The sequence below is a fragment of the Lissotriton helveticus genome, chromosome 2_1 (genome assembly GCF_964261635.1).
Source record: "Lissotriton helveticus chromosome 2_1, aLisHel1.1, whole genome shotgun sequence".
Lineage (NCBI taxonomy): Eukaryota > Metazoa > Chordata > Amphibia > Caudata > Salamandridae > Lissotriton > Lissotriton helveticus.
In genome coordinates, this window is record NC_136059.1 from 494,073,928 (window position 1) to 494,218,106 (window position 144,179).

Genomic DNA, 144,179 nt, shown 5'->3' on the forward strand with positions numbered 1-144,179 from the left:
CCGTCACTTTAGGAAGGTTCCAAGTGTCAGTTATACTCCTCATCGGGGTTGCAGGTAGTATTTTAGGTCTGGTGTGGACCAGAGCATCCTTGAGACTGTGCCCTTTCTTAAAGGAAAACAGTGGTTTTTGCCAGTCCTTCTTGATGCTGGTGACGATTTTCCAGTTCTTGTTTATTGATTTTTTCAACTGGTTGGATAGTGCACCGTACGTGGTGACACACGTGAGGGGGACTTCTGTTGTTGTTATTTTCGAAGTCGGTTCCAGAAGTGCTTCCCGTGGTTGATTCCGTGCACGTTTGAAGCCTTTGTTTAGTAGGTGGTTGGGGTAGCCTCTTTGTGCCAGTTTAGCTGTTAGATCAGTTGATTGGGTTTTGAAATCAACTAAGTTGCTGCAGTTCCGGCGAATCCGTAAATATTGACCATACGGGAGATTCTCCCTTAACGGGCGAGGATGAAAGCTAGAGAACTGCAACAGGTTATTCTTAGCTGTAGCTTTGTAATGAGTCTTAGTAGTTAAGGTTGTTCCACTCTTAGTGATAACCACATCAAGAAACACCACCTCCGTAGTGCTCACGGTGTGGGTGAATTTCAGGTATCTGTTAAGAGTATTAAGCCAGTTCAGGAACTCCGTTAGCCTTTCCATGCTGCCCTTCCAGATGAGCAGCACGTCATCAATATACCTTTTCCAGTATGTGATATTTCTGCTGAACGGGTTGTTAATAGACAGTATGTTTTTAGCCTCGAAGTCTGCGACATACAACCCCGCTATGCTGGGGGCAAATGTACTGCCCATCGAGGTCCCCGAGCATTGTAGGAAGAGACGCCCTTGGTATGCGAAGAAATTTTCTTTCAGTGCGATGGTGGCGCATTCAGTTATGAAGTCTCTGGGGGTGTTATATTCCCAAGTGGTAGAGTGCAGGGCGGCCTTTAGTACCGTTATAGTCTCATCTTGCGGGATACTGGTATATAGGCTCTCAATGTCTAAGGTGGCCAAGATGATGGTATCTGGCTCAAAAGAGATTGATTGCAGTTGGTGTAGCAGGCTTTTCGTGTCCTTGAGGTATGTCGGTGTGTTTTGCACAATTGGTTTCAAGAACTGGTCACAAAAGGTTGACAGGGGTTCTAAAATGGACCCGATTCCCGACACAATTGGGCGTCCAGGTGGGGGCAATTTATTTTTATGAGTCTTCGGGAGTGTGTAGAAGTATGGAATAATTTTATTACTCCTCGAAAGAAAGTCTGCTTCATTTTTAGATATATGACCCCTGGATTCGGCCTCCTGGACCAGATCGGTGATACGATTCTGGAGTTCAGGGGAGGGATCTGTGGTAAGTGGTAGGTAATTGTTGGTGTCACTCAGTAATTCTTCACATACCCTCTCATAATCCCTAATATTTTGGATTACGATGCCGCCACCTTTATCGGCTGGTTTGATGGTAATAGCGTTGTTGTTTTTTAGTTTATCAAGTGCCCGGTACTCCTCGGCGCTGAAGTTGCCAAAGTGGTGCGGTTCAGGGCATGCTTCCAAATCCAAGAACACTGCTTGTTCGAAAGCTGTAATAGCAGCTGGTACAGTGTGCGGAGGGGGTACAAACGTCGATTTTGGTCTCAGGCCAGTATCTCCCTTACGCATTTCTGCATCAGGATCCTCTTTACCTTCAAAAAAGGCCTTCAGTTTTAGTTTGCGGAAAAAATCCGTGAGTTCACAATGTAATTTAAATTTATCAGGACGAGCCGTAGGCACAAACCCCAGTCCTTTCTCTAATACTCGTTGTTCCGTGGGTGTGAGTTCCAAATCCAAATCCAAATTCCTAGCCCTGGAGTACATCCTCAACGCATGCGTGGTAGGAAGGCTGAAACTCCCGGAAGTGGTGTCGCGCCTTTTTCCTCACCGGCAACGCATATAACCGCCTTCACCCTTCCCAACCGGATCGACGAGACCCGGTCCTGAGGGCGTGTAGGCTTATCTGCAGGAGACGGACGCCGTGGGCGTGAGTACGAGTCCGGCTGAGAAACCATTCAGAGCTAAGTAGTGTTAACTGCTGCTTGACCAGGCTTTGGTGTCCCTTTTTCTTCCCTCTGTTTTGCTTTGCAGGATGTGCCAAATGCGCCGTCCCCTCCCTCCCGCGGTCTATGGGGTGGATTTTCATCCCTGGTGAAGTGAGACCCTCCCTCTTTCTCGCCACTTCTTGACTGCTTCATTGCTGACTGGCCACTGGCCATTTGGCCCATTGATCGATGAGTGACAGAATGTTGCGTGTTTATTTTCACTGCCATTTCGCCCTCATTTCACGTATCAATACCCTCCCCTGTGCACTTACACAGTTAGATTTTGCAAAATTGGCAATCTACTTTGACAGTGCCACCATATTAACAATATGACTTATCGTGTAGCCTCAGCCAACGGCAGAGCCACGCACCTCTGCTATTCTGCATGAGTGGTGCACCCTGGCACTATGAGCACTAGAAATAGACTGAATCTGGCTAAATCAATTGACAAAATATTCTAATTATGTTTCTTTTGTCTTGTGTTGTCTGTGTTTTCTTACCTTCACAGGTGCCTTTTTATTTTTAGTCTCTAAATTTTAGAGGCTGGAGGTGTGTGCGTCCTACCTTCGGGTGGTGAAGCCCGCCTCTGTGTTTTTGTGCACTTCACAGATCTTTTAACTTTCAAGCCCTCTGGTAGGGTGGGCCTTAGAGTGCCCATACCGCCGAGGTTTAACACCATAGGTCCTGACGAATGCCAGGTTAATGATACCACACCGGCTGAAACATGTCCATGTCGACCATTCACATATTCACTTAATGCTAGAGGGAGTAAGACCATCCAATTAGTTGGCTCTACTCACCTACACATTTTTTAACCTTGCCCTTGATGGTCTTTGATTAAAATTAAATTTTTGACACATACAAGGCAATTTTAATCTCACCACTTGACACTATTCACGTAATTTTCCACATAGCCCTCCCATCACGAAAACCAGCTCCGCAGTAACTCTGGCGTCGAAGCACACCGGGGTGACATTCGGTCACACCCGGTGGGGCCCGATGATGAAGCAAGTCACCGACCAGGTCGGTGAGTGAGGGCTTTCCTAACAAACCTATTGGGCTTTGTTGTTTCCTTGTGCTCTGTGCCCTTTTTCCACCTGAACCAGAACAGGAACACTCTTTTGTTGTTGTTACATATTATAATTTGGGGACTAAGAGTGTTCACGACTCTCCCTCTCTCTCTTATTGTTTGTAAATAAAAAAAAAAAAAAAAAAAAAAAAAAAAAAAAAAAAAAAAAAAAAAAAAAAAAAAAAAAAAAATACAATTTTAAATCGGCACAGCTCTATAATGAAATTACACTCACACCTTTTTATCGTGGAATATTTCATTCAATCGGCTCGCTCTTCACTTTGCCGGCCATGCTTAGAGTACGGGGATGGCAGTTTTTTTTATTACCGTGCCAACATGGGCTTTGCTTTTGGGAACCCTCTCAGAATGTGCCCACTGCCAGTGGAGATGTCACTGGAGGGAGTGTCCGACTTAGAAGGGAAACCAGGGTTCGACTGGGAGCAAAAACAGAGCCAGGCAGGGCACTCAAAACAAATTGGCACGCATTTGCAGATCGTGATACTGTGTGAAACATTACTCATCTGAGGGAACCAGCTGTGGGGCAAATGTGCACTAAATTAAGTGTTTTACATCATAAACAACCTCAAATATTTTAATGCTGCATTTACTGTCAAAGCAGCATAACGCGAGTGCTTAAATATATAAAGCACCGGCGCAGGCATGCACGTGTGATGTCCTGCAGATGTAATTGTTTTTTTTTTATTTCAAAGTATTTTATTGAAAATAAATTTTACAAGTATAATACAATGCAGTATAACAAAATTCTTGGCTGCGGTGGAGAGAGAAGAAGAGAAGAGGAAAAGAGAGAAAAAGGGAGTGGGGGGGGAATTTATCGCTCCAGGTGAGCGTCCAGGAGGGCCTACATTCTCCCTTTGGTGGTGTGGTTCGCAAACAATGTAATCTCTTCTTGCCTAAAAAGGAATGTGTCCGTGTGTAATGCAGCTGACTCATGTACAGTGCTCAGATACCGGCGGAGTGTGGGGATAAAAGTAAAATCACACACACCGGCCAAACACGCTTGCTCATAACTAACACAGAAGGTTGACAAAAGCAGATGGAAAGTTAACAGGAAGGAGGATTAATTGGGCCATGCTCCACTGATAAAAATAAGCATAAAGAACAACAGGAAATAGTATGCTTCAACTAACAGAAATGGAGAAAAAGTAAGTACCAAGTACAACACAAACAAATGAGTGCAGGATGTAAGGCCCTTTTAAGATTTATATTGATTACAATAGATTTCACAAGCACACTGCAAGCGCTGTGCAGGCAAAACCTAAAAAGGTGCTGAACTCCTATTACTGAAGCCTTTGTCTTTTAAATAAAAAATACATAAAGACCACACTATGGGGGCGATTAGGATGGCGGACGGATTGCCCCCGCCAGGCTGGCGGTAGCCTTCTGTACCACTCTCCTGCTACCCCCCACGCTCTCCCGTCGCTATGTCCCCTGCGTCCCTGCCCCCCTGGGCCCACATTCGCCGCCCTGCTCCCACCCCCCAGCTGCTCCTCCATCCGTTATCCCCTCATACGGAGGCCACGCCGCGGGCGCGCCAAAGGCAAGCCTGTCTGTGCCTGTCCGTGCCTGGACCGCGGCAAGCGCCAGAACCCCTGCACCCCAAAGCCACCACACCAGACTGCACTACGACTCCAGCACCCTCCACGCACTAAACCCCGGACCAGATCACTCCTGCTACCGGGCCACCCCGAAATGCACCCAAGGGCCCTTCACCTGCCGGAACTGCAGCCTCACCAGCATTTGGCCCGCCAAACCATCAACCAGAGAACCCAACAACCTCCGATGCATCCTCCTCAACACCCGCTCTGCTCACAAGCACGCCATCGAACTCTGGGACCTCCTAGACTCAACCACCCCCGACTTCACCTTCCTGATGGAGACCTTGCTGAATGCCACCTCGGCACCAGACATCTCCATAGCCATCCCATAAGGCTACAAGATCTCCCGCAGAGACCGCACCAACCTCCGGACCTCCGGACCTCCAAGCGCACCTGTCGGAAACTGGCGAAGAGCTGGCTCCACGACCAAACACCAGACAGCTACACAGCTCACAAGAACGACACCCGCAGACACCACCAACTCATCAGGACCACCAAGAGGACCGTATTCAAGGACCACCTAGACAACAATGCACACAACAGCAAAGAGCTCTTCAACATCATAAAAGAACTCCCCAACCCCAGCTCCAACACCAACGACATTCCACCATCACAAGACCTGTGCAACTCACTGGCCACCTTCTTTCACCGCAAGATGACCGACATCCACGACAGCTTCAATACCGCCACCCCCACATCCACCGCCGAGACCACCACCCGTGCGACCACCGCCCGCACCAGTCGCCTGACTGCCTGGTCCAACGTCAGCGACAAAGACACCTTCAAGACCATGAACTCCATCCACTCCGGATCCCCATCTGACCCATGCCCTCACCACGTTTTCAACAAAGCCAACACAGCAATAGCAGCCCACGTCCGGAAAACAATCAACATCTCCTTCGAGATGGCAACCTTCCCAGAGAGTTGGAAACACGCCGAGATCAACGCCATACTGAAGAAACCCAAGGCGAACCCCAACGACCTCAAGATCTTCCGGCCCATCTCCCTGCTCCCTTTCCCGGCGAAAGTCACTGAGAAGATCATCAACAGACAGCTGACCCGCTACCTCGAAGACAACAACATCCTGGACCCATCCCAGTCCGGCTTCCGCAGCAACCACAGCACCGAGACCGCCCTCATCGCCGCCATCGACGACATAAGGATCCTTATGGACAATGGGGAAACAGCCGCCCTCATCCTTCTGGACCGATCGGCAGCCTTCGAAACGGTCTGCCACTGCACCCGAACAGCACGCCACCATGACGCCGGAATCCAAGAGAAGGCCCTGTCCTGGACCACATCCTTCCTCTCCGGCAGAACCCAGAATGTCCGCCTCCCACCCTTCCGCTCCAAGACCACCGAGATCATCTGCGGCATTCCACAGGGATCATCCCTCAGCCCGACGCTGTTCAATATCTACATGGCACGACTCGCCCACGTCGCACGACAACATAGCCTCAACATCATTTCCTACGACGACGACACCCAGCTGATCATATCCCTCACCGAAGACCCCCACACCGCCAAAGCCAACCTCCACAGAGAAATAAAGGCCGTCGCCGAATGGATAAAGGACAGCAGGCTGAAGCTGAATTCAGACAAGATGGAGGTCCTCATCCTCGGCCCCACCCCCTCAGCCTGGGACGACTCCTGGTGGCCAACATCGCTAGGAACAGCCCCAGAACCCTCCGACCACGCACGCAACCTGGTGGTCATCCTCGACTCCACCCTCTCCATGACCAAACTGGTCAACGCCGTCTCCACTTCCTGCTTCAACATCCTCCGAATGCTCCATAGGATCTTCAAATGGATCCCCTCCGATACGAAAAAAACTGTCACCCAGGCCCTCGTCACCAGCAGGCTGGACTACGGGAACGCCCTCTACGCAGGAACAACAACCAATCTCCTGAGACAGCTGCAACGCATCCAGAACACCTCGGCATGACTGATCCTCGACGTCCCCCGACGCAGCCACATCACACCCCACCTGAGAGGCCTGCATTGGCTCCCCATCAACCACAGGATTACCTTCAAACTCCTCATCCACACACACAAAGCCCTACACAATGCTGGACCAGCATACCTCAACGACCGACTCAGGTTCTACACCCCCACCCGCAGCCTCCGCTCTGCCATTCTCGCCCTCGCCACAGTTCCACGCGTCCGGAAAACCACCGCTGGCTGCACATCAATCTCTTACCTCGCCTCCAAGACCTGGAACACTCTCCCTACCAGCCTCCGACACACCCAGGACCTGCTGGCCTTCAGAAGACTTCTCAAAACATGACTTTTCCATCAGTAGCAGCCCCCTCCTCCCCCTCCACCCCCCAGCGCCTAGAGACCCTCACAGGTATGTAGCGCGCTTTACAAATGAATGATTGATTGATTGAAGGGTGGAGAAGAAGACATGGGTGGGGCTGACAGGGAATGGGCACTGGTGGGAGAAGGAGCAGGGTGGGTGGAACACTGGAATAATAAAAAAAATTGCAACATTTCTCTAAATAGTGCATAAATAATAACATACAAAGTAATTTTAAAAATAATTATGATAGCAAACCAGTGCTAAAGGGCATGTGCTTCTCCCTTAAACATGTTGACATTGATGTATGCCTAACTGGCATATTCTGGTGACCCTTCCTGAACCAAAAACAATCACCCCGTGATGCAGGCATCCTTGCACCATGGTGCAAGGGTGTGTGCGTCGGCGCAAGGCAGCTGTTTGTGCATCACCACAAGAGAGAGCACAGGAATGCGACATATTATTGTAAATATGTTGCATTCCTGTGCTTTGGAAGTGCTGCAGTGTGGCGCAGCCAAAGGGCTTGCACTGCCAAAGCTGCGGCACGTCCTCGTAAATCTGCCCCTGTATGAGAGTCAGGTTGAGGAATATTGATGTATAGATGTTCATGCTTACCAGTAAGTCTAAGGAATTAATAACTGGGAAATCATCTATTTCGTTGATAACATTCATGCTATCTCTAATGTATGAATGACAAAATGTTTTAGTGAGAGGTTGTAGGATGTTGAGACAGCTAGCTACAATAGGTCTGCAAGGGGGAGTTGTGTTATTTTATGTAATTTTGGATAGAATGCAGAATGCAGGAATAGTAGTGTCAGTTTTGTTTAGAAAAGAAAAATGTTTATCACCCAGCCATCTATCATTCAAAGCTATTTGGTTCAATTCATGAATTTCTTTTTGATTCAATGAAGTGGAATCTCCTGTAGTGAGCAGTATTCTGTAGTTGGTTAATAATATAATTATCATAGTCTTTATTGTTCTGAATCGCAATGTATCGACTCTTGCCTGCTGGTTTTATGACAATGTTTCTTATGTTGTCGAAGTTTGTAATGCCTTGTATTAGATTATACTCCTGTTACAGATGTAATTCAAGTTTATCAAAGAAAGCATTGAATTCATACAGTACAACATTCTCAAAGGTAGGTATTTCTTTCCACACAGTATTGGATGGAAAAGTTATATTGAGGCAAATGCAGACGAATTACATCATATTTGTGGCCAGTTTCCTGTACAGAGAATGTACTGCTCTGAAGAAATGCAACTATTAAATTTGTGTAGAAAACTGTTTGGCTAAAGAAATAGTACATCTTCAACCTCCAGTGGGATTATTGAGTTTCATGTTTTGTGTTAAGTTTGTTGCTAACTGAGCATACGTGCAGCAACGCCACATTGGGACCTACCTTCAATGATGGACAGTCAGAAGAAACAGAGCAGGTAAGGATAATGATAAAAACTAGACATCCTATACACAAAATAAAAACCCATTTTCAAAATGGTAAATATTTAGCCTGATAGTATCCCCAGTATGTGGGCATTCATGCAAGAAGAATAAGAACATTCGAAACATTAGGCATGCAAGGATGCAGTCAATCCAAAATGTAACAGAGAGATTCGAAATTTGAAAAACTGCACATACCAGTAAACAAGCTGAGAGTATCTACAAATGTACGGTTACATTTTGTATCCATGTTCAAGACCTCAATTATTACAGGCATGGCAAAAATCATGTATGTATCAGGTGCCACAAGACAGTCAGTCATTCACATTTTCGCTTTGAAGTTGTAGCTCAGTTCAACAAGAAACTTGGTTTGTCTGCACACATTTGACAGCAGTATTTTCATACTTTAATCAAATGGTCTAGGGGTAATAGAATGATAGCGTGAAACAATGAGAACAGAATAGTCTAGTATGGTAGTAACTGAATTATTGGCACAAGTTGATCTATTGTCCATTTTAAAAGGTATTTTTTTTTAAATAAGATCCAATAATTTGCATTACAAATACACAAATTCAATTATATTATTCATGCTCCAACAATAAATACAGTAACAAAGACATATTTTATAGGCTAATACATCTAGGATTAATGATAGAAATAGTAATAGCTAAAAACTCCTCATAGGAGAAATACCAAAAATAAATACAGCTGCCCTTTGAGATGAATGAATACAAGTTCATAAATTGCGTCAAGAACTTAGGGCTAGATGTAGGTAATTGCAATTTACCGACTCTAAAATACTGAATTTTACCGATTCGGTATTTCAGAATGTAGGTAAAAATTCGGTATTTGTTACAGATTCAGTAAAATTCGGAATCTGTCATTTGGAATTTACCGAATCGGTATTTACTGATTTGGAATTTACCGAAATTGCCCATAGGAATGAATGGGAAATACCGATTCGGTAAATACCGATTCGGTAAATACCGAATTGGAAAGCAAATGAAAGTGAAACTTAAGTAGGCAGCCAATCAGGTGCTACCACCCTCCCCCTCCCTCCCAGGAAGTGGCTACACAGGCAGCTGCAAATAATTAGAAGCTTCTGGAGAGGCTGTGAAAGATGAGCTGAGTCCCTTTAAACTTTGAAAATGGCAAGCAGCAGTGAAAAGGAGCTTCCAGAGAGGAAGAGAAAAATTAAATTTAGCACCATGGAGCTGCAGGTCCTCGTGGAGGAGGTGGTGAAGGAACACCAGAAATTGTTTGGCAAGCTGAACCTGACTGTGGCTGAATCTTCCAAAAGGAAGATTTGGCTGGAAATACAAGCAAAGGTGAATGTTGTAGGAGTGACTCCAAGGGACAAAGAGGTGGTATGACCTGAGGAGGACTAAGAAAACAATTGCAGAGCTCCACAAAGAGGCAAACAAAACTGGAGGAGGGAAGAACCGTGCACCCCCCCTGACTGAGCTGGAGGAACTGGTGGGGTCCATCATTGAACCGGAGAGCGTCTGTGGACTGGGAGATGCAGACAGCTCAGCCAGAGCTGCCACCAGAAAAGGTAAGACGCATGTACAACAATCACCCCCACCCCATCACCTTCCCTTTTCCCTATGTGGCAAAGTTAACCCCAATCCAGTAGAGGTAGCACTAAACAGGAGCAATGCATTATGGGACATGTAGTCATTAAATGAAACACCATATCATACAGCATAGCAAGCAACAAGTTAGGCAAATCATATCAGACATAATCAAGCACAGGCAACATGTACAATGTTTAAGTGTGAATCATTTAATTGTAGAAGCTGTGAGGCAGGAGCACAGAGCTAATGTATGCTTATATGTCCACAGGCGAGACATCTCGCAGGCGTACCAGGGAGAAGGAAGGCACGGCACCAGAGAGGGATGACAGCCAGGAGGCAGCCACAAGTGCAGAGAATGTCACAGAGGACACAGGTGCACCAACAACACAGCCATCGTCCCAAGACCATGAAATGTCTCCACATCTGCAGGCGTCCCCAGAACGTTCAGGATCCCCTCTGCCACTGTCCTCACCTGAACTGCCTGCGTCACTGCCTCTGACAACACCTGCATCACAAAAAAGCAAGAGGCATGTAGTTGTCCCACTAGTCCAAATGGAGTCATCTGAAGGTGACATGGAGGGGGATGTCACTCAAACCTTGGCTGGGGAAGGAAGCACTGCCGCACAGCAGTCCAGTGCAGAGGGTGCCCGTACAGGTACCAGACGCCGCAGGCCCAGAGATCGCAGTGTTGCAGCACATGTGGATGGTCCCTGTGTCTTCCGTGGGCTGGAGGGTAGCATGGTCAAGATTCAAAGGATGCAGGGGAAGTCCATCCAGTCTGTGCAACGCCAGATGAGGAACCTGAACACAAATATGGAAGACGTAGGGAAGGGCATCAGAGAACTGGTTGATGTGAACAAGGAGATGGCTGCAGGGATGTGGGACATGACACAATCGGTGCAGCTTCTGTGCAGTAAACTGGACCAGGACATGTTAGCAAGGTGCAAGGAGAGGCAGCATGCGCAGCAACAAAGTAAGGCAATGAACTGCCGGCCACAACCACTTCCCTGCTATGCAGACGATGCATCAACATGCAAGAGGGACTCACACACAACAGCAATGAGATGTCTAGGGGCATTGCTAGGGTGACCAGTGCTGTAGGGGTGCTGATTAATGCACAGACAGCACAAACTGCTTCTCTGGATGTACCGGAAAGTGAGAAAAGCACCAGTAGGAGCAGCATGACAAGCTTCCTTGTTGTTGAGACACGGAGGAGCAGCAGGCGCCATGGTGAGCCAACAGCCCAAACACACAGTGAAGAGAGCCAGCCACTTACATCTGGCACTGGTAGGCGTGGGCGGAAATGACTTTTACAGTAAATGGGGAAGTGACCCAGGACTACCATTATTAAATGGATGACATTTGTGTTGCACATTTGTGCTTTTGAGTACCTGCGTAGTGCCAAATATTAAACTACGTTGGGTGCATACTCCACCTGTCTGTGTCTCTTTACTTACTTAAAAGTAGTTGCGTGTTATCTCTGCCCGTCTGTGTCTGCCATCTGTTGGTGTTGCAACTCCTGCTATGTTGGGTTCAGGCAGTGCATGTTCATCATCATGGTCCTCATAGTCGCTCAGTTCTACCTCGGTGCCCTTCTTAGTAGCAAGGTTGTGCAACATTGCACAAGTTGCAATCATCTTACAGCAGATGATTGGTGAGTACTGCTGTGCCCCTCCACTTTTGTGGAGGCAGCGGAACCTGCTTTTTAACAGCCCAAAGGTGTACTCCACAATGTTCCTAGTAGATTTGTGTGAAACGTTGTATCGTCTCTGGCTGGGGGTTGAAGGGTTGAGGTAGGGTGTCAGGATGAAAGAGTGGACGGCATATGCACTATCCCCTATTTTAAAATGAGAAAGCCATTACTCACATGCACACATACACATACATATGCAATATGTATCAAGGGAGTGTCACAAAGTGTTTTACCTAGCAGGTATCCTTCTCCGAATTCCCCCGCTGTCAGGTGTGTGTAGATCCCACTGTTCTGAAAGATGTAGGAGTTGTGGGTACTTCCTGGAAACTTGGTCACTATGTCCGTGATAATGTACTTGGCATCACAGATTACCTGTACATTGATTGTATGGGTTGACTTCCTGTTTCTATAAATGTACTCTGTGGCAGTAGGTGGGCATATTGGGATGTGGGTGCCATCAATACAGCCAATGACGTGTGGGAAATGTGCAATTTGATAAAAGTCAGTCTTGGTCTTGAGCAGTTCCGCATGAGTTTCAGGGAAGCTGATGTAATGATACATTTCCTGCATCATGGCCTCTGGGAACTTCCTGAAGAAATGGGACAGGCAGCTCTGGGACACCCCACCTACCGCAGAAATCACACTCTGGTAAATCCCAGATGCAAGCAGGTGTAGGCTACACAGCACCTGCACATGGGGTGTGCCCTTGGGGTTGGGTGCTCCAAAAGTGGGTGCAGGTCCCTGATCAAGACCAGGATGGTGTGGGGATGTAGCCTGTACCTTTGCAATATCTCTGGCTCAGTTAGTTGAAATAGCGTTATCCTCTGCCTGTAGACTTGCTCCTCCCTTCTCCAGACCCTCTCTCCTGCTGCTGTAGCCGTAGCCGCCTTGTTATCATGTAGAATGCCGCCATTCTAGTCACACTGTTGCATTTTGGGCCCTTTTTTATGGCCTGCACCTGGTTACCACCTGCTTTCAATCCATGGTAAATATCGACTCTTAAATACCGAATTTCATGAAATTCGGTATTTTAGAAGTTACCTACATCTCAAAGCTCATTTTTTAGCATTTCTTATTCGGTAACATTACCGAATCGGTAAAATTACCGATTCGGTAAAATTATGACTCGTATTTACGGAATCGGTATTTTTTGTGACCCTACATCTCAATATCCAAATACCAGTCGGTAACGGCAAAATTCGGTATTTTCCGCCGTTACCGACCGGTATTTGGCTACCTACATCTGGCCCCTAGTGTGCAAAAGATAGCAGAACAACATAAACCAGTCATCAAATTTGACCCCAGATTTCATTCAATAAACCACCCTCAATGTTTTTCAAATTTCTTCAACTCCCCCAATCCTCATTGCATATAACCATTTGTTGTTTCTAACTCACCTAATTTTTCTCAGCCAATCTCCGACCCTGGGAACCAGTTGTGTTCACCATTTTTAAGCAGGGGGGATCTGGCCACAGCTGTTGCTATATATAATCATTTTATCCTTTTATTAATTACACCAAGAGCAGGATCATACCCCAAAACTTTCAGCCCAATACTGTGAGCTAATCTGACCTGCCATTCAGTCTCCAAATTCCAAAATGTTTAACTCCAGAATCCCTGGTTAAGAGGCCACTGACCGATTGTGTGCACCCAATTGGCAACAGACCCATCAGTACATCGAAAGCAATTGCTTGGCAGACTGGTGTAAGAAAATACAGGGTTCTATATAACAGCCATTTGTTAAAAAGTAACATACAATGCCAATTGGTTCTTCTTAACATGCTAAAATGTAACATATTAACTTTCTTCCACATCCTAGTTGTCAGTTCCAAACCTTCATTTTTTAATTGCTTTTGGACTAGGGGTCGGAACCCTTCATACATGCAAACAATCTTTTTAATTACCCGGGCCCTTTGTGTACGCTGGCTTCAAATAGTGCGAATACCACATTTTGCTGCTATTTATCTGGCCAAGATCCAAGTTACTAAGAACTTTATTCAGCATTCTATAGGAGCCGAGGAACGAAATATTGCCTTGGACTAAGTTACCAATTTCTACTATGGTTAGCCATCTCTCCCGCAAACGAAAGTCAGATAGTTTCCTGAACCCCACTTCCACCCATTTCTGTACAATTTCTGGTGCCAAATTGTCAAATTGAAGTGCTGGAAGAAGGCGGGCTGGCACTTCCCAATCTTAAGAATTACTGTTCTGTGTATTTTGCACAGTATATATATCCAGGTTTAATACAACGTTCCTTTAAGGTATATTCACAAATTATTTTATGAAGCTGATTTTTAATGAGCATCATATATGTGACGTGTTAAAATCTGTAAAGTCTCCTAAACAGTCTGGTATAAGAGTCCGAAAAGGCTTCTTTGGGAGCCTAGGGATCTCTATAGGAGATATGCAAGTTCCTATCTTAGTGTGGTAACATCTCTATCCAAATGTTATATGGAATCTGGCGTCAATTTGATCTATTGTCCTTGTTCATGTAGGAAAAATGTAAGCATGGCCAGGAATGGTTTGAGGCCCTTGATGTCATACACTGTAGAGGACTCAGTAAGATAGTGTTGCAGTGTGGTCTGGGTCCCTTTGATTCAGCCTCTCTTCCCTGATCTCCTTCATTGTTGACTTTGTTTCTCTCAAGGGTGGAAGCCTTACTGGGCACTGTATAGCAGGTTGTTGGCGTACTCATAGTTCTGGACCTGCTAAACTATTTCTGTTGCGAGAATTTTAGTTAGAAACAGTCGGGTTGGGTCTCATTCGTGTTGTATTGCCAAGGTTCAGTTTTGGTTTTTTGAGAGGGGAGGACACACCTGCGTTTTTTCAATAAAAGCCGGGTAGTAGCCTCTTTGCAGCAATATATTCATAATGCAGGATATATCCTCTGACAACGCTTTTGTTTCCTTACAGTAATTTAAACAGGGGTATATCTTTAATTAGCCTGAGGGTGTCAATTTGGTTATTGTTGTGGTCTAAACATTGCTGGGCACTAGGTTAAATGTAGATGGCTTGTTTATAATGTGACCAGGTGGAGCTGGTATGGGTCCTAGGTTTCAATGTAGATGTCCATCGGGATTTTGTTTCTAACATCTCATATTTTCTAAAGAGACATAGGTAGTGAATAACTCACACATTGCTTAAAAGTGGAATTATTTATCGATCTTAAATAATTTATTTGTACAATTTTTCATAGAGATGTATTCATTGTAGTGATGTTTCTGGCAAGTAGGGATTTGGTTTTATAGATTGTATATAATATTTTGCATTCTTTTGTGGCTGTCTTAATACACATTTTATGATCACGGTTCCAGATGTTTGCATTTACACCATTTAACCAAAAGGCACGAGTGTGAACCAAGGACTAACTCTTTGCAAGTTTTTTTTTGTGTAAATTTTATTTCTCATTTTCAAAAGAAACCATACTTTCACACTCCCGCGTGCGGCCGGGAAGTGCGTCTCACAGACCAGTACAATGATAATACAAGAAGCAAGCAATGCATCACATTGACAGTATATGATAAGACAAAATTTAGCAATACAAATCAATAGTTGAATACGAGTCCGTAATAAAATGTCCATCCCTGGGACAGGACATGGCCAACCGGATCAGAATACAATACCATCTGTGGCATCCATGGGGCCGACACAAACAGAGCTGAACAGTCAGCACCATTTCAAATCAGTCATCGGCTAACTTGACTAGCATATAGGCAGCGTAAGGACCCCAAATGAATCTCGGCCTCGACACCGATGAAAGACCTTCATGATAACATGTTAACTGATCCCGGCAGTAAGCCAAGTCCTGCAACCATAGCTTAACATCAGGTGCCCGTCTCCCACCCCAACACATGGCCACCCTGCGCTTAGCCAACTGCAGGAACAGTACCACTAATTTGCGCACTCCTGCCGGTATACACAATACTATTCCCAACAAACATACCCTTGGGTCACAAGCAATGGGAACAGCCGTCATCCTGGACAATTCCTCAGTTACTGCCTTCCAAAACGCAGAAACACGCTCACAAGCCCACGCCAGATGCACAAAGTCTGCACCAGCCACACCGCACCGCACACAGCAGTCAGATTCACGCAGGCCATATTTATGTAGTTGTGCAGGAGTGTAGTACCACTGATGCAGGAACTTATAGTGTATAAGTTTAAAAATACCATTAATAGCAAAGCTGCCAGTCATAGCACAACATTCGACCCATTCATCATCTGTCAAGGGCTGAAGTTGAAGTTTTGAAGTTTGAAGTTTAAAGTATTTGTAGAGCGCTCTGTGGCCAAGCGACTTACTGGCGCTAGGAGATTAAGACAGTTATCAAAAGACGGGACACCAGGGAGTGATTAAGACAGGAAGGCTAGGGAAAACAAATGTGTTTTAAGTGCCTAGCGAAAGTGCAAGTAAACAGGAATGGATCTGATGGTCAAAGGGAGGCTGTTCCAGAAGCGGGGGGGAAAGGATGGAAAAATCTAGTACCGCCTACTCTGGACTTACGGAAGCGAGGGACGGTTAACAGTGCCTGGCTGGAGGAACGAAGGTTGCGAGGGGGAAGGTAGTGGGTGATCATGGAATTGATGAAGATAGGGGCCGTGCGGACATGGGCCATAAAGACAATGCAGCCCATCTTGAAGAGAGTCCTCTGCAGGATGGGAAGCCAGTGAAGGGATCTAAGTAAGGGAGTAGTATGATGGAATTTTGGAAGCCTGTGAATAAGGCGGGCGGCCTGAATTCTGGATGGACTGAAGACGCCGCAACTCGTAGGCGGGAATGCCCACATAGAGGCAGTTCCCATAGTCCACCCGTGAGAGGATCATGGCCAAAACAATAATTTTCAGGGCATCGAAAGAGAAGAAACGGGAAATCTTTCTAATAATCCTGAGGGACAGAAAACGGGATGAAACGACTGAGTTGACCTGGGGACGAAGGGAGAGGTCCTGACGGATTTTAATTCCCAAGGTTCTAACTGAAGCAGAAGGAACCGGGGGTGGGCCAAAGGTGGAAGGCCAAAAGGCAGAGGTCCAGGGGCTAGAAGAGCCAGTCATTCCATCTACCTCTAGCGGTCTCGCTCGCACCACCTTCATCCATCTGCGAGGCATGATACAGCTGGGACGCTAGTTTCGTCCGGGTGGGCGTCGTATACAGCAGTTGTAGTGCTCCCAAAGCAACCGGTTCGTCAGGAAAGGACGGATAGAGACTGCGCATTGCGGCTCGCAGCCTGTCATAAGTAAACGTGCCATAGTAACATTACCCCCTGTGGCGACAAAACCCCGTAATGTGAGGAAAGCACCCGCGGGAAAAACATCCCCCAGAACCTGTAGCCCGGCAGCATGCAAGAGCTGAAGCGCCCCTAATTCTCCTGACACCGAGATGGAGGCGTGATGCAACAGGGGCATGGCAGGCGCATACAATGGTAGCCGCCCCGCACGCCTCCCTAGTTCTTTCCAGGCATTGGCCGTGCACTACACCGTGTCCACCTCTCCCTTTTCATATACCGAGTGTGGATTTACTATCATGGCTTTAAGAGGCAAAGAATGTACAGCGCCGGCTTCAACCGCCACGTGAGGGGTGTACGGCGGAGCTGAAATCCAGTAGGCAGCAAAATGCGCCTGCGCACACAAATAGTACAGACGCATGTCTGGAATCGAAAACCTGCCCAATTCGTAAGGCTTTGTCAATGTATCCCAACTCACCCGTAGTTCCTTACCCCCCCAGGCCAGCCTGATTAGCAGAGAACGCAGTGAATTAAAAAAGTGGGTCGTCAGCGCTAACGGAATATTAACAAATAAATATAAAAACTTAGGAAAGACCACCATTTTAATCAGCGCAGCCCGATCAGCGAATGATATGGGCAAGCCCGTCCAACGGGCCACTTGATCCTCAAGTTTAGATATTGCCACCCCATAATTAGCTCTAATGACTTCTTGCGAGTCCCTATGGACCCATATCCCCAAGTACCGGACTGGTTCCATAGCTCAGGCCAATGGGAACTCCAGCTCAAAGAATTTGGTGCTGTCCATTAGTGGAAGGATGATAGACTTGTCCCAGTTAATAGCCAGTCCCGAGAACCATTCAAATCGGACATATTCCCTGATCACCCCCTCCAAATATCGGTCCGGTTCCCGGAAGACCATATCATCAGCGTACATTGACACTGCTAACGATCTCTGATGAAAATGGAGCGCCGAGGAAGCATGTCTCTGCCGCAGCACACACGCCAATGGTTCCAGTATAAGGGCAAAGAGCAGGGGCAAGAGTGGGCTCCCCTGCCGAGTCCCTCTCCGAATGGGGAAGGTCGCCGACACTCGCCCATTAACCCTCACTCGAGCCACCAAAGCCGAATAAAGTAGTTTGATCCAAGCCGTAAGAAGAAGGGGCACTCCCATTCGATGAAGCACCGCTAACATGTACCGCCAAGCTATAGAATCAAACGCTTTGGCAGCATCCAGTAGAACCGCTGCCGCCGCCAGCTCAGGCTTGAGCAAGTGAAGCACCGCAAAAAGGGCCCGCAGATTATGTGCCGTGGAGCGCGTGGGAACAAACCCTGACTGGTCTAGTAAGACCATGACAGGCAGCAACAGGCGCAAGCGTGTTGCCAGCACCTTAGCAAGAATCTTTACGTCGGTGTTCATAAGTGATAACGGCCGATGTGACTCACATTTGTCCAGTGACTTGCCCGGCTTCGGCAGTGCCACAATCAGTGCCTCCCGTAGTGTCGCCGGCAGTTGTCCCTGCTCCAGAGACTCCGCAAACATTGTCATAAGATAAGGCAAAATCACATCCACATATTCTTTATAAAATTCGGATGGGAGACCATCAGTGTCCGCCGCATTTCCATTCAATAGGGCAGCAATGGCATCCCTAAGTTCCCCCTCCGTTATATGATGCATTAAAACATCCTGCTGCCCCTTCGACAGCCAGACTAAGGCCACATCATCCAGGTACTTTGCAATCTCATCATCACTAGCTGTCTCCCGGCAGTCATACATTTGTTTGTAGAACTGAACAAACTGATCCAGAATGCCATCGGCATCAGTCACGGATCTGTCACCATCCTTAATTTCTTGTACTCCACAATGTTTAGCCCATGGTTCCCTGATCCTGTCTGCCAACCCACGCCCCGGTCTGCCCCCCTCGCCATAATATCGGGCCCTAATTCGTTTAGCCAGATGCTTCACCTCCTGTTCTGCAAGTTCATTATATTAATTTACTTTTAAGCGTATAGTCGCCAAAGTAGGAGCCGCCGGGTCACGCTCATATTGTCGTTCCAGCCCTATTAACTCGCGCTCCAGCCGACCCATTGAATCCCTTAGCGACTTGAGCACTCTGGCCTGCAGACCAATACACCCCCGCGTATGGTCACCTTGAACGCCTTCCAAACCGTGCCCATATCGTCCACTGAGCCAAAGTTTGTTTCGAAGTACCTCGTGATCTCCTTGCGCAAGCCCTCTCGAAACACCTGGTCTAGGAGCGCCGCAGGCTGTAATTTCCACGAAAACGGCATTACCATTTCTAGCAGCACAGGCGCATGATCAGACAATGTGCGAGGCAAATGCATCGCCCTCGTCACCCATCCACAGACATCTCTCGTGGCCAGCCAATAGTCCAGACGAGACCAGGTATCATGTGCAAAAGTATAACAGGTCCCCTCTTTCTCAGTGGGGTGCCCCAATCGCCACACATCCACTAACCCAAGCTCAAGCATACCGTCCCTCACTGCCCTTACCGCATTTTTGTCCGTGACCAGTCAACCCTCCTTCCGATCCATAGCCAGGTCCAGAGTGACATTTAAATCCCCCCCACAAATAATAGCAGATGGTGGCAATGCATAAACCTTGTTCCATAATGTGACATAGAACTCAGGGTCGTCCACGTTAGGCCCATAAACATTAACCATTGTCATCAAAGTGCCACATCGTTTACCCTGCAAAATAATGTACCGACCCTCTTTATCAATTTCCTCAAACATGCTCACAAAGGGAACATTCTTCTTAATCAATCACATGACCCCCGGGCATAGGACGAGTATGGAGAGGCAAGTCGAACCCCGGCCCATTGTTTCGCCACACCCTCGGCAGCATGCCCCGTGAGATGCGTTTCTTGCAAAAAAGGCACATGAATGTTATGCCTATTTAAATATGCTAGCACCTGTCTGGTTTTCTGTGGCCTATTCAAACCCCGTACATTCCATGTTAGCCAATTAATCTTGCCCCCTTTATCCATGAGGATCACAGATTTGCAACTTGTGATGCGTACAAAGATAACATTGCCGCATCAAACAGTAATCGATCTGAAAAACACACTTTACATAGCCGCACCTAACAATACCCCCCCGGTCCCAGATAACTGGCAGCAAACTAGCCCACCGCCCAACTCCCCATCCCCCCTCCCACCTCCCACTCAGCACCCCCAACCTGCCAAAGCCGTTCCCATCCCTCACCCACCCAATTCCCACAGTCAACAGTCATCAAAGATTGGGGTACACCCATTGTGGGGGGCGCCAACGCATTATCCTCCCATACTCCAGTAGGTGACCAAGCATCAATAGTAAAGCATCCAATGAGTACTACATAAGGCAGGGTCAACAGAACAAATTAAAGTGAAGCCATATGCCATCCAGAGGGAGGTCCCAGGCCCAGGTCTCATACAGGGAAATTGGAACATATACAGACCCCTAGGTGCTGACGCCAGCCCAACCGCAGGCAGCAAATAAAATTAACTAAAAAATAATAGTAATGAGGGAGTGGGAGGGCAACACAAGCAGTACATATCACACATTGGTATGCAGTAGGGATCCCGCTCACCCAACCCCCTCCCAGCTTCCAACCAACTCAGATGGGCAACACTCAGCAATACATTTGAACCAAAGAAGCAGTCTACTACATTGCCTAAGAGTAGGCCAGTACACTTAGCTCTCCTCTTCTTCCAGACGTTCTTCCGCGGGACTGCCACCAGAGTCTCTCTTGTGACGTTTCAACTATTTCACGTAGTCCATTGCAGCCTTTGGGGAAGTAAAAATCTTATTTTCAGTGGCTGCCCCAATGCGCAGCCGAGTCGGATACAGCATGGCATACGGAACCTCCTCCTTACGAAGAAATTGTTTGACATTGTTGAATTCTCGTCGCGCTGCTGAACTGCGACAGTGAAGTCTGGGAAGAAGGCGGGGCCGGCTCCCTTGATACTTAATAGATCCTTTTTCCCGCACCAACCTCAACATGACATCCCTGTCCCTATAATTCAGTATGCGTGCAATTATAGGATGTGGAGGCGCGCCAGACACCGGTCTTGCAGCCAACGAGCGATGTGCGCGCTCAACAATAAACATGTGGGATAACTGTTCGGTGCCAAAAATATCAACTATAAGACGCTCCATAAAGTACTCCATTTTGCCCACATTCGTTGTCTCCGGCAGCCCCGTGACGCGGATGTTGTTGCGCTGGGACCGCACCTTGAAATCCTCATTTTTGGCCTGAATAAGGGAGAGGACACGCTCCATATTTGGTGGTTTATCTGAGACTGTTGTGAGGCCATCTTCCGCAGCTGACACTCTCTGTTCCACCTCCCCCACCCTTGTGTTCTGGCGCTCCAGTTGGGTGGACATGTGATCTAGTCTATGGTTTACCGGCGCCATGGTGCCTTCAATAGATTGCAGTGTTTTCTGCATTGCAGACAGTGTGGCCTCCAACGTCGGGGACGTGCCCCCCACTGCCGCCGTCTCCGGCTCCATGTAAAAATGTATTTAAACATTTATTCTTCCATCAACTTTTACATATACATATATAACACATATTTATTTTTCAAAAAGACACACATTCACTGGATGGTGTCATCAGTGATGTCATGAGGGATGTCACTGACCATGTCATGAGTGATGTAATATGTGACATCATCAGCAGTGCATTGCACGCGCAAGTTATAGTGAGTCCAACTAACTATAACGTGGGAATTTCAATGGTTTTATGCGAGTAAAATTTCCAGCTAACTATAACTGGTGTGAAACCTATGGTTTTTTCAGTGAATTTAATAGGTTTTTTAAATGCTAATTCCTAACTATAACTGGTGTGAAACCCATGTTTTTTTCAGTGAATTTCATAGGTTTTTTAAATGCTAATTCCTAACTATAACTGGTGTGAAAACCTATGGTTTTTTTCGTGAATTTCATAGGTTTTGTAAATGCTAATTCCTAACTATATATAGGGCCTCAAACCTATGTTTTTTTCAGTGAATTTCATAGGTTTTTTTATAGCTAATTTCTATAGCTATGAAATATAATATTTTTTATAATAAATCCTATATTGTATATTTATGTAATACTATTTTTTTAATGTATATTTTTCCCTTTTGAGCGTCCCGTTAGCGCCATTGCCGCGAACGAAAACATCATTGTGACTTATCACGTAGCCACGTGATGCGTCTTATGACGCACGGCGTAAGCGCACACGGAATCGCCCGAGCGCATACGATCGCGCAACGTAAGCGCCGCCGGGCGCTCCCCCGGGCGCGCACTGGTGCGCGTAGCGTAAGCGCGTCGGGTCATGTGACCTGAAAATAACACTTTTCATTGGTTCAGAACAGTTTTGTTTTCCAAATGATGAAAGCCCGGGTCATGTGACCTGAAAATAACACTTTTCATTGGTTCAGAACAGTTTTGTTTTCCAAATGATGAAAGCCCCCACCTTTTTTCCTCATTCTCACTTTGTTCTTTGAGTGAGGAAGACCTGCTTCTATTGATAGAGAAATGGCTACAGTAGCAGCAGCAGCTGGAGCATCTGCACCACCACCACCACCACCACCACAAGGACCACCACAACATCACATTGGTGGTGAACAAGAAGAGGAGGAGGAGGAGGAGGAGGATGAGAGAAGGCAGTTCCTGCCTGAAGACAATCCCCCATATAAACCTAAGGAGCACTTTATATGGGAGTTTTTTAAAATCCCAAGGGGTGCAAAGAAGGTAAACGCTGCAAAGGTGACCTGTCTCATCTGTGGCGCTGTACTACCCAGGGGGAACCCTGCCAAAATATATTCATTTGGGAATCACACAATGATTCGCCACATGCAACAATTGCACCCCAATAACTATTCTGCAGCAGAGGTGGGAGAACTGTGCAGAAACCTTCCCCAATCGTCTTCCAGAACCTCAACAAGCAAAGAACTCCATCGGGTCCAGAGGCAAGGGAGATGGTCCCAAACATACAAACCAAGTTTGGTGGATACAAAATCGTTTGTATATTTTGTGGAAAAACAATTACCTATGGTGAGCAAAGTATTAATCTCATCAACCTTGCTGGTGACAACCACGAGTGCCCAAAGAAACCTTAATTTTTTCCTGTTTTATTTTGCTCCAGTTGAGCCGTTTATACTTCCCTGTTTTTTGTTTGTCCCCATAAAAAATACAAAAAAAATATAAAATTCTTCATAAAAGCCAAAAAAAGTAAAAAATGTTCCAAAAAAAATAAAAAAATATAAAACAACAAAAAGAATAAAAAAAACAGTTCTTTTTAGAACTACCTCTAATTTATAAAAAAATTCTACATTTTTTAAAAACTCTGTCATTCTTTTTTCTCTAGGGTACGCGCACCGGTACCGGGCGCTCCTCCCGCGAAAATCGAATTTATTTTTTTTTTGCCCCGCGAATCCCTTTTATGGCCCCCACATCAAACCTATGGGGTCAGGAGGGGTCTACCCTTCCCCCTTTTGGTCATTTTCCCCTTTGTTTTTGCCACCTCTTGTGTCTCGATCCTACCGAGACACAAGATGGCGGCCGCTCCGGACTGACACCCGAGAGCCAATCAGCTTTCCGCTCGCATACTCGCGTAGCGCGCTGGTACACGCCCCGGTGCGCGTACCGGGGCTCGCTTATAGATATATATATTTTTTTGAACCTAAATTACTCAAAATCCACTGGAGCACATATCTTGACACACAGCAAAGGCACATCGGGCTACCAGTCCCTACAATTTTGCCAAGTTTGGTGGAAATCCATTCAGCCGTTCGGGCTAAAAGTGAGTCCAACCGCCCTATGGAAATTAACATGGGGAAAACACGTTTCGGGACCCCCCAAATATCTCGGCCCCCGCTTGACGAATCCCCCCCAAACTTTCAGGGAAGGAGCAGAGCAGAGCGGGCCATCTTCTTTGAGAAATTCGTCCACCGGCGCCAAAGTTATCCCCAATAGAATGTTGCGGATTTCCTATGGAAAATAATCCTAACTATATATATATTCACTGAAAAAACCATAGGTTATAGACCATATATAGTTAGGAATTAGCATTTACAAAACCTTGAAAATTCACTGAAAAAACCATAGGTTATAGACCATATATAGTTAGGAATTAGCATTTAAAAAACCTTATTTTACTCACACAAAACCATTGAAATTACATATATAGTTAGTTGCACTAACTATATATCGCGCACCTGCAATCCACTGCTGATGATGTCACATATTACATCATTCATGACATGGTCAGTGACATCACTGATGACATCACTGATGACATCTCAAATGACATCACTGATGACATCACTGATGACATCTCATTTGACATCAATGACCACATCACTGATGATATCATTCATATGACAATACAATGCATCTCCTCACATTTTAATATAACCTCTGTTTCACCCAGTGTTAAATACAGAATATAATTTTTGAAACCATTGACACACCAATACTAGTTACTACATACGCACTCACTGATTCCTACGTCTACACACACCTTCACTCATTCACCCATACTATCATTCATACATACAATCACTCATCTTTACAACACTATCATATGCACTCATACACCTATACAGACACTCACAGTCTGCCACTCATCCATGGAGTTACTCACACACCTAGTCAGTCCTGTAAAGAATCAATGACACTTCCATTTTCTTGTCTATACAGTTAAACATAGAGCACCTTACATTTTCAAACATATACTAACACATACTTACCTTGTTATACAATCATTGATACAAGTACACATTGATCTGCACAGAGTCACACACCTCCCAGCCAGCCACACACACACTCAGTCTCCCATACAAATACTTGGACAATCAATCAGTAACCCATATAGTTAATTATATAGCTACTGATCAAAACATGCAGCAGTTTACAGAACAACAGACATAATGATGCACAAATTAAGACACTTTAGTCACTAACCCATGCACTCAGTGAGACACATTTAATCACTCACTCATGCATTCAGTCATGCACCTACTAAATCCTTTGTCCAGACACTTATACTTCCACTCATTCTTCAATATGTAAGACACATTTTAACTTTACAGAAACATACAGTCACTGGATGTTGTCATCAGTGATGTCATCAGTGATGTCATTTGAGATGTCATCAGTGATGTCATCAGTGATGTCACTGACCATGTCATGAATGATGTAATATGTGACATCATCAGCAGTGGATTGCAGGTGCGCGATATATAGTTAGTGCAACTAACTATATATGTAATTTCAATGGTTTTGTGTGAGTAAAATAAGGTTTTTTAAATGCTAATTCCTAACTATATATGGTCTATAACCTATGGTTTTTTCAGTGAATTTTCAAGGTTTTGTAAATGCTAATTCCTAACTATATATGGTCTATAACCTATGGTTTTTTCAGTGAATTTCAATGGTTTTTTAATAGCAAATATCATAAGCTGTCGAATGTCAAGTACGTGGTAAGTGAAAACATTTTCGTGTTTATGCACACTGATCTGCTTTGAATGGTGCCCCCCCCCCTCATTTCTATTAGGAGTACTCTCTCTTTGCAGATAGTGAAAGGTAGTTAACGCAGGCCTTTGCCCCCGTTGTAATCCGTCGTGCCTGCTTCTCTCTCCATTTGATTGATTGTTATCCAAGTATTTACTGTTTTAGAATTAGTTCTCTTTGGTTCATTCTCTATTTACAAACAAACACAGAGTCGCAATACTCTGTTTAGTCTTTGCAGATAACGAAAAATCGTGTAAAAAAAAAGAAAAGGAATCGAGCAAAATCAGTAGGCCACTAATGGGATCTCTTTTTGACCTCGCTAAAATAGAAACATTAGGAACAACCCCTCATGACAAATACAAAACTAGTGAGATGAACTGAACTCCACACAATGATGGCTGCAAAACAGCTCGGCTCCGCCACCCACCCCGCCCAAAATAACGATAAAGAGCGGCTGCCATGATTGGTTGCGGAATGGCCACGACGGAGCTACGAAATGATGCTGCTCTCATGCTAACCCCAGCTTCAGTCTGAAACATCCAGAAACACTGTAGACTACCAATTCGATCAGTTCCGGTAGCGCCCCAATGTAACCCGGTAGAGAAGAACTAGCCCTCCCCTCTTTCACTGATGGTTCTTGTTGCCTGTCCCTTCTGTTCTCATTTAACAGAACTATTTAGCCTGCTGAAAGGGGTTGTGTTCCGACCGCTGGTTGGTGGAGACATTTTGACTATATTCTGGACCTGCGTTGTCGCGTAATGCGTCATATGACGCGCCGCGTTAGCGCATCCGGAAGTCATCCGGGGCGCGCAGCGCGTAACGTAAGCATAACAAGTCATGTGACTTGTTAATAAAACTTTTCATTGGTTCATTTTACTTTTCTTATTGTAATGATGAAAGGCTTGCTCATATGACCTAAAAATTACGCTTTTCATTACTTCCGAACATTATTTTTTCTTAAATATATGTTATAATGTTCCAGGCTAATGTACTTTCCCGGAAATTTTACAACTGTCCTGCAAGTAAAATATATTCTTTTTTCGAGAAAAAGAGCGTTTCTTCGTCCCATGATGGAGCCGTTGAGCAAAAGAGGGTCGACCTGCTGTCTTAGTCGCCGATACGCCTGAATATGAGATTCTTATCGATCACTTTATGTTGCAGGAATAGAAAACACAACAGCCCTTGACCATTTATCTTTACTGCGTTCCTTCGTATTATACCTTTTACCCTTCATGTAATTGGTCTGCTTTATTTCACTTGCCTTTTAATGATTCTAAAACAGTGACTATTATTACAAACTTTACCAATGTATATACTACTACCATGTTTTCTTTTAAAAACCTTTATTGTGAAAATTTCATTATACAAATACGAGCCTATAACCACGTGGGCCGGCCACGGAGCAAACTGTAATCGTATGTGATGAGTAGACATTTACACTGTAGAGGAACGTAACGGGCGGGCCATTAGGTTGCAAGAACTAAGGTGTCTAACAGTTACGGAATCGGTGGACGTACATTTTATAATTAAAATACGACAGGGCCAGTTACAATAAAATTATCTAGATATACATTTGCGGGCAAGTACCATGGGTGACGTTAATTTGAACTTTCAACAGTACAGTAATCAATAACACATCAGAACTTAATATCAATAGGGATGTCGAAATATTCAATCAATTCTCGTCCCCGCCCGCCATGTGCTTCAAAACTGCATACGTATCTCGTGATTTCAAGGTTCTGCAACCAGTACACAACAAGGAGTTACGAGTCCCATTTATTCCGGCGCCATTTTGGGCGAGGACGGGCAGGTCCAGGATATAGTCAAAATGTCTCTACCAACCATCGACTATGATGATGTTCATATGCTGTATTTATTAGAGTAACACTCATCTGCCCACATGAAATTAATTTACCACAATCTAAACATGTCATTTTAATCTTTCCAAAGTTCTTCTAAATATTTGGGACCGTTTCCCTTGCCTCTGAAGCTCTCAGTGCCACTTCTTTGATGAATGTACTAGCAGGTCAGGGGTTCTCCTCCAAATCTCTCTTTTATGCAGCACTATAATTAATTGGTGCCACCTCTCCATATGACGATGCATGGTATAGTTACCACAACTATATATTTTTTCGTTTCCTCTGGAGAGTTCATCGTGGCAGATGAAGCGTGTAACATACCGGGCATTTACCTTTTTTTGCATGTACAGGAAAGGAAAAAAAAATCGAGCGTTCGAGTTCTTAGGTGTCCCAGGGCCATTTTAGTGGACCAGGCCCAAATCCAAAGAACAGCTATCTCACAGGCTAATGGGGCGACCCACGCCGAGTTTCAGCATTGTAGGATGACCACACAAGTACAGCAACTTGCTAGACATCACCTCGGTGCCATCCGGATCTCGGCGCCCCACTGCAGATGAAGTGCCTTTCAACTATGAAACCACCAGAAAACGCTTGAGTCAGCTTTGTGTGAAGCCGCCATTTTGATTCAATCAATAGCGTCCCCCTGCACACATTCAGGGACCTGGTCGTGTCTTCAGGTCAAACGAATTTGGGACAAGATGCAGAAAGGAAAAGGAAAAAAGTTCCGCCGGACCCCGGGAGGTGGCCGCCTATGTCATGGGCGATCTTAGGCCACACCAGGGCAATAGTGAAGCTGCAGCAGGTGCAAATAAGCTTCAGACAGTGTTACAAGCGCTGCTCAGAACTCTCAACTATGACACCACCTCGGTGCCATCCGGATCTTGGCGCCTTGTGCTGGTTCCGGCCTATTCACACATCGGTCCGCTACTGACGCCACCTCACAGGCCAACAGGGCACCCCACGCCGACTTTCGGCGCAGCATTGTAGGATGGCCACACCAGTGCGGCAAATTGCTGGACACCACCTCGGTGCCATCCAGATCTCGGCGCGTTGTGCTGCCTTCGGCCTATTCGCCACAAGTGCGCACGCAACTCAGCTGCATAGCGAGTGAAACACCAAGGGGCGCCCCACTGCAGCCGAGGAACCTCCATCTTGGGGGCGACGCACAGCATCACATTGCTTTCCAATGCAGTCAGATCCTCAAACAGCCCCCACTGACTGACGCGAACTCACAGGCCAACGGGGCGCCCCACGCCGACTTTCGGCGCAGCATTGTAGGATGGCCACACCAGTGCGGCAAGTTGCTGGACACCACCTCGGTGCCATCCGGATCTTGGCGCGTTGTGCTGCCTTTGGCCCCATTCGCACATCAGTCCGCTACTGACGCCATCTCACAGGCTAATGGGGCGCCCCACGCCGACTTTCAGCATTGTAGGATGACCACACCAGTACAGCAACTTGCTAGACATCACCTCGGTGCCATCCGGATCTCGGCGCCCCACTGCAGATGAAGTGCCTCTCAACTATGAAACCACCACTGTGACATCCGGATCTTGGCGCGTTGTGCTGCCTTCGGCCTATTCGCACATCGGTCCGCTACTGACGCCATCTCACAGGCTAATGGGGCGACCCACGCCGAGTTTCAGCATTGTAGGATGACCACACCAACTTGCTAGACATCACCTCGGTGCCATCCGAATCTTGGCATCTCAACGCCTAGTGGTATCTTCCATACAGAAAATATTGTTACGCTACCTTTGGCCCCATTCGCACATCAGTCCGCAACTTAGACATCACCTCGGTGCCATCCGGATCTTGGCATCTCAGCGCCTTGTGGTGTCTTCTCGTCAGAAAATATTGTTGCGCTGCCTTTGGCCCCATTCGCACATCAGTCCGCTACTGACACCATCTCACAGGCCAACAGGGCGCCCCACGCCGACTTTCAGCATTGTAGGATGGCCACACCAGTGCGGCAACTTACTAGACACCACCTCGGTGCCATCCGGATCTTGGCGCGTTGTGCTGCCTTCGGCCTATTCGCACATCGGTCCGCTACTGACGCAAACTCACAGGCCAACGGGGCGCCCCACGCCGACTTTCAACATTGTAGGATGGCCACACCAGTGCTGCAACTTGCTGGACACCACCTCGGTGCCATCCGGATCTTGGCGCGTTGTGCTGCCTTCGGCCTATTCGCACATCGGTCCGCTACTGACGCCGCCTCACGTGCCAACGTATTTTCTCCGCATTTTATACCCTATGCCGCATAACAGGTCATGTGACTTGTTTATAAAACTTTTCATTGGTTCATTTTACTTTTGGTTTCCTAATGATGGAAGGCTTGATCATATGACCTAAAAACAACACTTTTCATTGGATGAAAACTTTTTTTTTTTCCAAACGATGAAAGCCCCACCTTGTTTCTGGATGTTTCAGACTGAAGCTGGCGTCAGCATGAGAGCACCACCATCTCGTAGCTCCGTCGTAGTCATTCCGCGAGCAATCATGGCAGCCGCTCCCCACCAGAAGCCTGCAGGAGTCGGGGCCCCCAAAACTTTTGATGAATTCTCAAGGCGGAGGGGACGCTTTCGAGAATGGGGTCCAAGACCTAGCAGACAAGCGTCCGATTTCCAAGGTGTCCCAGGGCCATTTCAGTGGACCAGGCCCAAAAAGGAAAGAGCCTGCCGCCATTTTGAGAGTCCTGTGACAGCCGCCTATCGCTGCACCGCAAGAGTGGGCGCAACTCAGCTGAATTGCGGCTTTTGACACAGTGGACCAAAAACGGACGGAATGGCAACTGAAACGGTAAAGGGGCGCCCCACTACAACAGATGACACTCCACCTGGAGAGGCCCGTTCACGCCGCCTCCCCCGGGGCGCCCCACGCCGTTATTCGGAGCAGCATTGTAGGATACCAAAACCAGTGCGGCAACTTACTGGACATCACCTTGGTGCCATCGTTCTGCTGCCTTGGAACTATTCGCACAACAGTTTGCTACTGAAGACCCACCCCCCGCGACGCCCCACGCCGTTATTTGCTGGGTGGCAACTTACTAGACATCACTTTCGTGTCATCTAGATTTCAGCGCGTTCTGCTGCCTTGGAACTATTCGCACAACAGTTTGCTACTGATGACCCGCCCCACGCCGGAAATCTGGACGTTGTGCTGCGTTGGGACTATTCGCACAGCCGACCGCTACTTCGTTGTTTTTCCCTAAAAATGTTTATATGTTATTACTATTTTTGTTTTCTTGTACATATTTATAAATTATTAAAGTTTTATAATCTTACTACTTTGTCGGAGTGCTATATATTTTTAATGTGCCACATAATTGTAAAAACTTTGATGTACAAAGAGTCATCCCTGGAATCTTCCGCTTCACGCTCGGTCCCCTCCCCAATCACAATACAGGATGGTTTTCAGATAATAGCAACGCTTCTGCTGTGACGGATCTCATCGAGTGTGGGCCTTGATCTACTATAACTCCTTTGAAGAGGGGTGAATCTTTACAGCTGTGGCCATAAACTACATCTGCAGGGCTAGCTGATACCCTAGGACCAGCCTGGACAATCGGACACAGAGGAAAAGGAGTGTCAGAGGGTGCAGTAGTGAATAGGGCGAAAGGGAGGTGTCGGGCGGGCACAGGGTGTGATTCTCAGGAAAGAGCAGCGCAGATGGGGGGAGGTTTATTACCCATGCATAAGACAGAGAGCGGGGGTGACCACTGCCTGGGGGAGATGCTTGCGAGGGTGGGGAGCCATGCTAAGGATCGACAGCGTGCACAGAGTGGGTCTGGTCAAGGCATCTAAAATGGCTGCCGTGCACGACAAAAGTGTGGCATTTGAAAAAAGACAAGATGGCGCAGACAATGTTTTTCAACACTTCCTGATTTCCTTCGAATCGAACGTTAACAGACGTTGGGGCATATTACCAAAGTTAAGCGATATTTATCCCTAACGATGCATTGCAAAGATTTTTTTACCGTCAGAAATTATCGCAGATAAACCTTGCTATTATCAAAGTTTATCGCAAATACGATAAAAACCGACCGCAATGCATTAATATCGCTGAAAACTCAGCGATATTCATGCATTACCGAGCTAATCCTCTTAGCCATGTTATCCACCTCCCATAGGATAACATGGCTAAGAACTGCTCAGGGCAGCTGTTACTTTTTGGAGATATTCGCGCTTATCTCGAATATTTCCAAAAGTTGATAATAGGAGATAGCGATGTTAGCGACTGTTTCCAGTCGCTAACATCTTGGCATGCCCACTTTGCATGTCATTAGTGATAAATATCACTCACATGCAAAGTGGGGCCCAAGATGGTCGCTATCTCCTACTAGCCGTCGCTAACTGGTGTTAGCAACAGCTAGGTAATACAGATATAATTTTATCTCCGCGAAGCGGAGCGCTGTTACAGATATATATCTTGTTTTTGAACGTTAATTTCTCAAAATGCACTGAAGCACATATATTGAGACCTAGCAAAGGCACATCGGGCTACCAGTCCCTAATATTTTACCAAGTTTCGTGCAAATCCATTCAGCCGTTCGATTATTATTATTATTTATTTTTTTTGCCCCGCGGGGCCCTTTTAAAACCTCCACATCAAACCTAGGGGATCAGCGAGGATCTACTATGCCCCCTTATGGTCATTTGCCCCTTCGCTTTGGCCTCCTCTTGTCTCTCGATCCTACCGAGAGACAAGATGGCGGCCGCTACGGACTGTTTGGAATGTTTACAGACACCGGAGACCCAATCAGCTTCGCTTCGCAAAGCTCCGTAACGCGAAAAGTACGCGAAGCGGTGCGCTGTTACAGATATATATCTTTTTTTGAACGTTAATTTCTCAAAATCCACTGAAACACATATATTGAGACCTAGCAAAGGCACATCGGGCTACCAGTCCCTACAATTTTGCCAAGTTTCGTGCAAATCCATTCAGCCGTAAGATTATTATTATAATTTTTTTTTTTTGCCCCGCGGGGCCCTTTTAAAACCTCCACATCAAACCTAGGGGGTCAGCGAGGATCTACTATTCCCCCTTATGGTCATTTACCCCTTCGCTTTGGCCTCCTCTTGTCTCTCGATCCTACCGAGAGACAAGATGGCGGCCACTACAGACTGTTTGCGGCCACTACGGACTGTTTGGAATGTTGACAGACGCCGGAGAACCAATCAGCTTCGCTTCACAAAGCTCCGTTGCGCGAAAAGTACGCGTCCTAGGCCGCTGCCCGGTCCGCGCTTACAGATATATATCTTTTTTTAAACGTTAATTTCTCAAAATCCACTGGAGCACATATATTGAGACCTACAAAAGGCACATCGGGCTACCAGTCCCTACAATTTTGCCAAGTTTCGTGCAAATCCATTCAGCCGTTCGGTCTAAAAGTGAGGCCAACCGCCCTATGGAAATTAACATGGGAAAAACGCGTTTTGGGACCCCCCTTTTTTCTCGGCCCCCCCTTGACGAACCCCCCCCAAATTTTCAAAGGCTGCTCAGAAACAAAATGTGCCATTTTCCTGAAAATTTCAGCCAATTCCGTCCACAAACGGCAAAGTTATTAGACATAGAATTTTCAAAAATCCCATAGAGAAAAAATCCTAACTATATATACCTACTGGCGACCGCCAGTAGGTAATATATATATATATATATATATATATATATATATATATATATATATATATATATATATATATATATATATATATATATATATATATATATATATATATATATATATATATATATATATATATATATATATATATATATATATATATGTATATATATATATATATATATATTCAAGGTACTCTGCTTCCATTCTTTGTCTAGAGAAACAGATACGGACCACAGATTCGGTGCAATATTATTTTATTTCCTGTGCCAGATGTCGCCATGACGCGTTTAAGCCCTTACCTTGGGCCTTGATCACATTTATATATTCACCATTATTTATCTTACTTTATTCTCTATTCAATTTGTTCTATATATATATATGATGGATACATCTGAAAGCTCTTAGGCCGAAACATATCATTTGCCATAAAAGATTGTTTGTTAGATAAAACTTCCTATCAAGATTGCAAAAGTGTAATTAGATGCTAGGTTGTTAATTCATAGCATTTTTTGTATAAAGCACATACATGGTCCTTGAGCATCAGAGGGTACAGAGTAAGTGAGCCCCTTACTATAAAAGAAAACGAATAAATAAGCCCCTACACCCATTATTTTGATTCTCTATTTGGCTGTAATAACTGTGACTGGCAGTTTGTTAATAGAAATGGGCTTACTCTTTTTTGGGTGTGTACATGGCCCTCCTTTAACCCATCTCTGACCCTCACTTAATGCCGCCTTACTCCTACCTAGACCCCTTCCCTTTGGTAGTAAGTATTCCCCATCTTAAAGGTGCTTCCTGTCCCTCCCACATTTTCCAATAAAATATATACTTACGTGTGCAGAGACTGTGTAGTTGGAAGGAGACCTCAACATGGAAAATATTGAAGAAGCGGATACCGAGACTTAAACTCTACACACGATTGTTGCTAACAATTTGTAGAATGTTTGTAGCCATACTAGAAAATATAGTACAAGTATGTGAATTGGCCCTGGAAATTGTGAATAGAAGATAGGTGGAGATTTAGTAGTAGAGATACAAGAGCGTAGATCTACACATGTAAAGTTACTATTGTGAATTTGGCCAAATAACATTATAATGCCCAGGCAATTGCCACAGGACACTCACACACTTTCACCCACACACTCATCATCAGCAGAATTGACTACGGCAACGCACTCTACGCCGGCATCACCCAGAAACTCCTCAAGATACGGTAGAATATCTAGAATGTCGCCGCCAGACTCATACTCAACATCTCTAGCTACACCCACATCACCAGCCATCTAAGAGACTTCCACTTGCTCCCAGTTAACAAAAAATTTCACCTTCCAGCTCCTCACACATGCCTACAAAGCCCTTCATTACCAGGGACCTGCGCACCTGAACCACTGCCTTGCATCCCACATACTCACCAGAGACCTCCACTAAGCTCTGCACAACTGGCCCTAGCTACCGTCCCACATACCCGCAAGACCACAGCTAGAAGAAGATCCTTCCACATTGCAGCAAAGACCTGGAACACCCTGCCTCTCCACCTCAGGCAATTACAGTCACTGTCTTAATTCAGGAAGGACCTCAAGACCTGCCTCTTTGGCTGAACCACAATACATCGATGGACGTGCAGCTCTCCCCCGCGCCTTAAGACCCTCAGGGGTGAGTAGTCACACTCTACAAGACACTGATTGATTGATTGAACATGGTAATAATTAAACAGACAGTAATGTTGCAGGTAACAGTGCTCACCTACACTAAATCTGTGTTGTGACATCCTTAGCAGGGATGGACTGGAATAATAGACAGAAAAGAGTCAACTATGAGATGCAAATGAGTGCATCTCTCATCACAGCACTGCATCACAGCACTGCTTTGCATTACTTGGTGTTAAAGGAATGTTTCATGGGTGATAAATGGGAGTTCCCAAGTAACCACCCATGGTTTCTGACTTAAAACCCTATTTACTAAAAAGGTAGACAGGGTTGTGCATAAAAAAAAAAATAGCACCCCTTCAACCAGGCACTATCAGGGAGAAAAGCTTTTATTTCTCCTTTCTTTTTTGAATTTGGAAAAAGTTTTAAAGTTATGCTAAGTATAGTATTTTGTACTGGAAGGGTAATCTTCCAGTACAAAACCTGTGCTAGACTCATGCACACATCCTTGCATTATTGTGCAAAGGTGTGTGCGTGGCTCACAGCAGCACATTGTTGCGCTGGCACTAGGTAGAGGGGAGCAGGGTGCCATATTTCTGTAAATGTGTCGCTCTCCTGCTCTCTCCTTCCTACACAGTGCAGCATTTGCGGCTGATGCACTTCGCTTCGTGGTAATTTCATAAATCTAGGCCAAAGTCTGTTGTGATCAAGTGCTTGAGAAAGAATGAGAAAGATGGAGAGAGAGAGGGAGAGAGAGACAAAGAAGGGAGCAATGATATACAAGGAAAGGGAGGGAGAGAAAGCGGCAGAGATAGAGGGCAAGAGAAATAGAAAATACAGCGAGATGAAGTATTCCAGAAAGTAGTGCAATTCAACCAAAAAAGAAAATTATTGAGACGGGCTACTGCTGATTTCTTGACTACCACAAGCAGGGATATGGAGCACGTGATCCATTCATGAACGCAGAAGACAATGTGAAACAACACTCTTTTGCCAGTTAAACTGGCCTTCGGGCAGTATAAGCATGCTATAATCAGACAGTAAACCAAACTGACACAGACCTTGCCGTTAGTAGAAACCCCTGATGCACACATTGGCTTCATCAAAGCAAACGCACACACACGCACACATACACAGAGTTATTTTCAGAAATAGGATTCTCTTTCACATACATTTCAAGAAGGATGTAAGAAGTAGAATGAAAATAATGTTGACACATACTAAAGGCCTTCTGAATGGGGAAATAATTTAGCCACTGGCATTCAGTGATAATGCTAAATACACAAATGGGACTACGAAATACAATGATGACATATTTTCTGGCAATTGGCAATTATGGATTGCTTTGATTCTGTCCACGAATGTCAAGTGCTACTGATTTACTCCAAACTCGTGTTTCTCTTTCGAGAATCAAAATACATTTACCGTGACAACTCACTCTTAAGTGAATACAGATTTGAATTCCTTCCTGATATGAAACAATGACATTAACTTTTTTATTTACGTACTGTCGTTTTCTTGAAAGGCGCATTTATTGAATAATTCTAGATAATCAGTTGCAGATTACATTGATGGAATCCATTGCTGGCACATGGGCTGTGGTGAAATTCTAGGAAGTACATTACAATATTTTCCAAATTCAAAAATAAGTTTTATTCGATTTACTAAGAACCATCAAACCATACAAATAAAAAAAACATGTATATTATTAAAAGTCCGAAACACAATTCATACAATATAAAAGTAATCAGAGAAAAGGAGACCATTAACATTTTTTCACAGGTTTAAAAAATCTGATAAAATGTAAAAATCAATTGTAATTCCAAAATCAACGAATCATGGGTTTGTAAAGCGCACTACTCACCCAAAAGGGTCTCAAGGCACTGAAGGGGAATTGAATTTTGAATTTGTTTATTGTACAGTTAATAAAAACTCACAATTATTACACAATAAGTAAAAAGTCATTTGACTATTTAAAAAAAAAAAGGGTTTTACAAAAAGGTGTTGCGCATTGATAAAATCACAGGGGGTCCTTAGTAAGTTAATAAGTCTTCCTGTTAGTCTTGGCCTTGATAATTGTTGTTCTTTTGATTGTGAGGCCGTATTATCACCCAACTGTCTTTTCCGTTAATTTTGTGAGTGATTTCATATTTTATTCTAATTGCTGTGGCTTAATTGCTTATGGGTCTTTGTAGTTTCATGGCCATTAAAGAAGTCTACTATTCTCCTGGTGCGGTGGGACAGTCCCGCCCAAGTGTAGTTTCATTTAGTTTTTTTGCCACTAGGTCAAAGTATTTGACTGTTCTACAGTTTAACTGTGTCTCCTCGGGGTTAAAGCAGAGCATCACTGCTTGCCTGCAGGTTTTTACGCCCTTCTGGTTCCATAGAGGCCGAAGCATGGAGCGCCTTATGCCCATAAGCGCTTTGCAGATACAAATGATGTGTACAAGATCCTCCTTCGCAGATTGACAAAGGCGACAGGCGTTTGATGGATTTGGCCTTTTCCATATTGCCTGATGACGTGCTATGGGTATATTGCCCAAGCGCATGTTTAGAAACTTGTTTTTTGTTTTTTGTGTAAGGCCCGTTGATAGGTATTCTTGTGGCTTTGTGGTTCTGGACCCTTCAAGCATGACCCATCCGTGCGCTCTCTTGGTTAGGGTGGCTCTGTCCTCAAGTGAGGAGACCAATTTGATGATTTTCGACACTGCTTTTTTAAAGGTCCCAAAATCCGTTCTTGTTTCCCAGAGCGTATTTAGACCCAGGCTCTCCAGTGAGTTTGTTAGGTAGGCCCTTGCAGGTGAGTTTTCTTTGGCGTTAAGCTCAATCCATAGATTGGCGTTTAGCGATCCTTCCTTTAATTTTGCACCAGCTTTTTATATATTGGCCTTTCCTCTCCACAGATTGTTTCTGCAGTCCAAATTCGAGACGAATTTGAGCGGGCGAAGAGTTTTTAGGGAGGTGGAAAATTGCCCTGTAAGCGCGACTGATAGTATTGTCCAGAGTACTTGCGTCTTTGCCACGCATTGATTCGCTGCCGTAGGAGAGCATGGGCTGTAGGCAAGCTTTTATTACCTGTAGAAGTGGCGCTAATGTCCTGTCAGGGAGTGCTTTCTGGAGGGGCCTTGTTGATAGTTGAAAGGTCATGCCCTTCCGACGGATGGCCTCTAGATGTTGTTTGGAGGAGCCATTGCCCTCAATTATGACTCCTAGATATTTATATGAGGTCACCTGTTCTAATCTTTGGTTGTCCAGGTACCATGCGGGTTTCCGTTTTTTGTTATAGTTCATTGGCATGACTTTGGTTTTGTTTAAATTGATTGTTAGGGAATTTGCTTTCGAAAAGGCGTTGGTTTTATCTAGAAGGTTTTGGAGGCCAATAGGAGACCGGCTAATGAGGACCAGGTTGTCTGCATAGAGCAGATTTGAAAGCGTAATGTTTCCTAGCCGAGGTGCGTGGGATGTAACTGTCTTTAGCTCTTCTGGCAGGTCCGCCAGGAAGAGGTTGAACAACGTTGGGGCTAGGACGCAGCCCTGTTTTAGTCCTTTGCTGGTTTTTATTTTTCTCGATAGATGTGTGCCGGATCCCAGTTTTATTTGGACCCAGGTATCGGTATGTAGCATAACCAGCTGCTGTAGCAGGGGGCCAGGGATTCCCCATGTGCTCAACTTCCGCCATAGTTTGTGCCGATCTACGTGGTCGAAAGCGGCGCTGTAATCGATAAAGCACACGAACAGGGAGCTTTTTGCTGTTTTTACTGCGTCAAACAGTAGGGTTAACGCCATGATGTTTGTTAGGGTATCCTGGCCCTTCCGGAAGCCCGTCTGTGTAGCTGGGATGATGTTCTTTTTTTCAGCCCATGTTGTTAGGTCCTTCAGGATAAGGCCTGCGTAGTACTTTGCCTCTACGTCTATCAGGGCAATCAGACGGTAGCTGCTTGGATCGATCCTTGCACCTTTTTTTATATATTGGGCTTAATTTTGAGCCGCTCCAAGATGTTGGTATTGTACCTGTTTCCCTTATTTCGTTAAATACTGGGGTAAAAATAGTGCTCCAAAAACCTGGATCCTGTTTGTATAATATCGAGGGGATCCCGTTTGGTCCTGGAGCCCCCTCAAGTTTTCCCTTAGAAATTTCTTTGAGAATGGTATCTTTTATTGCCTGATTTGTTAATTCTTTTTCGCTTTTTCTAAGCTCAACTATCCTTGGACTTGCTTCTGCCTTTGTTAGAGTGTGGGGCCCGGTTATTTTCTTCTTAAGCGCTTGGTTTGCTGTTTTGGTGTGTGTATCAATTTTGTCCAATTGTTGGAGAGCTCCCTCTTCCAGGTCGACCCCTACGGCGTCCTTCGTTACAGGTTCACTTGTATTAAAGTGATTTGTTAAGTAATTGGCCCAGTCGGATTCCGGTATTACTGCGTTGATACCATTGTGTTCTGGCCGTTGAAGCCTATGGATGGTCTTCCAGAAGCCTGAGCTATTCTTCTGCTTTAACTTGTGTAGAATTTTAGCCCAGAGTTCTTCGTTCAGTTGCCTTTTCCTTTCCCAAGTTTTCTTTTTTAACAGTGCTTTTGACCTGCGAAGTTGTAATTGTATTTCCGAGTTGTTTGGATCTTGGCAAAGTTGCCTGAGGTTCTTCTTTATTTCAACCTTGATGTTTTTTGTTTCTATTGTTGTTACTTTGCCAAGCGTGAACCTTACGGTGTTCCCTTTTTGAGTTTTCTTCGCTGTGGCATGTTTTACTCCTGGTGCCGCTGTAAAATCTTCCCAGAGGTGAAGGGGGTTGTCGGTTCTATTGGCTATTTCCTGTATTGTTGTTTTTGCACTGGTTGCTAGTGTGTCCATATCTGTGATCTTACATCTTATACGCTTGTAATTAGCGGTATATTCTGTGCACATGCTTCTTGTTTCTGTTGCTTCGATCTTGCAGGTCAGAGCCAAGTGGGCTTCTAGTGGCAGATGGTCGCTCTGAGCTCTCTCTCCTATCTTAAATGATTGCAATTTGTCGTACAACGGGAGTGTAACTAGCATAAAGTCTAGGTAGGATGAGGCAATTGACGAGTGGTATGTTGGTGCTGGAGGAATATCCTCCTTGAATCGTCCATTGAGAACGCGTAAGTTCAATTGCTCCAGTGCTTTTACTAACTGTGAAGCAGTATTGCTATGTTTGTGTCTGGAAGGGGTAGATTGTGTTGGTATTTTCCATACTGTGTCCATTTCCTGTGTAATGTCGTCGGTTGCCGGGTCACCAAATAGATGGAGGTTGAAGTCGCCGGCCAGTAGTATGTTGTCCGATTCCTCATTCTCTATGAGTCTTGTTAGTTCTTGAACTAGTTCGTTTGACCCAGTCAGCTTATTCTTTGGGTGGATGTAAGTATTTACTTGAAGTAACTGATGACTTCCTTGGTTATTATCGGTTATTAGTAATATTGCCTGTATTGCGTTCGGTGGGGTGATGTTTATACTTACTGGTTTTATTTCTCCTATAGCTGATATTGATGCGAGAATTACCAGACCACCGGAGCAACGGCCGTACTGTGATTCTTTACGGGCCGGGTATGTCCAAGCTGAGTATCCTTGTAGGGCTATATCGTTGGGCTCCCATGTTTCCTGGAGGAGAATCAGGTCAAAGGTTTGCAGGTAGCTCAGTGTTTCAGGGTCCTCTAATTTGTCCACTAGTCCGTTGATGTTCCAGCTACAAATACTGATTTTGTTTTTGTTATTGAGAGAAGCCTCAGTTTTGGTGGCTGAAGTTGACTTCATTTGTCAGTTGATGTCACTCCCTGTTATTGTTCGAGTTATTTTTTCTTTGCTGGGGGCTGTTTGTTGGAAGCGGGTGTCACTCCCAGTTATTGTACGGATTATTATTTCTTTACAAGGGGCGGTTTGATGAAACAATGGGTTTTGCAATTTCACCAGGTGTTTGTCCCGTTCCGGGGAATAGCTTCGTGCCCCTTTAAGTATTGACTTGGCCGGTAAGAGTCGTTTTTCCTTTCGCCCTTCAAGTAGCGGTGTGGGGTAAGCTGGTTTTATTTCTGGTTCAAGCTGAATTCCCCACTGGGAGAAACTGGAAGCATTCTCCATGATTGATTTTGCTACCTCCCTAGTTTTCCACGTGGCCCCTGTTATCTCATTCCCTTGTAGGTGTGTTGCAGGGTGGAATTCAATTTGAAGCAAGTCCGAGGTATTTATGGATTTTAGATTGTCTATTAAGTTGATTAACTTTAGTATATTGCCCCTGTTTAAGATGTCTACTCTTCCCTTCGATTTGTATTCGGGAATGAAAAAGATTGTTTCTGTGTCTATTTCCCTTGGGGGCAACGTTTTCTGATGGGGGTGTTCCTTAGTTTCGCGTGTTCCCTCTGAGAGTTTGATGTTATGGTCGATTGGTTTGCGCTCTGAAATGTCCCACTGAAAATGATCGCTAGAATGCTTGTCTCCGGTGATTGCAGTGCGTAGAGTCTGAGGGTTTGTGTTGCTAGATGTCATCGTCGCCTTCTTGCAGGTACTCCATTTTGTTGGATTATTGAATGTCGCGTTGTCTTTGATGTATTTTAGGTCGTCCCTATCTTCTGTTTCTTCCTCCAAGTTTATAGTCTTTGCTATTGGGTGGCCGTCCGGTTGCCCAAGTGCCGGCTCTGTTCGGAGTTGCCCAGTTGACTCATTTCTTTTTGCTGTCTGTTTTCTCTCTAGTTGGTTTATTGGACCCGCACTGGTTGTAGGGGTTCTTTGTCCTTCTATATGCGGTCCCGTTGAGGGCAGAGGGGTTTCTGGATTCACTTGAAGGAGATTGTCGTTTCTATGAAGCTCACCATCTTCTGGAGGCCTCGTGCCTTCAGATGTTATGGATTTCCAGTTTTCTCCTTTGCAGTCCTCATTTACCTTTCTGTTCTGCCCCTTCCTTTTTTGCTTTCGACGAGCCCGTGCGTTCTGTGGGCTCCCTAATTCATTGGATTGTCCTATTGTGGGAGTGTTTAGGGTGGTCTTTACTGTTGTGGGGATGACATTCTGGGTTTGACCCCCCGGCGAGTTGAGTTTTTGCATATCGACTATTTTTTCTAGAGGTCTTGCCTTTGTTGGAGATGACTGCTCCACGTCTGATTTTGGGTCAGGCCTCTCCAGCCTGACTTCCGCTTGAGGGAGTTTTATGGTGTGTAGTTTTACTTCGTCCAAAAGGTTACTCAGCATCATGGGTAGTGATGATAACTTATCAATTATTAACGAGCAGGTACAGCTAGTTCTGTCGATTTCGATTAATTTGACTGACTCTTGTCCTCTTTTTATGAGTCCGTTTAGGTCTGCCAATTTCCTGTCTATCCCCATTGTGGCCTCTGCTAAGCTTTGCAGGACAGTTAGTTGTAAATCCATCTTATCGGATTGGTACTGCAGAGCCGTTGAAGATAGCTGTATTGTATTGAGAAGAGTAGTCCAAAAAGTATTAACTGGGTCCGTGATCCTCTCTGGTGGCGGATGTAAACTTTCTTCACTGGTGTTGGTTTTGGGCTGCCCGCCGTTATAGGCTGTCTCCAGGTCAATTCATTCTTCCGAGGTCAGGAAGGTCATATCTTTAGTTGGTGAGGAAGTCGATATGGAAATTTCGTCATCTAGTTTTTGCTCTAGGAAGTTGGAAGCCCTTTTGTTGGTGTAAAACTTTGATTCTATGGTTGCGTGGGTGTTTTGTTCTTGATGATCTTCTTCAATTTCTCGGATTTTTTCCTCCTCTGGTACTGCGTCTTGAGTGGGTTGGGAGTGGGTTGTTGTTGCAAACAGGTAAGGCGGGTTGCTTCTGGGAGACCCTTTGTTCCCGTCTTCCCCTTTTGCTTGGTTGTTAGATATATCGGGTGACTGTAGTGGGCTTTTTGGTCAGATTTCCCCTGAGCTTCCCGCTTGTAGGAGTGACTGGCTGGTGCGGTCTTCATTTGACGATGTTGTAGTATATCGCTGTGCCAGGTCGCGCCTTTTGTCTTCTCCGTGTTCGGATTTGTTCGTTGGTTCTTTTGGCATTGGTGCAATGTGAATTTCCGCTGTAGTGTGGCTTGTAGTTGCGGGGCAAGCGGTGGGCTCGCTGATTGGTTGCAGAGGGGATTTGAGACCTGTGATAGAATCATTTGAAGAATAGATTACATCCCCTGGTTTTTTTAGGAAATTGAATTTGGTATAGATTTTTGGCTGAAAGTTGTATTTAATATCACTTTGGTATCCTGACAGTTTAATTAATTTTTGATTATTTTTCCTTTTGTGACTTCTGCGCCTCCCTTGTTTCGGGGATGGGCTGTTTTTTGTTTTCTTGTCTCCGGTCTTTTCAGGTGTTAAGGCGGGACTGTCCTCTGTTCCTAGTCTTAGTCCTAGTCCTTTTGCTTGATCTGCTTGATCATCAAGCTGGCCGGTGTTGGTGTTGGGTCCTTTGTCGGTTTCGTCCACCAAGCTTGCGTACCCTGTTGTTTTTTCGGGAGCCTTTGACCCGCAGGGGGTCAGCTTGGTCGTGCAGGGTGGCGCAGGGCTTGTGGATGTACTTGTGTTGTTCCGTTTCCGTTTGTTAGGCTGTGTCGCTGGAGGTTTCCTTTCCCTTCCAGACCTCATGGCGGACTGCCTGCGCCCCGGTCCCACCGCCGTCAGCTTTCCGGCGCCGGCGCCAACCCACTCTGGCCTCACAAGGTGGAACTAGTGAGGGGGAGCGCCACCGGTGGGCTGGCAAGGCTGGCAGGGCTGACGAAGCTGATGGCGCGCCTCCAGCGCTCAGCGGTCTCACCACGTTACCTTTCGACCACTCTTCAGATCGATGTGGTGTTAGTGTTGGTGTTAGTGTTGAGGTTAAGGTTGGCGGCTCCTGCCGCGTTGGTGCTCGCATGCACTCTCCAAGGATGTGGATGGGGGTATGGATGAGTATTGGGAGTTCCCAGCGGAATTGCGGAATGGCTACACAGGCAATACTGGAGGTATGAGGTATAAGCAGCTCTGGCGCTGGTGGCGCTGGTGGCGCCGAAGTGCAAGCTGGGATGCCGAAATTCTGTGACCCCCTCTGCGACCCCCTCTGCAAATGCCAGAGCTGCTGAGGCGCTGCTGTAGGAGATGACTACCAAGGGGGAGGGGGAGCGAGGAGTGAGGAGCGGGAGCGGGGGCTGCTGCGGTTGTAGAAGAGGGAGAAGGGGAAGCTCGGGTTACAGCTCTCTGTTGGGTGCCACCCTTTGCCGACCTTCCCGCGTTACACGCTTACTTGCCGCTCTTTGCTCTCCACGGAAACTGCCGCCGGCCCGCTAGCTCCATTTTCTCAGTTTTCCGCCTTTTCCGCCTTTTCGCTGCTCTCCTCGCCGCTCCCCCCGTCACTCAACGCTCTCTTCAGCGATTGCCTCCTCGGGCTCAGAACCAGTAAAAACTCGGTCTGCTGACCTCTGTGTCCGTCTGTCCACCCGCCCGCCTGGAAAGGATCGGGCGAACAGGAAATGTGTCTCACAAGCGCCCTGAGCGAGTCAAGTAGTCAAGTAACCAAGGGGGCATTGGTGCAGGGACTGGAGTCGAGGATAAATTGCGGCTGCGGTGGCAATGGGCGAGCGGGCGGGCAGGGGGTGCTGCCAGCAGTGCCAGTAGTGCTTGAGGTGGCCCCCAGTGACAGACCGGCTCAGGTTCCCCCGCTGAACACGCCGCTACCGCTACTGCTACCGGTCGGTTCACACAAGCCTCGTCCCCGGCTCCGGCTCCGGTGCACGCTCTGGACCTTGCTGTACCTGTTTCCCGCTCAAGCCGCCACCGCAACAGCCAGTCTCCCGTCTACCTTGCTCAGCTCAGCGCGGCACCGGGATCAGCAAGGAACCCACGCCACCGGTCCGCGGCTTGCCTCCGGTATCTAAATTCCCGGTGTTTTGCGGGCCGTGGGTCGGGTCGGGGGTCTGGCTGCCGCTCCTCCGGCGGTTACTGCAACTGCCGTCTGCCTCTCACTCGTGCTGCTCCGTGCAAAAGGCACTGAAGGGGTGGTGCGCGAGTCTCCAGGATGTTCCTGTGCATTGGTGAAGAGCCAGGTCTTGAGTCCCTTCATGAACTTGGTGAGTAAGGGTGTCTGTTGGAGGTGGAGAGGGAGCGTAATTCATGCCTTGGCCGCATGTTCTTGTGTTCTTGATGGAGGGTTCCATCGCAAGAGAAAGCTGGGCCGAGCGGAGGGATCTTTGAGGTTCGTGGAACAAGAGGCGGTGGTTCATGTATGCTGGTCCAGTGTTGTGGAGGGCTTTGTGGGCGTGGGTGAGGACCCTGAAAGTGATTCTCATCATGATGGGGAGCCAGTGTAGTGTCCGTAGGTGTTGGCTGATGTGGTAGTTTGAAGACCAGTCTGGCTGCGGCATTTTGGAGTTTGCGGTTGAGGTTCTTGTTGATCCCCGCGTAGAGTGTGTTGCCATAGTCCAGCCTGCTGTTGATGAGGGCGTGGGTGACTATTTTCCTGTGTTCGAGTGGAATCCCGTTGAGGGTCTTTTGAAGGATACAGAGGGAATGGTAGCAGGAGGAGGCGGTCCATTTTGACTTCGGAGTCCAGGATGATATCAAGGTTGTGTGCGTGATTCAATGTGGAGGCTGGTTGCTCGAGGATGGGGGGGCCACCAGGTGTTTCTCCAGGCATCGGGGTGTGTGCCCATGATGAGTACTTCATTTCGTTCATTGTTAAGTTGTTGACTGCTGTTCTTCATCCACCTAGTGACTGTTTCCATTCCTTTTTGGAAGTTGTTTTCAGAGTTTTTGGGTTCATTGGATAGGGAGAGGATGAGTTGGGTGTCGTCGGCGTACAATATGATGTTGAGTCCGTGTGATCTGATGATGGATATGAGCGGTGCCATGTAGATGTTGAACATTGTCGGGCTGATGGAGGATCCTTGGGGGACTCCGCTGGTGGTCGGTGTGGGCCCCGAGAGGAAAGGGGGTAGTCCGACCCATTGTGTACTGTCAAAGAGGAATGAGCGGATCCAGTCGAGGGCCTTGTTTAAGATTTCCGCGTCATGGACTTTGCGGGCTAGGGTACGATGAGAGACCTTGTTCAAGGCCGTGGAGAGGTCAAGGATGATGAGTGCCACAGTCTCTTCTCTGTGGAAGAGGGAGTGGTTGTCGTCTGTCAGGGTGAATAGGTCAGTTTCAGTGCTGTGGTTCCTCCTGAAGACTGATTGAGAGGAGTCGAGGATGTTGTTTTCTTCTATGAGGGAGGTGAGTTGACTGTTGACAGCTTTTTCCATGACTTTTGCGGGGTACGGGAGTAGGGAGATTGGCCTGTCGTTCATGAGGTCTGTGGGGTCCACAGAGGATTTCTTTAGGACGGGGTTGCTCACGGCCTGCTTCCTTTTGTCAGGGAAGGAGGAGATCTCGAAGGAGCAGTTGATGGTTTGTTGAAGCACGTGGGCGATGATGTATGTGGCTCTGTGGTAGATGTAGTGGGGGCAGGGGACTGTGGGGGCCCGGAGTGGATTGACTTGATAGTCTTCAGGATGTCTTCAATGTTGAGGATGGTCCAGCTGTCAAGTTTCAGCTGTGTGTTGCAGGAGGTGGTGGGTATGGGTTCTGCTTGGGGGTAGTTGTCGTCGTAGTTGTCGTAGATTGTCGTAGATTGTCTTGATTTTGAGATGGAAGAAGGCACGGAGTTTGTCGCAGAGGTCATGGGAGGGTGGGATGTCAGTAGTCTTGCTGTTAGGTTGGGCGAACTCTTTGATGATGCCAAAAAGTTCCTTGCTTTTGTGTGCGTTGGTGGAGATTCTGTCTAGGAGTGCTTTCTTCCTTGAGTGTGGGATGATTTTGTGGTGGGCTGTGGTGGCTGCTTTGAAGCTGTCGAACCATGTCAAATGCATTTTATATGATTTTTGGGGGTTGTAAACACATGCTCTAGATTATAAGTTTTAGTGCTTGAACTTAGATGAACATGATAACGTGGAGTGGGTGTTATGTATCATTTTAGGACCCTATTGTAAGTTTCCCGATTCCTCGATTTCCCTTATATAGGTATAAATCACCATATCCTTATAAAGGCATAGAAATCATAACCATATTTAGGCATAGCTCATGCAGTCCAAACACGGCAAGGCTACTTCCACTAGTTCTGAAAATCCACAACGATTTCTTGGAAAACTCAGCTTCAGCAGCCGGGGACTTCCCCTTGCTTGATTATTGATTTTTCCAAGAACTCATTGAGTTTTCAAAGAACTGAGACTCTTTGATGACGTTATTATGTCCAACTGTATGTCAAAGTCGGCAGCTTCAAGGTATAAATATGCCCACACTCACCCAAGCAAACACACAGTGGTTTGGAGCAGTTCGACTATCTACTTGCCCAACGCGCCCTGCTACAGCAAGTGCCGAAGGAAGCCGACCCTCCAGCAGACACACTGAGAGAGACGCTGTCTTTTCTCCTGCCGAGAAATCCAGCTCCAGTGTTTCTAGGCTTCCCTTGCGGGTTGCTGGGAAATCAAGTCCGGAGCCTGACCTTCTTCATTCTAAACTAAGGTACGGAGCTGATTAGACCCTTAGAGAAATCTTGAGCAGATTCTTGGCAAAAGAGTACTACATTTATGCTACACCTCACTTACTTCCTCCCTTGTACTAAGCTTAGGTTAGGTACACCGGGGTAGGCGTATTTTAGAAGCACCAATTGAGTACTTTTAGCCTATGTTATTTATGTATATATTTATGTATGGTTTAGGAACCATACAATACTCTTACAGTATTATTTTATTCTACTATTTATACTGTATGCATTATATTTTATAAACGGTGTTATGATTGTAGCAGTTCATTTCTTATGTTTGAGAAAGAAGACTGTTCAATAAAACCTTTTATTGAAAACGCCCGTCTTTCTACTTTCTCTGCACCTCTAGTGAAACGAAGCATGCACGATTGACTGTCTGAATTAACTATCGATTGTTTCCACGACTCTGAAAATACGTTTTATCTTGGGGAAACAAACTTGTCATGTTTATGCGGTTGTCAGAGACTAATCCCTTCTTGTGAATTCAAGAAAGTTTCTAGTGACCTGTGAGCTAGCTGGCACACACAATTACGTCTAGTATATTCGATAGAGACCTAGTCGACCTCAGTCCTACGTCTAATCTATGGGATATATTATTCCAATGCGCAGAGCCTATTGGGAATATAGGAACTACACTACACTGTTGTTCTGGAGTTCCTCCATTGCTTTTCGAAGCATCTGCAGGTTCGTCTAGATTCTCGCTGTTCGGTGGAGAACCAGCAGACTTTCTTGGCGTTGGAGTTGGAGGTTGTCTTAAGGGGCGCAATGGTTTTGACACAGTTGTTGATCCATTTGTGTAGGGTACTTGTGGCAACGGTTGGGTCGTGATCTGTAGCTGTGGGTGTGGAGCTGCTGAGGGAGGTGTTTAGCTAGTTGTCGGGGATCTTTTCCAGTTCCTGTGCTGGAGCTCGTGGGGACATTTGTGGGTGATATTGGTTCTGAAGGTAAAGTGGATGCAACAATGGTCCTTCCATGGGAGTTCGGAGGTGTGACTGAAGGCGATTGAGTTTCCTGCTGTGAATATGGGGTTGTGGGTGTGTCCTGATGAGTCTGTTGGATTTGGTACAATCTGTTTGAGTCCGATGTTGTGAAGGTTGTCCAGGAGGGAGGCCGAGTTGGGGTCTTGGAGGTTGTCGAGGTGGAAGTTGAGGTCCCCCAGCAGGGTGCAGTCGGTGGAGGTGATGGCTAGCGGGGTGATGATGTCGGTGATGGACTCGCAGAAAGGTGCGCGGGACCAGAGGGTCTGTGTATGAGGGTGCCTCGGAGGGTTGTGGAAGGGTTGGTCCGTATTTTGAAGTGGAGGTGTTCCATCCAGTCTTTAGATCCATCTGTGTAGGTGCTCAGGCGGAGGTTGGACTTGTGGGCAATGACAATGCCTCCTCCAGGGCGTTTCGGACCTTCCTTCCATGGGATTTTGTAGCCTTCAGGAATGGCGAACACGATTTCGTGTCCCTAGGTGGTATTTGTCCAGGTTTCGATGAGGAAGGCGACATCAGGGGTGGTGCTGTGGAGGAGGTGCCAGATTTCTGTGTTGTGTCTGTAGAGGGAGTGGATATTGAGGAGGATGCATCACAGGGCCTGTGGTGCTGTGGAGTTGTTGCTGGACTGTGGAGGAGGGACTTGGGTCTCAGTGAAGGTGAAGGAGTGTCGGCAGGTGAAGGGTTCGTGGGTGTTGAGAGATGAAGAGAGTTTGCAGTTGTTGTTCTTGCTGATGTTGAGAGCGTAGAGAGCCGAGGAGCTGCAGGCCTGGCGGGTCGGAGGGCCAGGGTTCCTGGCGCTGGTCAAGGTCAGATCGCAGATGGGTGCAGACGGGCTTCCCTTTGGCATGCCTTCGGCGGCATTAAGTAGGTGTCAGGGAGGTGGGTTAGCTAGGAGGAAGGAACATGCAGGAGGGGAGGGCCTGCAGATGTTGCAGCGGCAGGAAAGGAGGCAAAAAAAGAGAAAAACGAAAAGGAAAAAAGAACAAAAGAAAAGTACAAAGGTACAGCAGTATTCTTCTGACACAGTGTCTATGTAAATCTAACTGATCTAGCTAGGGATGTTAGCTTTATGAGCATCCAGTGCTGTAATCAGATTGCATGCATTAAGCAGCACACATGTAAGTTACAAACTGGCATTTTAGGTTTGTTTTTGTGCAGGAAAGGGCAGCTTCCGGTACATAATCAAACATCCCTGCTTGAAGACACCTTTGCACTCTGGTGCAAGGGTGCCTGCGTTGGTTCTAAGTTGTGAAACTTAGCGCCATCGCAGGGGGAAAACCAAGGCTGCAACACGTCCTTGTGAATATGGTGCAGCCTTGCTTTTCCGAAGTAGCCGAGAGCGGCGTTAAGCCAAGAAGGCTAACGCCTCTCTCCGCCACTTCCTTGTGAATATCCCCCAATGTGTGCTGAAGTCCACTTGTGACATTTAACTTTTTGTCCCTGGAAATACTTTCTGCCATAAACTATGGACTTTCCAATGTTTTGGGGTTAGAACACCTGCTCTGGGGTCTGATAAGCAGATTCCCAGTGTGCATAGTAAAATAAACAGAAGCATCAGTCAGGGGTGATCGTGCAAAAAGAGGCACTTTTCTCACAGCAGTGTTTCCCAAACTGTAGGTGCTGAGCTGATTTTTGGTTTTCGGGAAATTCTGTATTTTTCTTGCAACATTTCCTGCACTTAAAAGACAGAACTCAAAAGTAAGGCTATGTCTTCTGAGAAATTGCTGCTTATTTTTTAACATGAGGATTTGGCTTTACAAACTCCTCTCACTTTGCATTCAGAGAAAGAAAAGTACAGTAAATCACGTACAATCTTGCTGTGGTACAGGCAGTGTGAAAGGAAAGACTGTAGGATATCATTTGTTTGTTAAACACAACAAAATTAACTGTACACATGCAGCAGTAATTCTAGAGGATGATGGAAACAAACATTTTAATGGGATCAAGACAAATCACAACACTTTACTTGGTGATGCACGCATGATAAATATTCACTAATACCCATTTCCACACGTTATCTTTTGTGTGCAACATAGTTTAATCAGTAAAACTATATATCTGTGCACATTTAGTGGCAATTTCAATGGAAAACGTGCTTATTTAAATGACAATGAGCTAATACATGATGGTTTAGTAATATTAGAAAAATCATCCGCCTCATGTCCACTAAAGCTACATGGGTGATGAAAGTTTCCCGTTCTGATAATTGGGTTGTGGTTCATACACACTCAAAGATTGTATTTTTATTAATTGTTATCAATTAGTCATAGGTCTGTGTCATCAATTGACGAAGTATTGCACAGTGCTTGTCCGAGTATGACCACATGTGGCAGCATCTTGCATCTCTTCTGTGCTGTATGAACAGGACTTAGAAGCAATGGAGTAGTCATTCCTGGAGCTATTTTGCTAGTCGCTTTCTTGGACCTCTAGAGTTGAGTTGGGGGATTATTCCTACTCTCACAGTCTAGTGAGCTAGCGCACAATATGTTACACGTTCTGGACATCAGGCGTCTGTGTACAAGCCCTCTCCTTGACTGCAATCATGATACAGGGTAGCTCCACAAGCTCTGTTTATTTATGGATGCACATGCATATCAAGTGTGCAAGCAGCTTTAGGTTGATGCTGGTTATTTGGGGAACAAATTCTTCTCAACAGGTAAGTGAGCAGGACTGCAACAAATACTCAGTTGGCTGGCTTCAGGAGCTCTGACTTGGGCCCTGGCGGGCCTTGGGGTGGCCTCCCATCCGGAGCTCTGTCCTCTGGCCCCTCACATGGCAGAGCGTTCGGGACAGGATCCTGCAGTCCCACAAAGGCACCCCCCTGCGCAGCTGGGTATAAGCCATAACACAACCACATAGACTGTTCTTGACACTACCCATCCTTCAAATTAAGCAGAATGTATGTATAATACTATCTTTTTCTTTGTAAATGTCATTCCCAGGGGAAAATATGGTTACCAGAAATAGTTAATAACTTTCTCCTAGTTCTGATATGAAAGGTATTCCAGGCACTTATAGGTATATCTGATTGAGAGCCCCTGTGAATCAGGCTTCACCTTTGAATCTTGGTAAAGTGAGTGGCTTCCCCATGAAAGACATCTGGCTTTCAATTACAATATGACTTACTCCTCCACCCCTCAATCAAAGGCTGGCTCTTCATATTTTGACTGGTAATAGAATGAAATTACAAGTACCACTAGTATGTACTTTAGTTAAAATTCAATTGTTATCATCATTGCATTATCTTATCAATAGTTATATTAATTTTCTCACAATTATCACAGCTGCCATCTTATGGCTTTATATCCAAAACCCTTGTGTAAATTATTAATCTAAACACACAGGAGGTTAGGCTTGGGGTGCTAGAAAACAGCACCAAAATACTTCTCCTTAAATTAATTTAGTTACATTTAGGGGTCGATTCTGATGCGGGTCGGACAGCCCTCTAAGAGCTGTCCGTAGCGTTTTCTTCAAACCTACATGTTCCAGGAGCCGATCCGTCTGGGTGAGGAAGTATGATGCGCAAATGTGCCCAAATCTGGAACAACACGTATGCTCCAAAACAAAAAACATTCTCCGTACGAGCTGGAACGAGAAACGCAGAAATGAAGTCGACCGGAAGCATTGAAACAGCAGTATCTGGCCAGGCAAGTATGATGCACTCTTCCTACGCGCTGAATGCGTCGCCACCTCCAGCACTTCTCGTCCTCCGGTAGAACAGTATTTGGGGTCCGATTCGCACCACAACACGATCCACGGATACGAGACGGACCAACACTCAACGCCGATGAGACAAACTAATGATCCATGCCTAAGAGGCAAACAAACCATGAATCCGATCGCGCATGTCATCCCTGTACTCTACATCTATGACCGGATCAGCAACAGGAATCAACACGTAATCACAGAAGGTAAGTCAGACACCCACTACACAAAAAAATTTCATGAAATACTGAAATGCAACTCAAACATAAGGGGTGGATATCCCTCTCCACCAGCATTGCCCAAGCCATAGGGGTTGGATATCAATCACTTACAGTACTTCCTAATCATAGGGGGGATACCTACCACTACCAGCAGTAACCACCCATAGGGGGCAATACCTACCACTACCAGTACTCCCAACTCTCCCAACTCAAAGTGGTGAGATACCTACCATTACCAGTACTCCCAACTCATAGGGGGGATACCTTCCACTACCAGCAGTCACCACTCATAGGGGGGATACCTACCACTACAGCAGTCACCACTTATAGGGGGGATACCTACCACTACCAGCAGTAACCACGCACTACCAGTACTCCCAACTCAGGGGGGGAATTCCTACCACTACCAGTACCCCTCACTCATAGTCATTGCACCCCTACCATCATGTCAAGATTGTATATTGTGTGTTAACTGCCTGCAACTGTGACACTGAAAGGGAACATATAACGTCTTCCTATCACTGTTGTGACCAAAGGGTGAATGTGATGGTAAAACACACATACAACACCGTAACAGTGTTGTAATGGAGTGTAAACATCCCCTCACTATAGTGACCAGAAGGGGATTGTGGTGTTCAAGAAACAAGCACATCAGGACCATCATGGTAATGGGGTGTAAACACACCATCACTACATGGTCCAAAATGTGAGTTTGGTCACAAATTTTGCTGCCACTTCAATACAACAGGTATCAAAACTGGCAAATACACAATGAGAAATGTAGTGGCAAAGTAGTGGTTGTGTTCAAAACTAGGCCTGGGCATCAAATTCCGTTCAGCTTGCGGAAATTGCTCATTTGACATTTTCGCGTTCCGCGGAGAGCGCGAAAATGTAAAAATTTGCACAATCCGCATCGTCCCGGAATTTTTTTTCTTGCTCGTGCTGAAAAAATACGTTCTCACGCGCGCGATCGCCATACCTGAATCCCCGTGTTCGCCGACAAGTTTTCCCGATCCGGTCGCGTTCTCCACGAGATGTTGGATTGTTGGTAGCCATTCTACCTATCTCGCGAGAGTTCGCACCCGCGATCACGTCATTCGTCTCGCGATCACGTCATTCGTCTCGCGATCATGCACCGCGAGAGTATGAGATCTCGAACACGTCATTCTCCACCACAAGCGAGAGTGTGAGGACGCGGACACGTCATATCGAACGCGCCAAGGAGCGAGAGAACCCGAACACGTCATATCCAACACGACAGGGAGCTAGAGAATGCGATCACGTCATTTTGGATGCGCCATAGACATCCGGCAGAAGTAATGTGAAGCTCGAGAACTCGAACATGTAAAATTTTCAATTTGGAGAAGAATATCAGCTCTAGCAGCATGAAACCTTCTGTAAATGATGATTTGGATGAAAACAACTCCTCAGATTGACATTTGGCTGTCCTTTTTTGTGCAAGGAGTCCTTTTTTAAAAAGGTGGGAAGAGGGAGGAAGTGCCACAGAATCTTCAACCTCCTGTTCCTGTCCAGCAGGCTCCTCCCAGTGCTTTGTCCATCTCCTGGTCATTCTGCCTCTGGATTTTGAGCTGGAAAGGTCACTCTTTTTGTCTGCTGCATCATTGCAATTGGATTTGAGGATTTTTGAATTGGATATTTTACAAGTAAATGGTTGTTGTGTCTGTTTGATTGGGGGCATTGCAGTTGTTGCAACTACAATTTAATTTTGGTAACTATCATTCCTTTTTTTTAAAATGTTGTGGGTAGTAGACAAGTAGTCAGTAGTAGGCCCAAACTAATCATAGCCTCATCGGTGTGCGCATGATGAAGCAACCGTTCCTTTGGTGTTTTTTTAATGTATTTCATTTTCAAGCATCATTTAGGGCCTGGATGGCATTGGATTGAGTTGGGAAATGTGTTTTTCTGGGGTGGGCTTTCTTTTGTTGGGCCTGGCCTTGTGGCTGGTGGCCATTTAGAAGCCTAGGCCTGCAAGCTTGTCTGGCCTTGTCTGCCAACAGGCCTGCTTTCATCCAGTAGGCTCAGAGCAGGTAGCCACAGCTTTATTAATCAAGTATTTCTGTGTGGTCTGTTGAATTTAGACATCATTTAGGGCATGGATGGCATTGGATTGAGTTGGGTAGTGTGTTTTTTTGGGGTTGGCTTTCTGATGTTGTTGGGCCGGGCCATGTGGCTGGTGACCATTTTGAAGTCTAGGTCTGCAAGCTTGTCTGGCCTTGTCTGCCAACAGGTCTGCTTTCATCCAGTAGGCTCAGAGCAGGTAGCCACAGCTTTATTAATCAAGTATTTCTGTGTGGTCTGTTGAATTTAGACATCATTTAGGGCATGGATGGCATTGGATTGAGTTGGGAAGTGTGTTTTTTTGGGGTTGGCTTTCTGATGTTGTTGGGCCGGGCCATGTGGCTGGTGACCTTTTTGAAGTCTAGGTCTGCAAGCTTGTCTGGCCTTGTCTGCCAACAGGCCAGCTTTCATCCAGTAGGCTCAGATCAGGTAGCCACAGCTTTATCAATCAAGTGTTTCTGTGTGGTCTGTTGAATTTAGACATCATTTAGGGCTTGGATGGCATTGGATTGAGTTGGGAAGTGTGTTTTTTTGAGGTGGGCTTTCTGATGTTGTTTGGCCTGGCTATGTGGCTGGTGGCCATATTGAAGCCTAGGCCTGCAGGCTTGCCTGGTCTTGTTGTCTGCCAAGAGGTCTGCTTTCATCCAGTGGGCTCAGAGCAGGTAGCCACAGCTTTATTAATCAAGTGTTTCTATGTGGTCTGTTGAATTTAGACATCATTTAGGGCATGGATGGCATTGGATTGAGTTGGGAAGTGTGTTTTTTTGAGGTGGGCTTTCTGATGTTGTTTGGCCTGGCCATGTGGCTGGTGGCCATATTGAAGCCTAGGCCTGCAAGCTTGCCTGGTCTTGTTGTCTGCCCAGAGGCCTGCTTTCATCCAGTGGGCTCAGAGCAGGTAACCACAGCTTTATTTATCAAGTGTTTCTGTGTGGTCTGTTGAATTTAGACATCATTTAGTGCATGGATGGCATTGGTTTGAGTTGGCAAGTGTTTTTTTGGGGTGGGCTTTCTGATGTTGGGCGTCTTAAAGGCATGCCTTTGTTGTGTGTGTCTGGTGAATGTTGGTGTACAATGCATGCACCCTGCAAACCTTTTTGGGACCTGTGAATTGTCGTATTTGCATTTTGTTGCCTTTAAAAGGCAGAGCAGTGTGATTTAGCATGCATCCTTTGCCTGGCTTTTATAGGCCTTTTGTCAGCTCCTGGTGTTTTCCAGCCCCCCTGCTTGTTGCTTGTGATTTGTGAGTGTTCATGTGGCTGGTGGCCTTTTTTTGTGTTGGGAGTTATTAGTGTCCTGCTTTGCCATATAGGCCTGCATGGTTTTCCTATGGCTTACTGCTTCCATCCATCCACCCCCTTTCCCAGCACCAGCTCCATGAATGATGTGATGCTCAAATAATTTAATGGCAAATAGGGTTTACCCCACTTCCATTACATTTTTATTTTGGTGGTTCTTATTCTCTTTCCTATCCTTCCTGAGAGTGCAGTGTTTGTACACAGTAGTATCACATAGGTCTTGTTGACAAAGTCTCAGAAATGGCTAAACTATATATTTTGTTTGCACTAGTACAGTAAGTAACTGAACTACAACAACAAATGCAACATTTCACTGATGTTCTTCTCCTGGCTTATTTGCTTTTAGGGGCACAAAAAGCCAGAGGAGGAGGTGTCATCATCACCCGTTCTACTGCCAGCTACACAGAAGTCCTGCTGCGCATCACGTCCACGTGTGACCACAACTTGTTGTGCATCTGCGTCCTGCCTGACATCTGAAGAAGATGGCCCCAAAGAAAGGTACCAGGACCAGTACCAGGAAAGTTGCCGGTGAGAAGAAGGAACAGGAAAAGGAAGTGCCATTAACCACGACTGGTGTGCCGACCAATGTTTTTTTGGGGTCCAAAAAAGTTACGCCTGAGCTGTGTTGTCCGGGAACCAAGCTGGGAGCAGCGCACCAGTGGTCCAGCCCCACCAACCTAGGCCCAAGCCCTTGAGTGTCACAGAAGTAGCCAGTCTACTAACAAGCAGCGATGTTGAAATGTCATTATCGTAAAGTAGTACACAATCAATGCAGGCGGAAGCTCAGCAGATAAGTGTGCAGCTGCAACAAGAATGGCAGCAGGCGCAACAAGAGCAGCAGCAGGCGCAACAAGAACAGCAGCAGGCGCAACAAGAACAGCAGCAGGCGACGCAAGAAGAACATCAGCAGCAGCCGCAAGAAGAACAGCAGCAGAAGCCGCAGGAAGAACAGCAGCAGCAGCCGCAAGAACAGCAGCAGCCGCAAGAACAGCCCACAATAATAGTTGCTGCTCCTGGCGTAGGGGCATTTCAGGAAATCGAGCTTCCTGCAGACAAAGTGGAGCAAACCACGGTTTTGGAAGATCTCTTGACTTCCAGACCAGCTGCAAGGAAAAGGAAGCTTAGTCCATCATCTTCTTCAAGCCCCGCTTCTGATGACCGTGATGCCACTTGGCAGCCACTAGCTCAGTCTGAGAATGATGCACGCCACAAGACAATGCTTCTGAAAAGGAAAGTTACTGAAAATCTTAGAGTTATGGAGGTAGATGTAGAAGAGGGAGATGATGTTGATGAAGACGAGCCAGCCATCGCGCACATAACTTCCGCCCCGTAGGGGATGGAGATCAACATTCTCACCCTATCCAGAAAGGCTGCTATTGAGCAGGATGTAGCACGGATACCACCAACACAGGTTATACCACCACGACCTCTAGCTGCCATATTTTCCAAGGCCCGGCAGGGACCTACATCCAGTTCAACCATCTCAGTAGGTGGTGGTAGTAAAAGTGTAGCTGCACAGAGTCACATTCCAAGCACACCCTCCAGTTCATCTGGTATTGAAAGTGGCACATCCAGCAGTGACAGAAAGTTCTCCTCCCCAGTTTGGGACTTCTTTTCTGTTAGCACCAAGGAGGAGAACGTTGCTATATGCTCAATTTGTCGACAAGGTGTTCGGCGGGGTAAGCTTGGTACAAACTATGGTACCGGAGGCCATGCAAGTCAGCTCAGAATACACCACACTATCGTGTGGGAGAATCACCTACTTCACTTAAAACAAAGTAGAAAAACTCAACGCATTGAAGTTGGTCAGGAAGAATCAGGGGACAATATTATTGCGGTGGAAGGTGAAGAAGAGGGAGGCCTTTCTAGCCATGTCCCCAGTAGTGTAGTGGTACCGCCCACATCCTCCTCAGTAACATCAGAGTGGCACCTCAGTAAGAGTCATACTCAGAGTCAGGCTGAGACACCAAGGCGACCGAGTACCGCAATGAGTCAAACTGCATAGTTGAGCCGAAGTGGGTTAATGAAGACAACAGCACCACAAAGGAAAGTAATCCAGCCTACCATTGAGAGCATGCTTAGGTTGGAGGGGCAGTTCCAACGCAACCACCCAACGGCACGGTTGTACAATGTAAATCTGGCATAAATTTAGCACTGGACCTTCTCCCTTTTTCATTTGTGGAAGGGGTGGGTTTCCTTGAATTTGTGTCAGCCATCTGCCTTAAATGGAAGTTTCCCAGCTGTTCCTATTTCACAAGAATCGCTGTTCCGGCACTACATCATGATGTTCTGGAATTGGTTGGACAAGCTTTGCTGCAGAGTGCTGTTCACAATATCCACCGGACAACAGACATGTGGACCAGTTGCCAAGCCACAGATTACATGTGCATCACTGCACACTGGGTCTCTTTTGTGGGGGTTAGAGATAAGCTATCTGAATGAGGTGTTGTTGACACAGTTGAGATTTTTAAAGCTACTTGGAAACATGCAACTGTAGCCATGTTCGCCATGGAAAAATCTCATACTGCTGTAAACATTTTGCAAGAGTTTCGCAGCAAGGTTTTTGAATGGCTGCGCCCAAGAAGGCTTAGTATTGGTTTTGTTGCCATAGATAATGGCAGTAATGTACTTAAGGCCATGGACCTTGGTTCCTATTTCAGGGTTTCATGTTTGGCGCACTGGACATTATAGTTCAAGACTTTCTGAAAAAAGAACCCATAGACAGCAACTTACTGACCATCTGCCGAAGAATATGCACTCATTTCAGCCATTCTTTTAAAGCTTTGAAGCAGCTGAGGATCATTCAACGTGAGTTTAAGACGCCAGTCAAAGCACTCATCCAGGAGGTGGCAACACGTTGGAACTCAACGTATTACATGCTTGATCGTCTGTTTGAGCAGTACAGGCCACTCAATGAATATGTCATGCAAAGACTGGATGCTACTGTGAAAGGCATGACCCTTCAGATGGACCAATGGTGGCTTGTTAAATGCCTGACTGAGATGCTTCGTCCTTTTGATATCTTCACACATGAAGTCAGCAATGAGGACTGTACAATGGGCCAAGCTATCCCATTATTGCAAATGCTAGAGCATCAGCTGAAGAAGGAGTCTGAATCATACAAAGGTGTAGAGGACAAAAAGGAAGCCTATGACTTGGTGGAGTGCTTAGCCCGTCGCTTAGCTGAAAACAGAAGGATGCAAAATAAGACTTTGTCACAAGAACATTACATTGCTGCCACAGTTCTGGATCCACGGGCAAAATTGGGACTGAAGACATTCATTCCTTTTTCAGAGATGGATGTTGCCCGCTATAAAACTTAGATAGCTGAGGCAGCGAGTAAGGTGGAAAATGAACGGCTGCTAATTAAAAGCCCACTAGATCAACCCACAAGGAGTACAGCAGCAGGGCATGAGGCATCAAGTGCAACTTCGGAGGCTGAGTGCAGTGCGCTTCGCGCACAACACTCACCATCACTATCGACAACAGCAACAATAACTGGATCATTAGGCCCAGTAGAATCGTTACACGATTGGTATTTACAGTTAGGCATTAATAAGCACAGTGCTGATGCACAGAGAAAAGAGCCTGAAAGGTTAGCAGCAGTACCCCTGAACATTGAGCGGATGGTCCAGGCCTATCTGGATGACCCAACAGAGGTGTACATTGATCAAAACCCATTGCAGTATTGGTATAGGAAAAGGGCTGAATGGCCACTGCTCAGCAGGCTGGCGATAAGAAATCTGGTTTGCCCTGTCGCAAGTGTCTCTTCGGAACGTGTTTTCAGTGCTGCTGGTTCCATTGTAACAGTGAGAAGGGCCAGTCTCTCGCCCGAAAACTTGGAGAGGTTAACAATGATCAAAACTAATCAGCACTTCATACCACCGAATTACACAATACATGAAGCAAGCGAGAAATATGAGGACAGCGGCTCAGGTGACGGAAGTAGTGTGTCACATCATGATTACCTACTACTGGCTGAACCTCCAGAGTTTGAGGACGAGCTATACTTCCCTGACAATTAGGCTTGCACTTACTGTTTTCCTCCCTTTTTTTCCTTTATTTGTGTGTCTGTCGTTCCAGTTACAAACTTTGAATCACAACAAATCCATTACCACCGTCTTCTACTCTTCTTATTTCAATATACAAGTTTCAGGTGTCGGCATTTGACAGTACAGTCCTCCGGATCCAGCTCCTCGGCTCCATCATACTGAATCTCCCGCCTAAATCCATTGCCCTCATGATGATTGGATGATGGAAAATAGAAGAAAAAATAAAAACTTTCCTAGTCCCGCCAAAAGAAGTGGAACATGATGACTACTATAGCTATCCTCCTTTCTGAGCCGAGAGAGACTGCCCATTAATGGAACAGGTAATGATTGATGCCATGCATTGGACGCAGAGTCGCAGACTGAGTGATTTTGTTGTTGTTTGTTGTGCATGAAGTTATGTCATTGTGCACTAATCATCTTTCTACAGTACACACTAAACGTAACTCAAGGCAATTTTCCCCTTCTTCCAAATAAGAAATTTGTACTTCTACTGCAGCTTGATACATTTCTTTTGATTGAATACAGGAAGGGGACTCAATCTGCACACTGAGTATGACAACAGCACCGTCCATGATGATGATGCCGAAAAAGAAGGCCCGTTAACTTAAGATGAGAAGGAATAGCTAATGAAAATGAATGGCATGCATTGGACACCTGACTCTGAGCTATTGGTCTTTGTGTTTTTGTTGTTTGTTTGCTGTTCACAAAGTGAAGTCAAAGTGTACTAGTAGTCTTGCTGTACACACTAAAGAGTGACTCAAGTCAATAATATTTCTACTCTTTTTGTGTAATAACAACATTTTACTTCTACTGCAGGCCGATCTTCACAGTCAGTCAGTACAAGTATCAGAGATGATTGATGGAATAATAACAAGTCAGGAGGACGTTTCATGAGTGGCATAAAAAAAGCCTAAAGGTAAACATGTCAACAACAACCACAGCAGACCCAAATGTCTGTGTAGAAGTGGAGTCGAGTGTAGCGGTGGGATGACTTTGGTGCATTGATTTACTAACTTAAATTGTAAAATGCTATGTTTGGAATGGATATGTGCTTTTTCCAACTCTTTAAAAAGAAAGTACACTAAACGGAGGATGTGCTAAGCAACATGCCGTCACTGTGGGCCTGCTCTGTCCTGTTGTTGTTGAAGGTCAAAGCTGGAAACAGACTAGAGTAGAGATGATGCATACATGCCGCCTCGGAAAGTGTTCTTGTTGCACTACACCATAATTTGTGCATTTGTTTCAACTTTGTTTCTCAATATCCCCTTTGTTTTTCCATCCACAATTACAGGCCGGGCCTTGCCCTATACTTGGGAAAACATTACAATGCACACTTACCTTACCAATCTATCTACATTTTTTCTAGGCGGGCAGTTGCGACTGGTGAGTGGCAACACCCAAGATTGATGGACGAGAGGACCAAGAGGAATGCCGAGATGCAAATCCAGTCCACATTTTTGACCAGGATAACACAGTAACAGCATCAACTTTCATCTTCTTTTAAATAATTTGATTCATTTTTTGTCTACAATCTGTACAACAGTGTGTTCTTCTTGTTGTTGTTATTATCATTAGGTTTGCACTCTGTTTATGATTAATCCCTACCAATATTTAAAAATTGTATTTGCTATCTGTAAAAGTATTAAGCCCGGAACAACTGAACAAGAAGTGTATGTAATCCGGGTCTTGTTACCAATCATCATCATGCATGCATTTCCTTTTTCTCCCTTAACATATTGATATGGATATGGTAGTCTACAAAGATTGTCGTTTGTTGTTTGTCCATGCGAACTGTTTTTCACTGTCAAACCTTTCCCCAGTCCCCCTTCCCATCCATTCAACAAACCCTAACCCTCTTCCCCCGGGCTGTGTGACTTATTGAGGTGTGACTAAATTAAATGTACACCAATGATTAATCACACGCTTGCTGGGGTGGATATGGCGAAAGCAACAGTACTTCAATTTCAAGGCAGAGCGATGATCTTCTTCTGCTTGCCCACCTATGAGTAGTATAATTTAGAGGTGATTTTTAACAAAGGAACATATACCTCAGCATTAATTTCCGGCATTGATTGGATTTGTTGTTATCCTCATACACAGCACTAACTGTTACGCTGTAGGCCTAGTCAAGTGACTCGACACAACTATAGTTTGTAACTCTGTCTAGTAGGCTATCCCCACCACCATTATGTTTTGTTGTACACTATTTTTGCATATTATTGTTGCTTGGTAAGTTCTGTACTGTACTTCATTCTACTACTGCTCGAACAGTCTCTCAAAGGCGACTGACTGTCTCATTTTGTTTTTTTGCAAATGCTGCTACCCTGCCAGTGTCTAATACTTCTACTACCACCACCACCACAATCATGGCATGTTAGAAAAAGTAAACCATCATACAGCCATCGCAGTGCCTAAGTTAAGCATCAAGCAAAGGTAAGAGACATTTGGGGAGGCATAATTAATAATGGACATGTTTTCAATCAATTCACACACCCCTTTGAGTCTAGATAAAGAATGCATAGACTAGAAGAGAGAGACTGACAGTACTAGTAGGACAACTCCATCAGATTATCAGTGAGAGGTGTCGCATCTATCTGTCTGTGTCTTACATACTCAGCAACTTATTTAAATCAAACATTGGCTATGGGCAGACCTGCACCAGCAAGGAAACAGTGTGATGTATAACAGTAACCCCACCTACAAAACATTAATAACATTGTATGTAAAGTAGAAATATAGATTTAATATAACCGTAACAAAAACCCCAACCAATGTCCGTAACCGTAATGAGAAAGTCCAAATGTCCAAAACCCCAATGCCCAATTCCCACCCACTAAAACAAGAATTAAAAAAGGGGCAGTAGACAGGGTCTATGTGTTGCGGGATTGTCTCTGGAGGAAACGTCACATTTCCCCCTCTAGTTTGACGACGCAGCTCTTTAGAGCGCTGCAGTTGCAGCCAGAGTGGGGGGGCACCAGAGATGGTAAGGCGGCGGCGGGCGACCGCCAGACGGTGGCGCCGTACTGCTGGAGGGCGGTGGCTGGGGCCCAGGGCACTGGAGGAGGCTTCAGCTGCTGCCGTCTCTTCCTCCTCCTCCTCTTCCAAGACCACCAGCCGCGATATTCTACTCAGATTGCCTCCAGCTTGTGGCGCCGTGCCTTGGCGGCCAACTCCTTCCGATCTGGTTTGGAAGGAGTAGCTGTATATCAAAAAGAAAAAAACAAGACAATTGTAAAATATACTCTTAGAAAAACAGTAAGACAAGTTAATTACACACAGTACCTAGAAATTCCTGACAGTGTGTAGGTGCTTGCAGTCTGTCTTTAGATGTAGGCGGTGATGTTGGCCCCATCACATTGCATTTTTATATTATAAGGAAAACAATGCAAAATAGAATTATATAAAGCAAAGAAAATATCAAAGCGGGCTCCCTAAAGGAATTTTCCTATTCTAAGGGAAGGTGTAAGCATCAGATGAACCAAGTTTATAGTTACAAGGAAAAAGCATGAGTACTTAAGCATGATGCTCCACACTCGGCAGGGGGAATCAGCAGAGTTGAGAAGAGAGGTCTTTTCTCTGCAAACATAGCCAGGATCTGTTAAAGTATTCTAAAGAACACATAGTCAAAGCAGGAAAGAAACTTCTAGAAGACTTTCCATATCAGTTCTGAATACACAAACAAATTCAAAATAACTATTTCCTGGGAGCAGGAAAACTCCCCAGTTTCTCAGAGCTTAACAAAGGAGCAACCATCTGGGTGACCTGCACTGTAACATCTCTCCCACCATCTTGGTCTGCATATGCGAAGTCAACTTCTAATTGTTTCAGCTACCTATCAATCTAGGACTGGAAACAATAAGCCTATTCTAGCTAACATGGCATGTGATAAGACACTTGCAAAAGAGGCAAAACAAAACACTTGCAAATCATTTTAATAAATTGAATTTCATGTTACTCAGGCCCGGTTATAAGTTTGGCTAACTTTACATCAAAATGGCTTCCGAGCAAGTACAGTTAGCATGAGTAAATGGCATTTGTTACATTTTAAATATATGTGTGGTTCTTACTAAAGTTAAATGCAGCTATCTACTGTTCATTAATATGTTTATCCTATAACATGTATACATGTAGCACACATGCAGAAGACACTAAATTTGTGCTGTACCAGTTGTCTGCATCAATATTCACAAGCGGTTGAAAAGTAGTCAGGTGGTGTCAGTAATGTGTGTATTACAGCTGGGTACAAAAATAGTTTTGGGTGTGCAAATCCCCCCTGTTGGAAGGGCATTGAGAGCACCCCCATGGTAATCGCTACTGTCATCCTAATCTGATCAGGTGAGATCCTATTTTATTGAGGAATTAGAATATTTGCAAATAGATAAAAAAAATAACGAAGAATGACCATTTTGGCTATGGTAAACCTGCCGGGCACAGATAAAGGAAGCCTGATCCAAGTTAGCACCGTAAGGCTCTGCTGTAATTTTCATGCCAGAGAGTGTTGAGGTCTCCACTGACCCAGATCAGATTCACAAGTATTTCACAAGACCATTGTCCATTTCAGGCGATCTTGAAGAGAAATTCAGCTACTGCAGGGATATGTGGAACGATAAAAACTTAGCCCAATCGATTGTTATGCCACTCAACCATCTGAATCTCAGAACTCTCTGACAAAAATGGATATGTGCGTCTGTGGGTTGCAGATATAAAAAAGTGAAGTAATCCACATATAGCTACTACAGATCGAGCCTGAATTGCAGCCCTGTTGCAGAATGATGCTGTCATAACCGTGCCACATTTGGCTCCATTGCAGTTGCAAACAAGAGGGAAGACAAGGGACATTCCTGCCTTATCCCTCTATTGATTGGGAACAGGGATGACATTTCTCTGTCAAGACGCAGCTATTCACATCATCAAAATGCCAGATGGTTAGGATTACTCTGCTAACACTAGAACACCTTTGAGTATTCACATGCTTTTGAAAAAATTAAAATAAATACATACCTATTTTTGACCTGTCAGCCTTAGGGAGGTCTTCCCCCAAACATTTTGTTTTCCTCCTCTATTTTTGCTGATCTCGATTTTGCAGGCCTTAGGACTCTGTACACTTTACCACTGCCAACCAGTGCTATTGTGCTTGTGCTCACTCCTTAAAACATAGTAACAGTGGCTTATACCCAATTGGCATTTTTAATTTACTCATAAGTCAATAGTAAAGTGGGGCTACATGTACTCAGGTTCAATAAATGTAATGCTGCTTGTGGGCTTGCAGCGCTGATTGTGCCACTCGGTGTGCAGACAAAATATTGAGTAGGAAATGTCGAACTACAGGAATATCGAGTCCTTTAATCGTCATTGAGAAATATCGACAGGAAGAATATCGTGGTCAAGAATATCGAATTTAAGGTAAGAGATATCTTTAAAAAAATATAGAAGTCAATAATAGTGTTTGCAAACATATGTGTTTAAAATATCGATTTTTTAATTTGAGTTATGTATTTTAGTATACGTTTTAAATGCATGTGATGTATTTTTTTGTATAAGTATTGTTTATGTTTTTTAATATACTTGTTACATTTTTAGTAGTTATCAATTATATTTTAATTACATTTTGCATTTTTTAGTTCCATAGCAAGTTTATGGGGAATAGGGTGGGAGTAATTATATAATAATTTATTAATTATATGTTTTGATTTATTAATATTTATTTAACTGATATTTAATAGTGTTAACAGTGGGAAGTAATTTATTTTTAATTCATTATTAATTTGTTGTTGATTAATATTAATTAATTGAAAATTAAATAAAGAAATGTTGTAATTAATTATTTAATTATTATTATTATTATTATTATTATTATTTAAAATTTTATATAGCGCGCAGTTACCCTCGGGCATCCCAGCGCTTATCCAGACACCATCAGATAGAAAAGACGGCAAGGTAAATGCACTCAAGCAGGGAACAGATAGGTCTTGAGACACTTGCGGAACCGCAGAGTACAAGTTTCGGAGCGTAAATTAGAAGGGAGCGAGTTCCACAGCTTCGCCGTGTTAACTGGGAATCTTCTCCCGCCAGTACGAGACCTTTTGACTCTAGGGACTAAAAGAAGGTGTTTTTGGTCAGAGCGCAGTGATCTACTCGCTTTATATGGGACCGCTAAATTCTTTAGTATAGGGGGCCTTTCCCCAGAAGGATTTTGTGGGCTGTACAAAGTGCCTTAAATATAACTCTCTACCGCACTGGGAGCCAGTGCAGCGCCTTAAGAGCAGGTCTTGCTGATTGCATCCTAGGAACGTCCATGAGCAATCTTGCCGCTGAATTTTGGACCTGCTGGAGTTTCTTAAAAGTGGAATCAGGGGCGCCCAGAAAGATGGCATTGCTATAGTCCAATCTAGTTATTATAAGGCCCTGAATCAGCAGCTTCCTAGATGTTACAGGTAGAAGCGGAAAGATTTTGCGGGCAGACCGTAGCAACGCAAAGCACACTCCAGCAGTTTTCTTAGCTTGGGTCCGGAGTGACAAGTCTTGCTCAAGCCAGACTCCCAGGCTCTTGATCACCTCTTTGGGGTCCGGAAGGTCTCCCATACAGCTCGGCCAGCTGGTCAAAGGGAGAAAAGGGTTTTTACTCCCTAACAGCATTATTTCCGTCTTCGACCCGTTCAATTTAAGGGCTGATTCTTCCATCCAGGAGTGAACGTCCGACAGGCAGGAGTGCAGTATATCCGGATTCACCGCCAGTTGGGAGAGAGAGACCACCAACTGCGTGTCATCCGCATAACTGACGATCTTGATGTCATACGGTGCCACTATATCTTCCAAGGGGGCCATATATACATTAAACAATGTCGGGCTGAGAGAAGAGCCCTGTGGCACTCCGCATTGGAGGGGGATCGATTTTGATCGCTCACTGCCTTCCCAGACCTGTATGTTCGTCCGGTGAGAAATGATCTCACCCACTGCAGAGCAACCCCGGTCACCCCTACCTCAGCCAGCCGCTGGATCAACACCTGATGGTTCACGGTGTCAAACGCCGCACTGAGGTCCAGGAGGATCACTGCCACTGACCCTCCTGAGTCCAGAATGTGTCTAGATTCATCAACGACCGCCAAGAGGGCAAAGTCGGTGCTCTGACCTGGACGAAAACCGGTTTGCGAAACTCAGAGCAAACCGTTGGACTCCAAGAAGCCTGACAGTTGTTGGTTAACCAGCCTTTCAGCAATTTTGCTTATACCCGGCAGCAGGGAAATGGGCCTGAAATTCGACAGGTCCGAAGGATCCAGGTTGGGCTTTTTTAAAAGTGCCTTAACAACAGCTGTTTTCCAAGTCGGTGGTACCAAGCCCTGGGCAAAGGAGGCGTTCAGTAGGTCTGTCCACAGGAGCGACAATTTTAAGTGCAGGTTGTGGGGTTTACAGGGGTAGATGGTGGTAAGTAATTTATTTTTAATTAATTATTAATTAGTTTTCGATTATTATTAATTAAGTAATTGAAAATTAAATATGAAGATACCTACCGCCAGTAGGTAATTACCTACTGGCGGTCGCCAGTAGGTATATATAGTTAGGATTTTTTCCCTATGGGATTTTTGAAAATTCTATGTCTAATAACTTTGGCGTTTGTGGACGGAATTGGCTGAAATTTTCAGCAAAATGGAACATTTTGTTTCTGAGCAGCCCCTGGAAATTTGGGGGGAGTTGGTCCAGGGGGGGCCGAGAAAAAAGGGGGGTCCCAAAACGTGTTTTTAACATTGAGTTTTCCATAGGGCGGTTAGCCTCACTTTTAGCCCGAACGGCTGAATGGATTTGCACGAAACTTGGCAAAATTGTAGGGACTGGTAGCCCGATGTGCCTTTTGTAGGTCTCAATATATGTGCTGCAGTGGATTTTGAGAAATTAACGTTCAAAAAAAGATATATATCTGTAAGCGCGGACCAGGCAGCGCCCCGGTTCGCGTACTTGACGCGTAACGGAACTTCGCGTAGCGAAGCTGATTGGCTCTCCGGTGTCTGTCAACATTCTAAACAGTCCGGAGCGGCCGCCATCTTGTCTCTCGGTAGGATCGAGAGACAAGAGGAGGCCAAAACAAAGGGGGAAATAACTATAAGGGGGCATAGTAGATCCTCGCTGACCCCCTAGGTTTAATGTGGAGGTTTTAAAGGGGCCCCGCGAAGCAAAAAAAAAAAAATTTTTTTTTGTTTTTTTTCGTGGTTAGCGCCCGGTACGCGAACCGGGAAGCGTTCTGGGGAGCGTACCACAATGAAAAATGAATGATAGACTTTTCAAATGCTGTATGTTAATTGATTGTTGGTTTTGTTGATTATTTTTTATTTTTTTTTATTTTTTAAGCTTTTTTTATTGTGTTTCATAATTTATTAAACTTTCTAACATTTCATTGTCAGAAATTTCATAATAATCATGGAATATAGATTGTAGTCTCTGAGGTTGTAAAATGTCCTCATTTGCAAGGAGGTTATCTACTGCTTGTACACATTGCAGTAGTTCTTGGTCCCAAGTTTCATCCATAAATTCAATCTCATTTGGATCAATGATTTCTGTGTTGGACTCTGGAAGGACAATTTCAAATGAAATGTTTTGTTCACTTTCCATTTTCCCTGAAATTTGCATAAAAAAAATATATATTAGTAGAGGTAGGGCACTGTTGGGATTAATTTTAGATAGGCAGTTTTTAACAGAGAATTTATCTTTGGGCAGTGTATAGTATCAGAGTGGAAGTAGGAATATAAAAAAGTGTATCTAAATTTATAAGTACTACAGAGGGATAGTATATAACTAACAGAAAAAGTTTGCCATATTAACTTAAAGTGCACAATATACTTCAGTTTTAAAAATAACAACTTACCTTTAAAAAGAAGTTGAAGTTATTAATGAAAATCCTATTGAAATGTACACCAGGAAGTAGTAGTCAAAATGGCTGTGTTTCCTTCTCTTCCTTTATATATATTCGGGTACATAACCAATCAAATGTCAGGTAAAAAAAGTAGAAAATGAAAGTAACATTTTAATTGGTTGTCAATTCCAACATTTCAGATGTGTTTTGTGAAGTAATTTACCTCACGGTATTTAGAGAGGTCTACAGGCTAAATGGCTAAATGGAATTCCAATCAAATTTGTGAAAATGGTAGGGATTGGTATGTAGTATGAGCTAATCTATATTTGGTGAAATTGTCTCAAGTGGCTTTTCTGTGAACTACTTTCCCACCTTTTTTGATGGTGCGCTTCCCAGGGAGCGACCCGGTACGCGAACCGTTGAGCGCCCCGGTTCGCGTACCTTAAGCGTTCCGGGAGTCCACCATTTTGTGTTTCGGTCGAATTAAGATACAAGATGGAGGGCAAATAATGTTCAGAATGGGTAGAAGGGGGCACGGTAGACTTATCTTGACCCCCTAGGTTTTCTGAGGGTGGCTGAGGAGGTTTATATGTGCGAAAATTATTATTTTTTTTTTTAAATTTCGCGAGGTTAGCTCCCGGTACGCGTACCGGGTAGCGCCCCAGGGAGTGTACTTTGTTGAAAATTAGTGAAAAAAGTTAGAGTAAAATAATAATTGTGAGTGATTAGATGTAGGGTAGCTCTGAGAAGAGCTTTTGGGTTTATGGTACATTTAGGTACTTATAAGTAGGTACCAATGCACATTTTTAAATTCAGAGTGAAAATTCTGTTGCCCTCATCTGAGAAGTGAACTCCATCTCCTCTGTAGATATCTTGCATGTAGTAACGCAAGTTATTGTTGTACAGGGAGCCCATTCCATGGTCTCTCATGTAAGCTGAAACAGATTTGTTTACATGCTTCCTCGACTTCTCAATTTGTGGACAAAATTGGTTTGACCACCTCCATTTCTGTCTTTGGCATATATTTGAATATACCAAGGCAGTCTGAGGAAAAAGTGCCATTAATTGCTCAAAGGTGTCCTTTAAAAGCATTTCCAGACCTACACCAGTCAAAGTGCCCAAGTCATTACCTCCACAGTGCACAATTAACAGGTCAGGTTTTGGCAAATGCATAAAGGTTTTCACCAATGGTATCAATTGGTGACATTTTAATCCTCTGTGGCCAAACCACTTAATTTCCACATCTTGTAAATTGAGGTTAGGTAAATTCCTGCTTTCAACGTACCTTTGAGCCCAGTGAATATAACTATGACCAACAATCCAGACAGAAAACATGGTGAGAGAAGGTTCTCCTGCAGTCAGATGAAGTGTGGCAATGAAATGGCAGTTGAAAAAATGAGAGTTTGAAATGAAAAAAACTGTGGAGTTTCTGTGTTCATGAAGCAGTAACAGTGATTGGTGGATTTTGATTGATGAAAACAGAAAGTTAGGGTGTACAGATGTGTTGTTTGAAAGATGTATTTTGAGTGGTCAATAAAAAATCATTAAATGAAAGAAAGCACTGGATATGCAGGTGCACTGAGAGTTCAGAGTTCAATTGCAACATTGTTGTGTGAACTTGCAAACACCAGAGTTTCTCCAAGAGGTGGTTGCTATGGAAAATAGGCAGAAAGGGCAGAGGGGGAAGGGTTTTCATTTGAAAAAAAGTGAGGGAAGAGTTTTGATTGGGTGACATGAGAAATATGTGTGAAGAATTACAGCATTTCTGTGCTTTTGATAGCTGCAGACTCTGGAGTGCATACCTTTTGCTCTGCTGAAGACAAATTGGTGTGTTTCTTAGACTGTTTTCAAACTGAAAGTATTTGCTAAGGTGAGAAAATATTTCTTTACTTTAGATAGAGAATAGTGTGCTTTAAGGAGAAAATTATGATTTATGTGGCGCAAATTGCTTGTAAATATGCTCTCACAAGTGCATGGAAAATTTTGATTTTGAATGTTTGTGTTACATAGCCATGTTAAAAGTGACGCAACCATGCTGGAAAGCCAATCAAAAAATGATTTCATGTGTTTTAATGACATTTTAAGTCATTTTCTGATGTGCAGTGTTTAGAAATTATGATTTGAAAATCGTTTTTGTGGAAAAGGAATTGTTTTTAAATTCATGACAAGGATATAATGGTGTATGGTTCTTTATAAGGCAATTGACTGTCCCTGATGTTATTTTTCTCATTTTAGTGTAAGACCTTTCTCTGTGGCGCAAATTGCTTGTAAATATGCTCTCACATGTGCATGGAACATTTAGATTTTGAATGTTTGTGTTAAATAGCCATGTTAAAAGTGACTAATCCATGCTGGGAAGGCAATCAAAAAACGCTTTCATGTGTTTTAATGACATTTTAAGTCATTTTCCCATGTGCAGTGTTTAGAAATTATGATTTTAAAATCGTTTTTGGGGAAAAGGAATTGTTTATAAAATCATGACAAGGACATAATGGTGTATGGTTCTTTATAAGGCAATTGACTGTTCCTGATGTTATTTTTCTCATTTTAGTGTAAGACCTTTCTCTGTGGCGCAAATTGCTTGTAAATATGCTCTTACATGTGCATGAAAATTTTAATTTTGAATGTTTGTGTTACATAGCCATGATAAAAGTGACCCAACCATGCAGGAAAGCCAATCAAAAAACGCTTTCATGTGTTTCAATGACATTTTAAGTCATTTTCTCATGTGCAGTGTTTTGAAATTATGATTTGAAAATCGTTTTTGGGAAAAAGGAATTGTTTTTAAATTCATGAGAAGGACATAATGGTGTATGGTTCTTTATAAGGCAATTGACTGTCCCTGATGTTATTTTTCCCATTTTAATGTAAGACCTTTCTTTGTGGCGCAAATTGCTTGTAAATATGCTCCCACCTGTGCATGGAAAATTTTGATTTTGAATGTTTGTGTTACATAGCCATGTTAAAAGTGACCCTACCATGCAGGAAAGCCAATCAAAAAACGCTTTTATGTGTCTTAAGGACAATTTAAGTAATTTTCCCATGTGTAGTGTTTTGAAGTTATGATTTGAAAATCGTTGTTGAGGTAAAGGAATGTTGTTAAAATTTATGTGCGCCATATGCCCCCAAATTTCTTTTTCAGGGTTGCAGCAGGGTGTTCTTGAGACACCCCTGCACCTTTGGAATAAATTCCTAATTTGTGATGAGCAAATTGTTAATCGCAAATTGCACCTTCATTTATATGAGCCTCCTAGCCCATGGAAATGAATGGGTAATTTGCAATTAGCAATTTTCTCAAAGCAAATTTGGAATGGTAAAGAATCGCTATTTATTCCTTAAAATTCGCTTTTTTGGAAATGCAAAATAGTTATATGATACATATGGCGGTTGATGTCTAACAAGATAAGAAGCTTACGGATACATTTATGATGACTGGTGCAATGAAGTAGAAATCACTTACTTCATTGGTAGGCCTTTACAATAAATTATCTCCTCTGTATTCTTCATCAAGCGTAACTTTAATCTGCAATCCTGAGTAGGCCTCACCTTAAACAAACCTCTGGATAGGCCACATCTTATTGTCATCCTGAATTAATCATTTAAAATGCTAGGGACAGATTTATGATAGGTGTATACCTCTTTTGTGCCACTTAGAAAACATTGTCCATGGGGAAATGACTTAAAATGTCCTTAAGACACATGAATGTGTTATTTTAAAACGTTTGCAATTTTTTTGGGTCACTTTCAACATGGCTATGTGTCTGAAACAGTCAAAATCTAAATTTGCAATGCACAGGTGGGAGCATATTTACAAGGAATGTGCTTCATGGGGAAAGGTCTTATAATGTAATATGGGAAAAATGACATTAGAGATACTGAAATGCCTTATAGAGAAGCATAGACCATTATGTCCTTGTCATAAATTTGCAAACCATTACTTTTCCCCAAAAACGATTTTCAAATTATATTTTGAAAACACTGCACATGTGGAAATTACTTAAAATGTCAATAATTCAAAATTTGTGATTCCTTAAATGCAATGTATCAAAAAAAAAATATGTAAAAAATGATATTAAGGATTTGGAAACTACCACCAACTTCTAGTTTGTGGTAATTTGCGAATTCTTTTCAAAAAGCATTTTTTTCAAAAAAAAAAAAGGTCCCATATGACGCCCATACATGCCATTAGGGCATGTAGGTGTGCCATGTGCTCCCAAATTTCTTTTTCAGGGGTGCAGCAGGGTGTTCTTGAGATACCCCTGCACGCTTGAAAAAAATCCTATTTTGTGATGAGCTAATTGCTAATCACAAATTGCAACATTAATTCCTATGAGCCTCCTAGCCCATGGAAATGAATGGGTAATTTGCAATTAGCAATTTGCTCATTGCAAATTAGGAATAGTAAAGAATTGCTATTTATTCCTTAAAATTTGCTATTTAGGAAATGCAAAATAGTTTGATGGTACATATGGTGGTTCATCTGTAACAAGATAAGAAGCTTAGGGATACATTTATGATGACTGGCGCAATAAAGTGCACATTACTTACTTCATTGGTAGTCCTTTATATGTATTATCTCCTCTGTATTCTTCATCAAGCGTAACTTTAATCTGCAATCCTGAGTAGGCCTCACCTTAAACAAACCTCTGGATAGGACACACTTTATTGTCATCCTGGATTAATCATTTAAAATGCTAGGGATAGATTTATGATAGGTGTATGCCTTTTTTCTGCCACTGTGCGTCACTGTTATGATGCAGCGGTGGTGCATAATATTTGCTATGAGGTGACAACATTAAAAATTGATGCATTTAGGCAGATATGTCATAGTGTAAAAAAAAAACGTACCACATAAAACCCAATCAGCAGTAATGCAAAAGATGCACCATGTCGCAAGACAGGCCTCACTTGGGGCCATATGTATCAAGCTAATTAGCATTTGCAAAGATCAAAATTCTATGAATTTCGGCCTTTGCGAATGTTAATTAGACAAATGGTATGTATCAAACAACTTTGATGCAAAATAAGGAGTAGCAAAATTTGCTATTCCTTATTTTGCGATTGCACTGAAGCATTTGTAAATTTTGTGACTACTTAAATGCAATGTATCAAACAAAAACTATGTAAAAAATGACATTAAGGATTTGGAAACTATTGTGGTAAATTAGTGGTAATTTGTGAATTCTTTTCAAAAAGCTTTTTTTCAAAAAAACAAAAGGTGCCATATGACGCCAACACATGCCCTTAAGGCATGTATGTGTGCCATATGCCCCTAAATTTGTTTTTCAGGGGTGCAGCAGGTGTTCTTGAGACACCCCTGCACCCTTGGAAAAATTCCTACTTTGTGATGAGCAAATTGCTAATCGCAAATTAAACCTTCATTCATATTAGCCTCCTAGGCCATGGAAATGAATGGGTAACTTGCAATTAGCAATTTGCTCATCGCAAATTAGGAATGGTAAAGAATCGCTATTTATTCCTTAAAATTCGCTATTTAGAAAATGTAAAATATTTTGATGATACATATGGCAGTTCATCTGTAACAAGATAAGAAGCTTAGGGATAGATTTATGATGAGTGGCGCATCACCAGGGATGTGACAGTCTTCCTGCGCCACTGTTCCGCCACCCATGTTGTGCTGCATTTACAATGCGGCGCAGCATGGGGCAAAAACGGCACAGATGCGTGACGCATCTGTGCCGTAAAGGTGGCGCATTGCTGGAGTTGTATCGCAAGTGCGATGCAGCTCCAGCAAGGCTCAGGGGTGCCCCATCTCTACAATGCTGCGTCAAGACCTATGCCAGCTTCAAGCAGGCGCAGGGTTTTGACGCAGCTTTCTCCTATCTGATTGTAAGTAGTGTGTTATGTTTTTGATCACTATTACTGATTTACTGTTTGATAATAATGTTTATTAACATTTTTTATTATATTTTTCCTCAGATTCAACTGCAGATGATTTCAAGATTTCAATATGCCTACAATACTAAGACAGATAAAGGCTGCAAAACGTCAAAGACAGCAGGAGAAAAAAAAAACGCAGCAGTCCTCTAACAAAAAGATTTCTCAAGCCACGAAGAAAGCACTGGGTAAGAGCTCTAAATATTTCATAAGAAATATTTGTAATAAAAAAAATATTACTACAGAAAATGTTTCAATCCATAACACGAGAAGTAAATCAAATGGAAAGAAAAGGACAAATGAAAATGTTACTGCTAGAGCAAGAGATAAATCTGTGCATGATAGTAGAAGGAAACAACAGTTTAGGGAGATTCGTAAACGAATGTTCCGTAACAGGATAATTGGCAATTTGTTAAAAAATATTAAGAAAGGTCAACAGAAACTAGTTTTTTATAAGAGAAAAAAAAAAGTTGAGAAAGTTATTGATCAGGCATTTGAAATTAAACGTAAGTTATTTATTTTGATAATCAATAGAATTAGGAAGCTAAACAAGGCAATTTTTGATTTCAAAAGAAATAGTAGATGGAAGAGAATAGTTAATCGTAGTAATTTTTGTGAAGTTTTTTCTGGAGAATGGATACATAGTTCAAGCTGTGAGGCATTTTTTAATGAAGAGAGTTATTTCCAGGATAATGATTTGGTGCATGCAGTTGACATCAGTGGTCGTGCTTATGAAGTGAAAGATGGTTGTCCAGTTGAAAAAGAAAAACTTGTGACAACAGAGGCAGAAGAGTTGTTAGGTAATGAGGTTTTAGGAAGACGTGCTAAGGGTCCTGTGTACACCTGGAAGTGTAGTAGTATTTGCAGTGTGCGACAGGATTCCATCAATTTGCTTTGTGATTTTGTACGGTCATTTAACAAAAAAAGTTTGAAGTAGAAAATGAGGTTGTTGCAAGAATTAGATCCTTGCAGAGTAAGAGAAGTGACAGGTTTGCATGGTCATTCACTGGCTTGTCTTTCCAGGAGAGTATGCCAGAGTGTTTTTCATCATTTCAGGATGCTAGCAGTGCATCATAACAAAGTGAGGAAGTTAGTTAGACTGTTGTATTATGCTAAGAGTCCAGCAATTATGCTGAAACAATTATGCGCTGCTCTTTTGCATGGTTCTGAAATAGATGTGAAGAATATATGTGAAGAAATTGAGTTTTGTTACTTTGGAAGTAAAGAGGAGAATGTTGAAATTGAGCAAGAAGTAGAGGGTCATTTGGAAGATAGTGTACATGTTTCCAGTACAGATAATTTCCAGAGGGAAATTGCGACGTTTGACATGAAATCAAGTGAGAGGCCTAATTTCACTTGTGTGTGTTGTAGACGCACTTATTATAAGAATCAGACTAAGTTAGTGGATTTATATGCAAAAAGTGAAAGGGAAAATAATAGTGAATGGAAGGATTTTGCAACATACTTGATGGTAGAAAATTGTTTTGATTTGGGATTGGATCAACGTGTGTGTACTTATTGTTGTAACAAATTAAAACAAAACCAGATGCCTGCTAGAGCAGTTCATAATAATCTGGAATTGGTTGAGATTCCTTCTGAATTGAAGGACTTAAATACTTATGAATCTATTTTGATTCAAAGTATCCATCCCTTTCAGGCTATTGTAAGAATGGAGCCAAAGACAGGGAAATTGCCTCCATCAGATTTACAGAGAGGATTAAAGGGAAGAGTTGTTTATTTGCCTCTAGATTTCAAGAAAAACATTAACACAATTGGAGTAGAAAAAGTGGAAGAGGAACCTCTGGTTATCTTAGTTAATGGGGTTCCGACAAAGAATAAGAAAATATGGCAAGATTTAGTAGATGTTAGGAAAGTTAAAAAGGCAACATTGTATTTGAAAAAAAATAATAAATACTATAAGAATGTATATGTTGCAGAAGAGGAAGTAAGTGAGGAAGAGGATAGCGATTTGTGTGCTGGTGAAATTGAGAAAGTAGAACCCTCTACTAGTGAGGAAATATATGAACATTATAGTGTTCATCCTTTGCATTCGAAGGAAGTCATGGGGAATGCTATTGAGTTGTTTCAAATGAAACAAGCCAAAGGGAGTCCCATTAGTGTTTGGGAGGAAAGTTTGGAAGCTCGGTGTTTCCCACAGCTTTTTCCAACAGGTCAGGGAGGAAGATATGATGAGCGACCTCATCAAATTCCTGCTTCTGAATACCGGACTTTGCGATTGTATGCAGGAGATGCTAGGTTTCGACAATGCATTCCTTATTTGTTTCATCTCCTGTTTGAAAGCGATCTGTCTGGACTGTCATATGCAGTGAACCACATCTTGAAAAGTGGTATACACATGCAAAACATCTCGGCAAGTGATTTTATGGATAAAGTGAATGTCCAAGATAGTATTTTGGATTCTCACCTGATTAATCTCATGGCGTGTCAGCGTGGTACTAATGAGTACTGGTACCGTCGTCATGGTGATTTAAAATGTATGCTGAGGAACTTAGGTACTCCCACATGGTTCCTCACTCTGAGTTGTGCCGAGTATGGCTGGGAAGACTTACTTCAATTTCTACGAGAGGCAAATGCTAACGTAGAAAACATCGAATTCAAGACACCCGGAGAACTGTGCTCTTTGGATCCAGTCAATGTATGTAGGTACTTCAATCATAGATTTGAAGCTATGATGTCTTTCATCATGAATAAGAAGAATCCACCTCTTGGAGAGGTGTTGGATTTCTTCTGGAGAAAGGAGTACCAAGCAAGAGGTGCTCCTCATATACATATGTTGCTGTGGATCAAGGATGCACCTAAATTTGGAACGGATCCAGAAGACTCAGTGATGAGTTTCATCCAACAGTATTCTACGTGTGCTGTTCCAAACGCAAAGGAGAAGAAAAGCCTAAGAGAAAAAGTTCTGCGTTTCCAAAGCCATCGATGTGGAAAGTACTGCCGTCGTAAATTCCGAAACAAAGACAAGTTCTACACCAAATGTCGTTTCGGCTTTCCACGACCGGTGATTTCTAAAGGAAGAGTAAACAGTTTGATGTCTTCGCTGCGACATAATGTGATGAAGAAATCACCTAAAAACACTTACAATTTGAAGAGGAACGAAGAGTCCAAGTACATCAACGACTACAACCCGGTGATTTTGTCCATGTGGAATGCTAACATGGATATACAGTTTGTGGCTGATAACTGTATGGCTGTGGCTCGGTATGTGACGTCTTACATCACCAAAAAAGAGAAGACAGAATTGAAGGATATGTGGGAGGACATTTCCCATGAAAAGAGCCTCAGCAAGAAGTTGTACAGTTTCAGTCTGAAGATGTTGTCGCATCGAGAAATCGGAGCGTACGAATGTTCTGACCGGTTGTCTTCAGCAAGTCTCTATGCCAAGTCCAGGAGTATCGTTTGGGCGAGTCTTGGTCTTGCTGCAACGCGTAATCGAGTTCTCAAACCTGTGCGGGAAATTGAGTATTTGGCGGAAAAGGAGCCAAACAGTACCGACATTTTGAAGACAAACATGTTGGATACATATTATCCAAATCGAAGCAGTCACCTAGAGAATGTTTGTCTGTATGAGGTTCTGCAAAATTACATGTTCAAGAGGAACATCAAAGAAGATACTGAGAAAGGAGTGTATGCTGTAATAGGAAGTGAGGGATGTCTGGTCAAGCAAAGAAAATGCCACTTGATAAACCATCGAAAATTGAGTGGCAAATCTCCTGAAAAAAAGGAGTTTTTCTATTTAGCACTTTTGCAACTTTTCAAGCCTTGGCGTGCAGAAGAGGAACTGCTTGGAGATTTCCTCTGTTACGAAGACTCTTTCAATGCCGCCAAGGAGACCATAGAATGTCCTGCTTTTCACAAATATGTAGAAATGTTGAATGCGGAAATTGAGCAGGAAGCAACGATTGCAGCCGAGATTGCCAGAGACAGTTCTCAGGACAGTCAGAGTTCTGCTTCATTGAGCCAGGATCCACTAGGAGGACCTCTTATTGAAAATGAAGCTGCCACTGCTATGAATGAAGTGGAAAGAGCCATGGCACATGCTCAAGAGGATGCGGTTAACTTAGAAGAGTTGGAAAGGCAACTCAACGTTGAGCAGAGGAAAATATATGACGAAGTTACCATGCAAATTGATCATGGATTAAGTCATGATAAGAAAGAGTGCTCATGTACGTCGTTGAAGCCTGTCCGACTGTACGTGAGTGGAGAAGCGGGAACTGGAAAAAGTTTCCTCATTAAAGCAATTTCATGCTATTTGCAGGAAAGGACAGAGTCATCGCTGTCTTGTGTTGTCACTGCTCCAACTGGACTGGCAGCACATAATATTAAAGGGATTACTTTACATCGTTTACTGATGCTGCCAGTGGAGCATGACAACAAATTAGAATATCACAAGCTATCTGGAGATGCTTGTTTTGAAGTTTCAAGAATCTTGAGGAAAATGAAACTTCTTATCATTGACGAAGTAAGCATGGTTTCCAATGTCATGCTTGCCTTTGTGCATTTGAGGATGCAAGAAGTTCTCAAATCAGAGTATGATGTGTTATTTGGTGGCAAACACATCATTGTTTTCGGAGATCTTCTGCAGCTGACACCAGTGAAAGGGCAACCTGTGTTCAAAATGCTCATGCATGAAGATACCAGGAAGTGCCTAGGCAGCATTGGCAACGTCAATATATGGTTAAACTTCAATTATGCTGAACTGCATGAAAATATGCGTCAGGCGAAGGATGAAGTTTACAAGACTATTCTACAAGATGTTAGAATTGAAAAAGTGACCGAGCATGGGAAAGAAGCTTTACATGCACGATTACTGTCAAATTTGTATCCAGAACAAGATGTTGTGCCTGAGAATATTTTTCAGAAAATTACTGATAAGAAATCTGGAATATGTTTGATGCCAACTCTTGCAGAATGTGCCAAATTCAACAACAAAATGTTGAATTTAGAAAAGCAAGAGATTGTGAAACTGGAAGCTATTGACAGAGTAGAGCATATGGGATCAACAATTATTTTGTCTGAGAATCTGAAAACAAAATTGGATTCATTAGAGAAGACTATATCTAAAACTGCAGGTTTTGAAAAGACTCTGAATGTGTGCTTGAACTGCCGTATAATTTTAAGAAGGAATTTACATGTTGAAAGAGGTCTGGTAAATGGGTCAATGGGTAATGTTGTTGATTTTGTAAAATACAGAAATAGAGATGGAATTGAATTTTTAAAAATTAAATTTGATGGCATTGAGGAAGTACAGCTAATTGGTCGTTGCTCTGCTAGATTTTTGCTTGTGAAAGACTTATATGTTCGCCGTAAGCAGTTTCCTGTTTGCTTGGCATATGCGGTGACAATCCATAAATCGCAAGGTTTAAGTGTAGACTGTGCATTGGTGAATATTGGCAGTTCTGTGTTCAAGGAGGGTATGGCATACGTGGCATTGTCACGAGTTAGAACTTTATCGGGATTGTACTTGATTGAGTGTGATGTCACAAACATTTGTGCGGATCTAGATTGTGTTAAGGAATACAATAGGTTAAGAAGAGAGTATGCGCCACATTTGCCTCAGTATCCTTTGTTTGAGAAACGTGTGGTAGGCCGGAAACGAAGAAATGTGACCAATACTGGGGAGGTTGTAGCAAAAAGACGAAAAGTCGATGAACCTAAAATTACAAGCAGAAACAAAGAGGATTCTGTTGAAGATGTTGTTGGTTTTCAGTTTGAAAACAGTTCTGGTGTCAACTGCTATGCTAATGTAGTAATTAATGTTTTGTTTTCTCTAAAAAATGTAAAAGAAGAGATTGTGGTCAATTCTGATCAAAGATTTTGCAGTTTGTTAAATTCTGTGTTAGAGAAATGTACCACTGATAGAAGAAACATAGAAAGTGTGTCTGAAATTGGAAATCTGTTAGATAGATGTTCAGGCCAAACACAATTCTCTCAAAATATTCAGCAAGATTGTCAGGAGTTTTTAATGTATATGCTTGATGTATTACATGCTGAAGGTGTAGATGTAGATCAGCTGTTTGGGCTTTCTTATCAATGGCAGCATGACTGCGAGAACTGTATGGTATCAAGTACTACTAGTGTAGACTCAGAAAGATTTATATATTTAACTTTGCCAGACAGTAAATCAGTCTCCTTTAATAAGCTAGTAAAAGCTGCTAATCACAACATGGAGTGTAGCCAATGTAAATCTGAAATGATGTCCACATTATTTATACGAACATATGGCCAGTACGTCATTTTAATGTTCCAACGATGTAGGCCTGATGGAACAAAATTGACAACTTTAATAAAAAATTTTGTAGCTTCGCAGTTGTCAATATCAGGAAGGACTTTTGTAACTACAGCAATTATATATCATGACGGCCCTTCAATATCATCAGGACATTACACAGCTTATTTAAAGTCTAGAAATGGCTGGTCATTCTGCAATGATTCTGTTTTAATTTTCAAAAGAAAATTGCCGTATGACCTTAAAAACTCTTACCTGGTGTTTTTAAAACCAAAATTTTAGGGAAATAATCTCGGGATGTGCTCTGTGGAATTTCAAGAAGTTCTAATGGCTCCTACACAATTTGGCCTTGAGGATAAGTGTAGTTCAGAGACATAACTTCTAATCATAGGATTGGACATCATGGAGATATATGTGCACTTTGAATGAGTTCAGAAAAACTGTTTCTTTTCATAAGCTAATTGAAGCAGCCAATCAAAACATGGAGTAGAGGGAATGTAAGTCTGCAATGCTGTCTACTGTTTTACATTGCTTTGTGATTAAAAGTGATGTAGAGAATTAAATAATTGTACTACTCATAGAGGTAGTGTAAGTCTGCTTCATATTAAGCAGTATCAGTGTCATAGGAAATGTAGAACATGACTGAGCAAGAAGGGGAAGATATTACTATTCCAGGATTGTGAAAATGATCTTCAACATTTTAATTGTGAAAGTTGCGGAAATGCCAAATGATGGGATTGGCTTACAAGAAATCCAAGAGTTATAAATATCTCTGACTAGATTTGGCCTTGTGGAAAATAGTGGTACAGAGCAAGAAGTCATTTATTGCATGTAACGTGTTTTTAAAAACGATGGAGGTTTTCTTTCAGAAAGTGGCGGGCTGAAAGTAATAACAGCACAAAAGAGTGTAAGCTGTTCATAGGACATCCTTGGACGTCATGGAAAGTAAGTTAACTTTAAGGAGTTCTGAATTTTAATTTCTGATGTTGTATGGGTTTTTTAAACACAATCATTTTGATTGTGTTTTTTTTTCCCCGCTGTTACATGATGAATACCTTCAAGTCACTGTTTTTAGTGAATTTTGATACATTCTGAGAACAGCAAAAATAAACCATTTAACATGTATAATTAATTCTGTACTGTTTGCATTTATGATGTATATGTAGAACTGTGTAGGAGGCATGGAGAAGGTGAGTTTTCTGTAAGTGTTAAATTTATTGCATGCAGTGCTGCACTTCTACGTATTCTTTCATATGCTGGACTACATCTGCACAATGAGATACCTAAGCAAAGGAAACACAAGTGATGTGATTGTGAAATGAGCAAAATAAATTGCACATATTTCAATTACATCACCTGTGTTTCCTATCATTACGAATCACATTGTGCAGATCAAGTTTAGGTCTGTCCAGGGAAACATAGGAGGTTTCTACTTTGTTGAAGAGTGCAGTGGACATGACTCACTTCATTGGTAGACTTTCACAGATATTATCTCCTCTGTACACTTCAACAAGTGTAAATCTCATCTTGAACTCTGAGTAGGCCTCACCTCAAACAAATCTCTGGATAGGAGACATGTTATTGGCATCCTGAAGCGACACTTTTCTGAAACAAGAGCAATGCAAAAGATGCACCATGTTTTAAGATAGGCCTCACTTCATCTGCATCAAGATACTGTTAGTTTAAAATGTATATCTTTAGGATTGTGTAGAGGACCTGGAGAAGCAGAAGCTTCTGTCAGTGTCAAAGTTGTTGAAAAACTATTTGTCCTTCAATATTTTCCCTTGTCTTTTGTAATTTTTAAATACATGTTTTAATATTTTTCAAATGTTGGTTCTCTCTTTCACAGATTGAAAGTATAAAAATAAAATGTGATTAATTTAACGGCAATTACAAGGTAAATAGTTGTACTCTTTTCGTTACATTTCTATCACATTCACCTACTATTAGATCCACTGCTTCACTTCTTTAATCCTCAGTTTCCTGCCTTTGCTACTTTCCTCATTCCTTTCTCTATTACCTACTTACTCAACTCCTTCCACTCTTTTTCTCAGTCCCTCTGTTCTCATAGTTCCTCAGTCTTGTTCACTCACTCCATCTCTATTACTCTTAGTGTCTGTGAATTACTTTCCCAACTTTTTTTTTTGGACCGCTTCCCGGGAAGTTGCCCGGTTCGCAAACCAGCAGCGTTATGGGAGTCCACCATTTTGTCTTTCGGTCGAATCAAGATACAAGATGGAGGGCAAATAATGTTCAGAATGGGTAGAAGGGGGCACGGTAGATGTATCTTGACCCCCTTGGTTTTCTGAGGGTGGCTGAGGAGGACCATAGTTCTTCACTCTTGTTCACTCTCTCTGTTTCTATTAATGTCACTGTTTATGACTGATCAAAATTTTTTTTTAAAAAAAAGAACAGTAACTATAAGGGAAGGAAACAGACAGTTATGTCAAAAGAAAGACAGCTATAGGGAGTAAACTAAGGATACTGTTACCTACAATCCACTGCTGTTGATGTTACTGACCATGTCATGAATGATGTAATATGTGACATCATAAGCAGTGGATTGTAGGTAACAGTATCTCTTGTTTACTCCCTAACGCTGTCTTTCTTTTCACATAACTGTCTGTTTGCTTACCTTATACTTACTGTTCTTTTTTTTTAAAAATATTTTTTTTGGTTAGCTGCCGGTACGCGTACCGGGTAGCGCCCCGGGGAGCGAACTAAGAGAAATAGAGGTTGGCAGAGTTCCAAATATTCTACCAATTTTTTTATAATGGGGAGGTAGTTCTGAAAATAACTTTTTTTTTTATGTTTTTGTTGTTTTATATTTTTTTTGTATTTTTTTTGTATTTTTTTACTTTTTTTGTATTTTCTGAACGTTTTTAAAAAATTTTTGGTTTTTTTGGGGGGGGGGAACAAAAACGATCCATTATAAAGGGCTCAACAGGAGCAAAAAAAAAAAAAAGCATTTATTTTTTGGGGCGTTTCGTACAAACATTAACATGATTTTGAATTGCTCGCAAAATCAAAGTGATGCTACTTTCTCTGTAGCAGATGAAATCGCCACATTCCACGCACACTTGCTTTACGTGCCCAAACAACATTTGGATGTTTGCAATCATCTCCCTCGCCTCTGGTCCCGACACCTCTGGAACCACCGATCTTCTTGCCATTGGGAGGGGATTTTGTTGTTCGTCACGTAGCTGGGCAGCACTATAATTATTTGGGTGCCACCTACTCATATGCCGATGCATAGTATGATTGCCATAACTGTATTTTTTATCAGTGCCCCTTGACAATCTATCACCGCATATACGGCAAAACACGTAGCGTGCATTCACTTTTTTTTGCCCCTCAGGAATTCTGTAGAATTGCCAGATGTAATTCTCCTTTCGATTGTACCTCCTGGGCTCCTCTGGCAAAAACCTTGGCTCTTCCTCCTCTTCCTCCTCTTCCTGTTCTTCCTCTTCTTGCAAAATTACTTCTGCAGGTGGTCCTCTCTTTCTTGGATTTGGTGGAGGTGGTGGGTTAGCACCAGCTGAAGCTACTAATGAAGCCATCTCAAAGTCTCAATAAAGGGTCTTTCTCTCACCAAGATGAAAGTCAGAGTGAGGAAAGAAGGAGGGGTTTTCATCATTTGGGAAAAACAAAAGTTCTAAACCAATGAAAAGTGTTCATTTTAGATCACATGACCTAGTATTACATCATTAGGAAACCAAAAGTGAAATGAACCAATGAAAAGTGTTATTACCGAGTCACATGACCTGCTGTGTTTACGTTACGCGGTCGGCGCCGCGCCGCGGATCGCTTCCGGTTCGCGTACCGCTGCGCTTCCGGGTACGCGAACGTAGCACGTCATATGACGTATTACGCGAGAACGCGAAACGTCATGCTGACGCGACGCGTCACGATGTTGTTTTGTAACGCGAGAGGTGCGCAAAAGGAACGTTTACCGGTTCGCGTACCGGGTCGCGCCTCCGGATTGAGCTAACGGGAAGCTAACCGGTACGCGTCCTGGGAGCGAAACAAAAAAAAAATTTAAAAAAAATTGTATTAAAAACATGTAAAAAATATTTTTCTTTTTAAAGAATAATACATTGTAAAGGTTTTGATATTAGCTATTAAAAAACCAATGAAATTCACTGAAAAAACCATAGGTTATAGACCATATATAGTTAGGAATTAGCATTTACAAAACCTTAAAAATTCACTGAAAAAACCATAGGTTATAGATCATATATAGTTAGGGAATAGCATTTAAAAAACCTTATTTTACTCACACAAAACCATTGAAATTCCATATATAGTTAGTTGTACTAACTATATATCACGCACCCGCATTCCACTGCTGATGATGTCACATATTACATCATTCATGACATGGTCAGTGACATCACTGATGACATCACTGATGACATCTCAAATGACATCACTGATGACATCACTGATGACATCTCAAATGACATCACTGATGACATCACTGATGACATCTCAAATGACATTACTGATGACATCACTGATAAAATCATTCATGTGATAATACGATGAACCTCTTCAGACTCTAATATAACCTTAGATACACTCAGTGTAAACACAGACTCACAGATTGTCACTCATCCATGAAGTTACACACACACCTAGACAGTCATGCAAACAATCAATCACACCTCCATTTCCTTAACTATACAGTTAAACACACCTTACTTATTCAAACATATACTAAAACATATTTACTCACTTATACAATCCTGGATACAAGTTCACAATGATCCATACAGCCACTCACACATTCACTGGCTCTTATGCACAGTTATTTATATATGTCAACTCTCACATGTACTGTATTTTACATATGTACTTAATTTGACATGTAGCACTGAGATATCTATTCACTCACCAATACAGTCATGCACACAGTCAACCGCCCATACAGCTGTTTCCAACATGCACTTTTGAACCCATACATCTATGCACAGAGTCATACACTTCCCAGCCACCCACACACACACTCAGTCTCCCATACAAATGCTTGGGCAACCAATCAATAACCCATATAGTTACTCATATAGCTACTGATCAACACATGCAGCAGTTTACAGAACAACAGACATAATGATGCACAAATTAAGACAGTTTAGTCACTAACCCATGCACTCAGTGAGACACATTTAATCACTCACTCATACATTCAGTCATGCACCTACTAAATCCATCGTCCAGACACTTATACATCGACTCATTCATAAATATGTAAGACATATTTTAACTTTACAGAAAAATACAGTCACTGGATGTTGTCATCAGTGATGTCATCAGTGATGTCATTTGAGATGTCATCAGTGATGTCATCAGTGATGTCATTTGAGATGTCATCAGTGATGTCATCAGTGATGTCACTGACCATGTCATGAATGATGTAATATGTGACATCATCAGCAGTGGATTGCGGGTGCGTGATATATAGTTAGTACAACTAACTATATATGGAATTTCAATGGTTTTGTGTGAGTAAAATAAGGTTTTTTAAATGCTATTCCCTAACTATATATGATCTATAACCTATGGTTTTTTCAGTGAATTTTTAAGGTTTTGTAAATGCTAATTCCTAACTATATATGGTCTATAACCTATGGTTTTTTCAGTGAATATATATGTATGTATACATATATATATATATATATCTATATATATATATATATCTATATATATATATAGATCTATATATATATATATATATATATATATTACCTACTGGCGGTCGCCAGTAGGTATATATAGTTAGGATTTTTTCTCTATGGGATTTTTGAAAATTCTATGTCTAATAACTTTGGAGATTGTGGACGGAATTGGCTGAAATTTTCAGGAAAATGGCACATTTTGTTTCTGAGCAGCCCTTGAAAATTTGGGGGGGGTTCGTCAAGGGGGGGCCGAGAAAAAATGGGGGTCCCAAAACGTGTTTTTAACATTGAGTTTTCCATAGGGCGGTTGGCCTCACTTTTAGCCCGAACGGCTGAATGGATTTGCACGAAACTTGGCAAAATTGTAGGGACTGGTAGCCCGATGTGCCTTTTGTAGGTCTCAATATATGTGCTACAGTGGATTTTGAGAAATTAACGTTTAAAAAAAGATATATATCTGTAACAGCGGACCGGGCAGCGCTCCAGGACGCGTACTTTTCGCGCAACGGAGCTTTGTGAAGCGAAGCTGATTGGTTCTCCGGCGTCTGTCAACATTCCAAACAGTCCGTAGCGGCCGCCATCTTGTCTCTCGGTAGGATCGAGAGACAAGAGGAGGCCAAAGCGAAGGGGCAAATGACCATAAGGGGGAATAGTAGATCCTCGCTGACCCCCTAGGTTTGATGTGGAGGTTTTAAAAGGGCCCCGCGGGGCAAAAAAAAAAAATAATAATAATAATCGAACGGCTGAATGGATTTGCACGAAACTTGGTAAAATATTAGGGACTGGTAGCCCGATGTGCCTTTGCTAGGTCTCAATATATGTGCTCTAGTGGATTTTGAGAAATTAACGTTCAAAAAAAGATATATATCTGTAACAGCGTTCCGCTTCGCGTAACGGAGGTTTGCGAAGCTGATTGGTCATTCTGTCACTGGGCTATAGTTGGGCTACATCTGGCTGATATTTGGGCTACATTTGTTTTTTTTGTCTCTGGCGGCCATCTTTGGGCTACATTGGGCTACATTGGGCTTCATTGGGCTTCATTGGGCTACATTGGGCTACATTTGGGCTCCAACATATATATAGGCCAATGTAGCCCAATATATATTTTTCAAAGTTAATTTTCGTAAAAACCACTGGAGCATATATCTTGAGACATAGCAAAGGCACATCGGGCTACCAGTCCCTACAATTTTGCCAAGTTTCGTGGAAATCCATTCAGCCGTTCGAGCTAAAAGTGAGTCCAACCGCCCTATGGAAATGAAGGAAATGAATGGGTAATTTGTAATTAGCAAATAGCTAATCGCAAACTAGGAATGGTAAAGAATCGCTATTTATTCCTTAAAGTTCGCTATTTAGGAAATGCAAAAAACTTTGATGATACATATGGCGATTCATCTCGAACAAGATAAGAAGCATAGGGATAGATTTATGATGACTGGCGCATCACCAGGGATGTGTTAGTCATTCTGTGCCGCTGTTCCGTCACCTATGGTGTGCTGCATTTACAATGCGGCGCATCATGGGGCAAAAACAGCACAGATGCGTGATGTAACTGTGCCGTAAAGGTGGCGCATTGCTGGAGTTGTATCGCAAGTGTGATGAAGCTCCAGGAAGGGTCGGGGGTGCCCCTGTCGCAGGGTTTCTGTTCTCACACAGAACTGTGGACAGAGGATTGGAACCTCGGCGAATTAGGGTGCCCCAAAAGTCACTTTAGTAATCAAAAACCCCTTAGCAAGCTAGGTACAGTGTCACATTGGACATAACAAACTCTCAATGTTTAGACAATCCAGAATATGAACTTATAGTACCTCAGGATACGTGGAACTCATGAACAGTCGGTCGTTATATATTTCTTAGAAACCAGAACATGGAGTTAAGAAGAACACATGTGTATTTGAAATGTTGATTTACTAATGCCGTCTTCTCAGGCGTAGTATCTTAGATAATACAAGTACACATATTATCAGTAGCAAAATTACCAGCATAGTTACTAGTACATAAAAAGCGAATGGTGACAGTATGTTAACATGCTGTAAATGAATAAGAGTTATCAACACTTATAAGCAGCCACGGGCCGTGGAGGGAGTTACGGTGGGGCAGGGAGGCGGGGAGGGGGAGGGGCAGGGTGGAGAGGGCTCCACCCTGCCCCTCCCCCTCCCCGCCTCCCTGCCCCATCGTAACTCCCTCCACGGCCCGCGGCTGCTTATATCTCACCCTCCCTAATACACATATTATATTATTTGCTAAGAAGGTCTCTTTGTGTTGGTTTAGGGCGTGCCCATACTTTAGTGTCTTAGATTTGAAGGAATCACATCAGCATACACCAGCTCTCTCTTCATGTGAACCGCATCAAGTGTTGTGTATGTGTGTTCGGCAAAGCAATATAAAACCCGCCTCATGCCCAGAATTGGCAGAAGCTGCACTTATGTTATGAGTATGAAGTCGTGGAGATCAGACCTCATAACAATTCTGTATCGTGTTGTTCTTGAAACTTCAGCACTCGCTGTACAGATATAGTTTAACAAGTAAAGCAGATAGTAGAGCAATAACATATTATTCTCATGTAAATCATGATGAACTATTAGGTTGAAAGCTAAAGCAACAACTAAGTGTCGTGTGCAGAAGTTGCAAAAAAGGAAAAATGGCGTTTAAACCGGTAATGAGCCCATGCTAACTTAACACGGTGTAAAGATATCCAGGACCTAGATGACACATCCCCATGATCCGGAAACGAACTGAATAAGATAATAGAAGTGCCATCTCATGAGAGCAGATTGCAACTTTATATGTGGACGGTCCGCAAGGTAAAATATTAAAAACTAGGAAAATTTAATGCTAAAGAAAAATAAAACAGCCAAGTACTTTATCGAGTCTTAAGCCAATAGGCAAGCTAAATAATAAAAACTTGACAAATAAGTCAATGAATTGTCAATGAAATGCTAGTACTCAGCATATCAAAAATGAAAAAGGTCTATGACATAACTGTGTATGCAAAATAAGCTGCAACAGCCTCCAATAGGAAGTCACCGTCTTCATCCGAAAAGAGTTCAGCCATCCAATTTAAAAGCGGAAAAGAACATACGTGCTCTCCCAGCACCGGATCCTCTATCACCATCAGAGGACAGCTCGGTGGGTTTTCAAGAAAGCTCTGTTCCAAGAAAGACTGTGTTGCCGCCAGTAAATTCCAGGGACCAATTAGTCCATGCATCAATGCCACAGCCATAATCCTTTCGCCAGGACAAACCAACTCGTGAGTAATGATAGGAGTCATCAGCTGATTAAAGTCGACGTCAGGAGAAACCGGTCCGCAGAGACACAAATCAATGGCCCAATCGAAATCACAGGTCAGGCAGTGAAATACAGGCTGGACACAGGTGAAGTAGGAGAATCGAAAAGATAATCCATATGCCGTGCTTAATATCGCCAACGGCATTGTGCCATAATATTCTAGCATGCGATTGCGGAACAGTGTCAGCAGCTGCAGGGCGGGAGGTTGCACAGGAGGGACATCCATATTTAAAAATGTAAAAAAGCACAAGAGCATCCGCTGGTAATGCAAGTAAAAATGGCAATCCACGAAGCAGAGTGGAAAAAATAGAATGAAAGAAAGCAGGGATGACTCCAAAGATTTTCTCAAATGAAGTCACGAGACCACTGGTAACAACTTTAAAAAAGTGCGCCAGGGCCTTTGTGGAGGATGCGTTAAAGATAGTCCGAACCATGTCGCTGAAATGCAAAGGCGAATCAGTATTTAAAAGGGTCTGCACCTCTGTACGGGTGTTCGCTATGTGAAGCACGAAAGTTTCACGGGCCGAACTCAAGGCCACCTCTCTCTGAGACAAAAGAGCTCTTATTCTTGCCATGCCGTTGAAATCTGCTCCCAAGGTTGGTATTTGTGGCGAGATTGAAAACTCCCTATGTTCATGTGTGGGAGGAAATAGAACATTTCTGCAGCAAATAACCCGTTCACTTACTGTTACGATAAAAGGAATACTTTTAATTAACCCAGAACAATCTTCATTATTGAGCATCAAATAACTACCATTTTCCAACAACTTGAACGTGGGGATGATAGCAGGAACTGGCGTGCCTTGCAACACGCAAGCCATATTTGGTCGGTGTTTGTTGCATGAACCGTGTAACTGTATGTGCCTACACATTAGTGAATGATCTGGCGTCTCAGTGCATTCCTCTCCATTCAGATAAACTTCTTGATCATCTTTGAAACATCTGTATGTGTATGGAAGCGACCAGACCTCATGAAGAAAAGCACTACCTAAAGGTTCATAACGACCTATTGGTATATATTTCATACAATTTGAAAACTTATATAAAGCAAAAGGCAGCGTTATTAAACCGTGGATAAGGCACGTTGCCAAAAAACCCGCAATCCTCTGCTGATGATGTCACTGAGCATGTCATGAATGATGTAATATGTGACATCATCAGCAGTGGATTACGGGTAATAGTATCTCTAGTTTACTCCCCTATAGCTGTCTTTCTTTTAACATAAGTGTCTGGTTCCTTCTCTTATACTTACTGTTTTTGGTTCGCTTCCGGTTCGCGTACCGGCGAGCGAACTGGGAAGCGAACTAAGAGAAATAGAGGTTGGCACAGTTCCAACTATTGTACCAATTTTTTAATAACAGGGAGGTAGTTCTGAAAAGAACTTTTTTTTTTATTGTTTTTGTTGTTTTATATTTTTTTTATTATTTTTCTGAACATTTTTTTACTTTTTTTGAATTTTTCTGAACAGTTTTATATTTTTTTGGTTTTTTTTTGGAGGGGGCAATGAAAACGATTCATTGTAAAGGGCTCAACAGGAGCAACAAAACAAAAAAAAAGTATTTATTATTTTGGGCGTTTCGTACAAACTTGCATATGATAGTCAATAGCTCTGTTGATCAGAGTGATGCTTCTTTCTCCGTAGCAAATGAATCCATCGCAATGTACGCAGACGTGTTTTACTTCACCAAATCTCATTTGTATATTTGGCACTATCTCCCTGCCCTCTGGTCCCGTTACTTCCGGTACAACAGATCTTCTGGCCATAATAGGGAGATTATCTAGGTCGTTCCGAAACTGTGCAGCACTGTAGTTGTTAGGATGCCACCTAGTCATATGGCGATGCATTGTGTAGTTTCCGAAACTGTATTTTTTCTCGGTCCCTCTGGACGGTCTATCTTGACATATAAGGCAAGTTACGTATCTTGCATTTACTTTTTTCTGACCTTTGGGAATTTTAAAAAATTGCCAAATGAAGTTTTCTTTCCGGTGAGACGTCCTGGGCTCCTCAGGCAAAAACTGCCTCTCTTCGTGCTCGTTGTCCTGTTCCTCTTCTTCCTCTTCTTGTTGAATTATAACTTGATCAGGTGGTCCACTGTTCCTTGGATGTGGTGGAGGTGGTGGGGAAGCACCAGCTGAAGCTACTAAAGAAGCCATTGCTCAGTGATCACAAAGGGTCTTTCTCTCACAATGATGAAAGTCAGAGTGAGGAAAGAAGGAGGGATTTTCATCATTTGGGAAAAACAAGAGTTCTCAACCAATGAAAAGTGTTCATTTTAGATTATATGACCTAGTCTTACATCATTAGGAAACCAAAAGTGAAATGAACCAATGAAAAGTGTTATTACCAAGTCACATGACCTGCTGTGTTTACGTTAAGCGCTTTGCAGGGCCTCCCGGTTTGCTTCCAGAAACCTGCGCTTTGCGACTCGCTTCGCGTACCAGTTCGCTAACGTAGCACGTCATATGACGTATCACGCAACAACGTGAAACGTCATGCGGACGGGAGGCGTCACGATGTTGTTTTCTAACGCGGCAGTTGCGGTAAAGAAACGTTTACCGGCTCGCGGTCTATTTCGCGGCATCAAGGTCAGCTAACGGGAAGCTTCCCGATTCGCGAAGCGGGAACGAAGAAAAAAAAATATTTTAAAAAAAAATTATTCATAAACATATAAAATATATTTTTGGATTTAAAGAAGAATACATTTTACAGCTACAGATATTAGCTGTTAAAAAACCAATGAAATTCACTGAAAAAACCATAGGTTATAGACCATATATAGTTAGGAATTAGCATTTACAAAACCTTGAAAATTCACTGAAAAAACCATAGGTTATAGACCATATATAGTTAGGAATTAGCATTTACAAAACCTTATTTTACTCACACAAAACCATTGAAATTCCATATATAGTTAGTTGCACTAACTATATATCGCGCACCCGCAATCCACTGCTGATGATGTCACATATTACATCATTCATGACATGGTCAGTGACATCACTGATGACATCACTGCTGACATCTCAAATGACATCACTGATGACATCACTGATGACATCTGATTTGACATCAATGACCACATCACTGATGATATCATTCATGTGACAATACAATGCATCTCCTCACATTTTAATATAACCTCTGTTTCACCCAGTGTTAAATACAGAGTATAATTTTTGAAACCATTGACACACCAATACTAGTTACTACATACGCACTCACTGATTCCAAGTCTACACACACATTCACTCATTCACCCATACAATCATTCATACATACAATCACTCATCTTTACAACACTATCATATGCACTCATACACCTATACAGACACTCACAGTCTGCCACTCATCCATGGAGTTACTCACACACGTAGTCAGTCCTGTTAAAGAATCAATGACACTTCCATTTTCTTGTCTATACAGTTAAACATAGAGCACCTTACATTTTCAAACATATACTAACAAATACTTACCTTCTTATAGAATCATTGATACAAGTACACATTGATCTGCACAGAGTCACACACCTCCCAGCCAGCCAGCCACACACACACTCAGTCTCCCATACAAATACTTGGACAATCAATCAGTAACCCATATAGTTAATCATATAGCTACTGATCAACACATGCAGCAGTTTACAGAACAACAGACATAATGATGCTCAAATTAAGATAGTTTAGTCACTAACCCATGCACTCAGTGAGACACATTTAATCACTCACTCATACATTCAGTCATGCACCTACTAAATCCTTTGTCCAGACACTTCTACTTCCACTCATTCTTCAATATGTAAGACACATTTTAACTTTACAGAAACACACAGTCACTGGATGATGTCATCAGTGATGTCATCAGTGATGTCATTTGAGATGTCATCAGTGATGTTATCAGTGATGTCATTTGAGATGTTATCAGTGATGTCATTTGAGATGTCGTCAGTGATGTCATCAGTGATGTCATTTGAGATGTCATCAGTGATGTCATCAGTGATGTCACTGACCATGTCATGAATGATGTAATATGTGACATCATCAGCAGTGGATTGCGGGTGCGCGATATATAGTTAGTGCAACTAACTATATATGGAATTTCAATGGTTTTGTGTGAGTAAAATAAGGTTTTGTAAATGCTAATTCCTAACTATATATGGTCTATAACCTATGGTTTTTTCAGTGAATTTTCAAGGTTTTGTAAATGCTAATTCCTAACTATATATGGTCTATAACCTATGGTTTTTTCAGTGAATATATATATATATCTATATTACCTACTGGCGGTCGCCAGTAGGTATATATAGTTAGGATTTTTTCCCTATGGGTTTTTTGAAAATTCTATGTCTAATAACTTTGGCGTTTGTGGACGGAATTGGCTGAAATTTTCTGGAAAATGGAACATTTTGTTTCTGAGCAGCCCCTGGAAATTTGGGGGGGGTTCGTCCAGGGGGGGCCGAGAAAAAAGGGGGGTCCCAAAACGTGTTTTTAACATTGAGTTTTCCATAGGGCGGTCTGTCGCACTTTTAGCCCGAACGGCTGAATGGATTTGCACGAAACTTGGCAAAATTGTAGAGACTGGTAGCCCGATGTGCCTTTTGTAGGTCTCAATATATGTGCTCCAGTGGATTTTGAGAAATTAACATTTAAAAAAAGATATATATCTGTAACAGCGGACTGGGCAGCTCCCGGTTCGCGGACCGGGGAGCGTACCAAAACTTCGCGTAGCGAAGCTGATTGGCTCTCCGGCGTCTGTAAACATTCCAAACAGTCCGGAGCGGCCGCCATCTTGTCTCTCGGTAGGATTGAGAGACAAGAGGAGGCCAAAACAAAAGGGGAAATAACCATAAGGGGGCATAGTAGATCCTCCCTGACCCCTTAGGTTTAATGTGGAGGCTTTAAAAGGGCCCCGCGGGGCAAAAAAAAAAAAAAATTTTTTTTTGTTTTTTTGCGTGGGTAGCGCCCGGTACGCGAACCGGGAAGCGTTCTGGGCAGCGTACTGCAATGAAAAATGAATGATAGACTTTTCAAATGCTGTATGTTAATTGATTGTTGTTTTTGTTGATTATTTTTTTTATTTTTTTATTTTTTAAGCATTTTTTATTGTGTTTCATATTTTATTAAACTTTCTAACATTTCATTGTCAGAAATTTCAAAATTATCATGGAATATACATTGTAGTCTCTGAGGTTGTAAAATGTCCTCATTTGCAAGGAGGTTATCTACTGCTTGTACACATTGCAGTAGTTCTTGGTCCCAAGTTTCATCCATAAATTCAATCTCATTTGGATCAATGATTTCTGTGTTGGACTCTGGAAGGACAATTTCAAATGAAATTTTTTGTTCGCTTTCCATTTTCCCTGAAATTTGCATAAAAAAAATATATATTAGTAGAGGTAGGGCAATGTTGGGATTAATTTTAGATAGGCAGTTTTTAACAGTGAATTTATCTTTGGGCAGTGTATAGTATCAGAGTGATTGTATCTAAATTTATAAGTACTACAGAGGGATAGTATATAACTAACAGAAAAAGTTTGCCATATTAACTTAAAGTGCACAATATACTTCAGTTTTAAAAATAACAACTTACCTTTAAAAATAAGTTGAAGTTATTAATGAAAATCCTATTGAAATGTACACCAGGAAGTAGTAGTCAAAATGGCTGTGTTTCCTTCTCTTCCTTTATATATATTCGGGTACATAACCAATCAAATGTCAGGTAAAAAAAGTAAAAAATGAAAGTAACATTTTAATTGGTTGTGAATTCCAACACTTCAGATGTGTTTTGTGAAGTAATTTACCTCACGGTATTTAGAGAGGTCTACAGGCTAAATGGCTAAATGGAATTCCAATCAAATTTGTGAAAATGGTAGGGATTGGTATGTAGTATGAGCTAATCTATATTTGGTGAAATTATCTCAAGTGGCTTTTGTGTGAACTACTTTCCCACCTTTTTTGATGGTGCGCTTCCCAGGGAGCGACCCGGTACGCGAACCGTTGAGCGCCCCGGTTCGCGGACCTTAAGCGTTCCAGGAGTCCACCATTTTGTGTTTCGGTCGAATTAAGATACAAGATGGAGGGCAAATAATGTTCAGAATGGGTAGAAGGGGGCACGGTAGAGTTATCTTGACCCCCTAGGTTTTCTGAGGGTGGCTGAGGAGGCTTATATGTGCGAAAAAAAAAAAATTCAAAAAAAATTTCGCGAGGTTAGCTCCCGGTTCGCGTACCGGGTAGCGGCCCCGGTAGCGTATTTTGTTGAAAATTAGTGAAAAATGTTAGAGTTAAATAATAATTGTGAGTGATCAGATGTAGGGTAGCTCTGAGAAGAGCTTTTGGGTTTATGGTACATTTAGGTACTTATAAGTAGGTACCAATGCACATTCTTAAATTCAGAGTGAAAATTCTGTTGCCCTCATCTGAGAAGTGAACTCCATCTCCTCTGTAGATATCTTGCATGTAGTAACGCAAGTTATTGTTGTACAGGGAGCCCATTCCATGGTCTCTCATGTAAGCTGAAACAGATTTGTTTACATGCTTCCTCGATTTCTCAATTTGTGGACAAAATTGGTTGGACCACCTCCATTTCTGTCTTTGGCATATATTTGAATATACCAAGGCAGTCTGAGGAAAAAGTGCCATCAATTGCTCAAAGGTGTCCTTTAAAAGCATTTCCAGACCTACCCCAGTCAAAGTGCCCAAGTCATTACCTCCACAGTGCACAATTAACAGGTCAGGTTTGGGCAAATGCATAAAGGTTTTCACCAATGGTATCAATTGGTGACATTTTAATCCTCTGTGGCCAAACCACTTAATTTCCACATCTTGTAAATTGAGGTTAGGTAAATTCCTGCTTTCAACGTACCTTTGAGCCCAGTGAATATAACTATGACCAACAATCCAGACAGAAAACATGGTGAGAGAAGGTTCTCCTGCAGTCAGATGAAGTGTGGCAATGAAATGGCAGTTGAAAAAATGAGAGTTTGAAATGAAAAAAACTATGGAGTTTCTGTGTTCATGAAGCAGTAACAGTGATTGGTGGATTTTGATTGATGAAAACAGAAAGTTAGGGTGTACAGATGTGTTGTTTGAGAGATGTATTTTGAGTGGTCAATAAAAAATCATTAAATGAAAGAAAGCACTGGATATGCAGGTGCACTGAGAGTTCAGAGTTCAATTGCAACATTGTTGTGTGAACTTGCAAACACCAGAGTTTCTCCAAGAGGTGGTTGCTATGGAAAATAGCCAGAAATGGCAGAGGGGGGAAGGGTTTTCATTTGAAAAAAAGTGAGGGAAGAGTTTTGATTGGGTGACATGAGAAATATGTGTGAAGAATTACAGCATTTCTGTGCTTTTGATAGCTGCAGACTCTGGAGTGCATACCTTTTGCTCTGCTGAAGACAAATTGGTGTGTTTCTTAGACTGTTTTCAAACTCAAAGTATTTGCTAAGGTGAGAAAATATTTCTTTATTTTAGATAGAGAATAGTGTGCTTTAAGGAGAAAATTATGATTTATGTGGCGCAAATTGCTTGTAAATATGCTCTCACATGTGCATGGAAAAATTTGATTTTGAATGTTAGTGTTATATAGCCATGTTAAAAGTGACTCAACCATGCTGGAAAGTCAATCAAAAAATGATTTCATGTGTTTTAATGACATTTTAAGTCATTTTCTCATGTGCAGTGTTTAGAAATTATGATTTGAAAATCGTTTTTGTGGAAAAGGAATTGTTTTTAAATTCATGACAAGGATATAATGGTGTATGGTTCTTTATAAGGCAATTGACTGTCCCTGATGTTATTTTTCTCATTTTAGTGTAAGACCTTTCTCTGTGGCGCAAATTGCTTGTAAATATGCTCTCACATGTGCATGGAAAATTTAGATTTTGAATGTTTGTGTTAAATAGCCATGTTAAAAGTGACCCAACCATGCTGGGAAGGCAATCAAAAAACGCTTTCATGTGTTTTAATGACATTTTAAGTCATTTTCCCATGTGCAGTGTTTAGAAATTATGATTTGAAAATCGTTTTTGGGGAAAAGGAATTGTTTATAAAATCATGACAAGGACATAATGGTGTATGGTTCTTTATAAGGCAATTGACTGTCCCTGATGTTATTTTTCTCATTTTAGTGTAAGACCTTTCTCTGTGGCGCAAATTGTGTGTAAATATGCTCTCACATGTGCATGGAAAGTTTTAATTTTGAATGTTTGTGTTACATAGCCATGTTAAAAGTGACCCAACCATGCAGGAAAGCCAATCAAAAAACGCTTTCATGTGTTTCAATGACATTTCAAGTCATTTTCTCATGTGCAGTGTTTAGAAATTATGATTTGAAAATCGTTTTTGGGAAAAAGGAATTGTTTTTAAATTCATGAGAAGGACATAATGGTGTATGGTTCTTTATAAGGCAATTAACTGTCCCTGATGTTATTTTTCCCATTTTAATGTAAGACCTTTCTCTGTGGCGCAAATTGCTTGTAAATATGCTCCCACCTGTGCATGGAAAGTTTTAATTTTGAATGTTTGTGTTACATAGCCATGTTAAAAGTGACCCTACCATGCAGGAAAGCCAATCAAAAAACGCTTTTATGTGTCTTAAGGACAATTTAAGTAATTTTCCCATGTGTAGTGTTTTGAAGTTATGATTTGAAAATCGTTGTTGAGGTAAAGGAATGTTGTTAAAATTTATGTGCGCCATATGCCCCCAAATTTCTTTTTTAGGGTTGCAGCAGGGTGTTCTTGAGACACCCCTGCACCTTTGGAATAAATTCCTAATTTGTGATGAGCAAATTGTTAATCGCAAATTGCACCTTCATTTATATGAGCCTCCTAGCTCATGGAAATGAATGGGTAATTTGCAATTAGCAATTTTCTCATCGCAAATTTGGAATGGTAAAGAATCGCTATTTATTCCTTAAAATTCGCTTTTTTGGAAATGCAAAATAGTTATATGATACATATGGCGGTTGATGTCTAACAAGATAAGAAGCTTAGGGATACATTTATGATGACTGGCGCAATGAAGTAGAAATCACTTACTTCATTGGTAGGCCTTTACATGAATTATCTCCTCTGTATTCTTCATCAAGCGTAACTTTAATCTGCAATCCTGAGTAGGCCTCACCTTAAACAAACCTCTGGATAGGCCACATCCTATTGTCATCCTGAATTAATCATTTAAAATGCTAGGGACAGATTTATGATAGGTGTATACCTCTTTTGTGCCACTTAGAAAACATTGTCCATGGGGAAATGACTTAAAATGTCCTTAAGACACATGAATGTGTTATTTTAAAACGTTTGCAATTTTTTTGGGTCACTTTCAACATGGCTATGTGACTGAAACAGTCAAAATCTAAATTTGCAATGCACAGGTGGGAGCATATTTACAAGGAATGTGCTTCATGGGGAAAGGTCTTATAATGTAATATGGGAAAAATGACATTAGAGACACTGAAATGCCTTATAGAGAAGCATACACCATTATGTCCTTGTCATAGATTTGCAAACCATTACTTTTCCCCAAAAACGATTTTCAAATTATATTTTGAAAACACTGCACATGTGGAAATTACTTAAAATGTCAATAATTCAAAATTTGCGATTCCTTAAATGCAATGTATCAAAAAAAAATATGTAAAAAATGATATTAAGGATTTGGAAACTACCACCAACTTCTAGTTTGTGGTAATTTGCGAATTCTTTTCAAAAAGCATTTTTTTCCCAAAAAAAAAAGGTCCCATATGACGCCCATACATGCCATTAGGGCATGTAGGTGTGCCATGTGCTCTCAAATTTCTTTTTCAGGGGTGCAGCAGGGTGTTCTTGAGATACCCCTGCACGCTTGAAAAAAATCCTATTTTGTGATGAGCTAATTGCTAATCACAAATTGCAACCTTAATTCCTATGAGCCTCCTAGCCCATGGAAATGAATGGGTAATTTGCAATTAGCAATTTGCTCATTGCAAATTAGGAATAGTAAAGAATTGCTATTTATTCCTTAAAATTTGCTATTTAGGAAATGGAAAATAGTTTGATGGTACATATGGTGGTTCATCTGTAACAAGATAAGAAGCTTAAGGATACATTTATGATGACTGGTGCAATAAAGTGCACATTACTTACTTCATTGGTAGTCCTTTATATGTATTATCTCCTCTGTATTCTTCATCAAGCGTAACTTTGATCTGCAATCCTGAGTAGGCCTCACCTTAAACAAACCTCTGGATAGGACACACTTTATTGTCATCCTGGATTAATCATTTAAAATGCTAGGGATAGATTTATGATAGGTGTATGCCTTTTTTCTGCCACTGTGCGTCACTTTTATGATGCAGCGGTGGTGCAAAATATTTGCTATGAGGTGACAACATTAAAAATTGATGCATTTAGGCAGATATGTCATGGTGTAAAAAAAAAACGTACCACATAAAACCCAATCAGCAGTAATGCAAAAGATGCACCATGTCGCAAGACAGGCCTCACTTGGGGCCATATGTATCAAGCTAATTAGCATTTGCAAAGATCAAAATTCTATGAATTTCGGCCTTTGCGAATGTTAATTAGACAAATGGTATGTATCAAACAACTTTGATGCAAAATAAGGAGTAGCAAAATTTGCTATTCCTTATTTTGCGATTGCACTGAAGCATTTGTAAATTTTGTGACTACTTAAATGCAATGTATCAAACAAAAACTATGTAAAAAATGACATTAAGGATTTGGAAACTATTGTGGTAAATTAGTGGTAATTTGTGAATTCTTTTCAAAAAGCTTTTTTTCAAAAAAACAAAAGGTGCCATATGACGCCAACACATGCCCTTAGGGCATGTATGTGTGCCATATGCCCCCAAATTTGTTTTTCAGGGGTGCAGCAGGTGTTCTTGAGACACCCCTGCACCCTTGGAAAAATTCCTACTTTGTGATGAGCAAATTGCTAATCGCAAATTAAACCTTCATTTATATTAGCCTCCTAGGCCATGGAAATGAATGGGTAACTTGCAATTAGCAATTTGCTCATCGCAAATTAGGAATGGTAAAGAATCGCTATTTATTCCTTAAAATTCGCTATTTAGAAAATGTAAAATATTTTGATGATACATATGGCAGTTCATCTGTAACAAGATAAGAAGCTTAGGGATAGATTTATGATGACTGGCGCATCACCAGGGATGTGACAGTCATCCTGCGCCACTGTTCCGCCACCCATGTTGTGCTGCATTTACAATGTGGCGCAGCATGGGGCAAAAACGGCACAGATGCGTGACGCATCTGTGCCGTAAAGGTGGTGCATTGCTGGAGTTGTATCGCAAGTGCGATGCAGCTCCAGCAAGGCTCAGGGGTGCCCCATCTCCACAATGCTGCGTCAAGACCTATGCCAGCTTCAATCAGGCGCAGGGTTTTGACGCAGCTTTCTCCTATCTGATTGTAAATGCGGCACACCATGGGTGGTAAAGCAGTGGTGCACATTAACTGGTGCATGCCTGGGGATGTGCCATTTAATATACATCTGCACTTTAACATTTGAGTATGTGCAGGGGACACAGAGTCGTTGAGGCTTATCCAAGGTTAAGAAGAGATGAGTCCTGTTCAGTGAAAAATTAGACATAGGCTTCACCTGCTCAGCATTGCTGGACATGGCTAAATAATAGCTGCAAAATGTTAATCTTGTTAAACAATTTTACTATTATAATCTCTGAGATTTGTTTCTTACTCTGCAACATCTCATTGTTGTTATCTTTCTTTAAAGATAAAGACAACATCAACATGAGCGACAATCAGCAATCAGTTGATTTTGACCTCATCATTGAACTCGTAATTGAAACATCAGTGGATGTTGATCAATTGGATGATTTAAATCCTGAGGATGAAGAAGAGCGTGATGAGGATGCAGATTTGTCCGAATTATATGATATAGGATGGGAAGCTGACCTGCTTGAGCCTTTGGAATTATAAACATTTATTTTTAAAATTTATAATCAATAAAAAGTAAAAAGGTAAACCGTTTAATTTAAAAATAAAGACACCTTCAAAAACAGGTTATGTGTAGTGTCTTCAATAAAATATTAAAATATGCTCATAAAATTAGATCAGATTCACATATAAAATAGCATAGGTAACATAAATATAAATGTCATTTCTTTTCTGGTATTTCTGTATTGTAAAAATGGCAATGACTAAAAAATCTTCAAATTAAAATGTCAAGTAGTGTGTTATGTTTTTGATCACTATTACTGATTTACTGTTTGATAATAATGTTTATTAACATTTTTTATTATATTTTTCCTCAGATTCAACTGCAGATCATTTCAAGATTTTAATATGCCTACAACACAAAGACAGATAAAGGCTGCAAAACGTCAAAGACAGCAGGAGAAAAAAAAATGCAGCAGTCCTCTAACAAAAAGATTTCTCAAGCCACGAAGAAAGCACCGGGTAAGAGCTCTAAATATTTCATAAGAAATATTTGTAATAAAAAAAATATTACTACAGAAAATGTTTCAGTCCATAACACGAGGAGTAAATCAAATGGAAAGAAAAGGACAATGGAAAATGTTACTGCTAGAGCAAGAGATAAATCTGTGCATGATAGTAGAAGGAAACAACAGTTTAGGGAGATTCGTAAACGAATGTTCCGCAACAGGATAATTGGCAATTTGTTAAAAAATATTAAGAAAGGTCAACAGAAACTAGTTTTTTATAAGAGAAAAAAAAAAGTTGAGAAAGTTATTGATCAGGCATTTGAAATTAAACGTAAGTTATTTATTTTGATAATCAATAGAATTAGGAAACTAAACAAGGCAATTTTTGATTTCAAAAGAAATAGTAGATGGAAGAGAATAGTTAATCGTAGTAATTTTTGTGAAGTTTTTTCTGGAGAATGGATGCATAGTTCAAGCTGTGAGGCATTTTTTAATGAAGAGAGTTATTTCCAGGATAATGATTTGGTGCATGCAGTTGACATCAGTGGTCGTGCTTATGAAGTGAAAGATGGTTGTCGAGTTGAAAAAGAAAAACTTGTGACAACAGAGGCAGAAGAGTTGTTAGGTAATGAGGTTTTAGGAAGACGTGCTAAGGGTCCTGTGTACACCTGGAAGTGTAGTAGTATTTGCAGTGTGCGACAGGATTCCATCAATTTGCTTTGTGATTTTGTACGGTCATTTAACAAAAAAAGTTTGAAGCAGAAAATGAGGTTGTTGCAAGAATTAGATCCTTGCAGAGTAAGAGAAGTGACAGGTTTGCATGGTCATTCACTGGCTTGTCTTTCCAGGAGAGTATGCCAGAGTGTTTTTCATCATTTCAGGATGCTAGCAGTGCATCATAACAAAGTGAGGAAATTAGTTAGAATGTTGTATTATGCTAAGAGTCCAGCAATTATGCTGAAACAATTATGCGCTGCTCTTTTGCATGGTTCTGAAATAGATGTGAAGAATATATGTGAAGAAATTGAGTTTTGTTACTTTGGAAGTAAAGAGGAGAATGTTGAAATTGAGCAAGAAGTAGAGGGTCATTTGGAAGATAGTGTACATGTTTCCAGTACAGATAATTTCCAGAGGGAAATTGCGACGTTTGACATGAAATCAAGTGAGAGGCCTAATTTCACTTGTGTGTGTTGTAGACGCACTTATTATAAGAATCAGACTAAGTTAGTGGATTTATATGCAAAAAGTGAAAGGGAAAATAATAGTGAATGGAAGGATTTTGCAACATACTTGATGGTAGAAAATTGTTTTGATTTGGGATTGGATCAACGTGTGTGTACTTATTGTTGTAACAAATTAAAACAAAACCAGATGCCTGCTAGAGCAGTTCATAATAATCTGGAATTGGTTGAGATTCCTTCTGAATTGAAGGACTTAAATACTTATGAATCTATTTTGATTCAAAGTATCCATCCCTTTCAGGCTATTGTAAGAATGGAGCCAAAGACAGGGAAATTGCCTCCATCAGATTTACAGAGAGGATTAAAGGGAAGAGTTGTTTATTTGCCTCTAGATTTGAAGAAAAACATTAACACAATTGGAGTAGAAAAAGTGGAAGAGGAACCTCTGGTTATCTTAGTTAATGGGGTTCCGACAAAGAATAAGAAAATATGGCAAGATTTAGTAGATGTTAGGAAAGTTAAAAAGGCAACATTGTATTTGAAAAAAAATAATAAATACTATAAGAATGTATATGTTGCAGAAGAGGAAGTAAGTGAGGAAGAGGATAGCGATTTGTGTGCTGGTCAAATTGAGAAAGTAGAACCCTCTACTAGTGAGGAAATATATGAACATTATAGTGTTCATCCTTTGCATTCCAAGGAAGTCATGGGGAATGCTATTGAGTTGTTTCAAATGAAACAAGCCAAAGGGAGTCCCATTAGTGTTTGGGAGGAAAGTTTGGAAGCTCGGTGTTTCCCACAGCTTTTTCCAACAGGTCAGGGAGGAAGATATGATGAGCGACCTCATCAAATTCCTGCTTCTGAATACCGGACTTTGCGATTGTATGCAGGAGATGCTAGGTTTCGACAATGCATTCCTTATTTGTTTCATCTCCTGTTTGAAAGCGATCTGTCTGGACTGTCATATGCAGTGAACCACATCTTGAAAAGTGGTATACACATGCAAAACATCTCGGCAAGTGATTTTATGGATAAAGTGAATGTCCAAGATAGTATTTTGGATTCTCACCTGATTAATCTCATGGCGTGTCAGCGTGGTACTAATGAGTACTGGTACCGTCGTCATGGTGATTTAAAATGTATGCTGAGGAACTTAGGTACTCCCACATGGTTCCTCACTCTGAGTTGTGCCGAGTATGGCTGGGAAGACTTACTTCAATTTCTACGAGAGGCAAATGCTAACGTAGATAACATTGAATTCAAGACACCCGGAGAACTGTGCTCTTTGGATCCAGTCAATGTATGTAGGTACTTCAATCATAGATTTGAAGCTATGATGTCTTTCATCATGAATAAGAAGAATCCACCTCTTGGAGAGGTGTTGGATTTCTTCTGGAGAAAGGAGTACCAAGCAAGAGGTGCTCCTCATATACATATGTTGTTGTGGATCAAGGATGCACCTAAATTTGGAACGGATCCAGAAGACTCAGTGATGAGTTTCATCCAACAGTATTCTACGTGTGCTGTTCCAAACGCAAAGGAGAAGAAAAGCCTAAGAGAAAAAGTTCTGCGTTTCCAAAGCCATCGATGTGGAAAGTACTGCCGTCGTAAATTCCGAAACAAGGACAAGTTCTACACCAAATGTCGTTTCGGCTTTCCACGACCGGTGATTTCTAAAGGAAGAGTAAACAGTTTGATGTCTTCGCTGCGACATAATGTGATGAAGAAATCACCTAAAAACACATACAATTTGAAGAGGAATGAAGAGTCCAAGTACATCAACGACTACAACCCGGTGATTTTGTCCATGTGGAATGCTAACATGGATATACAGTTTGTGGCTGATAACTGTATGGCTGTGGCTCGGTATGTGACGTCTTACATCACCAAAAAAGAGAAGACAGAATTGAAGGATATGTGGGAGGACATTTCCCATGAAAAGAGCCTCAGCAAGAAGTTGTACAGTTTCAGTCTGAAGATGTTGTCGCATCGAGAAATCGGAGCGTACGAATGTTCTGACCGGTTGTCTTCAGCAAGTCTCTATGCCAAGTCCAGGAGTATCGTTTGGGCGAGTCTTGGTCTTGCTGCAACGCGTAATCGAGTTCTCAAACCTGTGCGGGAAATTGAGTATTTGGCGGAAAAGGAGCCAAACAGTACCGACATTTTGAAGACAAACATGTTGGATACATATTATCCAAATCGAAGCAGTCACCTAGAGAATGTTTGTCTGTATGAGGTTCTGCAAAATTACATATTCAAGAGGAACATCAAAGAAGATACTGAGAAAGGAGTGTATGCTGTAATAGGAAGTGAGGGATGTCTGGTCAAGCAAAGAAAATGCCACTTGATAAACCATCGAAAATTGAGTGGCGAATCTCCTGAAAAAAAGGAGTTTTTCTATTTAGCACTTTTGCAACTTTTCAAGCCTTGGCGTGCAGAAGAGGAACTGCTTGGAGATTTCCTCTGTTACGAAGACTCTTTCAATGCCGCCAAGGAGACCATAGAATGTCCTGCTTTTCCCAAATATGTAGAAATGTTGAATGCGGAAATTGAGCAGGAAGCAACGATTGCAGCCGAGATTGCCAGAGACAGTTCTCAGGACAGTCAGAGTTCTGCTTCATTGAGTCAGGATCCACTAGGAGGACCTCTTATTGAAAATGAAGCTGCCACTGCTATGAATGAAGTGGAAAGAGCCATGGCACATGCTCAAGAGGATGCGGTTAACTTAGAAGAGTTGGAAAGGCAACTCAACGTTGAGCAGAGGAAAATATATGACGAAGTTACCATGCAAATTGATCATGGATTAATTCATGATAAGAAAGAGTGCTCATGTACGTCGTTGAAGCCTGTCCGACTGTACGTGAGTGGAGAAGCGGGAACTGGAAAAAGTTTCCTCATTAAAGCAATTTCATGCTATTTGCAGGAAAGGACAGAGTCATCGCTGTCTTGTGTTGTCACTGCTCCAACTGGACTGGCAGCACATAATATTAAAGGGATTACTTTACATCGTTTACTGATGCTGCCAGTGGAGCATGACAACAAATTAGAATATCACAAGCTATCTGGAGATGCTTGTTTTGAAGTTTCAAGAATCTTGAGGAAAATGAAACTTCTTATCATTGACGAAGTAAGCATGGTTTCCAATGTCATGCTTGCCTTTGTGCATTTGAGGATGCAAGAAGTTCTCAAAACAGAGTATGATGTGTTATTTGGTGGCAAACACATCATTGTTTTCGGAGATCTTCTGCAGCTGACACCAGTGAAAGGGCAACCTGTGTTCAAAATGCTCACGCATGAAGATACCAGGAAGTGCCTAGGCAGCATTGGCAACGTCAATATATGGTTAAACTTCAATTATGCTGAACTGCATGAAAATATGCGTCAGGCGAAGGATGAAGTTTACAAGACTATTCTACAAGATGTTAGAATTGGAAAAGTGACTGAGCATGGGAAAGAAGTTTTAAATGCACGATTACTGTCAAATTTATATCCAGAACAAGATGTTGTGCCTGAGAATATTTTTCAGAAAATTACTGAAAAGAAATCTGGAATATGTTTGATGCCAACTCTTGCAGAATGTGCCAAATTTAACAACAAAATGTTGCATTTAGAAAAGCAAGAGATTGTGAAACTGGAAGCTATTGATAGAGTAGAGCATATGGGATCAACAATTATTTTGTCTGAGAATCTGAAAACTAAATTGGATTCATTAGAGAAGAGTATATCTAAAACTGCAGGTTTTGAAAAGACTCTGAATGTGTGCTTGAACTGCCGTATAATTTTAAGAAGGAATTTACATGTTGAAAGAGGTCTGGTAAATGGATCAATGGGTAATGTTGTTGATTTTGTGAAATACAGAAATAGAGATGGAATTGAATTTTTAAAAATTAAATTTGATGGCATTGAGGAAGTACAGCTAATTGCTCGTTGTTCTGCTAGATTTTTGCTTGTAAAAGACTTATATGTTCGCCGTAAACAGTTCCCTGTTTGCTTGGCATATGCGGTGACAATCCATAAATCGCAAGGTTTAAGTGTAGACAGTGCATTGGTGAATATTGGCAGTTCTGTGTTCAAGGAGGGTATGGCATATGTGGCATTGTCACGAGTTAGAACTTTATCGGGATTGTACTTGATTGAGTGTGATGTCAGAAACATTTGTGCAGATCTAGATTGTGTTAAGGAATACAATAGATTAAGAAGAGAGTATGCGCCACATTTGCCTCAGTTTCCTTTGTTTGAGAAACGTCTGGTAGGCCGGAAACGAAGAAATGAGAAAAATACTGGGGAGGTTGTAGCAAAAAGACAAAAAGTGAATGAACCTAAAATTACAAGCAGAAACAAAGAGGATTCTGTTGAAGATGTTGTTGGTTTTCAGTTTGAAAACAGTTCTGGTGTCAACTGCTATGCTAATGTAGTAATTAATGTTTTGTTTTCTCTAAAAAATGTAAAAGAAGAGATTGTGGTCAATTTTGATCAAAGATTTTGCGGTTTGTTAAATTCTGTGTTAGAGAAATGTACCACTGATAGAAGAAACATAGAAAGTGTGTCTGAAATTCGAAATCTGTTAGACAGATGTTCAGGCCAAACACAATTCTCTCAAAATATTCAGCAAGATTGTCAGGAGTTTTTAATGTATATGCTTGATGTATTACATGCTGAAGGTGTAGATGTAGATCAGCTGTTTGGGCTTTCTTATCAATGGCAGCATGACTGCGAGAACTGTATGATATCAAGTACTACTAGTGTAGACTCAGAAAGATTTATATATTTAACTTTGCCAGACAGTAAATCAGTCTCCTTTAATAAGCTAGTAAAAGCTGCTAATCACAACATGGAGTGTAGCCAATGTAAATCTGAAATGATGTCCACATTATTTATACGAACATATGGCCAGTACGTCATTTTAATGTTCCAACGATGTAGGCCTGATGGAACAAAATTGACAACTTTAATAAAAAATTTTGTAGCTTCGCAGTTGTCAATATCAGGAAGGACTTTTGTAACTATAGCAATTATATATCATGACGGCCCTTCAATATCATCAGGACATTACACAGCTTATTTAAAGTCTAGAAATGGCTGGTCATTCTGCAATGATTCTGTTTTAATTTTCAAAAAAAAATTGCCGTATGACCTTAAAAACTCTTACCTGGTGTTTTTAAAACCAAAATTTTAGGGAAATAATCTCGGGTTGTGCTCTGTGGAATTTCAAGAAGTTCTAATGGCTCCTACACAATTTGGCCTTGAGGATAAGTGTAGTTCAGAGACATAACTTCTAATCATAGGACTGGACATCATGGAGATATATGTGCACTTTTAATGAGTTCAGAAAAACTGTTTCTTTTTATAAGCTAATTGAAGCAGCCAATCAAAACATGGAGTAGAGGGAATGTAAGTCTGCAATGCTGTCTACTGTTTTACATTGCTTTGTGATTAAAAGTGATGTAGAGAATTAAATAATTGTTGTAGTCATAGAGGTAGTGTAAGTCTGCTTCATATTAAGCAGTATCAGTGTCATAGGAAATGTAGAACATGACTGAGCAAGAAGGGGAAGATATTACTATTCCAGGATTGTGAAAATGATCTTCAACATTTTAATTCTGAAAGTTGCGGGAATGCCAAATGATGGGATTGGCTAACAAGAAATCCAAGAGTTATACATGGCTCTGACAAGATTTGGCCTTGTGGAATCTTGTGGTAGAGAGCAAGAAGTCATTTATTGTATGTAACATGTTTTTAAAAACGATGGAGATTTTCTTTCAGAAAGTGGTGGGCTGAAAGTAATAACAGCACAAAAGAGTGTAAGCTATTCATAGGACATCCTTGGACGTCATGGAAAGTAAGTTAACTTTAAGGAGTTCTGATTTTTGATTTCTGATGTTGTATGGGTTTTTTTAAACACAATCATTTTGATTGTGTTTTTTTTTCCCCGCTGTTACATGATGAATACCTTCAAGTCACTGTTTTTAGTGAATTTTGATACATTCTGAGAACAGCAAAAATAAACCATTTAACATGTATAATTAATTCTGTACTGTTTGCATTTATGATGTATATGTAGAACTGTGTAGAAGGCATGGAGAAGGTGAGGCTTCTGTAAGTGTCAAAGTTGTTGCATGCAGTGCTGCACTTCTGCGTATTCTTTGATATGCTAGACTACATCTGCACAATGAGATACCTAAGCAAAGGAAACACAAGTGATGTGATTGTGAAATGAGCAAAATAAATTGCATGTATTTCAATTACATCACCTGTGTTTCCTATCATTACGAATCAAATTGTGCAGATCAAGTTTAGGTCTGTCCAGGGAAACATAGGAGGTTTGGACTTTGTTGAAGATTGCAGTGGACACGACTCACTTCATTGGTAGACCTTCACATGTATTATGTCTTCTATTCTCTTCAACAACTCGAAATTTCATCTGCAACCCTGAGTAGGCCTCACCTGAAACAAAACTCTGGATAGTAGACATCTTATTGGCATCCTGAAGCAATTATTTTAAATTTTAGTGTCTTGCGACACTTTTCTGAGACAACAGCAATGCAAAAGATGCACCATGTTTTAAGATAGGCCTCACTTCATCTGCATCAAGATAGTGTTAGTTTAAAATGTATATCTTTAGGACTGTGTAGCTTCTGTAAGTGTCAAAGTTATTGAAAAACTGTTTGTCCTTCAATCTTTGCCCTTGTCTTTTGTAATTTTTTAATACATGTTTTTATATTTTTCAAATGTTTGTTCTCTCTTTCACAGATTGAAAGTATAAAAATAAAAAGTGAGGAATTTAACGACAATTATAAGGTAAGTATTTTGTACTCTTTTCGTTACATTTCTATCACATTGAACTACTATTAGTTCCACTGCTTCATTTCTTTAATCCTCAGTTTCCTGCCTTTGCTACTTCCCTCATTCCTTTATCTATTAACTACTTACTCAACTCCTTCCACTCTTTTTCTCAGTCCCTCTCTTCTCATAGTTCCTCACTCTTGTTCACTCACTCCGTCTCTATTACTCTTAGTGTCTTTGACTGATCACTGTATCACTATTTGTTCATAATGCTTTCTCTGTGTAGTTGAAGCACACTAAGGGGCATATTATGAATGCAGCCAATAAAATTATTGCTCTTTTTATTGGCAGAAAACTGGTGCAAAAGCGGCTTTAGCGGCAGTTTTCTGCCGCAAAAGCAGCTTTAGCGACACATTTCTGCCGATAAAAGCTGCAAAACTTTTATTGCCTATGTTGATAATATGCCCCTATGTTATTTACATTAGGGCTATATTGTCCAGTATAACAATCAAAATTGCTCTCCAAAGACACCAGGCAAAGCAGACGCTCCCTCAAACAGATCACCAAGCGCAATTTACCCTACTTACAATCTAGCCTGTTCTCTGTCGAGACTTTAGCAATCTTTAGAGCACAAGATAAGATTTTTTTACATGGAAGAGCCATACGTATTGCAATTCTACTTAAGAAACAAGCATTGGCATAGACAATAGGTCTCGCCTTTGGGACTTTATACGTGTTTAGCCATGCAACAGTTGATGTTGCTGCACCAAGGATATTATGCTGCATAACTAAAGACTTAGAAGGTCCCAAAGTCGATACCTATTGGCTATGCCAATGCTTGTTTTTCTTTCACTTCGTTATCTATTTTGTTTTTCACAATTATACCCTCTTCTGTCTGTTCTTTGGTAAATAGATCTATTAAATAGTATCTCTTCTTTACTCCCTATAGCTGTCTTTCTTGAAACATCACTCTCTGTTTACTTTCCTTATACTTACTCTTTTTTTAAAAAAAATTTTTTTTTTTCGTTAGCTCCCGGTACGCGTACCGGGAAGCTAAACCGGAAGCGAACCAAAAGAAATAGAGCTTGCCAGAGTGCTAAACATTCTAGCAATTTTTTTGGAAAGGGAAGGTAGTTCTGAAAAGAACTTTTTTTTTTATATTTTTGTTGTTTTATATTTTTTTTGTATTTTTTGAACATTTTTTGTTTTTTTTGTATTTTTTGAACGATTTTATATTTTTTTTGGTTTTTTTGGGGGGGGGGGAACAACAAAAAACAGGCGTTGAAAAGGGCTCAACAGGAGCAAAAAAAAATTACTGGGGGCGGTTAGGGCAATCATGGTGTTCATACGCCAGGTTCAGTGCATTGATGCTCATGTTGCCACAAGCTAATAATCCACGACAGCGCATACATAAGTGTATCATGTTCCCAAAATTGGGCTGGATATTTGGCACAGTTTCCCGTGCCTCCTCTGGTGATAAAGAAACCGATGTTGCTGGTCTCGTCACAGGAGTTGGTCGAGGATTGTCCATCATATCCCTTAATTCCGCCCGGCTGTAATTTAAGGGATGTTTCCTCGTCATATGCCTATGCATGGTATGATTACCGTAGCTGTATTTTTTGTCCGTCCCTCTGGACAATTGTTCCTTGCATATGAGGCATGTTGCATACCTGGCATTGACCTTTTTTTGGCCACGAGGGATGGAAAAAAACTGCCAGATGAAACTGGGTTTCTTTCTTGAAACCCGGGGCAACTCTTCAAGAAATTGTGGTTGTTCTCCCTCCTCATCCATCTCTTCATCTTCCTCCTCAGTGTTGATAACCACCTGGGGAGGTGGTCCTCTCTTCCCATGAGGAGGTGGAGGTGGTGGTGGGGGTGCACTAGCTGAAGCAATCAGTGAAGCCATTTTCATACAATCAAAATAGGTCTTCCAAGAAGCAAAATAGGTCTTCCTCTCACAATAATGAAAGTCAGAGTGAGGAAAGAAGGAGTGGTTTTCATTATTTGGAAAAAACAATACTTCTCAACCAATGAAAAGTGTTATTTTTAGGTCACCTGACCTAGCCTTCCATAATTATGAAACTAAAAGTGAAATGAACCAATGAAAAGCTTTATTAACAAGTCACATGACCTCTAACTTTCATGTTACGCGCTGCGGAACGCTCCCCGGTTAGCTTCCGGTTCGCTGCGCTTCGCGCCTCGGTCCGCGCCCCGGGACACTTCCGGGTGCGCTAACGCAGTACGTCACAAGACGCATTTCGCGGCAACGCGATACGTCGCGCTTTCGCGCCGCGGATCGCTTCCGGGGAGTTGCGTTTCGCGCCTCGGTCCGCGCCCCGGGGCACTTCCGGGTGCGCTAACGCAGTACGTCATAAGACGCATTACGCGGCAACGCAATACCGTCACTATGTTGATTTGTTACCGGTTCGCGGACGGGATCGCGGAATCGAATTGAGCTAACTGGAAGCTTCCCGGTTAGCGGACCGGGAGCGAAACAAAAAAAATATTTTAAAAAAAATTATTAATAAACATATAAAATATATTTTTGGATTTAAAGAATAATACATTTTACTTCTGTAGATATTAGCTTTTAAAAAACCAATGAAATTCACTGAAAAAACCATAGGTTATAGACCATATATAGTTAGGAATTAGCATTTACAAAACCTTGAAAATTCACTGAAAAAACCATAGGTTATAGACCATATATAGTTAGGAATTAGCATTTAAAAAAACCTTATTTTACTCACACAAAACCATTGAAATTCCATATATAGTTAGTTGTACTAACTATATATCGCGCACCCGCAATCCACTGCTGATGATGTCACATATTACATCATTCATGACATGGTCAGTGACATCACTGATGACATCACTGATGACATCTCAAATGACATCACTGATGACATCACTGATGACATCTCAAATGACATCACTGATGACATCACTGATGACATCTCAAATGACATCACTGATGACATCACTGATGACATCTCAAATGACATCGCTGATGACATCACTGATGACATCTCATTTGACATTACTGATGACATCACTGATGACATCATTCATGTGATAATACGATGAAGCTCTTCAGACTCTAATATAACCTTAGATACAGTAAGTGTAAACAGACACTCACAGACTGTCACTCATCCATAGAGTTACACACACACCTAGTCAGTCATGGAAAGAATCAATCACACATCCATTTTCTCAACTATACAGTTATACACACCTTACTTATTCAAAGATATACTAACACATATTTACTCTCTTATGCAATCCCTGATACAAGTTCACAATGATCCATACAGCCACTCACACATTCACTAGTTCTTATGCACAGTTATTTATATATGTCAACTCTCACATGTACTGTGTTTTACATATGTACTTACTTTTACATGCAGCACTGAGATATCCATTCACTCACCCATACACTCATGCACACAGTCAACCGCCCATACAGCTGTTTCCACATGCACTTTTGAACCCATACATCTAGTGAATCAACTGCTCACACATCTATGCACAGAGTCATACACCTCCCAGCCACCCATACACACTCTCAGTCTCCCATACAAATACGTAGGCAACCAATCAATAACGCATATAGTTAATCATATAGCTAATGATCAACACATGCAGCAGTTTATAGAACAACAAAGATAATGATGCACAAATTGAGACAGTTTAGTCACTAACCCATGCACTCAGTGAGACACATTTAACCACTCACTCATACAGTCAGTCATGCACCTAATAAATCCTTCATCCAGACATTTATACATCCACTAATTCTTAAATATGTAAGACATATTTTAACTTTACAGAATTATACAGTCACTGGATGACGTCATCAGTGATGTCATCAGTGATGTCATTTGAGATGTCATCAGTGATGTCATCAGTGATGTCACTGACCATGTCATGAATGATGTAATATGTGACATCATCAGCAGTGGATTGCGGGTGCGCGATATATAGTTAGTACAACTAACTATATATGGAATTTCAATGGTTTTGTGTGAGTAAAATAAGGTTTTTTAAATGCTAATTCCTAACTATATATGGTCTATAACCTATGGTTTTTTCAGTGAATTTTCAAGGTTTTGTAAATGCTAATTCCTAACTATATATGGTCTATAACCTATGGTTTTTTCAGTGAATATATATATAGATATATATATATATAGATATTCACTGAAAAAACCATAGGTTATAGACCATATATAGTTAGGAATTAGCATTTACAAAACCTTGAAAATTCACTGAAAAAACCATAGGTTATAGACCATATATAGTTAGGAATTAGCATTTACAAAACCTTGAAAATTCACTGCAAAAACCATAGGTTAGAGACCATATATAGTTAGCTGGACATTTTATTGACATAAAACCAATGAAATTCCATATATAGTTAGTTGCACTAACTATATATCGCGCACCCGCAATCCACTGCTGATGATGTCACATATTACATCATTCATGACATGGTCAGTGACATCACTGATGACATCACTGATGACATCTCAAATGACATCACTGATGACCTCACTGATAACAACATCAAGTGATTTTTTGTTTCTATAAAGTTTAAATATGTCTTACATATTGAAGAATGAGTGGATGTGTAAGTGTCTGGACGAAGGATTTAGTAGGTGCATGACTGACTGTATGAGTGAGTGATTAAATGTGTCTCACTGAGTGCATGGGTTAGTGACTAAACTGTCTTAATTTGTGCATCATTATGTCTGTTGTTCTGTAAACTGCTGCATGTGTTGATCAGTAGCTATATGAGTAACTATATGGGTTATTGATTGATTGCCCAAGTATTTGTATGGGAGACTGAGTGTGTGTGTGGCTAGCTGGGAGGTGTGTGACTCTGTGCAGATCAATCTGTACTTGTATCAATGATTGTATAAGAAGGTAAGTATGTGTTAGTATATGTTTGAAAATGTAAGGTGCTCTATGTTTAACTGTATAGACAAGAAAATGGAAGTCTCATTGATTCTTTACAGGACTGACTAGGTGTGTGAGTAACTCCATGGATGAGTGGCAGACTGTGAGTGTCTGTATAGGTGTATGAGTGCATATGATAGTGTTGTAAAGATGAGTGATTGTATGTATGAATGATTGTATGGGTGAATGAGTGAAGGTGTGTGTAGACGTAGCAATCAGTGAGTGCGTATGTAGTAACTAGTATTGGTGTGTCAATGGTTTCAAAAATTATACTCTTTTTAACACTGGGTGAAACAGAGGTTATATTAAAATGTGAGGAGATGCATTGTATTGTCACATGAATGATATCATCAGTGATGTGGTCATTGATGTCAAATGAGATGTCATCAGTGATGTCATCAGTGATGTCATTTGAGATGTCATCAGTGATGTCATCAGTGATGTCACTGACCATGTCATGAATGATGTAATATGTGACATCATCAGCAGTGGATTGCGGGTGCGCGATATATAGTTAGTGCAACTAACTATATATGGAATTTCATTGGTTTTATGTCAATAAAATGTCCAGCTAACTATATATGGTCTCTAACCTATGGTTTTTGCAGTGAATTTTCAAGGTTTTGTAAATGCTAATTCCTAACTATATATGGTCTATAACCTATGGTTTTTTCAGTGAATTTTCAAGGTTTTGTAAATGCTAATTCCTAACTATACATGGTCTATAACCTATGGTTTTTTCAGTGAATTTCAACAGTTTTTTAATAGCAAATATCATAAGCTGTCGAATGTCAAGTACGTGGTAAGTAAAAACATTTTCGTGTTTATGCACACTGATCTGCTTTGAATGCTGCCCCCCACCCCTCATTTCTATTAGGATTACTCTCTCTTTGCAGATAGTGAAGGGTAGTTAACGCAGCCCTTTGCCCCCTTTGTAATCCGTCGTGCCTGCTTCTCTTTCCATTTGATTGATTGTTCTCTTTGGTTCATTCTCTATTTACAAACAAGCACAGAGTCGCAATACTCTGTTTAGTCTTTGCAGATAGCGAAAAATCGTGTAAAAAAACAAAAGGAATCGAACAAAATCAGTAGGCCACTAATGGGATCTCTTTTTGACCTCGCTAAAATAGAAACATTAGGAACAACCTGTTGAAAATAGCAATGCGTATGTACATAAGCGGCGTTCATTTGTGTTCACAGTACCCCTTGTTGATTGTTTCAATCGAGCATTGAATTGTTCGAAGTTGGTTCTCTTAAGGATCTTCTCTGCCTGCAAACGAGGAAGAATAGGAATATTCTCTCCCCCTTTGCAGATAGTGAAGGGTAGGTAACGCAAGCCTTTAACACGTCGTACCTATTTCATTCCTCATTGATTGATTGATTGTCCGAACATTGACTGTTTGGGAATTAGTTCTTTTTGGAGGTATTCCCTGTTTGCAAATAAACGTAGGAAAATCTTTGCAAGTAGTGAAAGGGTACGTAATGCGGACCTTTCTCCCCCGTTGTAATCTGTCATGCCTATCTACTCCCCACTGATTGATGCACCTGTTTCACCCGGACCATTTACTAGAGATACGTCATCTAGCCCGACCAGAGAGCACCCCTAGTGAAAAGGACATATGCAATAATAACGAAGTGATCACTGTATCCTGTTAACAGAAACTTTAGCATGAAACAACCTGGAAAGAAAAGAATAGGAAAACGAAAATCAGTAGGCCACTGATGAACATGAACTTTTATTAAACAACGAACAAAGAAACGATAACATAACGTAATGATAAAACCTATTAATGTCCTAGAAACAAGAAAACGTTAAAATATGCCAGTGGTGAGAGACCAGAAAAACAGTAAGAGAAACCAAATCACCCCTCGCTGTCCCACCGCCTGCCACGCCAAAAAAATCGATAGACTAGGGAAAATGCAAGTCAGTAGAACATCCGCCCCCACTCTGGAAAATTCCACGGTGGGGCAGGGTTGCGGCTACGCCCAGCCGGGAGCAGCCCATATAAGGCAGGTCCTGCTGCCACGCCTCGGCCAGGAGATCCTAACGTAGGGTGTAGCCGGAGGAGAGGCCGAGGCCAGCGGGACCCGGCCAGGGGATTGCCTTTACAACGCTGAACAGTTGCAGGGGGGGGGAATGTCTCCTCGACCCTCCCCTCTCTCTCCCAGTCCGGCCACGGTGGCCCTTGAGAGTTGCAGGTACTCCCGCCACATGCTCTTCCGGTCCGGCCACCAACGGTCGGGGGGCCGAGGACGACGGGATCCGGCTGCAGCCGATAAACCAAGAAACCCGTTCATGGGGCCAGAGCCAGGGGCGTCCGGCCGACATCTACCGGAAGCCCGGCCCGAAGACGGACGGGACACTTCTTCTTTCTTGAATAATGGCTGCGACAACACTGGGGGGGGATGTCTTGCACATGCCTCCGACCCCCCCCCCTTGTCCTCATCGCCTGGTCCGGCCATAACAAATCTCAAGCGAGACGCCGTGGGGTGCACTGGGAGGGAGAGACGGTGCGAACAGGCCTCTCCCGCCTCCCCAGGTGGAGGCTTCCCAGCTGCACCCTCAGCGCTCCAGGCGCCCGGAAAAGGGTTCTTCCACTGTGGCCATGCTGCAACGTCTCGCCCGGCAGGGTGGAGCCCGTCCGCTCATTTGACCCCGCGATCGCCAGTAGCTACCGAACTCTCAAAATGGCGGTCGACCTGGCAAGAGCGTGCCCAGCATAAAGAAATGGCCCGGTCACTGCTTGACTCCACCACCGTAGTCCTCCACGACCTTGAAGATTCTAGAGGAGCCGCGGGAGTCTCCGACCCCCGATGGGGAATGACTGCCATGATCGCCCGTGGAGTGACGAAACTGTATCCGCGGGACGTCGGCGCTCCCATGCTGGCGCCAGCCTCACTTTGAATTACTAGAATCCTGCAGACCTCAGTTCCGGTGAAAGCACAGTGTGACCCGGTAGGAAAAATTGTTGCACCCCCTCCCCTTTTTCACTGATAGTTCAAACCACCGATCCTTTCCTTTGCCCTTTTAACGGAACTTTGGACTGCCTCCCCCTCTTTTACATTTTCTAGAGAAAACAAAACATTAACCACTACATTAGCATAGCAGTTGACACCAGAACTGTTTTCAAATTTAAAACCAACAACATCTTCAACAAAATCCTTTTTGTTTCTGCTGTGACCCTGCTACAGCACAGGCATTGTCCCCAGCAGTAATTCTGCGATGCCGGTAAGAATAGCTGTGGTGCCTACTGGACTCACTCACCCCCGCGGCGCCCCACGCCATTATTTGCTGGGCGTCAACTTACTAGACATCACTTTCGTGCCATCTAGATTTCAGCGCGTTCTGCTGCCTTGGAACTATTCGCACAACAGACCGCTACTGACAAGAATATTTCATTATTGGTGCTGTCAATTTCAATAAATCTATTGGATAATTCAAAAGAAATTGCCACGGTCTCTTCGTTGTTTAAATGTTTTTACTGTTTTTGTTTTGTTGTATATATTTATATGTTATTAAAGTTTTATATTCCTACTACTTTGTTGGAGTGCTACATATTTTTAATGTGACACATAATTGTAAAAACTTTGATGTACCAAGAGTCATTCCTGGAATCTTCCGCTTCAGGCTCGGTCCCCTCCCCAATCACAATACAGGATGGTTTTCAGATAGTAGGAACACGTGTGGTGTGACGGATCTCATCGGGTGTGGGCCTTGATCTACTATAACTCCTTTGAAGAGGGGTGATTCTTTACAGCTGGGGCCATAAACTACATCTGCAGGGCTAGCTGATAGCCTGGACAATCGGACACAGAGGAAGAGGAGTGTCAGAGGGTGCGGTAGTGAATAGGGCGAAAGGGAGGTGTCGGGCGGGCACAGAGTGTGATTCTCAGGGAAGAGCAGCGCAGATGGGGGGAGGTTTATTGCCCATGCATAAGACAGAGAGCGGGGGTGACCAGTGCCTGGGGAAGATGCTTGCGAGGGTGAGGAGCCATGCTACGAATCGACAGCGTGCAGAGAGTGGGTCTGGTCAAGACATCTAAAATGGCTGCCGTGCACCACAAAAGTGTGGCATTTCAAAAAAGGCAAGATGGCGCAAACAATGTTTTTCAACACTTCCTCATTTCCTTCGAATCGAACGTTAACAGACGTTGGGGCATATTACCAAAGTTAAGCGATATTTATCGCTAACGATGCTTACCAACGAATTTTTTACCGCTAAGCATCGTCAGAAATTATCGAAGATAAACCCTGCTATTATCAAGGTTTATCGCAAATACGATAATAAACGGCCGCAATGCATCAATATCGCTAAAAACTCAGCGATATTCATGCATTACCGAGCTAATGCTCTTAGCCATGTTATCCACCTCCCATTGGATAACATGGCTAAGAACTGCTCAGGGCAGGTGTTACTTTTTGGAGATATTCGCGCTTAGCGCGAATATCTCCAAAAGGAGATAGATATCTTGCATGTTGTAATGCAAGTTATTGTGGTATATGGAACTCATACCATAATCTCTCAGGAAAGCAGAAACTGATCCTTTTGGGACCGCCTAAAAAGGCCTAGGGGGTGAGGAGTACTCTACTTTGCCCCCTTTTCACGTTCCGAACTATTTTATTTTACTCTCTTCTGTAATTACACAAAATAGCAGCGATAAGATGCATCGGAGACACACAGGGGCATATTACCAACAACTAGCGAAAATTTTTGTCTCTAACTTGTTTAGAGACAAAAATTATCGCCGCACATCGGCGATTTTTATCGCAGATAAACCTTGCTATTAGCAAGGTTTATCGCAAATGCGATAAAAAACGGCCGCAATGCATGAATATCGCTGAAAAGTCAGCGATATTCATGCATTATCGAGCAAATGCTCTTAGCCATGTTATCCACCTCCCATTGGATAACATGGTGAAGAACTGCTCAGGGCAGGTGTTAGCTTTTGGAGATATTCGCGCTTAGCGCGAATATCTCCAAAAGTTGGTAATAGGAGATAGCGATGTTAGCGACTGTTTCCAGTCGCTAACATCTTGGCACGCCCACTTTGCATGTCATTAGTGATAAATATCACTGACATGCAAAGCGGGGCCCAAGATGGTCGCTATCTCCTATTAGCTGTCACTAACTGGTGTTAGCGACAGCTTGTTAATAGGGAGATAATTTTATCTCCGCTTTCTTGGCTTTTAAAGCCAAAAAAGCGGAGATAAACCCCCTTGATAATATGCCCCACAGTGAGAGAAAGGAGGCCGGAGATGAAGAAGAGATGTCAAATACACATTGGAGATAATATAGTGGCAGAAGGGAAGTAAATATGAGTAAACTTACCATGTAACATAAAAATGTTGCACTCTATACTATAAGTCTCATTTTATACTACAATCACTTCGCTACAACCTCATAAATTAAAAATAAAAATGAATAATGTCTCAAACAATTTTTGATTTCTAAATATAAATTTATTCTTCAGAATTTTCTAAATTTGAAAGAACTAGTAACATGTCCTCATCAGCAATGTCCTCATGAAAAGTCTGCAATGATGATTCTTGTAACTCTATGGTCTCCAAACATTCGATAAATTCGCCATCAAGAGATTGATCAAAAAAATCATTCAAGTCATCTCCTCCTTGTGACAATATTTCATTATTGGTGCTGTCAATTTCAATCAATGTAGTGGAATCATTCAAGTCATCTCCTCGTGACAATATTTAATTATTGGTGCTTTCAATTTCAATCAATGTAGTGGAATCATTCAAGTCATCTCCTCCTTGTGACAATATTTCATTATTGGTGCTGTCCATTTCAATCAATCTAATGGAATCATACAAGTCATCTCCTCCTTGTGACAATATTTCATTATTGGTGCTCTCAATTTCAATCAATGTAGTGGAATCATTCAAGTCATCTCCTTGTGCCAATATTTCATTATTGGTGCTGTCCATTTCAATCAATCTAATGGAATCATACAAGTCATCTCCTCCTTGTGACAATATTTCATTATTGGTGCTCTCAATTTCAATCAATGTAGTGGACAATTCAAAAGAAATTGCCACGGTCTCTTCATTGTGAGCCATTTTATTTTGAAATTGCTTGCTGTAAATTGCAGAAAAAAATAATCACTTTCATTTATCGTTTTTAGTAATACATAATATAAAACTAACTTTATCAAGTATTTAGTATAACAGAAGGACTGCAAATAAATAACAGAAAACATTTTTCAAATTATCTTCAAGTGTACAACATAGTTCCCCTTACAAATTAACAACTCACCTTTTTAAAAGTAGGAGAAGTGTTAGTACTGTGTAAATCAAACACCAGAAATTCACCACCAAAAATTCCTCACAAATGTACCTCAGACAGTAGTATCACAAAATGGCTGTGGTTTCCTCTCATTTGAAATATATACATAACCAATTAACTTTCATCACACACAAATACAAAACCAAACTAACATTTTAATTGGTTCTAAATTTCAACACTTTCAAATGTGTTTTCCCCATGCAATTTTCCATAGGACATTTACATACGTCCACAGCCTGAATGGCTGAACGGAATTACACCAAACTTGGCAAAATGGTACATCAAACCTAAGAGGTCAGGAAGGATCTACTATGCCCCCTTATGGTCATTTCCCCCTTCGCTTTGGCCTCCTCTTGTCTCTCAATCCTACCGAGAGACAAGATGGCGGCCGCTACGGACTGTTTGGAATGTTGACAGATGCCGGAGAACCAATCAGCTTCGCAAAGCTCCGTAACGCGAAAAGTACGCGAAGCGGAGCGCTGTTACAGATATATATCTTTTTTTGAACGTTAATTTCTCAAAATCCACTGGAGCACATATATTGAGACCTAGCAAAGGCACATCGGGCTACCAGTCCCTAATATTTTGCCAAGTTTCGTGCAAATCCATTCAGCCGTTCGATTATTATTATTTTTTTTTTTTTTGCCCCGCGGGGCCCTTTTAAAACCTCCACATCAAACGTAGGGGGTCAGCGAGGATCTACTATTCCCCCTTATGGTCATTTGCCCCTTCGCTTTGGCCTCCTCTTGTCTCTCGATCCTACCGAGAGACAAGATGGCGGCCGCTACGGACTGTTTGGAATGTTGACAGACGCCGGAGAACCAATCAGCTTCGCTTCACAAAGCTCCATTGCGCGAAAAGTACGCGTCCTGGAGCGCTGCCCGGTCTGCTGTTACAGATATATATCTTTTTTTAAACGTTAATTTCTCAAAATCCACTGTAGCACATATATTGAGACCTACAAAAGGCACATCGGGCTACCAGTCCCTACAATTTTGCCAAGTTTCGTGCAAATCCATTCAGCCGTTCGGGCTAAAAGTGAGGCCAACCGCCCTATGGAAAACTCAATGTTAAAAACACGTTTTGGGACCCCCCTTTTTTCTCAGCCCCCCCTTGACGAACCCCCCCCAAATTTTCAAGGGCTGCTCAGAAACAAAATGTGCCATTTTCCTGAAAATTTCAGCCAATTCCGTCCACAAACGCCAAAGTTATTAGACATAGAATTTTCAAAAATCCCATAGAGAAAAAATCCTAACTATATATACCTACTGGCGACCGCCAGTAGGTAATATATATATATATATCTATATATATATATATATAGATATATAAACAATATTTTTACATCTATATTTATGTCATCAATATTTTTGTTTTGATTTTCTTGCACTTACCTTTATAAATATAGGATTTCGAAATTTTTGACATCTATATTTATGACTCGATATTGTGGTATGGGGATGTTGTGCATGTCAATATTTTGTCAGTAAACTATGCCACCCATCTAAACAGTGCTTTGAACATGCCTGAAGACTGTCATTGCTGCCTCTGTGTGCAGTGTTAAAAATGCCACATCGATCTGGCAAATAAACCTCTTAACAGGCCTAAACCTACCTTTTTAATACATTTAAGTCACACCTATGGTAGGCCCTGGACAGCCCAGAGGGCAGGGTAGAGTGTACTTAAAAAGTGGGACAGGAACTTTTACGTTTTACCTGTCCTGGTAGTGAAAAACCTTTAAATTTAATTCTCACTGCTGCATGACGTACCTATCCATCAGACTTACATTGGAGTTATTACATTTAATGAGCTGTAATTTTCAAATGGGAGCAGGTAAACAGTTAGGTGCCTTTGGAATTGCAATGAAAACTCCTATATCTATTGGTATTTTGCACACAATGTCACCCCAGTTTGGACCAGGATATATGCAAATCAGTCTTGACCCTGCACCAGTCGGAGCAGTCTAGACCAGACTGTCAAACCAGGTCTTCTCTGAACTGTAACACATGCAACCCAGGACTAGTTTCACCTTAGAAATGGGCTTATCATTTGGGTGGAGCTTGCTTCCAATAACATAGTGTGCATGGGACCACGTCTGGGCATACCTGTTCCACTTAGGGCAACACATGAAAGTATATAAAAAAGTGATGGATAGAATGCTTGAATTAATCTAAGCCACTCGAAATTGCTCAGGACCGAAACCCAATCCATTGTTATTTTGCACACCATGTCACCTCAGTTTGAACCCAGCTATATCAAATCAGTCTTGACACTGCTCCAATCGGAACGGTCCAGCTAAAACTTTTAGAAAGTTGCTTTTTTCCGCCTTAGCCAATTAGTACCTGTAGCCTGTATCTGGGCCACATGATTGGGTGTAGTTGACAGTTGAGCTTTGTGTATATATAGACAGCAGCACCCAATAGGGAGCTTTACTGTGCCAGGATGAGTCATCACTGGCAAAATGGGAGGTAGAAGCTAGGTACTAACAATCCGAGAAAGGAGGGTCAAAGGGATCCAAAGTTTAAAGACTCTAACCTCGTTCACATCCCCAGATTAACTATATGAAAAACCAAACCGGACACATGGAGTCTATGAGCACAAACGGAATGGCTCAACTGCTAACACCCTTCTCAGTGAGTGTAAGGGATGCCCTAGTCATCCTCCAGCAGCTATCGCAAATCACAAAAAGCACCTAAGGTATGAAAAAATACATCAAAACTGCATTTCAAAGGAAAGTTGGTCGACAAAATCCATAACCATCTGAACGTGGATAACCATCAACCAGACTCAGTGATCAGTCCTATCATCAGGCTGTTCCACTTGTGCATCGGCAGGTCCCTTGATCATCGAGACCTCATGCTGCACATTAATGGTACCGGATCTGGTCCACACAAAACTATGAGCTGCCGTATGATGGCTGATTCTTGATGGTTGAAAACAAAGTTAGAAAAACAGTGCAACATAAACAAAACCTAGTGACTTAAAATAGAATGGTGTGTCCTCAAAAACTCCTATTTTAATGCCTGTCAGGGCACACCCCCTAATTAAAAACTAGAACAGTGCAATTGACAGTTTGACCAAATAACTGTCAAATAAATGGGCCAACATGTTTCTGTCTTGTGGGCAAACCATCCCCGGCTTTCATCAGGGCCTCTGCTCGTACAAAGTTGCTACTGTTGTTAATGTGAATAAATAAACATATTTAATTAAATCATAAATGTTGTTAACGATACAACCTGTACCAACCGCTAATCTCTAATCCTCCTTGTCAGTAGATGTATAACGATCTGTGAGGAAAACATATATTTTTTATTTATTTATTTGAGATGTATATATCAAAACCCAGTGCTCTCGTAAACACTTTATGCATAATATCAAATTCTTTTCTCACCTAAGTTGACAGGGGAAATGACCTCACCTCGTGTGGACAAAGTTCAGGACTAGGTGCCCCGCACTGTGGAAAAAGGTGCAAACAGACAGGAGAAGGACATTCCATGTAACTCCTTATTCAGCAAGTATCAGTGTCAATCTATACTGACTGTATTTTATCACCCCACTCCACTCAAACACAGTGAATCAATAGGTGGTCTGTCCTCATGAAATGACCCAAGTCCCAGTATTCCCAGTAGTCCCCAAACTATGAGTTGGGTATGTTTTAATGGTCCGCATGGGACTTAAATGTGGTGATTTAATCCCCATAATACAGGGTTCATTTTGGCGTTCTCTCTTTTCTGCACGGCCTGGACTGACTTAGAATGTGGCTGGATTTTGTATTTGCTTAGAAGAGCAGAGGTTAAGAGCTTATAGCATAGTGTTTCAAGCAAACCTCGAACTTTAAAAGAGAGAAGGGTAAGGTTATTAACCCGTGGATAAGCCACACAGCCAAATTTGCCTCCGCTACAGAAAAAGGCAATGGCTCTAATTTTTTAATATGCAACAGGGAAAACGTGGCATCTTTCATTGACATAAATTTCTGTTTCAAAGTCAAATGAAAAGGCAGAAATAATAAGATTGTGTTTATGTAATTCCACGGAACGCGACCATGCTTAAGTGTCTGCAAAGTCCAGGCAACAGAACGCAATTGATTTTGCCCATGATATAACACTGCAACATCTTCTTGTACAATATCAACCATAGATCACACAATATTATCTAAAGTGTAAATTCGAGAAGAAAGGGTGTTAATGCTAATATCTACAACAGCAAGCACTTTTTCTAAATTGGCCTGATCAATAGCTCTAAGCCTAGAAGCCTTGTAAGCAGCATATATCCATCTTTTCGATCTTCTACCCGCAGGGCCCTTCACAAAATTATTTAGATCGACAGTTTCAGTGAGCTTTGACAAATGCGTCTTAACAGACGCTAAGGATGAATGTCTGAGCCAACTCTGGCACAACTTGCCAACAGAATAGGTGGTGACTGTATGGTGAGTCTGAAAATGGGGATCAACTCTAACCGCTGCATAGCCAGGGGTTAGACCAAGAAAGTGGTGCTGGCAGGAATCTGCACTTTTTTGCCATAGCAAGCAGCCTTCGTGATTAATGCTGGAAACATTTACGGCCATATGTAGTCGGCCCAATACCGGTCGGCAACAGCTGAAATTACAGAATTTCGGCCGGTATTGGGCATTTGAGATGTAGGGGCTAAATTTAAGTATTCGGTAATTTACGGAATTGGTAATTTAAGGAATCGGTAAAATTATGATTCCTTAAAATACCTATTCGGTAAATTACCGAATCTTTAATGTAGGGAGCACTCAAGTGAGTGCATTTCTGAGTTAAGGATTCGGTATTTACCACCAACTAAAAGTTGGTGGTAAATATCAAAAACCTTAGAAAAAGCAAATTTGTGCCTTTCCAAGAGTGCTATGTGGCAGACATACCTGCCCTTAGGGCATGTATGTGTACCACATGTGCACCCATGCACTATTCAGGGGTGCAACAGGGTGTCAATGTGACACCCTTGTAAGTTTTCCCCCTATTACTGATTCGGTATTTACCGAATCGGTAATTCCCATTCATTCCTATGGGCCTCCAGGCCCATAGGAATGAATGGGAATTACCGCATTGATAAATACCGAATCGGTAATTACCGAATTTTACCGATTCAGTAAAATGTACCGAATTATTATCTACATCCCATTTACCGATTCTAAAATACCGAATCGGTAAAATTCGGTATTTTAGAATCGGTAAAAATGGATTACCTACATATGGCCCTAAAAGAGGAATTACTAAACAGTGGCTGAATTTCACTTAGGGGTGTACTGGTAAATTATTCCAATGGGTGAATTTACCCAAATCCGGACAGGAAAGAGCATTTAATTTTTTAGAAGTAGCCAATCCAAAGCATGGGGTTTTTGTGTATCATTCAGAAACAATATATGCTTTGGGATGAGACATGCACTATGCAAAGCTTCAGTGCCTTACACTTGCCAACTTTTAGAACCCCAAACAGATTTAAGATCAATAGTATCTCTCCACAGTTCATAGCCCCAACAGCCAACAGGTCAATAAAGGACTTTGAATAGAGTAATTTAGTGTGGGTACGTCTAACCTTGGAGAATGACTCTCCAGTCAATTTAAAATAAAATGCATGTGGGTTGGATTGATCAAAATCCGTAAAATAAGAAAACTTGTTCAGAAATGTTTTGGAACTGCCTTCCACTGGTGCTGGATATTGTTCCCACTGTGTGAAATTAACCATGCTTCTGAATGAACCAGTCTTATGAAAAAAGTGATTGCCAAAATGTTGGTAACTGTACAAATCAACATAATTTGCAGACTCTAAATATAGATCTTCAGCATCAAAGGCAGCATAATATTTCAAATCAGTAAATAAACCTTCAACCGCTTTTAAATCCCAATCATCAGAGTGAATATTTTGTTTAACAACATCCCCCATAGAAACACAGAGTACATTTGGAAAATTAATAACCTCTGTGGGACCATGAATCTGGAACTTTACAGCATCCCATACAATCCCATCTAAAACGGGCCAAGCAGATATATTAACCAAAGTCTGGTCCCTCTTCATGATGTGCGAAGAGGAGTGGGGAGCCAAAGTTCCATCAATCAATCGAATTGACGTTCTTTCTTCAACATAGTGTCCATTGATAAAACGAAAAAAAACATACCACAAATCCTATGGACATGAACAAAAAAAAATGCAATCAGCACCAGCCAAATGTAAATCCAAGGTGAGATCAAAAAATCTTTTTTAAAACTGGCAACAAAAATTGAAACTTTTGAAGGGTTCTTTGATGTGGATGAGCCAGTGTCAAATGAAAAACTGGAGTGATTAGCCACTTGAGTTTCCAAATCAGGCATAGACAAGTCAGTTGGATAAGTATATTCAGTGTCATTAAGAGGATCACCAGCCGGTAGATTCACTATAGGATTCGTAAGTGGACTAATTTCAATGATAACATCAGGTCCGATGGTAAGATCCGGGGCCAAAACAGAGTGTCGCACCATTGCTGGACACGAAACCTCAGGCGTCATATTATACAGTATCGGCCACCCTGTGTGGTTTGACATGGTCAATTGAAATGTACCTGTTCCCCTTTCGTCCAGGAAGAGGAGGTCAAATGACTGTTCTTGTACCCTGCACACCAAGCACGGCAACTGGAGCTCGATAGGAAGGACCAAATAGCCAGCCGGCTACCGGAATCTGCAACTCAGCTTCAGACGTGGAGAGCAAGTGTTTCTTTGCAAGACTGTCTCTGGTCTTTTGTAGGTTCTGCAAAACATTAGAATGTTCGTCTACGTCAAAGGATGCGGCTCCCGCCGCCGTGACTAGACCATAAAGGTCCGGAACAAACATCTTGATGCCAAAGAGAATTTCGTATGGGGTCTGTCCACCCAGAGACCTTCTAGGGAAATTTTTAAATGTACGTTGTATGCTATTCAAGTGGGTGAGCCATTCTCTGCCAGCACCTAACACCTTCGCTGTCAATGATTGCTTTAAGTCACGGTTCATCCGCTCTACAACACTATTGCCCTCAGGCCTATATGGAGACGAAAATTTGACTTGGACCCCCAATGAACCCATGGCATCCTTGTACACCTTAGAGGCCAACGCTGGACCCTGGTCCGAATGGAAGGTGCCACATGCAAAAATTCCCACAAAGACACGCAAATCTCTTATGACAGTTCTGATGTCAGCGCTCCTTTGAGGCCACACCCGTACCAAGCATGTACAAGAGTCAACTGCTACTAAGATGTATTTATATGCAGTATCAGAGGAGAAAGGACCGCAGTGATCCAAATAAACACATGCAACGGGCTTATTAGATATGTACAACTGAGTTTGGGGAATGCGTGCAGCAGAAGAAGGCTGAACTTGCTGACAAATGCTAGATTGAAGGACAAAATCACATGTCTGTTTGTACAAACCTCGCCACCAATATTGTTGCTGGAGGAGAGATACAGTAGCTGATACGCCGGCATGCGCCAAAGCCATCCCCGCGTGGGCTGCTGTAATCAAAGCCGGTCTGCGGTCCGTGTTGGTTACCAGTCTGTCACCAACATTGTTAATTCTCACATAAGGAACTTTATCGGGACTTAAGTGATAAGAGTACTTCGAAGGGAAACCCTTAGGATAATTACCTCCATTCTCAGTCACGGCAATAGCTGCCAAGATGTCATCATCAATCTTACTTTCGGAACGTGTAACCGCTGCCACTGCAAATGTTGCTACTGCTGTCTTTGCAGCCTCGTCCGCGAGACAGTTGCCAACAGCATGAACTCCCTCGCACTGATGACCCAGAGTATGAATTACAAAAACAAGCGGGAGACGTTTTTTAAGCTCCACCACTCGAACCCAGATCATCTTATGTTTTATTGTGCGACCCTTGGAGTCACGATAATCATTCTGAGTCCAAAAGGGTAGATTGTCATTGAAAGACTGTACACAGTACTAAGAATCACTTACAATAAGAGTAGTCACACTTGGGTCCACGTACTCTTACGCAAGCATCAGAGCACGTAGTTCTGCTAATTGGGCGGTACAGTCCCCTAATGTCTGTGTATGCACGACATCGGACTTGAATTCACCATCCACCATCGTACCAACCACAATTGCACAGGCCGCAGAATACGCGTGTCTAGACACTGTAGCCGCTTGCGCACTTCCATCAGTGTATATGATACAACGAAAATCCTCAAGTGGGTGCATAGTCAGAGGAGCAGGATGAACAAACTCATACTGCAAAAACTCTTGTGTCTGCAAAGAGGAATCAAAAATGAACGTTACATCCGGGGATGTCAAGGATGTGGCCCATTGTATCCGCCGAGGGTGCAAAGCCTTGGAATTTGGTACACTGGCCTTTATCACTGCCTCCAAGGCAGGATACGGAGTAACAACCACAATGCGTTTTCCCTGCGACAGTGCACGCTCCTTTAGAATCGCCAATTGCACTGCTGTCAAAACTTTTTCCACAGTGGAAAAACGCAACTCGGCCGAAGTGTACAGGTGTGACTTGTAAGCAATAGGAACTGTGTCCCCCTCATTAAAAGTGAGGTACGTGAAACCCACTGTCCCTGGTACGATTCTTATCACCAGGTTTGTGTGGTTGTCACGAGTCGACAAGAACTTAGATTCAAGTAAGTCAGCCTGCAAAGATTGCAAGATGGCTGAATGTTCTGGCAAATATATAACAAGGTATAGAGAGCAGAGGGATGTTATCCACTTGAGTGGACGGAAGGGTACTCCCGTTCCCCTGGTTAGGTAGCTATATAACAAATTGAGGAGTACCACCAAAGATAAGGCTACGCAGCCGATATTGGTGGAATGGGACACTAGTGTGAAAGAAGAAGTCCTTCTTTTTTTTAGGAACCCCTCACTCACCGACCTGGTCGGTGACATGCTTCATCATCGGGGCCACCTTGACAGCCGAGTGCCGCCAAGGTGTGCTGCGACACCTGAAATACAGTGGAGCGGGTATGTGAGTGATGAATGTGAAAAAAGGAAAAAAGTCAGTGAGTTAAAAATTGTCCTGGTATGACTTATCAAATATTATTTATTCCAAGGCTACTGGACAATATTAAAAACAGTGTGTGTTGATACAATAAAGGCTTTAATAGGACCTAGTGTATCCATAGTATGTGTAGGTCTACATGTTTCAAACCAGAGTGGGAGTTACCGGTTTTTCTTCAGGACCAAAAGGATGTAAAAGGAGTTGGGTGGTCAAGGTACACTACCACCCTGCCATACCTGCAACCCTTTCAGGACCCTAAATAGCGAAATTGCTAAGTGGGTAGAAATAAATTGCAACCCAAAGGTGGTTACAATAAAATTGCAAAGAACTCCGTAATGGAGAAATGCTCGCTGCACGGGGTTTTGAGGGGAGAGGCAACAGAGCGCAAAACGTATTAGTTTTTCTGCTCAGAAAAAGGCATTTAACCTACTCAGCCCCTCCGCGCGGATGTCAAGGTGGCCCCGATGATGAAGCATGTCACCGACCAGGTCGGTGAGTGAGGGGTTCCTAAAAAAAAGAAGGACTTCTTCTTTCACACTAGTGTCCCATTCCACCAATATCGGCTGCGTAGCCTTATCTTTGGTGGTACTCCTCAATTTGAATGTTCTGGCAGCCAGCACGATGTGGAAAAAAGTAGGTTGTATCAACGCATAAAGCGGATTGATACGCTGGGCATATCCTGGAATATATGTACGTCCGAAATTCAAAAAGCCCAGTAAGGATTGTAGTTTTTTCAGCGTTGTGGGAGCTCGCAAAAGTGCGCATTTCTCCAAGAAGTGAGGAGCCAAGCCTCTACCCTCATTGTTGAGCTCGTAGCCCAGGAACAACACTGTGTATTCTGCAATGTGTGATTTTGCAACGTTGAATTTATAGCCAAAGTCCGCAAAACGGCAAATTATGCGGTCAACACCTCACAGATGCGGCCATAATTCGCCGTCTGTGAGATAAATGTCATCCACATATGAACATGCATCTGCGTCTAGCCTCTCAAGCAGAGAGACTATGCGGGCAGCAAAAACGCCTGGAATGTTCTTGTAGCCCATGGCCAAACAAAGAAATTGGCGTTGTTTGCCGCCACAGGTAAAACTCGTCCACTGACTACTAAGTGGGGACAAGTTATGGGTAAAAAAGCCATTGGAAATGTCAAGCATGGTTTTGAACCTTTTACGCACAAGACTATCCACTAGAGCAGAGCTGTGAGTATTCTGCACCGCACACGTACGACAATATGAGTTTAAGTGGTGGTAATCCAATACCAAATGGTACGAGCCATCTGGCTTGGTCACGTTTCAATTACACCTTGATATTCCAATTTTTCAAGGATTTCGGCCACAGAGGCTTTCGCCTCATGCTGTATGGGGTATTGGGGCTGTGACTGTGGCATTGACCGCAAAGGGATCTCATGTAGAGGGGAAAATTTGTCCCATCCACATTGAGTATGGTACAATACCGGGGCAAGCGCCTTAGCCCAATCTTCTGCAAACTGCAGCACCTGCTCCTTCGGCACAGTGTGCGCGAAAGCGGGGAGGGTGAAACCCTCCCCTTGTGGAGTGGCCAAGACAAAAGATGGGGGCCAGTCGACCTCCGCCAACAAAATGTCATAAGTAGTCGTTACATTTTCCCAAAAAAAACCTTTTATGGTACGTTCTATGTCACCTTCAATTACAAGGACTCTTTCATAAAGTCTTTCAGGGGGAGCCACTCTAGTGTCTGCTGTTTCAACTACAACAAAGGTGTCAGTCGCTGTCACCTTCGGTAGTGGACACAGTGCCTCTCAAATGATGGTAATCTCCGCCACGCTGCCCAGCAGGTTCAGAGCCCATGTCAGATTCCGAAGCTGCCTTATCACTATTTGTGGCATGTCTGGCTGTCACAGCAGCAACTTTCTTCTTTTAAAACTTGGGCCTTTGACGCGGTGTCTCGTCCTGCTTGCCTTTTCCGTCAGTTTTACGAGGCTGCTCACGGCTCTGTTGGGCACCTTGACCTCTGCCGCCGCCTCCTTCACCGGTGGCTGTTACCGGTGTTTCCTGCAAAGAGCGAGGAGGATGTTGTTCAGGAACCTGAAACCTATCGGGTGACTTAATAGTACTGCGGTCGCGCAAATCATATTTACGCTCAACAGGGGCAGGTGTAGGTAAAGCGGGACAGGAACCCTGTTTCTGCTGCTGCTGTTTCCCCTTTTTTTTGTTCTTACTCCAATTTTGTTTCTGAACTTTCAGGCGGTCATCTTTATCGGACGACCCTTGCTGAGTTTGCAGTTGTTTTTCTTTCTTCGCAAAAGGCTTAGCACCTAAACTCTGTAATAATTTTCGGCAACTGACGGGGTTTATCGGCGTCTGGGACCTCGCACAGAGCATTAGCAACCCGGAAACTTACAGCATCCCCCTTGACATTAGCAAAGACGAGATCGCGTACCATATCAAACGCTCCCACGAAGCCCATCCCCAACTCCACTGCTGCCTCTGGTCCGTGCTCATCCTGAACACGCTTGATCACAGTGGGCAAAACAGTCATCGACAGGGTGCCAAAGCACCTAGTATAGACCACCGCAAAAATCACCCCCCAAGTTGTACACTCAGTTACCCCAGGCACTATGTCTTTCGGCAAAATCACGGTGAGTTTCCTGTGTTTCTCAACATGATTTGTATTAGGGAACACAGTTTCCAGTTGGTCGAATTTCTCGCCAAGCCAAAAAGGCATTTCTTCCTTATCTTAGGGACGCTTGCCCATGACCGCATTAACCTTGACGGGACTACATTTGAGTCCGTCACCGCCAACTGGATTTGCTGCACCACCCGGGTCCCCACCCGGGAGGTTGCGAGTAATGTAGTGAACCAGACCCCTAATAACTGCAACCGAAGAGACATATAGGGGTCGTAGTTGTATGGCTGTCAAAGCACCCGCCTGTGGATGCGGAGTGTAATCAGCCAACACAGGCCAAGTAGCGCCTGCAATGGACAATGGTCCTTGTCTGACCGCTGTAACAACATGTGGGAGGGCACTATTAAACCAAACAGCATGTGCCAAACAGAAATCGGAATTTCTACTGTCCGATATGGAGCGTACACCGCAGGAGCATCAGCGGGAGTGTAAGTGTGAAAAACACCAGAATTAGCATCCACTGCGGGAAATGTGACCCATGAGTAGTACAACTCAAACGGGTACGCCATGTCAGCAGAGACCACAAAAACCACCGCCTGTCCCTCTAGAGAAACAAGGTATTCCTGCAAATGATTACGCACAGCTACACGACTGTGTGCCGGGATATCAACCGCAGCCATATCGAAACAGTAATAGAGAAGTACAATACAATACTATAACGCACAACTAGGTGGTAATTTGAGAAATATCAAGCTTGAAACAACTATATAGGTACGTTTTTTATCCGTCACTACCAAATGATAGCGAGGGGGTTGTAGACTGATATAAGTACTACTCAAGTGTCTCACAATAAGACCACACTCATTGGCGGCCCCATGTACCAGGGATTCTGCACAAACACAGAACTGCGCACAGAGACTTAGGACCTCAGTGAATTAGGGTGTGCCAAAACTCACTTTAGTACCCAAAATCCCCTGCCATTCTAGCAATCAGTGTCACATTAGCTCTTCGTCTTAGAGCACAGAAACCAATGATTAGACAACCTGGAACATGCGACTTAAAACCATCTCAGGAATAGTGGGAAGTGAGAACACTCTTTGGTTATACGTTCATAGCAGTCCACAATGGGAGTAAAATAGAAAGAGAGTAAGTTTAAAATGTTTATTTTAACGACGTGATCTCAATCGCAGTATTTTAATCAACATCAGTATACATATAAATAATACTAATATGGACAGCATGGTTACAATTCAATAAAATATAAAAGGAGGAATCATATTACAATGATAGTGCAAACAGGTAATAAAAAGCGCCTATTTAAAGCATACTTCCTATCTCTAGGAACTATGTACTATAAAACTATAGAAGGTCTCTGGAGTTTTCTTAGGGGGACCCCATTCACCTGTCCGCTCAGTAAGTGTAAATTACATCAGGATCAGTTAGTCTCTCTGCATGCCTGAAATCTTCTAAGTGTGTTCAATTCGGGCAAGTGTGCTATGATAAAGGCGCCCGAATCCTACTCGGCTTACAGCTGCCAAATTGTTGTGTCTAGAAATGTGTTACACGGACACGCCGATAAACAGGCTCGCACATTATGATAACCTTGACGGCTCATCACTCACTGTGCAGACTGGGGACACGATGTATGTCTAGAGATGTCGAAAAACAACCCTTTTCTCATGTATAGACCTTCGTGAAAGCTAACTTAGCAAAAACAGCTAAGCAGTGTTATGTGCAAAAAGCAGTAAAAAAGGAAAATGGCGTTTAAACTTCTAATAAGTCATGCTAACTTAACATGCACGCAAAAAGAGGCCCATAAACCACACTACAGTCGAACACAGGACCACACAGTGAAGCATCAATCCAATGAACCACCATATCCGGCTCACATGCTCTCTAGTTTCTTGACATATTTGAATTCAGATTTAAAAATGTATCACATTTTTTAATTTTCCATTTTCCATTCCTTGCCAACTTTAGCGTCCATGGCAATATAATATCCGATTTCAACATTCACATGAAGGCATTAAATATTAGCTCTGCAAACCGCCACCTTAAGAGCTGACGAAAACTTCAAGGTCACTTTCAGTATGCAAAACTAAAACGTGATTTTAGTGGTAGGAATTCCCTTTCCACACATATAAATACGAACCTACACAGGGAGCCCAGCTAAAGCGCCCACAACAGTGTTTAATTCATGCACTACCGCTGTTAGATTCACTTGGTTTGTTTATATTTAATTTAAACCTTTTTTTTGTATACAAGCATAATTAGATGGTTGCAATGAAGTGTCCCAGTAGAGAACATTGTAGACAGTAGGTAGAATTTGAACAAACAAACAGAGCTGCATTCCAAGTAGCTTGAGATAATTCAAGGTTGCTTGGAGTTAAGCCATCCTCAGGGGGCAGGTGCACTCTTTGGCAACCAATGTTCCATCTTGTGGGATCTCTACGTAATATAGGGCTTTGGTAAAGGTTGGGTGGTGAAGTCAAGCAAATGCACTATAAACTTTTACTGATAATCAAAACATGGCATATTTTTACGGACTTGTCATCATTTAAACAATTGTTTGCGTCCATAAAAGCATGTAAGGAAGTAGCTGCAATGCTTTATTAAAATTAGTATTTAAATGCAAACATTACACTCATTGTCGATTTAGATCATTGATCTAGAAAGAGATGTATTCAACTCAAGATTTATTTATTTGTTCATTCATTTATATAGGTGTATTTTTCATTTGTGTAATGAGCACTCTCCGTTGACCTCACCGTATTCAGTTGCAACAAGGGCCAAAATCAGTAAACACATTTTGATAGAGAGGCCAGCCTTTTACTGCTTTGTGAGGGGACACAAGAAATGATCCCTTTTGAAGTTGAAATTGAAGGCACTACCAAGGTATAGGTCCTAGTGTTACAATGCAACCTTGTGTTATTGTGTGACTAGCATTAGTGCGAGGGACGACTATCATACAGAGCTCACCATAGCATGATGAACTATTAGCTATGCCTGGTAATCATTGGTGCGAGGTAACTTGGTACTTGACCCTGAAAGCATTTGTATACCAATGTCAGTACTATTAAGGCTATTTTAGCCTTAACTGTTAGCCAATGTAAAACTTTTCTTAAAGGAGAGTCATAGACCCATAGACGAAGGCTTTGAATCCAACCAAATGTGGAATTCTCCATTCCTGCAGCTGCATAATCTGGCTGACCCTAGGCCACAGTATGAGGCATTTTGACAGTTTAGTTTAGTATTTAGCAAAGTGCCAAAAAACAATGTACAAGAATCCTTGGGAAGATTACAAAAGATTCAGCAAAGTAGGCAGAATTTAGGGCTAGATGTACTAACATTAGGAATACCGATTTCCTAATTGCGATTCACGCCAAATCACAATTAGGAAATCGACATTCCTAATGTATAAAACTCTTTTGAGTTTCATTAACGACCACTTTGGAACCCCTTCTCCTATGCAAATGAGTTACCACTAGTTTTAATCTGGTGGTAAAGTATTACTGTATTGATACTGGAATTCGATCGCAAAACAGCAATATATAGCATGCTGATTCAGGATTTGGAAGGGACACCCTAAACACGTCCCTTACAAATACTAATTAAAATATGAAAAAAGCAATTTGGTAATGCTACTGAATCACATTTTGCACACTTAAAAAAGCACTTTTCCCGCCACAAATGGCCCAATTGAGCGAATCGGGTTATTTGCGACTGGAAAAATGCTTTGTACATCTGTCCCTAAAATCCTTATTCTTTGATAGCCATTGGAATGGGAATGGTCCCTGGAGGTAAACCTCTATGTACCCCTTCAGTGAGTGCCTGACTGCAATGTGAAAACGTATGGCCCTAGTACCATGCTAATCTAGCAGGTGCTAAGAGCCCTAAGCATGTCCCTGTTCATGCAAAGTCCAGATCCTTTTCTGCAAGTTGGAGGAGTGCACAAACTGTGCCCTCTTTGCAGGAATAGGGCTACTCTTCATGTCCTGGGTAAGGCACATACAGCGGTGGTGGAATCATAGTGGGGTTTTGTGACTAATCATGACTAGACTTTTTAGGTTGAGCATTTGAGACCTCTTGTATATACTTCTGTATATACTTATATGTGTATGTACTTTGTGGGCTCTGGAGATCAGCCCTAGACTTGTCTGCTTCCGCTTAGGGACTTTTTTTTCTATTCAACTGCCTCTAGTTAACTGTCTTGATAGAAAACGACCAGTAAAGGTCAGTAAAATACCAGAATTGCTTTCTGCTTAGCGACTTCCTTTTTAAAAAATTTCTGGCAACTGCCTCCATTTACCTTTCTTGATAGAAAACGTCCAGCAGAGATCAGTAAGATACCTGAATCACTTTAGCCTTCTCTAGATCCCAGTCCATAGAAATTGTCTTCCAAGAGCACCCGTAGACAAAAATATTTTTTTCAAATATTGTATTTTCAGTGACATGACCACCGAAGGCCCGGATTTTATATTAAAAACAGACATTAAGACTATAGCATTTCCCACAGAAAGGCAATATTTCTCTTCATGTTTTCCCATACCTGGCGTATCACACAGTTTACTGCTTACTTTACCTCCATGTTAAAGAACAGTAGATGTTTCAGCACCCAAGCTAATGTGCTGCATAGCTAAATACAGATAAGGTTCCAAAAGCGAGACCGATTGCATTGCAAGTACTTGTTTCTCTTTTACAAGAAGAATGTGGTCGAATGACCCTTCTTGTGTAAAGGTCTGCTGTGATGTGAGACCCAGAGGTTTGGGCTGACATGCATTGTGTATGTGTAGTGCATGTTTGTGCATTGAGTGTACAGACCAAATACAGTATTAGGACCCTGTATGTGGTGGGAGCCTGATTACAAGGACCAGTCGAATCCATTTTGAATGGGTTTTGGTTCATCCTGGCTGAAGACAGTCAGCTGAAGTGTATTAACTGCATTCCTTCCTGTAGTTGGAGATCCAGACACTGAAATGAGGGAGGATGGAGACAGGACTACTGTTAGAAATTCAGGGGCATATTATCAAGGGGGTTTATCTCCGCTTTTTTGGCTTTAAAAGCCAAGAAAGCGGAGATAAAATTATCTCCCTATTACCTAGCTGTCGCTAACACCAGTTAGCGACAGCTAGTAGGAGATAGCGACCATCTTGGGCCCCACTTTGCATGTCAGTGATATTTATCACTAATGACATGCAAAGTGGGCGTGCCAAGATGTTAGCGACTGGAAACAGTCGCTAACATCGCTATCTCCTATTACCAACTTTTGGAGATAATCGCGCTAGGCGCGAATATCTCCAAAAGCTAACACCTGCCCTGAGCAGTTCTTAGCCATGTTATCCAATGGGAGGTGGATAACATGGCTAAGAGCATTAGCTCGGTAATGCATGAATATCGCTGACTTTTCAGCGATATTCATGCATTGCGGCCGTTTTTTATCGCTTTTGCGATAAACCTTGGTAATACCAAGGTTTATCTGCGATAAAAATCGCCGCAGCTCAGCGGTAAAATTTTGTCTCTAACCAAGCAATAGCGATAATTATCGCTATTGCTTGGTAATATGCCCCTCAGTGTCAGCAAAAAGATGCTGATTAGTTTTTTCCTGATCTCTGCCACCTGGTAGATGGTAGGAGTAACCCAGGGCAGAGTTCGTAGAGCTGTGCCAAGCGAAACTCTGCAAAGTGGAAAGAAACCTCTGCTGCAGTACGTGGAGCTCTGCAAGTGGCGAAGTGCGATAGAAAAACGCAGTTCACTGTGATTTTCAGTGAAATTATCGCGAACGGCACCATGCACAGCACTAACAGGTGCTGCTTTTTTTTCTGCCGCTTGAGCAGATATTTACTCGAGCGGCAGCTTTCTCAACGCAAATGGGCAGTTTCTTAATGCGAGCAGTCGCAAGCATATGCGATCACTCGCAATGAGAACCCTGACCCCCCTGCATTGACAAATTGCACCGGGAGGTTTATTTTTCTTGCTCACGCTCGCCAACTTGACGTTGCCGAAGGCAAGCAAGGAAAAAAACTCTGCAACGGAATTTTTGGGAACTCTGCAAACTCCACAAGTGGAGTGAAGTTCACCGCCCAGGCTTAGGTAGGAGTGAGGGTGGGACTGCAGTTTTTGTTGTTCAGGGTGAGAAAGTCTTTAGGCAGGGCCTGCCCTATTGCCTGTCGTTTAATGCTTAGTGAAGGTTGCTGGGGCACACTTCACTGTGCCCTTGTCTTGGACACTCCTGCATCATTGCTAGTTGCTATGAGAGCAATTAACTTTCACAAAGGCAGCGTCTGAGAAACAGCCAGAAATTTAAATTTAAAAAAGGAGCCAACTAATATCGTCTTGAAATATTAGGCAGTGTATGCTCACCCACCTTTAGAAAATATAAAAACATAAATAATTATATATATAACAATGTATTATACATAATTGTAACATTCTAGGATCTAAACAAAAGAAGGGAAGCACTCCAGAGAATACCTAAAGAATTGTTATATGACCTGGGCATGTGTCTGCATGACAGCTGGCGTTCCAGAGATGAGGTGACATCATCTGAAGCCTGTATTTTCTAGTGTAGCAGCTGATGGTCTGCCTAGAGCCTAGAATCCTGCCTGCTGAGAGTGAAAGGGAGCATGACCAACTCTTAAGGAGGAGATTCCTTCCACAAGGAGAAGCTCTGGTGTATGGAACAAACACAGCAAGCACATGAATATAAAGGAGCAAAGTCAGGAGCAACTCATGTGTGAGCAGTTCCCCCTTTTCTCTTAAGAATTGCACCAGAACTTTGAATTTCCAAGCATCATTGTGTTAACAACATCTGCTGGACCTGGCACTGGTTGCAGGGTCTCCCCCCCCCCCAGATATTCACCTTGCGTTGCTGAACCTGTGCACTTTTTCGTAACTAACAAGTGGTAAAGTGCTTGTGCTCTCTCTCTAAACCATGGTACAATTGGCATATACCTAATTTCCACATTTAATTTACCTGTCAGACCCTAGTAAATGGGACCACGTGTACTCATGGCCTGTTTGTTAAATGCTCTTGAGGGCCTGTAGCACTCATTTGACCACCCACTATCATAGGCTTTGAAACCATGTCTCAGGCCTGCGACTTTAACCTGTAGTGCAGCATTCAACTGCCATTTCAACCTGGCAAAATAAATCTTTTGCCAGGCCTAAACCTTCCTTTTTTATACGAGTAAGTTACCCCTAAAGTAAGCCAGAAAGCCTAATAAGGCAGGGTGCATTTCCTTAGAAAGTAGGGCATGCGTACTCAAGTTTTATGTGTCCTGGCACGGAAAAACTCCTAAAGTCATTTATCACTATTGTAAGGCCAATTTCTCCCATTGACTAACAATGGGTTACCTTGCTACATTTATACAGTGATAACTTTGGATTTGGTGCAGATAGAAATATACAGTTTACACTCAAATAATAGTAATTTAAAATTCTCTTTAATGGCAATTTCACATTTTAGGTCACTATTCCACAATTGCCCCTTTTAAAAAGTTGGCATTTTCTTGTCCTACCCCTTTGTGTCTTCTGCCAGTGTCCTGGGTCACTTGACCGTGAATAACTCTGCAGTTGGGGTATGTGTATTCCTCCAAGACAGTAAAACAAAGAGGATTAGGTGTGGGCAGGATGAGCTGAGCCCTGCCCCACTTTCACTTCAAAAGGTATGCCTTCAGCACCTAAAATAACCTGACACTAGTCTTTAGTCACCTTAGACATTTTGGAGCCTTGGCAGGTTAAGAAAAGAGCTTTCTAGAACCAGATGTATGGGTAACTCAAAGGCTGGCATCCGGTATGAATAGTAGACCTTCAGAGACACTCATCGGTGCACTCCTTGACCTGTGGAAATTGCAGAAGATTGACTGCCATGTCCCTCCAATGGACTGCCCTGCATCTACAATAAGACTGCCCTGCTGCTTGAGGACTGCCTTGCTCTTGTGGAAGGAAGACTGAAACTGCTCCTTTCATCCCAGACTAACTTGAATGATTTTACGGGTCTGTTGGTTGACCTCCTGTCTGAGCTACAGGAGCACAACAAGTTTCAGAGGCCTCCCTGAAACCGCCTAGATGACCTGCTGTACTGGACCTGCCTGAACCCTGCTGGCCTCGGCTGTAGTTAGTTCCTCATCCCCAAGAAGTTCCTCTCCAGGTCCTGGACCCTTGGCTGGCATTAGATGAGCTTCGCCTATGAAGAAAGGTGGAATCCTGAAGTTTAGGTATCCTCCTGATCACTAACAGGCCTGTTTGTGCCACCTCTCAGTCGTCTGTGACGAGCGACAACATGAAGCTCCAGTGAACCTGACTGTTTGTGCTACAGTGACCACCAATGATTACTGGTAACTTGAGATCTGCACTTTGTGCTACAGCAACAACAGTCAGCGGTGACTACCAATGCGAAGCTCCAGTATTGACCATCTGTGACACCTGAACAGATCTTCGCACTATGGCGACAATTGTCTGCAACACTAGCTGTGCTCTTTTTGCTACAGCGACGACCATCTGAAATGCTCTTCCTGTGAGTGAGTAAAGCAAGATCTAATGAAATAGATTATGCCTATGAAGAAAGGTGGAATCCTGAAGTTTAGGGATCCTCCTGATCACTAACAGGCCTGTTTGTGCCACCTCTCAGTCGTCTGTGACAAGCGACAACATGAAGCTCCAGTGAACCTGACTGTTTGTGCTACAGTGACCACCAATGATTACTGGTAACTTGAGATCTGCACTTTGTGCTACAGCAACAACAGTCAGCAGTGACTACCAATGCGAAGCTCCGGTATTGACCATCTGTGACACCTGAACAGATCTTCGCACTATGGCGACAATTGTCTGCAACACTGGCTGTGCTCTTTTTGCTACAGCAACGACCATCTGAAATGCTCTTCCTGTGAGTGAGTAAAGCAAGGTCTAATGAAATAGATTATGCTGAAGCCAGTTCAGTAACTTCAAAGATTAAAAAAGGACAGGATAGTAAATGGTAGTCCATTTCAAACCTGGATTCTTAGGGGTTCATTTATGAGCTTGTGACACAATGCAGCACAGCAAGTCAACTTGCTGCGCTGCATTGTGTGATAAGGAAATGGCAGGAATGCACCATGTTTAGGTCAATAGCTCATTCCTGTTCTTTCCCTTGCGCTGGCACCCTTTTGGCAGCCCTGGCCCAATGCAGGCAGCATTGCACCATAGTGCAAGTGTGTCTGTGTTACATGCAGGACTGCGTTTGTGCAGAAAGGCACACCTTCTTTCACAGAAAACAATCCTGGAAGGCAAATTCCTCTTTCTATGTGTGCTGCAGAATGCATCACTCATAGAAAGAGGAAGAAACTAGGAGAAATAGAGATATTTCTCCTCATTACCCCTCCCCTGGAAAGGTGAACGATTTTGGTGCATCCCCCTGTTTACAAGTTCTTGTAAATCGAAGGATGCATCAAAATACATAGGAGCAACAAAATAGAGTGTTGCGCTGCATTGCCTTACTCATATTTTTGAAGCCACTCAGAGCCACACAATGGCTTTGCACAGCTTAAAAAACTGGACTTAGAAGTTTGTGTCACGCTTGTACCTGGTTGCATGGTGCAAACATGACATAACCCCCTCATAAATAAGCCCCATACTGTGCATGTGATTGAAATGAGAGGTTGAAAGAGATGGATGCCCTTGTTTTTCATACCTTTAAGAAGTTGATGGTGACTGAGAGACTCAAAGAGTACTGTCCTACCCCACATACGTAAGAAAGATCCAGTGAAGCCTACAGTGTTGACTTACAACTGGTTAGTTAACATGGGTAACTAGTTATAAGCCAAAGAGAGAGAGGAATTCCCAACAGACTAGTTAGAAAACCCAAACACAAATATAAGGGAGGAAAGGATGGTTCTTCCAAGGCCAATGCGAAAACTTGTTATATGTGTCGACAAAAGGCACTGCAAACGGGACTGTCAGATGAAAGAGCCTGTACCAGAAATACCCATTATAGCTAGCCTATTGACAAAGGGAGAGAGAGCCTGAGAAAACTAACTCCTTGGCACTAATAGCAGCGGACATTTAAAAAAAGGGATGTTCTGAAGCACATCCATCCAAATACCATAATGTTTGCATTGGAAGAAGGAATTAATATAAAGGTTTCTGGTGCATGGAGAGACTATGGTTGTGGGGAAGTATCTCAAACCAGACGAGAGTCTCCCAGTTCTCTATGACACACTTAGTAGCCAGTAGGGATGACATGCAGCACTCAGTTGCCTGAGTTAAGGTTGAACTAATTACCTTGCCATCTATGGCCTACTCATTCAAGCACCTACTAGTGATTTCGACACACCAGTGACTTTGTCCTACCTCCTGACTTTACATTTATTTGGCAAGTAGGACAGGCTCTTCAGAACAACAGTATGTCTCACTACATCTCTGACCAAGAGGACAAAGAGTCCAACCCATCCTGGGGCTTTGTTTTGCACATTTGTCCTTCTAAAGGCACTTGTTGGGCCAGTGACAACAGGAAATGTCTGTCCACTAAGGGAACGACTAGTCTCTTACTAGTTCTTGGCTTAGGATTCCTTGGCTCACTACTATTTCACTGTTCATCCTCCCAGCTAGTATACGACCTTCAAACTGCCCCACAGTTCTGCTATTCTATTCTGCAGCTTGTGACATTTCTCATACTTTCTAAACTTCCATGTTAAGAAATAATTATTGTGGAGAGGAGACACTGGGGGTGGACACACCAATATCAAAGAAAACGGATCACTGAAAGAATATCGACTGAAAGAATATCGACTACCCAAAATATTGTTGAGAAAATATCGAGTACAAAATATCGAGTTTCTATCTACAAACAGGTAAGTACAAAAATATCGAGTACAAAATATCGTTTACAAAAATATCGTTGTTAAAAATATCAACTTTACTAAAAACAATGTTTAATTACATTAATATAAAAAATTAATTACTAAAATATAATTAACAATACTTAAAATAACTTTTAATAATTAAATAATTAATGAAAGTAAAAAAAAAATTTTTTTCATCATATTTCTTAAAACATATATATATAGTAACAAAATTTAATTAAATAATAGGCAATATTGTATATGTACCCCAAAAACCCCAAACTGACCCTGAACCCTAAAAATACCCCTTTACCCAAAAACTGAAAACTGACCCTGAACCCTAAAAATACCCCTTTACCCAAAAACTGAAAACTGACCCTGAACCCTAAAAATACCCCTTTGCCCAAAAACTGAAAACTGACCCTGAACCCTAAAAATACCCCTTCACCCAAAAACTGAAAACTGACCCTGAACCCTAAAAATACCCCTTTACCCAAAAACTGAAAACTGACCCTGAACCCTGAACCCTAAAAATACCCCTTTACCCAAAAACTGAAAACTGACCCTGAACCCTAAAAATACCCCTTTGCCCAAAAACTGAAAACTGACCCTGAACCCTAAAAATACCCCTTTGCCCAAAAACTGAAAACTGACCCTGAACCCTAAAAATACCCCTTTACCCAAAAACTGAAAACTGACCCTGAACCCTAAAAATACCCCTTTGCCCAAAAACTGAAAACTGACCCTGAACCCTAA